Consider the following 144,161-nt stretch of genomic DNA (forward strand, 5'->3'; position numbering starts at 1 on the left):
TAGAAGCTGCTAAACTAAGGGCATTGCGCCTCGGATGCTCGGTCTTCCAGCCCAGCGGTCCTCGGGGCCCTCAGGGCTTAGCGGGGTTCGGGATCTCCAGGGAGGTTGCAGCGCCAGGGACCGGTGGGTCGGCTGTTGCAGCGACCGCGGGGTCTGCGGGCTTGGCTCCTCCCCGGACGCTGCGGGACGAGGAAGTCCCGCCCAGCGGCACGGGTCCTGGGCGGCCCGGAGAGCTGTGCCCGCCTCTTTCCTGCCACTGCGGCCCGGGGCGGGGAGGGAGGATCCAAGCCCAGGAGAGAAGGAGCGGGAGAAGCTGGCGGGTCATGCCCTGGTCGCTCCACGCCGTGCTCTTCAGGGACCTGGTCCTGGGCGTTTTGGGCACCCTCGCCTTCCTGATCGACCTGGGCGCCGACCTGTGGGCGGCGATCCAGTATGTGCTTAGCGGTCGCTACCTGTGGGCCGCGCTAGTGCTGGCGCTCTTGGGCCTCGCCTCGGTCGCGCTGCAGTTCTTCAGCTGGGTCTGGCTGCGCACCGACCCCACCGGCCTGCACGCGTCGCAGCCCCCAGGCCAGCGCCTGGCGCTGTTGCACCTCCTGCAGCTGGGCTACCTGTACAGGTGAGTGGCCCGCCCTCGGGGAAAGGGGAGGAGGAACGGAGGTCGGCGTCACCTCCCGAAGCTGGGCTGGTAGCAAGGTGAGAGCCTTGACCTAGGGAAGGGGGCGGAAAGGAGAGGACTGGGACCAAGGAGAGGCAACTAAGCCCCTCTTAGTTTAGGGGGCCGCTTCTACCTACAGGTGAGCTCCTGGTCCCTGATGAAAGAGAACTTTGACTGACAGCCCTCGGCGCTCATCGGCCGTACTCTTCCTGGCACAGGAGAAGAAACTGAGGCCCTGAGAGGAAAGGGAGGCACATAACTTGGGAGTCAGGCTTCTTTGGGGTCCGGTCCTGGCTTTACTCCCTGTGGCCTCATTCCTGCCTTTCTCTGAACCTCAGTTTTCTCCTCTGTTAAAAGGAGGTAGTGATCTAGAGAGAGTGTGCCTGGCAGGCCTGGTATGAAGGGAAGAAGGGAGAGTGCCCAGCACATGCCTGACTGGGGTGAACTCTGTTGGGATGGCAACAGACCCCCGAGTTCCTTTCAGCTGTGGGCAGGGCCTTGGGCAAGTCAAGTGATCCCTCCAGGTCTCCCTTCACTCACTGCTCTAGAGGATCCTAGTGTAGGGATTAAATGGAGGCCTGTACATTGTCCTGGTGCAGAGTGAGCAGGTGACAAGTGTCAGCTAGCTGGGTCACCTGGGGTTTCAGCAATTCTGACCCCCCGGAGCAGTGCTTGTTCCCTCAAGGCTGGTGCCTCTCACCCTGTCTTTCTCAGTTGTATTCTCCCTGAACACTTGCTCCCTGCCCCACCCCCACCCCCCAGAACAAGCAATAGGGCAGAGATGGGTCTGACTCCTCTATGTCCCTGGAGCCAGCCAGGGTTGGGCACAGGCCCTGCCTCTCTTCAGAGGGCCCTCTAGGGATGGGGCAGCCTAAAGGAAGGCATCAGTTCATGTGATGAAGTCAGGACATGATGTGCTCTGGGTTGGGGTGGGATGGCCAGAGTCAGGATCTGTTCTTTTTTCTTTATCTTTTTCTTTCTGTTTTTTTTTTTTTTTTTTTTTTTTTTTTTAGGGCCACACCCTCAGTATATGGAGGTTCCCAGGCTAGGGGTCGAATCGGAGCCACAGCTGCTGGCCTACACCACAGCCATAGCAGTGAGGGATCAGAGCCGCATCTGCGACCTATACCACAGCTCAGGGCAACACTGAGTCTTTAACCCACTGAGCAAGGCCAGGGATGGAACCCACATCCTCATGGACACTAGTCGGGTTTGTTAACTGCTGAGCCACGACAGGAATTCCCAGGATCTGTTCTTGAATCCATGTTTATAGATTCTGGGCAGCATCTCAAAGGAGTGGGTGAGAGGAGCTTTATTTTATTTAATTAATTTATTTATTTTGGCCACATGCATGGCATGTGGAAGTTCCTGGGCCAGGGATGGAACCTGAGCCACAGCGCCACAGCAGGAACTCTGAGAGGAGATTTAAGTGTTGCAGTTTTGCCTGAGGGGCCGTGCAGGCATCAATAACAGCCCAAGTGAACACGAAGGGGCACAGTTATTCCAATCTGGCAGCCTGCAATGAGCCCTGAATCTGTAACTCCATCATGTATCTTCTATTTATGCTGGGCATGAGGCAGTCAGATTGTACCGAGCTTTGGTGGAAAAAATGGGGTCTCTGTTCCTGCCTGTGACTAGGCTGAGGCCCCTGCCAAGGCACTGGGGGAACCTACAACCTGGGCCTGTCCATCTGCTTCCTTAGCATGTGGTCAAGTCCATTAGGGGAAGTGAGAGTAAATATCTGAGGAATGAATTCTCAGGGAGCGAGTGGGCTCACCTCCCAGGAGCCAACCGAGACCAGTTCAGGGCGGGAGAGATCTTGGTGCATCCCCACCCTCTCCTATGCCAGTGAGTCACCCTAGCCTGTCCGTCCACCCTCTGGACTTTCTGCCTGTCTCTGTCCCCATCATTCTGGGCAGGCTTCTTAAACAGATCCCTGGGTACTCTTTTTTTTTTTTTGTCTTTTCTAGGGCCACTTCCTGTGGCACATGGAGGTTCCTAGGCTAGGGGTCTAATCAGAGCTATAGCTGCCAGCCTACGCCTCAGCCACAGCAACACCAGATCCGAGCCACATCTGCAACCTACACCACAGCTCACAGCAATGCCAGATCCTTAACCCACTGAGCAAGGCCAGGGATCGAACCCGCAACCTCATGGTTCCTAGTCAGATTTGTTAACCACTGAGGCACGACGGGAACTCCATAGCACACCTTTCAAATTCAGCTTCGGGTCCAAATCCTGTTTCCCCAGCTCATCCACTCTAGTCCTGTTTCCCCATCTGTAAAATGGGGATGGTGTAAGGAGTGAATGGGACGAGGTCCGTGAGGAGCTTGGGGCAGTGACTATGGCAGGAGCAAGAGCTGTTGTATTTATCCTCCTTTTACAGATGAAGAGAGAAGTTCAGCGAGGTGAGGTCACTTGCCCACGGCCCCATAGCATGCATGCGACAAGCTAGGATTGGAGCCTGTCTGCCTGCACCCGGAGGGTAAGGACGGAGAACGTCACAGGACACTAACCGGGCCCCTCGGGGCATTGTGTGTGCTGCTTAGGTGCATGCAGGGGCTGCAGCAGGGGCTGCTGGTGTGGCGGCAGGAGGTGCCCTCCCAGTTCGACTTGGACTACGCCGACTTCCTCTCCCTGGACATCAGCATGCTGCGGCTCTTCGAGACCTTCCTGGAGACGACGCCGCAGCTCACGCTGGTGCTGGCCATCGTGCTGCAAAGTGGGAGCACCGAGTACTACCAGTGTGAGTGATGGGCCATGCCCAGCCCCTCTTGTACGGCTCGGGAAAGTTTCCCACGAATGGCAGAAAGGTTTCCGCTCTTTTGTGAAGGCTGCTCAGAAAATAGGAGGATGTCCCTTGAGTCAGGCAGGTCTGGCTTCAAATCCACAGCTGTGCTCTGGCCTTAAGAGTTTGGACAAATGACTCCATCTCTCTGAGTTATCAGCTGGTTCTTATCTATACAATGGATATAATAAATGACCCTACCTCATAAGGTTAATAAAAGGTTTCAGCGAGTGATGCATATAAAGCCAAGGGCCTAATAAATCTTAAGTGTAATTTTTACCATTTTGAAAATAACAGATAAAGTGTGTAGGGTGCCTGATGCATAATACGCAGTTTGTTAATCAATAGATAAATAATTGAGCGCTTTTTTTTTGTCTTTTGCTATTTCTTGGGCCGCGCCTGCGGCATATGGAGGTTTCCAGACCAGGGGTCGAATTGGAGCTGCAGCCACCAGCCTACGCCAGAGCCACAGCAACGCGGGATCCGAGCCACGTCTGCAACCTACACCACAGCTCATGGCAACGCCGGATCGTTAACCCACTGAGAAAGGGTAGGGACTGAACCCGCAACCTCATGGTTCCTAGTCGGATTCGTTAACCACTGCGCCACTACAGGAATTCCTATTGAGCGCTTTTATACACTCAAGTTTTGTTGTTGTTGTATTTGGCTGCACTCAGGGCATATGGAAGTTCCTGGAGGATGGATCCAACTTATGCCACAGTGATCTGAGCCGCTGCAATGACAATGCTGGATCCTTAACCTGCTGTGCCATGAGGGAACTCCTTAATATCTCCTATAGAGATGGACATAACTCCTGGCCTGCCTGGACCATAGACTGTAAAGTGGGTAGCTACAGTAAAGCATGTTGAGGAATCTGAAAAGGGAGAGGCAGGTGGCCTCATAAACCACCAGGTTTATGCAATGAGGAGCTTTGGGAGGGTTCTCTTCCATAAAAGGGAAGTGAGTTGCCCAAGGTCACAGACCAGCTGGTGGCTAAATTAGGACTCTAACTCGTGTCTGATTCAGGGTCTAGGCTTCCCTTCCCCTTTTCTGGCGTCAGTTTCCACAGCTACACAAGTTGGGGTGTTGGATTCAGTCTCCAAGGGCCCTTTCAGTTCGCTAATCTGAGTCTGCAATATTAATTGGAAAACCAAACCAAACCAGTAACAGCAGCTGTAGCAAGCACTGTGTCAAGTGTTTTATTGTCATCACTGCTGATAATCACAGCACCCTCTAGGTTGGTCCTATTTTTTTTTTTTTTTGGTCTTTTTAGTGCTGCACCTGTGCATATGGAAGTTCCCAGGCTAGGGGTCACATTGGAGCTACAGCTGCTGGCCTACACCACAGCCACAGCAATACCAGATTTGAGCCGCGTCTTAGACCTACAGCACAGCTCACAGAAACGCTGGATCCTTAACCCACTGAAGGAGGCCAGGGATTGAATCTGTGTCCTCATGGATACTAGTCAGGTTCATTACTGTTGAGCCATGGTGGGAACTATATTTATGGTGGGATGCTATATTTATCTCCATTTTACACAAGAGGAAAGAGGTGCAGAAAGGCGAAGTGATTTGGCCTGGGACCCACAGCGTGCAGTGGGCACACACCATTGCCCCTCTCTCTGTGGTCCCACCCCCTCGGATGCAGAGGGCCTACTGTATTACCCCATTTTTTTTTTTTTTTTTTTTTGCTTTTTAGGGCCGCACCTGCGACATATGGAGGTTCCCAGGCTAGGGGTCAAATTGGAGCTGGAGCTGCCGGCCTACACCACAGCCACAGCAACGCAGGATCCGAGCCATGTCTGCAACCTACAACACAGCTCACGGCAATGCTGGATCCTTAACCCACTGAGCAAGGCCAGGGATGAAACGTGCATCCTCGAGGATGCTAGTCAGATTTGTTAACCACCAAGCCATGATGAGAACTCTTGTACTACCCCATTTTATATAAGGGGCCTGGGCATCCTCAGATTTGGGGAAACAACCCCCCTGTGGATACAGAGGAATGACTGTATTTTTGTCTCTTTGAGGGCGGTGGGTGTCCAGGACCAGGGCTACATGGAGACAGTCACACTGCGTGTGTGGAGTGGGTGGGGGTGGGGATTGAGGGAAGAGACAGATTTTCTCAGCTTTTGTTTAGCAAACATTTATTCAGCTGCTGTTTTGTTTTTTGTTTGTTTGTTTGTTTTTGTCTTTTTGCTATTTCTTTGGGCCGCTCCCGCGGCATATGGAGGTTCCCAGGCTAGGGGTCAAATCGAAGCTGTAGCCACCAGCCTACGCCAGAGCCACAGCAATGCAGGATCCGAGCCCCATCTGCAACCTACACCACAGCTCACGGCAACGCCGGATCGTTAACCCACTGAGCAACGGCAGGGACCGAACCCGCAACCTCATGGTTCCTAGTCGGATACGTTAACCACTGCGCCACGACGGGAACTCCTCAGCTGCTGTTATGTGCCACATACTGAGCTGTTTGGGGATCCCAGGGGAACAGAATCTGTTTCCTATCCTAAAGGAGCTCAGAGATAAGGAAATAATTACTGTGTGATAAGCCTCTAGACAGGAGTGGGGTGTTCCAGGACATCTGCACAGCAGAGTTGGGTGGGGTGAGGTCAGGGTAGGTGACTCTAGGGGAGATTCAAGCCAGAACTTGCAGGGTAAGGAGAAGTAGGCCGAGGGGAAACAGGGTGTGAGCCTACCAAATATCAAGGGCAGAGCTTGCCAGGTCACAGAACACAGCAGGCCGGACTGACTGCTGCCGAGACCCTGAGTGTGGGGTAGTTAGGCCACAGGTCTGATTCCAGGCTGGAGTGGGTTCCTGCCTGTACCTGGTTCCCAGGGAGCATCTATTGACTGAATGTGGTGGGGAGAGGGCGGGGAGGAAGTATTCTACGCATAGTCCAGTGCTGCTTCCGTTTCCCTTGGAGGGCCTGGCGCTTCTAGTCTAGGATGGGCCACTGGGTGACATAGGCTCCCACTATAAACTTCGGGTCCTGGAAAATCAAGACCGAGGCCCAGGGAGTTCCCTGATGGCCTAGTGGTTAAAGATTTGGTGTTGTCATTGGGTGGCTCAGGTTCCACCCCTGGCCCAGGAACTTCCACATGCCGTGGGCGAGGGCCAAAAACAGACAAACAACCCCAAAAAAAGGAGTTCCCTTGTGGTGCAGCGGAAACGAATCCAACTAGTGACCATGAGGTTTCTGGTTTGATCCCTGGCCTTGCTCAGTGGGTTAAGGATCTGGTGTGGCTGTGAGCTGTGGTGTAGGTCACAGATGCGGCTTGGATCCTGCATTGCTGTGGCTGTGACATAGGCCAGCGGCTACAGCTCCGATTAGACCCCAGCCTGAGAACCTCCATATGCTGCGCGTGTGGCCCTAAAAAGCAAAAAAAAAAAAAAAAAAAGCCTAAAGCCTAGCGTGTTGGTGGAGGGGAGGGGAGCAGGGGCTGTTCCACCCCTGCAGTGGGGAGGCAGCTTCAGCTAGAGGCCTGCAGTCACCCTATGGGATTTCCTGATTCCCATTCTAAACTAAGAAGGGGGCACTGGACTGCTGATTTTCAGATCCAGGAAAGGCGTGGGGTCTTCCAGAAAAGGAAGGGTCACAGGGCCCTAGAAGATGCTCAGGGTATAGCCAAGGCCGGGGGGTGCTGTGCCAGTTGACAGGGGTACAGGTGAGGGTGCATAAGCCACACCCTCTCATCCTTGAAAAATGCCACCCTGGCGGCACCTGAGAAGGACAGCTCTGCGGTGCAGGGCGGACTCCATGTGGGTCCTAGCTCTGATTGGGGTTGTGTGGACTTGATGTTCTCCAGCTGTAGTTTTCCCTTCAACAAACTGGGGGCTGTAATACCCATGTCAGAGTGGTTACCAGGGCCTCCAGAGCACCTGTGGCCTCTGGGGAGCGCCCATAGGCTGCCCACAGGCCTCACCTGTCTCCTCTTACTCCTCTTAGGGGTCAGCATCTGCACATCCTTTGTGGGTATCTCGTGGGCACTGCTCGACTACCACCGGGCCTTGCGCACCTGCCTCCCCTCCAAGCCCCTCCTGGGGCTGGGCGCCTCTGCGATCTACTTCCTGTGGAACCTGCTGCTCCTGTGGCCCCGAGTCCTGGTCGTGGCCCTGTTCTCGGCCCTCTTCCCCCGCTATGTGGCCCTGCACTTCTTGGGCCTGTGGCTGGTGCTGCTGCTCTGGGTCTGGCTTCAGGGCACGGACTTCATGCCAGATCCCTGCTCTGAGTGGCTGTACCGGGCGACGGTGGCCACCATCCTTTATTTCTCCTGGTTCAACGTGGCTGAAGGCCATACCCGAGGCCGTGCTGCCATCCACCTGGGCTTCCTCCTGAGTGACAGCCTTCTCATAGTGGTCACCTGGGCGACTCACGGTACCTGGCTGCCCAGTGGGCTCCTGCTGCAGGTGCTGCTGCCTGTGGCCGGGGTCTGCTCCCTTTTGGGGCTGGCTCTCCGGCTTGTCTACTACCGCTGGCTGCACCCTAGCTGCCACTGGGAGCCTGACCGGGTGGATGGGACTCGGGGTCTCTACTCCCTGGAGGGGCGTCAGCTGCCTCAGAACAGGCGCATGGTCCAGTTGGCTAAGAACTTCTTCCCCAGGGATAGGGATAAGTCTGCTTTGCCATGGAAAGGAGAGGTGAATGGTGTCCTTTGAGGCCGGGTAAGACCCAGCCAGGGGACTCAAGGACAGGTGGAATCAGTTGGTAGATTTTAGGAGAAGATAAGCTACTTATGCTGCTATGGGCCCTGATTCACTCAACAAGTACTTGATGCCTGATCTGTGTCAGGCATCAGAGACAAGAATTGAGTAAGACAGAGGCCTGCCCTTAAGGATGAGAACAAGATGAGAAGGGTGGACCCTGGAGGGTCAAGGGCCCCAGTTACGTATGAAACACTTTGAGAGGAAAGAAGAAATCTCCTTTCCCTCCCCCACAACCTGTATAGCCGGTACCCAAAGTGTCCCAGGGTTGGTATTTTTACTTCCCTGGATACCTCTGAAATAACTGGTGGAGATGCTGTCCCACCTTGGTTCCTCCATCCTGGACTGGAAGGCCCCAGGACCTCCAGGCTGTGTTCGCTGGAATTCTTTCTCTCCTGCCCAACCCTGGTCACTCACTTCATTCAGCAAATGTTTACTGAGGGGCATTTTCTGTGCCAGGAGCATTATTCTCGCTTTGGCAGATCAGCTGCCACTCCAGCTTCCTCCCTCACCCTCTCCAGCTGCTCCGGAGCAGGTGCTCATGCTGGCAGCCAGGGATGCCCAACTGGCTGGCCCTGCTAGCCCCCCTCCAAGGCCTTAGTGCAGCTGGCCCGGCCTCTGTCCCTGCTCTCAAGGGACGACCTTTCAATGAGGTGCCTTGTGAACCTGTGCTCTGGGCCAAGACTCAGCCCATTGAGTATTTTCTTTATACTTTAGGCGGTGTATTTTTCTACCTCAGAGTCTATGGGGAAGGAAGAGGTGTGTATTACCTGTCTCCGTAATGAGAGACACGTGTATGTTGTTTTTGTTGAACAGTATTATTAGATTATTAAAACCTCATGAAATCCTCCTGGTTGTGTCATTAAACTAAAACTCTACTCTTAAGTTCAAGGCTACCTGGAAAGAAGGGGTCAGGGGCACAAAGTCCACCTCTCCAAGTTGGGACCAGAGAAGAGGGCTGGCTTAAGCAACACTTCTCAACCTTGTTTTTTGTGTCAGGAGCTGGTGAGCCAGTGTGGGGTTGATTGCTCAGATCTGGGCTGACTCTAGTGTGTGCTCTGAACCAGCTCTGCTGCTGGGCCTGGCTGGGGTAGCTACAAACACCTTTGGTACCAAGAAGTGAATACAAGAGCGAAGGTGATGAAAGGTCTTTTTGCTGGGAGCTGGCTGGGAGGGTGGCAGTGATGATGGGGGATGTAGCTATGGGCAGTGATGTGGGGGAGGCAGAACCTTTCGCTGCTCTGGGAGGTCTGTGGTTTGGAGCAGGAAAAGGGCGCTGGAGACAGAAGGAAAGGTCTGTCACCCCTGGGATGGGACCTGGGAGAGTCTGTTACTCATTCATTCATCTAGTGGAGACAGACTAAACAGGGTAAGTAAAAGACTGTATCAGATTGTGTTAAGTGCTAAAAGGAAAATAAGATAGGGAGGGGGACAGGGATAGTGTGTGCTGTGGGTGGGAGTTACAATTTCATATCAAATGGTTGGGAAGGCCTCCCTGAGAAGCTGGTAAGCCCTTAAAGGAGGTGAGGGTGGACAATGATGCAGATACACTTCATCCCAGATACCAAGTCCGCAGGGACAGGATGAAGGCGGGGCTTGTCGCAGCTATATTGGCCTGGAGACAAGGCTGACACAGAGATGTGGGTTGGGAGGAGGGAGAGGCCCCGGGAAGATGCTGCTGGTGCTTTTTATGTACGCAGAAGGGTAGAGGCAGAGAGCGTCTCCAAGACCATTCAGTCCAGTGATTTCCAGACTTCTGAAGTTCATGACCCAATAAAACAGCCAACATAACATGGTTGCCAACTAAATTATAATAAGGGCAGCAAAAACTACCACCATCTATCATTATCATCTTGTGAAAGAAAGGATATGTAACCTCAGAAAAAGGTATTTTTAATTGAATACACTTAAACAAGCACATTCACACACAAAAGTGCAATCATTTTTCTCAGATCATAGGGGATATCAAATAGGGTTGAGAGCTCAGAGGGCAGGCGTGGCTTTTATAAATCCCTGAGCTTAGTGTCCAGCCTAGCCTGGACCTTAGGTTCTCAGTTCACTAAAGCAAATACTCGCTACATTTACTTTTCTATACTTCTTCCTGTCACATACGGAGAAGACTGCGCCCGGAGGAGATGCCGTATATGCCTAAACAGAAGAGGCAGTGTTTTAGACTATTTCCCCTGAGAAAATCCAAAAAGATGTTTCATTTTTTGGCTAAGCTCTGATCTATACTCTTCTAGATGAAAGGGTCAAGTGAGGGTAATAGGTATATAATTTCTTAAAAAGCTGTGGAATTTAGGGGTTGCCTCATTTGTAAATCTTACAGAAATCAACTTAAAAAAGATGACAGTTGACGTTACTTTCAATTAAAATTTCCATTGAAGATTTCTGTCAAGATTTTTTTTTATGGCCGCACCTGTAGCATATGGAAGTTCCTGGGCTAGGGGTTGAATTAGAGCTGCAGGCCTACACCACAGCCACAGCAACTCAGAATCTGAGCCTTGTCTGGAACTACATGTGGCAACGTGGGATCCTTAACCCACTGAGCAAGGCCAGGGATCAACCAACATCCTCATGGATACTAGTCGTGTTCCTAACCTGCTGAGCCACAATGGGAACTCCTAACAAACTTGTTTTTGAAGAATACAAAACCTCTTGATTTGCTCATTTTAACCTGCCACTGGAAAGATTCTTGAGAAACCTGCAGATGTTATACTTATTGCAGGGGGCGATGGAGATGTTTTCTCTTGGGCTTGAAAAGGAATCAGTCTCTAATACTTGTACTTCTGACCAAGGAAGGATACAGCAGTTAACAAGTTTGCTTCAACCACAGTATGGCTCAAAATGTAAAATAGAAGGCAACCCCCTCTTTTCTGGGGGGAATTAATTTGGGAAAAAATACATTTTAAGAGTCTGATCCATATGGTACTTGGAAGCTAGAACCCAATTCTAATCTCCTTCATTGGAATAAAAAGTAAAATAATTCATTCTTGGCAAGACCAATGAACAGTAAGATTCAAATCTAAAGAAATGAAAATAGAAAAAGTAGTTGATGTGACATGAAAACAAGCCAAATCAAAGTTTGATACCAAGTGTCAGTTTTATTGCTTTTGCATTTTAAGCTCAGCACAGCAAGGTATTGATTTCTTTAGTTATTAAATTTCAGCACATTTGACAACAAATCTCTTGGCATTCCAGTCCTAAACTTTGAAAATCAATATATTTTAGAAACAATTAAGAAATAAACTTTTTCTTGCAAATTATTTAAAAATAATCTTTTCGTGTACATTTATTTATACCAAATGGGGTTTTTGTATGCGTGTGTGTGAAATTAATGACTCAGTTATTGGAAGGGTGCCAACTTTCTAATGCGCTCTTCAGATTTCTTATAAATGTCCTACTTAGGAGCCTACTCAGCTGGGCTGATCCTACTCAGAAAAGACACAGGAGCAAACCATATAGAAAATAAAAACTTTATTTTTTCAAGTTTATAAGATAGTTCCCATTACATATAACATGGTCAAGGACTCTACAGCCACAAATGCCCGCAGTCACATAAATATATCCAATCAATGCCTTTTCCTGCTAAGTGAGGCATCTGAAGTCCAGAGCGTTGTGTTTTGAGTGGAAGTCATCCATAACGGGATGGCTTCCATCAGTGCATTGGGAACTAGCCAAGGAGGGCTGTCTGACTCAGAGGAGAGGAAGGGACAGAGGGCCTGCTGATTGGAGGTGGGACAGAACTAGATCTTCTCTCATGGTTTAAGATGTTTTAAAACGTCAGAATTCAGATTTGGCTTCTACAGTATACCTGGGGAGTTCTAACTTTGGGATGAAAAAGGAAACCAGTTTAGTGGCAACAAACAGAAGCCTGCCCAGGAGGGGTCCTAACTGGCCCCTTCTGCAGGATTGAGGAGAGACAGTCCCGAGCTCACCACCCGCAGCTTGGACCGTCACTCTCCCAGCAAGAGGGAGAACAAGGCTCCGCCCCTCTACTCCTCTCCCCCATGGTTCAGTGACACTGACACCCATGCAAGGTACTGAACATCTAGGAGCTCCATATGCTACAGGTGGAGCCTGCCAGTGAGATTCTGCTTGGAGCTTTAATGTGAACAAGGTTGTGTGAACTGCGAACGAGCTGTGGCACAAGTCTCCTGGGACACTAGCTTAGCCCCCCGCAACTTGCAGAGCAGAAGACAGGAACCCCCCCAAACCAAATAAAAGCCCAAAGAGGCATTTAAGTCTGGAGCAGGCATCCATTCTCCTGGACACCACCAGCTGCCCCAGGGGCACCAGACAGGGTGATGCTAAGGCACAGTCAGTTTTACATTCGAAAGTAAAGCCTCCTCTAAAACCCAGGACTCACCTGACACTCCACACCCGCTAGTAGAGATGATCAGTCCTAACCATGAAATGTGTAGACCCATCTTACAGAACTCACAGTGGCCAGCGAGGAGAGGGACTCACCATGTGGCTTATTTCATGGGTCCTCTTTCTGGTAAAGAGGCCTTCCCCCTTGACAAAAAGACCCACAGTATCCTGTGGAGCTCAGCCTCCAAGAGCTCTTGGTCCTGCCCACTTCTCTTCCTCTCCAGATCTCTGGGCTGGGGAGGAAGAAAACACAGGGTCAAAGAACAGCACTGTTCCCTGGACAGTTCATTTTGGCAAAGAGGAGCCAGGGAGTTCTCATTTTCTGTCTGCCCTCTAAACAACCAGAAAAGAGCAAAGGTGGCACTGCTCAGAGCTTCCTCCCCTCCTAGCCAATTTCAAGTTCCTTTTGCAAAGATCTAAGCTGTGCAGTCAGAGAAGGAAGGAAAAGGCCCTTGAAAAAGGAGTCTAAGTCATATTCTAGGAATAAAGAGCTTCTCCCAAAGGGCAGGGAGAGGAAAAGTGTGTGTGTGTGTGTGTGTGTGTGTGTGTGTACCTGTGCGCATGATGCGGGTACCGCTTTGCATCCACACAAACCTGATGCACAGCACAAATAGGATGGCCTATGTCCAGGTAAGAAACCCACAGCTAAACTGCCAGTATGGGGAGGGCTTGGGGCCTGGAAGTAAAGACCCACCCCAGAGCTTTCTAAGATCAATTATGAAGCAAGGTGTCTGGGCAACTATGGTGAACCCAGACCAAGAAGGTTCACCTCAGACTATGTATCCCCCGTCCAAAGGAAACAGGCCAAGAGCCAGCTAAGTAATGAGCACTGACTTCAGCTCCTCTCCAAAAACCTCTTCCCTAAAACTGAGTCATGAAGCCCTTTCTCAGTCAGTTCTGAAGGAATGTAGATACAAGCCTTTCTCTGGGTGATCTGGCATTGGAAGGAGTCTGGCCCCTTTGTGCTACATCATCTCTGGAAGTGGCTATGCAGAATCTCTGAGCACAAGCAGTTAACAGTATGGGTTGGTCAAGAATGCCACCACCAAGGACCCAGACTGCTTCTCTCCGAGGTGCTTATATAACCATCTCTCTGTGCAACCTGGGAGAGGCTGAACTTCCTCAGCTCTAGGGAAGTTTATTTCGCCGAGCAGACGCCCAGCTTGGTCTTGGAGGGACGGGGCATCTGCACACACAACTGGGCTAGAAGGATGGGACTAGTGCCTGGGTACCCACCAATCTCCCTGGAGGTCAGGCTGAGAGATGTTCTTGCATTTGGCCCAAGATTAAAGTTTTCAGGCATGGAATAGAGAGTCCACAACCCCATTTAAATCAGGGAAGTCTTTTTGGCTTTCTGGTTTCCCATTTTAGAATGGGATTTGAGAAGCAGGAAGGGTGTTCCATGGGAAAACTTGGTTTGGATCATAGCAATCTGCTCTTCAGTTTCAGGCCAAAATCTGGGTAAATATACGCCCAGAACATCTTCATAGGACTTAAAGGATTCAAAGGAAGTCAAATCCCTTAGCAGTTTTGGCCATAATGTGGTTATGAATCTGTTCTCAGACTTGATTTGACTACTTGGGTCTGAAGCCCAGGAACTGGCCAGAGTGGCATGGAAGTGGATGTGAGGTACAGATGGCAGGAAAGGGGCAGCGGTCCAGCAATGACGACAAAGAATGGGGAAGGCTGGGGGGGAGGGGGCGCATCTGTTGGGGAGGGGTGCTTCTCTGCGGGGGAAAAAAAGGTGGAATCTTCCTGTTTCAAGAGCCAAAGAAGTGGGAATTCCTAAGAAGCTTTAGTTCCTTCTCTCCAGTTTGGAGGTAAGCCTCCTGGGGCATCATCTCTGACTAAGAGTCAAGCTGAAGGCTTATAATTTACTGTCTCAAAGAAGGAGTTTCTAGGATTGTGCCATTTGGTGAAAGGGGAAGAGGGACTGAGGCTTCTAGGATACAGCAAACAGCAAAGCCTAAAGTTAATCAGTGTCCCGTGCCCCCAGCAAACCAGGAGATGGAAGAGTGGCAAGGAAGCCACCTAGAGAGCAGACCAATGGAGCAGCTGAGGAGGTGCTACTGTCACAGAGAGGTATCTCAGATATTTCAGTTATGATTTTCCAAGGAAACATTACATACCCCTTTCCTGCTAGAAAAGAAAAGGGGCAGGAAATCTGCTTCAGAGACCAGACCCTTACCTATAAAAAAACATATACATTCACTGGGAATATGTTCTACAGCTAAGGAGGTTATAAAGACTGCAAGAGATGTTATTATAAAAGTCTGCTGCGTTTTATCCTATCACCACAAGTTAACAGCAGTTCTCAACCTGGTCATGGACACAGAGTGCAACTCTGCCCCAAGAATTTCCTTTTCTTTTTCTTCATTTTTGGAAACAAAATAAAACACAAAACAAAAAACCCAGAAGAATTAAAAGCACTGTAGCTGCGGTGAGTCTATTGTTCTCTCAATCCAACTGTCTCCCGCTCCTGCACGAGGATGAACAAGGCGCTGCAGCTCACTCTTAGCAAAAACAAGCTTCGTCTCTTGTAGCTGTTGGTTTTGATTGTGTGCTCGCCAGCATTCCACGGAGAGAGAGAAAGTTCCCAGTTGGTTCCAGTCTCTAGCTCCCTTCAGGAGGGAAAAGGAGCTCGGGGGAAGGCTCTTCGTTCCAGTTCTTAGAGAAAATCAAGCTCCAAAGCCTGGTGGAGGGACACGAGGTCTCCATGGTTTGTGATCCTCCAGAACGGCATGTTGTGCTGATGGGAGGGGAGGCAGGGAGCTGGTCAACCAACTTCTTTTGAGAGCTTACATTTACCCATCCCTCTTCCTCCCCAGACCTCTCCCCAGAGTACCTGGTAACCCTCTCTACTCCTGCCCACCTGTCATAAGGATCAAGTAAGTCATACGTCTAAGGACTTTGTATACTATAGGACACCTACAAATGTGAGAGATTTTTATTAGGTTTCAGTGGCAACTCTGTTTTTATAAGAGATATATTTGTCCTAGCTACTATAGGAGCCTCAGGATCAAATAAAATGGCCCAATTAAGAAACCAGTATTGATATTACATTTTCTTATGGACAATCAATTTTCTATAAGGTTTAGACCTACAAGGCCCAAATCTTGTCCATGACCAAAATGCAGAACATACAGATCTAAGCAGTAACAATCCCACTATATTATATGATCAGAAGCATGTCTAGAACACTGTGTGCCATTCTAGAAGCCCCATTTTAAAGAAGAGCTGTGACAAATACAAGTATTGGGGAGTTCCCGCCGTGGCTCAGTGGTTAATGAGCTTGACTAGTATCCATGAGGGTGCAGGTTTGAGCCCTGGCCTTGCTCAGTGGGTTAAGGATCCAGCATTTCTTTGAGCTGTGGTTCAGGTCGCAGATGCGGCTCAGATCCTGCGTTGCTATGGCTGTGGTGTAGGCTGGCAGCTACAGCTCCAATTCAGTCCCTAGCCTGGGAACTTCCATGTGCTGTGGGTGCGGCCCCCAAAAGACAAAAGACCAAAAAAAAAAAAAAAAAAAGCTGACTGAGATTGTAATTGTCTTGATCAAACTGGTTATAAGTTACCTGGAATACTGAAGCCCTAGAACACAGTTCTTTTGGCATTGTAGCTCAGTGCTTTTTTAGGTCTGCTGTTGACACATAATATTTAAAAGGCTTTTAATACACAGAAGAGGAAGCAGACTAGTTATGTTGTGCTCAAAAGTGGCTGACACAGACTAGGATGCGAAAGTTAGAGAAATTTTAGTTCAATGCAAGAAGGAATATCCTAACAGCTTGCCTAGCCCCTCAGTGGAACAGGATGCCTGGGACACAGACTCCTCATCCTTAGGTATATACTCAAGCAAGGACTTGAAAGTTTTCTGTTAAAGCAGCTGCAGAAAAGACCCCTCACAGGGAGGAGACTGATCTGGATGGAGCTTGAAGGCATTTTCCAATGGGTATATGCTATGGTAGATGATTATGAGCTTCAGCTTAGAGGCACAATCTCGCCTCATGTCAACTCCTATGACTTGAGTTGTTCTTTCATCTCCCTCACTCCCTTCCCCAGACTGGGAAGCACTGAGGCCTGCGTCTACTAGTATCTTCCCCAGAGAGCAACAAGCACTTCAGAATCAAAGCTTTAGAGGTAACAGGAAAAAAATAAGTCATTGAATTGCTACATAAAGTGGCAAATGAAAACATAATGAGGTAATAATGCCAAGTGATTACCAATCTCAGAGTTTATTAACAGCTGCTGAAGGTTTTGTGTGTTAACTGGATGGAGAAAATCAGAACAGATGGTCCTCAGTTGGCAACCTACTGCCTACAAGTCTAAGAAATAAGGTTGCTAGAAAAAAAGTGGGATAGAGAGGGAAAGAACTTCTGCAGAAGACTCAAAGAGGATAAGTAAATTGTCCAAAGTCACACAGCTAATAAATGGGTGAGATATGAACTATCTGATTTTAGATTCCACAGCTAAAACTTTATTGTTGTTGTTGCTGTGGCACAGAGCAGCTTGATGTGGGATCTCAGTTTCCAGGCCAGGGATTGAACCCAGGCTGCAGCAGTGCGGAGAAAGCACTGAGTCCAAACCACTAGACCATCAGGGAACTCCCCTCCATAACCAAGACTTTTAAAATCTACTGTTTCCGGGGTTAAGAAAGGATGACCTGGAGTTGGGATCTCCAGTGAGGAGGTTAATATCAGAACCATCTTTCTAGGGCGCAGGAGCAGGAAGGACCTTCTCTAAATAAACAAGTCCCAATTGACTGCACTAGTTTTTTAAGGCTCCAAAGCCTGGAAAGGTCCAAATGATTGGCCTCTAGCAGTTAAGTCTCATGCTCCCGAGAAGGAACTGCCCTCTAAGATGAAGGTGCAAAATGGGGCCCACATCAGGTTTAATGATGGGGGCCCTTGAAGGAGGGCTCAAAGATTTTATGATTTTTAGAGTGGTAGAAAGGAAGGGGAAGAGGAGGATGTAACACTTTAAAGGGAAAACTCGGAGTTCCTCTCATGGCGCAGCAGAAATGAATCCAACTAGCAACCATGAGGTTTCGGGTACGATCCCTGGGTTAAGGATCTGGTGTTGCTGTGAGCTGTGGTGTAGGTCACAGACGCGGCTCGGATCTGGCGTTGCTGTGGCTGTGGCATAGGCCAGGAGCTATAGCTCCGATTCGACCCCTAGCCAGGGAACCTCCATATGCTGCAGGTGTGGCCCTAAAAATACAAAAGACCAAAAAAAAAAGGGAAAACTCCACGTGGGGAAAAAGAACGTTTCTTTTTCTTTAAAGTGAGAGAGGAAGAGGAAGAAGGGCAAACACTGTGTGTGCACAACACATTGCTAAGGTTTCTGAGTTTCACCATTTTTCCAATTGCTCAGTGCATTCCCAACACAGATTATTTTCTTTACCATCGTTACCTGTTTGGCTGCAATTTCTTCATCTCGTCCATCTCCAATCACTACGTATGTGACTTTCTTTCCAAACCTTGACACAATTCTCTCGAAGCAGCTCTCCTTACCTGATGAGAAAGAAAAATTTCTTGTTAGGACATTCCTCCCTATCTTTTTTCCAATACCAAAGCAAAGGGCTGCTGTGAGGTTTACCTGCTTGTGCCTAGAGAAAATAGGGCAGCCCATGCGGTTTGCCTGGTGGGGATTAGGGGTGGCAGCTAGAGATCCAGCAGGCCCTCTGCCCAAATAAGGTGGAATTGTGCCATTCATAATGTGTAATTGTGCCATTCATACACCAACAAACTTTCTAGGCACTGTGCTCTCCAGGTTCTTATTTTAACTTTCACACTAAGGACGAAGTCCCTAAGACGTTAGAGTGGGGAGTTTAAATAAAAGCAGAATGAGAGCTGTGCACACTAGCTTCCTCTTCCACAGCTCCTGTACTTTACAGCATACAAGGCAGTTTTCAAGTTATTCTTTCACTTAATTCTCAAAATAATCTGGTGAGATGGGTCCCACCTGCTATTTTAACAGATGAAAATGGATCCAAAGGATTAGTCACTTGTTCCAGATCACAAATAAGCTAGTAGCTAGAATCTGAGCTCCTGACTCCAAGTCTAGGCTCTGGTCATTGTGCTGTGATGAAAGGATGTTTTTTTGGAGAAGAAACTATTAGTTAAAAAAAAAGAAGTGGAAGGCCCTGATTTCTAGTTAGTAATAAGGAACAAAGAGCCATTTCCTTCCAATTCTACATTTCCCAGAAAGTCCTAGGCCTGGGCTTTATGTCTTTCAGGAGGGGAGGAGCCCCAGAGTACCACTGAATATGACAGCAGCATTTGTCACATTTGGAATTTTCTATTACACTGTGTAATTGCAACTGAGATACTGTATCACTGAAACTGACCTTGGGAAATGGCTGATTTAAGTCCACTGAAGATGGTTCTCAGAAGCACGGCAATGTAACAAATTCAAATCCTACCTGGAACCAATACCTAAAACATGCACAGATGATACTGCTATGGCAAAGACACTGTATTTGCATAAATCCGTAAAAAGGAAATTATTTCTCTTCCTCTTCCTTCACCATCTCTTATGCTTTATTTCCCTGCTTCTGCCACTTTCTTCTGAGCAAGGCCCTAACTTTGCTTCTTTTTTTCATTCTGCTCCATTAACCTTCTCATCTTTTCTTCTTGCCAGATTCAGTGACTTAGCACAAGAGTTCCTGTGTGAATAAGAAAAAGTGCCTCTTCCTCAAGCATTTGACTACCATCTGCTGGAAAACTTCTGTAAGAAACATATAAATATACAAATACACAAATCTAAGATGACTACATCATAATGGACAAGAACCTATATATGCATACTCAGAAGGCCTGGCTGGTACATCTGAGCAACTGCAAGTTTATGACATCCCTAGCCCAGGTGGCACCTCAAACCTGGACCAGATGCTGGTTCACTTGGGGCTTCAGTCTCCCACTCTTAATACAAGGTTTGGCTTTGGTACACTTAGGTCCCTCTCAGTGGGGGACAACAGCGTTGTCATGCCTTACATTCACATCAGGCATTCAACTGATGTTTGCTAAGTAAATACACATTAATTTCATGGGGATGATTCAGGGGATGACTTTAGTCCACGTTTTGAGCCTCAATTTAAACATTAAATAATTCAACAAATAACGAATTCTTAGTATGTTCTTACTAAGTGTTAAAGGGTTTTCGCTAATTGCATTCTAACTGTTACATCCGTACAACCTAAGCCAACTTCTGCCAGACCTGCAGTCTAATTTATGATCTACAGGAAAAATGTGTAAGTCAGTAGGATTTAGGGGGCGGGTGGCACGCACCATGGCATGTGGAAGTTCCCAGGCCAGGGACTGAATCCAGGCAGCAGCTTCAACCTACGCCATAGTTGTGACAATGCCAGATCCTTAACCCACTGCACCTAGCCGGGACCAAACTTACGTTGCTACAGAGACAACACCGGATCCTTAACCCACTGCGCCACAACAGGAACTCCAGTCAGTAGGATTTTAGAATTTTCTCCTAAGACCTAATAAAGGGAATGTCTCATATTCAGAGGACAGAGACACAGAGATGTTTTCATTGTCCTGGGCTGCAATGGTCAAGGATGAAAAACAACTAGGAATGTCTCTTCTAAAAGGATTAAGAGACTGACAGAGTTATTAACAGCTTAGAGTAAAGAGGTAGCTACCTGAAAAAATAATGCCAACATAGTTGGTAAATACACTTTTTCCATTTTATAATTTATAATAATTCCAATATAATACTTCTTCCACTTTATACTTTCAAAACAGTCCTGGAGATGTTCAAAAGGATGAGCCAATGACTAGCCAGCTTACCAAATGTCAAACAATTAAAGCTGTAACTGGCAAGATCAATCACGCCTTTGGAGAATATTAGGTTCCTGGGTTTCTTCTGTCAGAAACATTTCTGACATTTTCAGAAATGATTTTGAGAATTTTCTTTCATGTCCAGACCAATTCTTTTTTTGGTATTTTTATGGCCTCACCTGCAGCATATGGAAGTTCCCAGACTAGGGGTCAAATCGGAGCTACACCACAGCCACATCGATGCAGGATCCGAGCCACGTCTGTGACTTACAGCACAGCTCACAGCAATGCCAGATCTCTGACCCACTAAGTGAGGCCAGGGATTGAACCCATATCCTCATGGATGCTAGTCAGATTCATTTCCTCTGTGCCACAACAGGAACTCCAGATCAGTTTTTGTTTTCAATACTATTTTAGGAGTCTCTTAAATGAGATCCCCATTACTTTAAGGTAATACAGACATTTTCCTATATTTTCTTCTAAAAATTAAAATTTTGCATTTCATGTTAAATTGTTTATCCACCTGGAATTTATTTTTGCAAATAGGATAAAGAAGGAATACAATTCTGCATTTTCTTCCATATGGATAGTCCAATTATCATAACACCACTTGACTGAAGGTAAAGTTCCATAAGGATAGAGGATTTTGTTACTGCTATATTCCTAGTGCCTTGGGAATGCCTGACAGTTTTTTTTTTTGTCTTTTCTAGGGCCGCACCCGCAGCATATGGAGATTCCCAGGCTAGGGGTCAAATCGGAGCTGCAGCTGCTGGCCTAGGCCACAGCCACAGCCACGCAGGATCTGAGCCGAGTCTGCGACCCACACCACAGCTCACGACAATGCCGGATCCTTAACCCACTAAGCGAGGCCAGGGATCGAACCCGCAACCTCATGGTTCCTAGTCGGATTCGTTTCTGCTGCGCCACAACGGGAACTCCTGATACTTTTAATTTAGTAGATTAACAAATGAATAACCACAGTTCATCTTCAAACTAGAACCCTCTCCTTAGTCATAACAGGGAAGCCGGAACTGCAGGCACAGACTCTAGGGTCTGGAGGGGCAAGGAGATGGTTGTCATATTTTTCTTCTCCTAGACCACGTAGAGCACTGTGGATTAGAGGGAGATGTTCTGCCGCCTTATTAGTGGAACAAGTTGTATAAACCTAGTGCCAATTAGTTAATCAATTCAGCAAATATTTATTAAGTACCTACTATTTCATACCCTTAGTACTGAATACATTTTTAGGGGATAAAAATTATCTTTACATACACAATCTCATTTGATTTTCAAAACCTCTCTGGTAGTTTCTCATTTTTACACGAGAAAACTGAGGCTTGGGAGATACTGTAATTTCCCTAAGAGCTAATATGCAGAGGAATTACAATCTATCTTAGTCCTTAGTTTTGTTTCTTTATTTTCAAAAATTGCGGTAAAAAACACATAACATAAAATTTACCATCCTAACCATATTAAAATGTATGTTTCAGTAATATTAGGTAAATTCACATTGTTGTGCAACAGTTCTCCAAAACTTTTCATCCTGCAAAACTGAAATTCCCTACCCATTAAGCAACAATGTGGTATTTCCCCTCCCAAGCTCCTGTTAACCATCATTCTACTTTCTGTTTCTATGAATTTGACTTCTCTAGGTACCTTATATATGTGCAAACATACAGTATTTTTTTTTCCCTCCTTGGCTGCACCTGCAGCATGCAAAAGTTCCCAGGTCAAGGACAGAACCTGTGCCATAGCAGTGACAATGCCAGATCCTTAATTTTGATAGGCCACCCGGGAACTTCTGTCTTTTTGTGATTGGCTTACGTTGCTTAGTATAACGTCTTTGAGGTTCATACACGTGGTAGCACATGACAGGACTTCCTTCCCTTTTAAGGTTGAATTATATCCTACTGTACATATAGATCACATTTTGTTTATCTATTCATCTGATAGACATCTGGGTTGTTTCCACCTCTTACCTATTGTGAATAATGCTGCTATGAACATAAGTATGTAAATATTTCTTTGAGATCTGCTCTCTCTTTTTTTTTTCCAACTCTTTTGATATACACCCAGAAATGAGACTGCTAGATCATATGATAGTTCTATTTTTTAACTTTTTGAGGAACTGTGTCACTGTTTCCCACAGTAGTTGTACACTTTACAATACCACCAGAAGTCCAAAAGGGCTCCAAATTCTCCATATCCTCACCAACACTTGATTTTTTCCTTTCTTTTTGGATAACAGCCATCCTAATAGGTGTGAGGGATTTAACCATTTTTAAGTATACAGCTTAGTCCTTGATTTTCAATCCAGTGCTTTTTGATTACACTAGACTGCAGTGCTCTCTCTGAAAGAAAAAACTGAAACAAGGCAAAAGTAGATTTCTAAATTAGATATCACGTTCTTTTAAATATTGTAAAAGAAAAGAGTATGACCAATTTTAAGTCCAACAGGCCTAGATTTAAATCCTATTTATTAACTTGCCAGCTGTGAAGTCCTGAACAAGCTACGAAACTGCTGAGCTGAACTAGCTCATGGGGAGTATCAGAGGAAGAGTGCTGTGAGGATTACAGATAACACAAAGTGTCTAACAGGGGGACTGGTAAATACTAAGCACATCCTAAGAAGGAAGTAACATTGCTTAGGCCAGTGACAAGAAATACAATAGAAACCATACCAATTTTGGTAGCACTGTAGATGTTTTCAATAGGAAATATTTCTCCTAGTCCGTACAGAAGAACCTTGGCCAGGGCTGGAACCAGCTGGGTTGTAGTGATTAGCACATTCACACAATTCTTTCTAGAAGGGAGAAAGAGGGAAAATAAAAGAAAAAAGGTGAAATCAAACCAACCTGGGAACAAGAATTCCAACAGGTCTTCTCTGTAGGATCTAACATGTGAAAAACTAGCCTCAAAGTCCCTGGTATGATATGTTCTGTGCCAATGTTCAGTTATTGCTCTGATTATATTAAAGGACAGATTTTACAATGGACACAGAGCAGCAACTTGATTCTCAGCTCACTTCCCTTCTGACCATTCTAGCTCACTGAATTGTTAGCAAATACCACCAATCCATATCATTAATAGCACACTCTAGAAAGCAAGCAGGGCTTTCGGTTACAGTGCCATTTCATCTGAGTGTAACTCAGCCATTAAATGAGATATGATTTAAGTCCTCTCCGATCTTCAGATCTTCACACAATAGCAACGTAAATTCTAGAATACACATCGTTTTCACAAATCCTTTACTTTCACAGATATCTACCCCATGGTGTCAATTTACTGTACTAGGTAGTGAATCTGAATTCCTGCTTCAAGGGAGGGATGAATAAGGGTATGTATTTCTCATTCTTTTTTTTTGTCTTTTTTTGCCTTTTCTTGAGCCACTCCTGTGGCATATGGAGGTTCCCAGGCTAGGGGTCGAATCGGAGCTGTAGCCACTGGCCTACGCCAGAGCCACAGCAACGCGGGATCCGAGCCACGTCTGCAACCTACACCACAGCTCATGGCAACGCTGGATCGTTAACCCACTGAGCAGGGGCAGGGACCGAACCCGCAACCTCATGGTTCCTAGTCAGATTCGTTAACCAACCACTGCGCCACGATGGGAACTCCTGTATTTCTCATTCTAAGCTTCAAGCTAAAAACTCCTTAATTCGCTTTTTTTTTTTTTTTTTTTTAATTTTTGTCTTTTTAGGGCTGTACCTGTAGCATATGGAGGTTCCCAGGCTAGAGGCTGAGTCGAAGCTGTAGCTACCGGCCTACCCCAGAGCCATAGCAATGCCAGATCCAGGCTGTGTCTGTGACCTACACCACAGCTCACAGCAATGCCAGATCCTTAACCCACCGAGCAGGGCCAGGGATTGAACCTGCATCCTCATGGATGCTAGTCAGATTCGTTTCCACTGAGCCTCGATGGGAACTCCTCTCCTTAATTTGCTTGATGTACTCCCTTTTCTTTTGAATCCTGCCTTCCTGAGTAGGTTTAGGTACATTTCGTTAGAGCTTCCTATACTCAGGATAATTGTGGTATGTCTCCTACATGTATTCTTTGATGTCACCAGGCCCACCCACTTCCTGGGCTGGAGATTCTAGGTCATTGAATATAATTTTGTGAGCAAAAAGAGAAAAGAAAAAGGCTTTCAAAACTGTAAGGTGTGCCAGTAAGAGTAAAATGACCCTGCCTCCCTAACCTAATACTTCCCAGCATCATCTGAACTCCTCTCACCCTGTCCCTATTTTATTAGGGAATGACCTACCCTGGACTGGCGTAAGAGAGAGCATATCCCTGAGAGGATAAGACCTAAAAGAATAATTTCCATACCTGGACTGGATGAGAAGTAAGGACTTTAACGCAGTTCCTAACCAGGAATCTGTTAAAACTTCAATTTCTGCTCTTAGTCTCTGCAGTGCTTCCTTTCTCTGTGGACTGAGGAGACCTTTAGGAATAAAAGTAGACACATTCATTATCTAACAACACATCTTTGCAAGGATGCAACTTCTAAATTCAATTTAGAAATAGTGGCGAGTAACTGACATACACTAATACACTCTCTCCTTGGTAAAACCCCAGAGCAGCCTACTCAAAATACCTTTCTTTCTTTCTTTTTTTTTTTTGCTATTTCTTGGGCCGCTTCCACGGCATATGGAGATTCCCAGGCTAGGGGTTGAATCAGAGCTGTAGCCACCAGTCTACTCCAGAGCCACAGCAACACCAGATCCGAGCCGCGTCTGCAACCTACACCACAGCTCACGGCAACGCTGGATCGTTAACCCACTGAGCAAGGCCAGGGACCGAACCCGCAACCTCATGGTTCCTAGTCGGATTCGTTAACCACTGTGCCACGACGGGAACTCCAAAACACCTTTCTGATTTTTTTCATCAGAACATTCTGCGAGGGGGGTAGAACCACACCAACGAAATCAGCAGACAGAAACCTTGTGATTAGGTTCTGACACAAAACAAGCTCTTTCTTTCATCTCCAATCAGTGATAAAATTTGCAGACTGATGGATTACACTTTCTTTTTTTTCTTTTTTTGTGGCCCCTGTGGCTTACAGAGTCCCTGGGCCAGGGTTGAGATCTGAGTTGTAGTTTTGGCAATACCAGGTCCTTAATCCGCTGTGCTGGCCTGGGGATCGAACCTGCGTCCCAGGGCTCCCAAGATGCTGCCGATCCCATTGCACCACAACTCCAGATGGACCATACTATCAATAGCACTACCTTAGATGTGACATTAAGAACCAAAGTGGGGAAAAATTATAGATGGAAAAGTCTGCAGCAATTCCAATGTCTCTCTAAAGAAACCAAAGTCCAGGGAGGAAACGGGGCTGCTTAAGAATCCACACCCAGCTAGTGTTCTCAGAAGTCTCTGCACTATCAGACACTGGGGACTGTGCTTTCACCCCCTTTAGAACTTGTGAACCTGAGGTTCCAGGTTGACTCTGAATGTCATTTATTTGTGCTGTACTTCTCAAACAACTCCAGCTGATAAGAGACTGAAACACTGCTGTAAGATCATATCATTAAGCACAAACATAAAGGAATTCATCTAATGGGAGCATGTTACCAGAGAGTTATAATATTTAAATAATAAATATGGCTCTGGGAATTCCCGTCGTGGCGCAGTGGTTAACGAATCCGACCATGTGGTTGCGGGTTCCATCCCTGGCCTTACTCAGTGGGTTAAGGATCTGGCGCTGCCATGAGCTGTGGTGTAGGTTGCAGACTTGGCTTGGATCCCGCATTGCTGTGGCTCTGGTGTAGGCCAGCGGCTACAGCTCCAATGAGACCCCTAGCCTGGGAACCTCCATATGCCAAGGGAGCGGCCCTAGAAAAGGCAAAAAGACAAAAATAAATAAATAAATAAATAAGGCTCCGAATTTTCTGTAATGGAGGCAAAAAGAGAAATCCTATATTCTACTACCAATACGCTATAAAAACAAGTCATTTCTATGAGTAGAACTGTATATGTTTGTTTTCAAATGGATGGTTTCACAAAGCATGCCCAGAATTAGATGACTCAACATTTCTGATAAAACAAAAACCAAACCAGTATCCATTTATCATGTCTGACATATACATAAGCACACATGTCAAATACTTAACTAATAATATGATGTGCTTCTTAGGTGGACATTACTTTTAATATGTTCCCCCAGGGTAGGCTTGGGGGATTCTCATGGAGGGTTAGATATCACTCTCTCTCTTTTTTTTTTTGCTTGTTTTTTTAGGGCTGTACCCATGACATATGGAGGTTCCCAGGCTAGGGGTCTAATCGGAGCTGTAGCCGCCGGCCTACGGCACAGCCACAGCCACGCAGGATCCGAGCTCAGTCTGCAACCTACACCACAGCTCAAAGCAATGCCGGATCTGTAACCCACTGAGTGAGGCCAGGGATTGAACCTGCAACCTTATGGTTCCTAGTCGGATTCGTTTCCGCTGCACCGCAAGGGGAACACTCCAATATCACTTTTGTCAAGAAACCTGGTCCAGACACTCACTGGGCAGAGAAAAGCCCAGACATTTAGACTGTATATAAAAACCAACAAAAGAAAGCCTAATGTCTATGAGAGGAAAAGCAAAAAAGACTTGGAGCTGTCAAAATAAAAAGTACTGGCTCTGAATTATGAGTAAAAAAAAAAAGCAATAAAAAGGGGAATCTGAAAAAAGTAAATTAGATTCCCAAGGCCCAGATGCCTATCATTTTCACTGGTATTGGAGGGCTGTAACAAGACTGTACCAAACTCATCTTTGAAGCCCTATTTTTACTTTCTGCACCATACCGTAGTGGTAATGGTAGGCAGGAAGGCTCTCATACACTCTAGACAGACTATGGAATCCCTGAAACTTGATGCAACATTTTGTGTGTAAGTTTTTGAGGGTAATGGTTCATAGCTGTCAATATTTTCTCACAAGAGTAGATAGCTAAAAAAGGAATTACATGAATGTAGCATGAACTGGACTAAGAGTTTGGGACCTTCAATTTTCTCAAATGCAAAATGAAGGGTTTAGATTAGTTCTCTAACGTCTTTTCCAATCTGCAAAGTCTATGGCTAATTAATTAATTCCAAATAACAAGAGTTTTAGGCATAGTAGCACCTGACATTTGAGATATTTCTGGGCAGAAAAAATCTCCAAGGCCGTCAAATCACAGTGCATGGATACTGCCAACCTATACTCCTGGACCTATTTTTCCACCCACTTTAAACCTAATCACTAGTTCTACCTGACTTGTCCTCATGGTATATAAATTTCTCAAAAAATATGGCAACCTAGAGTTCCTGTTATGGCTCAGGGGAAACATATCTGACTAGTATCCATGAGGACTCAGGTTCGATCCCTGGCCTCGCTCAGTGGGTTATGGATCCGGCGTTGCAGTGAGCTGTGGTGTAGGTCGCAGATGCAGCTTGCAGCCCTCATTGCTGTGGCTGTGGCGCAGGCTAGCAGCTACAGCTCTGATTGGACCCCTAGCCTGGGAATCTCCATTTGCCATGGATGCAGCCCTTTTTCAAAAGAAAAAGAAAAAAATTTGGCAACCTATTAAATATTATGAACAGTAACTGTGACTCCAGAACAAAACACATCATCAAACATAATCTATGGAACACATTTCCTTTAAAAAGGCATCTGTCCAAAAAGAATAAGAGGACTTTGTGAAGTTATGCTAAGAGAAACCCATGAGGTGAACCCCCAAAGGGCTTCAACCAAGCCTCTCCTTTTTAAAAAATACAGAGTTCCAATGTTACTGTGGTACAAATTCATAAGTCACAGAGTTCTAAGAAATCCCTGGAAAAGAAAATAGGGAATCAGAACAAAACAGAAAATGAGACTGGTTGTATGCCACACTTACCACCCACGTTGCTTTTATGCTTATCATAGATTTCTCTCACTTTTCGGTAACGGAAAGCCAATTTCCTCATCCAGTCCACACCTCCCTGGACACCCACGGAAGAACCATGGCTGCCACTGCCTCCTGAGCCACTGAAACCATCTGTTGAGAAACTGTAGTTGCTGCAGAGAGAGAGAATGATGACAATTAAAATCTACGCCACATGGAGTTTTTGGCTGAATGCCATTTGGGATTCTCTGTCCTGTTGCTGGTATCTGACATCAAAGTTTTGAGAATCTTCTGCCTTAACCAATGCATGTCTTCCATCTCACCCCTGGTTGTTCTCGTAAACAAAGAATGGGGAGGGAGGGAAAGAGAGGCAGGACCAGCTCAAGCACTAGCATCCCCTAGAGGTTGGTATCTTTTCATTAATGACAGAAAAATCTTACAGTGAAAAAAACCCTGAATATAAAATTTTTGTGTACACACACACACACACACACACAATTGCAGCTATGTAAAAAGGAGGAATGTGAAAAGATAACAGAAGGAACTAACCTCAAATTCTACTAAGAGTAAGAAAATGGGCATGTTTTCCTTCAGTGATCTGTTGGCTAGTTTATTAAGTCCATGGGTCACTGTAGTGGCTATTAAATACGCCCACAAATTCTTTAATATTCCTCTCTTCTAATTCTGCTCCCTTTGGGTAAAGACTGTATTTGAATGTAAACAGAATGTGGTGGAAGCGATGGTGTCAGACTCCAGAGACCGGGGTTCTCTTGCAGCACTAGCTCTAAAAGAAGTCAGCAGTCACACTACAACACTCGAGCTGCAAACACAGTGAGGACGGAGACCTCCTGTTATCAGCCACATGGAGAGGCTGGAAGCAGGTCCTCCAGCCCCGATAAAGCCTGAAGATGATTTTTAGCTCCAATTACCTTCAGCTTTCAATCTCAGAGGCTCTGATTAAGAACTACCTACCCAAGTCACTTTCAAGATTCTGATCTAACAAAAGTGAGATGATAAATGGTAATTGTTTGAATCTACTAAGTTTGGGGAGGGTACCTTGTTATATAGGTGATGACTAATAGAAAAAAATGTCTGGGAGGGATGAATACTTCCTAAACAGAGATTTTATTATTTTTTAATTTAATTTTTTTGTCTTTTGTCTTTTTTAGGGCCGCACCGTGGCATATGGAGGTTCCCAGGCTAGGGGTCTAATCGGAGCTGTTAAGCCGGCCACAGCAACGCCAGATCTGAGCCATGTCTGTGACCTACACCACAGCTCACAGCAGCACTGGATCCTTAACCCACTGAATGAGGCTAGGGATTGAACCCGCAACCTCATGGTTCCTAGTCGGATTCATTTCCACTGCGCCACGACAGGAACTCCTATTTATTTATTTCTAATTTATTTATTTTTGGCCATGCCTGTGGCATGTGGAAGTTCTGGGGCCAGGGATCAAACCCATGCCAAAGCAGTGACAACAACAGGTCCTTAATCTGTTCTGCCATTAAGGGAACTCCCAAAGTAGAGATTTTAAAATGACTGACAGAATTACAGACAACCTGGCTCAATCAAGAGTCAAAATGGGAGTTCCCGTCATGGCTCAGTGGTTAATGAATCTGACTAGGAACCATGAGGTTGCGGGTTCGATCCCTGGCCTTGCTCAGTGGGTTAAGGATCTGGCGTTGCTGTGAGCTGTGGTGTTGGTCACAGATATGGCTTGGATCCAGCATTGCTGTGGCTCTGGTATAGGCCAGTGGCTACAGCTCCAATTAGACCCCTAGCCTGGGAATCTCCATATGCTTCAGGTGCGGCCCTAGGAAAGACAAAAAGACTAAAAATAAAATAAAACAAAAGTCAAAATGGAGTTCAATAAGTGTGAAATTCTATATTTAAGAAAATAAAGCTGCCAAGACTTAAGATAGATAATTACTTGTTAGCCATATGTATCAAAGAAAACAAACAAACAAAAAAACCCCCAAAAAACCCTAGGGTTCAGAGTAGTTGGAAATCTGCTTCAGACCAGGCTTCTTCCTAAGAAGGCCCCTAAAATCTCTTAAGAACGTGACCTCCGGAGTTCCCGTTGTGGCACAGTGGTTAACAAATCCGACTAAGAACCATGATGTTGCAGGTTCCGTCCCTAGCCTTGCTCAGCGGGTTGATGATCTGGTGTTGCTGTGAGCTGTGGTGTGGGTTGCAGGTGTGGCTCGGATCCTGTGTTGCTGTGGCTCTGGCGTAGGCCGGTGGCTACGGCTCCGATTGGACCCTTGGCCTGGGAACCTCCATATGCCTCGGGAGCGACCCAAGAAATGGCAAAAGGACAAAAAAAAACCCCAAAATAAACAAAAAGAAACAAACAAAAAAGAATGTGACCTCTGCAGCTGTGCAAGACACAACATGCACCACCGGAGGCTGCTCCCAAGGTGCACCCTTTCCTCCTTCTCGGCACCACAGAGGTACATCCTTACTGACTGTCCAGTTCTGCTCCAGATTTGAGAATTCACAGAAGAAACAATTTTAGGGTAGACACATGGAAAAACATTTTTCCTATGAAAAGGGATAAACATCAAAACAAATTAATATGAAAGGATGTGATAATACTTTTCTAAAGGTCTTTAAATACAACGTAGATAAATTTTTAGATTATTCTTAGCTAAGACTCCCGGGCCAAAATACAGTGGCCAAGAAAGGAGGAGACTGGGCAAGCACTTTGCCACTGAAACCTCATTGGTTTAGTGTCCACTGTGATATAAATGTTCAAGGTCATTGTCTTCCATAGGGTCATTCCTGACACCATCGGATCCCCCCAATTAATTTCCTGGGTGAAATCCCTGATGCTTGTTTTTATCTAAAACTGACCAATTTGAGGTATTTCCTTGTGGCACAGTGGGTTAAGGATCTGGTGGTGTCACTGTAGCAGCTCAGGTTGCTGCTGTGGGGTGGTTTTGATCCCTGGCCTGGGAACTTTCAGGTGCTGTGGGCATGGTCAAAAAATAAACAACAAGAAAATAAAACTAAGCAATATGGAAGCACACTTTTCCTGACTGAAAATCTGGCCAGAGAAAAACCAGGATATCCTTTACTTTGGAATGCTCTTTTTCTCATTGCAACAGGCTACCCATTCTCTAAAGTTGTACTCAAATTTCACTGTGCTGAGAAAGCCACTCCAATGTTGGCTCCCCCTGCTTCCCATAGCCATCAGAATTGCTTCCTTCTCTGTGTTCTATCACATTTTCTACTGTTACCTTCTCACACTGCATGCCATCATTAACTATGTTTGTTTCTATCACCTCCGATAGACTGTGAACCCTTTTTGGCCTGTGTCTTATTCATCTTTGTTTTCCTCTGAAACCAGACAGTGTCTTGCACATAAGAGGTGTACTGACATTTAAGACATCATTGTATTTATCACCTCAAGTCTTGGCCATTGTCATCAGAAGCCACATCTTCCACATGCACCTGGTCACACTCCTGTTAAAAGACAAAACCACACATTATTTCAGCCTGGGAGTAGAAGTGCTATCACCACCATGATATTGTAAAAATACCACGAACAATGGCAGGATGATAAAATACCTTAAGGTCTCTCTTATGTGTGGAGGATCATTCTCACCCCCCCTTGCTGTCCAACTTCTTTTTAAGGCCTAATTTATGTTTCTCAGTCTTCATGAAATCTTCCTTAACCATCCCAACCCTCAGTTATGTTCTTATCTCAACAGTTCATTTTTTCCCAACAGTTCATGGGTATAAGCACAAGCTCCCTTATACTGTCAGGTGTGCCTATGTCCTACACTAGACTGCAAGTCCTATTACACTGCAGGTCTTTGACAGCACAACCAATACCTTACGTCTTATCCTTTGTACCCCTCTAGTCTACTTCTCTTATGTACCATGTACTCAGTACATTCTTACAGATGAAAAGATGTAAGAGTGTGTGGAGAGTGTGTGGTATCAAAACTGAGAAAGATTGAACTAGAAATTTTTAAATTCAATCTTAGGAAAAGAGAAGAAATCATCTAAATCAATCTCTTTATATTCTAAAAGTAAGGTAAAATGATTTGCCCAAGGTCATAAAACTAGCGAGTGACAGAAAGAAACCTGAAGAAGCCTGAGTCTTCTAATTTGAATCCAAGGTTCTTTCCTCTAAGCCCACACTACTACTGTCATAAAATGCCACCCACTGCCTAACTGATTCACTCCTCTGACACCACCTAGGGTGGTGCTGTGATGTCCACCTGCATCAGAATCCTCTGGGGAAGATTTTTAAAAATGCATATACTTGAATCAGAATTTTTGTGAGTGAAATCCTAGAATGTTCATTTTTAACAAGCTCCCCAGGTGATTCTTATGCCCCCTAAAGTTGAGAATCACTGACCTGGGGGGCAGGAACACATTCAGGTCAAATTCTTCACAGAACTTTCAGTCCTGAGTGAGGACTATGTCTAGAAAATCATTACAAATACAATTTGGCAACAATTATTGGCACACAGTAGGTTTTCAATAAATGTTTGCTGAATAAAAGCTATAATGTCCTAACTTATCAACATGTGAAGTTGAGGGAAGATTAAAGCACTGTGGAGCTTACATAAAAGTAGTGGAGTTTAGAGTCCTACTAATTTAACTTGTTTGAGAATTATCTGTTGAGTAGAACTAGACTATTTAAAAAGAAAGAGTATTACTTAGTGTTTATTTTATTTTGAGATTTTATTTATTTAATATTTCCACTATTTAAAAAAACTAGGTAATATATGTAGTACAAACTTCAAAATGATGTTAAATGACAAATCTGCTCCTTCTGACCTGTGTCCCAGCAGCGCATTCTCATCCTTAGCTAGAACAATTATTACTAATTTCTTGTGTATTACAACTGCTTAACTAAAGCGCACCTTCCTGCCTCGGGACTCCCAGTCCTGCGCTCTTTCCACTACACCATGTTCACCTCAAAGGTGAACTCAAATGTCAAAGCCAAAAAAATTTTACCAGAAAGCTCTCAGTGTTTTCTGGTTCCCCTCCACCTAACTATAAAATGATCTGCACCTCAGGGCTAACCAATTCATGGACAATGACTATGTATAAAATATAATGAGTTAGAGCAGTCATTCACAGATCTGAGAAATCAAGAGATTGTCTTGATTATCTTAAGACAATAAAATTGAAGAACAGTCAAAATATAATTAAGAGTACCAATAATCACAACCACCTTTTCTATATTATTTAACAGAGAGGAATAAGTTGGAATGTTGGCTTATATATATCAGTGTTTTGCCTGATGGGTTGACATTTCCCCCCTAGAACTACATCACTTCCTAACAGGCTAACAAAAATCAAGTTTTTGAGCCAATAAAACTGAAGCCCAGAACCGAGACTGTGGTAACTGAACCAAGGCATTATTCCTTCAAGACTTTTATGCCTAAGTGCCCAGCTGGCCGCTCCATACTCACCCCGTCTAACCATATTTTCTCTTAATACAAAAAGCACAGGCTCAATAAATAGTTATTGAAAATGTATTTCACTGAAACTCAGAAACAATTTAAAATGCTTACCTCTAAGTCATTGAAAAATAGATGTGTATCAGCCACTTCAAAAATCATTTCTTCCATTGTTAAACCTGAGCCAATCACTACTGTTGGGTCCTGAAAGATAATAAGAAAAATTCGCTTGACTTGGCACTCACAGCATTGGTTCTTGTCTTCAAATGTTTCAAAATTACTTTAGGTCAAGGCCAAAACAAAACTGGCTCACAATAGTGCTATTACTGATGCAATTTCATTCATAGTTCTAAGTATCTGGGATTGTACAAAGTTAAAAATTTCAGGACTTTTGTTTCTAGGAAACTTAACCTACTTAAAACACACACACACACACACACACACACACACACACTTTTTTTGGGGGAAATTCCGTTTCAGAAGAAATTCTATTTCTAAAATTCTGCTATTGTAACACCCATTACCTTTCATTATCTTATACACACACACACACACTATAACACCAGAGGTCAGTAATCTGACAATACCAACAACCAATAAAGAAATATTTGCAAGAAAGCCAATGCACTTAGCTTTAAAATGAACTATGAAGCTTTCACCTAGAGGTGGTATGCTCTTGTTTTATTTACTTTTATAACTAGTCTTGTTATATAGTGTATGACATAGGTACTAAAAAAAAGCCTATGGAAAATACCTCTGATAGAAACACTAGTGACAATAAGAAATAACGAGGAGCAGTGACAGTAGGAGAGCAAAGGAGGCAGATATTTTTATAAAACTTACTAACAGAAACTAAAAAACAGGAGCCTGGAGATAATTTAGTACAGAAATATACAGTCAATACCTCAAAAACAGCTCATCCCTCTATCAAAACTGATGTTAATACTGATGACTACAGTTAAATGCTGCTTGGTATATTTCACTTGAGAAGGTACATATCTATTTTGGAAGGATAGTTTATATTTTACTTTTTTTTCACCTTTTTACAGCTGCACTCGTGGTATATGGAAGTTTCCAGGTCGGGGGTTGAACTGGAGCCACAGCTGGGGCCTATGACACAGCAATGGTAACATCGGATCTGAGACACATCTTTGAGCTACACCACAGCTTGTGGCAATGCCGGATCCTTAACCCACTGAGGGAGGCCAGGGATTAAACCCGCATCCTCACAGAGACCAAAGGTCGGGTCCTTAACCCACTGAGCCACAATGGGAACTCTGATATTTTATATTTTAAATCCCCAGATCTGGCATATAGTCAGCTAAATGAAATGCTCAGTTTGAGCTGTCAGCGATTTATGGGAGAACGGACTACTTTTTTAGATAATCCTGAGATTCCACTCTGTTCTGAGCTTCATTCTCAAACTTAGTCTTTACCAAATACCACTCTCAAACTTTTAGTACAGGTCCTGGGTCTGCTAGTCTCTAGCTTTATCATCAACTCTGCCTGACCATCCAGCCTGCCTTGTATAAACCATGAGGCGAAGTTGTATGTGAAAAGTGAAAGGTCAACAGGTTAAGATGGAGATAACAGAGACAGTGATTTTGGTTACCTGCACACACAGTCAGGAGAGGGACAGTTACAACAAAGGAAGAAAGATACGTATTACCTTTCCATACTTCTGGGCATAGGATCCAGTAAGAAGCGAATGGAAGATGATGATGGTTTCATCTAAGTCCCACAGAAATACCCGCTGGGTGAGGGGAAAAAAAAAATAAAAATAAAAAATAAAATGAGTGAGCATCCTTTTCAATCATAATGGAATAAAACAAGAAATCAACAGTAGAATGAAAACTGGAAAATTCACACATATGTGAAATTAAACAGTACAATCTTAACCAATGGATAAAACGTGAAATCAGGAAATACCTTGAGATGAATGAAAACCAAAACACAACACACCAAAATTTATGGAATGCTTGTGAAAACAGTGCTAAGAAGGAAATTTATAGTTGTGAATGTATATCTTAAAAAACAAGAGTTCAATCAATAACCTAACTGCACAATTTAAGGAACTAGAAAAAGCTAGTAGAAAGAAGGAAATAATGAAGGTTAGAAGAGATAAAGTAGAAAGTAGGAAAAAACAGAGAAACTCAACAAAAGCAGAAGTTGGTTCTTTGAAGAGATCTATGACAACTTTTAGCTAGACTGGCTAAGAAAAGAGAGAAGACACAAATTAGTAATTCGTAATTAGAAATGAAAGTGGGGGGATTACCACAGAATTAAAAAGGATTATAAGAAAGTACTTTGAAGAGTTATATACCAACAAATAACCCAGATGAAATGAACAAATTCCGAGAAATACACAATGTGCCAAAACTGACTCAAAAAGAAATAGAATATCTGAATAGATCTTTAACTGGTAGAGAGGTTGAATCAATAATAAAAAAACTTCCCAAGAAAACAGCCCAGAATCAGACGGTTTCACTGGTTAATTCTACCAAATGCTTAAAGATGAACTGAAACCAATCCTTAAACTCTTCCAAAAAGGTGAAGAGGCAGGAAGACTTCTTAACTCTATGATGCCAGCATTCCCTTGAAAACCAGCCAGATAAAGACACAACAACAAAGCTGCTCATATGAACACTGATGCAAAATCTGCAACAAAACAGTGGCAAATAGGAGTTTTCTTGTGGCGAAGCAGGATAAGGATCCAGCATTGTCACTGCAGTGGCTGGGGTTGCTGCTGTGGTATGGGCCCGATCCCTGGCTCGGGGACTTCCACATGCTGTAGGCGTGGCGAAAGAAAAATATTGGCAAGCAAAATCCAGCAGCATATTAAAAGAAGTATATATCATGACCAAGTGGGATTTGTTCCCAGAATGCAAGAATGGATCGACATAGAAAAACCAATCAATGCAATATACCACGTTAACAGAATAGAGGAAAAAATCCACATGGTCATCTCAATTGATGCAGAGAAAAAGCATTTGACAAAATTCAACACACTTTCATGATAAAAAACACTCAAACTAGTAACAGAAGGGAATTTCTTCATCATGATAAAGGCCATATATGAAAAACCTACAGTTGATATCAGACTCAATAGTGAAAAACAAAGCTTTACCTCTGAGGTAAAGAATAAGAGAAGTACATCTGTTTTCATCACTTCTATTCAACAAGGTACTGAAAATTCTAGCCAGAATAAACTGGCAAGAAAAGGAAAAAAAGGTACCCAAACTGGAAAATAAGAAGCCAAATTACCTCTGTTCAAAGATGACATGATCTTTATTATAAAAAAACCCTTAAGAATCCAGAAAAAATTTGTTAGAGCTGATAAATGAATTCAGAAGTCAGCTGCATTTCTAAAGGAAATTTTAAAACTCTGAAAGGAGTCTTAAAAACAATAGCATCAAAAATAATAAAATAGGAATAAATTTAGTTAATATTTCAAGAATTGTACCCTAAAAACTAGAACATTACAGAAGAGAAGACAGATCTAAATAAATGTAAAGACATCCCAAGAACATGAATGGAGGACTTAATATTGTTAAGATGACAATACTATCCAAAGTGATCTACAAATACAATGCAATCCCTAAAAAAATCTTGTTTTTTAAAGAAACAGAAAAATTCATTCTAAAATTTATATGAGGAGTTCCTGTCGTGGCGCAGTGGTTAACGAATCCGACTAGGAACCATGAGGTTGCGGGTTCGGTCCCTGCCCTTGCTCAGTGGGTTAACCATCCGGCGTTGCCGTGAGCTGTGGTGTAGGTTGCAGACGCGGCTCGGATCCCGAGTTGCTGTGGCTCTGGCGTAGGCCGGTGGCTACAGCTCCGATTGGACCCCTAGCCTGGGACCCTCCATATGCCGCGGGAGCGGCCCAAAGAAATAGCAAAAAAAAAGACAAAAAAAAATTATATGAAATCTCAAGGGATGAAGAGCCAAAATAATCTTGAAATAGAACAAAAGTAAAAGACTCACACTTCCTGATTTCAAAACTTACTACACATGGAGTTCCTGTAGCTTAAGAACTGACTAGTATCCATGAGGATGCAGGTTCGATCCCTGGCCTTGCTCAGTGGGTTAATGATTCAGCGTTGCCATAAGCCGTGGTGTAGGTCACAGACGCAGCTCAGATCTGTGTTGCTGTGGCTATGGCACTGGCTCCAACTGTAGCTCCAATTTAGCCCCTAGCCAGGGAACTTCCACATGCCACAGGTTCGGCCCAGAAAAAAATAAAAAGAAAAAACTTTCTACAAAGCTACAGTAATTAAAATAATGTGGTGTAGCATAAGGATAGCTACATAGACCAATGGAATAGAAAGAGCCCAGAAACAAACCATATATATATATGGAAAATTGATTTTTTTTTTGGTCGTATCCATGGCATACGAAGTTTCTGGGCCAGGGATTGAATCTCAGCCACAACTGTGACCTATACCATAGCTGTGGCTACAATGGATTCTTAACCTACTGCATTAGGATAGGGATTGAACTCTTGCTTCAGCAGCAACCTGAGTCGCTGCAGAGACAATGCTGAATACTTTAATCCACTTCGACATAGCAGGAATTCCTTGATTTTTTTTTTTTTTTTTGATAAGGATATCGAGACCTTAGAATGGGGAAAGGAAATCTAAAACAAGGTCCTGGGAAAATTGAATATCCATGTGTAAAACAATGAGATTAGATCCTTACTTCATACCATGTACAAAAATTAACTCAACACGGATCAATGACCCAAATTTAAGAGCTGAAACAATGAAATGCTTAGAAGAAAACATAGGTGAATATCTTCATAAGTCTGTATCCTTAAGTATGACACCAAAAGTACAAGCAATAAAAGAAAAACAGAACTTTATCAAAATTTAAAACTTGTAAGCATCAAAGGATACTTATCAAGAGAGTGAAGACAATCCACAGAAAACACCTGCACCTCACATATCTGATAAGGGATTAATGTCTAAAATATATAAAGAATTCCTAAAACTCAACAACAAAGATTACAAACAACCCAATTTAAAAATGGGCAAAGGATTTGGACATTACTTCAAATAAAATAGACAAACAGCCAATACACACATGAAAGGATGTTCAACATTATTAGCCATTAAGGAAAACGCAAAATCGAAACCACAATGAGACACCACTTCACACTCATCAGGATGGATTATCCAAAAAATGAGAAATAATCGGAACCCTCGTACATTGCTGGTGGGAATGTAAACACTGGTATAGTCATTTGGAAAACATTTTGGTGGTTCCTCAAAAAAGTTGAACATGGAATTACCACTCCTAGGTTTATACTCAAAGTAACTGAAAAGAGAGAATCAAAGGGATACCTGTATAGCAGTGTTCACAGTCGCATTATTCGCAACAGCTCAAAGGTGGAAAAAACCCCATGTGTGCATCGCAGACGAATAGACAGACAAAATGTGGGTATGTACATACAAGAGAATTATTCAGTCATAAAAAGGAATGAAGTTCTGATACATGCTGAAACATGAATGAACCTCAAAAACATTACGCTAAGTGAAGTAAGCCTGACACAAAAGAATAGATAGTTACGACTTCACTTATATGAAACATCTAGAACAGGAAAATTCATAGTGACAGAGAGCAGAATAGAGGTTATCGGGGGCTAACAGGAAGGGAGAATAGGGAGTTTTTGCTTAATGGTTTAGAGTTTTTGTTTGCAATCATGAAAAACTTCTGGAAGCAGCAGTAACAAACAACACTGAGAATGTACTTAATATCACTGAACTGCACACTTAATGGTAAATTTTATATTATACATACTTTGCCATAATTTTAAAAATGAGTGAGGTCTCAGTTTTTTCCAAGAAGTCTATCAGATCTTTAGACTTTCTCTCTCACTACTCTTTCTCCCTCCCAAGTCACAAAAGGGAAGAGAGGTTCCAAACACGGCCTCTATTTACCTATGTCTTATGAACACCTAACAATGGACTAATTTTTAAATATGACTTTCCTTTTATTATAGAAAAATTGAAAAAAGATAAGGATTAATATCGAAACTCCATTCTTATTCTTTTGTATAACTTTCTAGTCTTTTTTCTTTTTTAGGGCTGTACCCACGGCATATGGAAGTTCCCAGGTCAAATCAGCTGTACTCGCTTGCCTACACCACAGCCACAGCAACGCCAAATCCGAGCCGTGACTGCGACCTACACCACAGCTCATGGCAACCCCGGACCCTTAACCCACTAAGCAAGGCCAAGGATCGAACTCGAGTCCTCATGGATGCTAGTCAGATTGGTTTCTGCTGAGCCACAACGGGAACTCTACTTTCTAGTCTTTTTTAAAAAGCTAAATGTGTGCACATCATAAATTTCTATAGTCTTTAACCACAGAATAAGTGAGTAACAATCTCATTAATAAGTTACTAGATCTGGTTGCACATTTCACAGAAACTTGGCCTAAAGCACTTTAGTTCTCTCATTTTACGTTGAGATTTTAAATGGAGAACAGTATGACATCACACTTGTGACAACCTCTGCTTTCTGAATATGATGCACTGTTCTTTCTGTTCTCCTCTGGAATATAGAGAATAGCTTTTTTTCCTTTCCCTTAAAAAGTTACCTGGTTACCTAAATTCAAATTTGATGCTTTTGGTGAAAAGGATTTGAAAGTGATATGGGCATATAGGAATGTGTCGGTACATTTCTCTTTTCACTTCGCCAAGTTATTTTTTCTTGCTCAGGAATTAAAGGGTACACAACATAGAACCACAAAACCTTCATAAGTTTTAGATACACGTTTGCTAAACTTAAGCAATGAGGAAAAAAAAAAAAGGAGTTAACTCAAATGTGTTTCTTCCCATACTTCTAATTCACTGTCCTGGGAAGAGCTGGCATCAGCTTTCCTCTTGCCCCGGTTCTTGCCAGTCATGTTTTTCCTACACTGGTCATCAGTATCTTTACTTGGTGTAGTCTGCGACAAAGATGGGCTTGTAGAAGGATCTCCTGGAAAGGAAAAGTGAGACATATGTGTTGCCAGTGTAGTCACAGGCTACGTAAAAACCATAGCATGAAGGTCAGCAGATTCTCTGCTCTTAGGAATCATGCTGCAGGGATAAGGCTGGAAAACCAAACTTCAACTAAGCAATTTGGAAATGCAGACGTAGGCACTGAGTATCGATAGCTCCTAACACCACAAAGATGGTTACCACACCCACAGCATGGAGAAGGTCCCAGGCCAGGGTTCAAACCTGCACCAGAGCAGTGACCTGAGCCACGTGACAATGCTGGATCCTTAACCTGCTGAGCTACCAGGGAACTCCAGGGCCTGATATTTTTGTTGTGAGGGGATGTCCTGTACTCTGCAGGATGTTTGATTAAGCAGCATCCTTGGCCTCCACCCATTAGATGCCAGTAGTACCTCCTTCCGTGTGACAACCAAAAATGCTTCCATATACTGCCAACTGTTCCTGGGTGTGGGGGCATGGGGGTGGAAGCAAGGGACACAAAAACACCTCTAGCTGAAAAACCACTGCTCTAGATCCATTTACCAATTCACAATAAAATAAACAGTAGGGCATGTTAAACTACCCTATAAGGTTACAATCAGCAGAATTTAGACTGAAAAATGGTATGGGACAAAAAAAATCTAGTTTCTTTAATGAATAAATTACACTGGGAAATAAAGAGACAGGGAAATTTATAGGTTAAAACAAAATACATATCCAACAACACAATGTATCCACCTTACTTGGATTCTAATTTAAACAACCTGTAAAAAGAAAAACAAAATTCTTTAACACTTAAGAAAAAAACCTGAGGAGTTCCTGTCGTGGTGCAATGGTTAACGAATCCGACTAGGAACCATGAGGTTGCGGGTTCGATCCCTGGCCTTGCTCAGTGGGTTAAGGATCCGGTATTGCCGTGAGCTGTGGTGTAGGTTGCAGACTTGGCTCGCATCACGAGTTGCTGTGGCTCTTTCATAGGCGGGCGGCTACAGCTCCGATTCAACCCCTAGCCTGGGAATTTCCATATGCCACAGAAGTGGCCCTAGAAATGGCAAAAAGAAGGAAAAAAAAATAAGAAGAAGAAAACTTGAAATATGAGTACTCTGTGGTATTTTATGATACAAAGGAGTTATTGTTGAATTATTTTAGATGGGATAATGGCATTGTGGTTAAGTTACTGAGTATCTGTCTTTTAGAGATATGATACCTGGAATTTGAGCAGGGAACTAGATGAAGTATAGTTAAAACAAGATTGCCTCTGAGCTGTTAACTGAGGAAGATGGAGGATGGATACACAAGGACTCATTAGACTATTCTGACAACGACGTCTGTCTATATTTGTAATTCTTCATTATTAAAAAGTCAATATTGTTATGAAGAACAAAGATATATAGGGAAATTAACTCAAAACAAAGGCATCAACACATATAATTACTTCAAAGTTATGCAGGTTTGGAGCAGCAACCATCTATTTGTATATCCATTTACTTAGAAAACCAGCAGAAGCAAGATGTGCAGAAAACTGCTTCAGCTGATGCTGACCAGTTTTTAAAAATGCATCAGGAGTTCCCATTGTGGCTCAGCGGTAAAGAACTTGACTAGTAACAACCATGAGGATTCAGGTTCGATCCCTGGCCTTGCTTTGTGGGTTGGGGATCCCAAGTTGCTGTGAACTGTGGTGTGGGTCGCAGACTCTACTCGGATCCTGGGTTGCTGAGGGCCGGAAGCTGCAGCTCCGATTCAACCCCTAGCCTGGAAACTTCCATGTGCTACACATATGGCCCTAAAAAGCAAAGAAAAAAAAAGTGCATTAGTGTTAGCTATTATCAGTCCTCCCTCAAGTTACACGATGTGACAGCAAACCACCAAATTTTCATGAAAAATAAAGATAAATAAAAAGTATGCGCATATGTTTACTGAATGTGTGCATAAGCTTTATATCAGGGTTTTTGAACATGAACATCATAATTCACTGATCCATTTCAAAGGTAGGGGCTTAAATTTGTAGGTTAAATTTTAAGTATTTCTTTGGGGAAAAAGGACCACAGTTTTCCTCCAAATCTTATTTTTACTTTATTTTTAAATTTTTCTTCTTTTTTTAGGGCCACACCGCAGCACATGGAGGCAAAGGGTAGAATCGGAGCTAAAGCTGCCAGCCTACGCAACAGCCACAGCAACGCAGGATGTGAGCCGCGTCTGTGACCTACACCACAGCTCATGACAATGCCGGATCCTTAACCCACTGAGCAAGGCCAGGGATCCAACCCGCGACCTCATGGTTCCTAGTTGGATTCATTTCCACTATGCCACGATGGGAATTCCTTTCCTCTAAATCTTAAAGGGAGTCATGACACAGAAAAAGTTAAGACTACCATTCTGAGACCTAAGCAGAAGTCCAAAATATGCACATACTAAAATTGGAGTCCTCCAACTTTTATAAAATGTTCTAAGATTCTTAAGTTCCCTGTGACAAGCATGTTAGAGCTACAGAGAGGATGGAGCGGGAGTCATAAATACAGTCTTTTCATTCTTGGTACTTCTCTGCTCACAGCATCAGGTATTATTCAGTCTGCCAACAACTCCTTACAGTCTGGCTCCAATGTTTAAATACTCTTCAGCTGAGAGGGAAAGCCAACAGCATGGTAACAGTGACTTAGACCAGAACAAAATAATCTTCACCATCACTTGTTGGATGAAATGCCCTTAAGCCAAAGTTGTTAGAGCTGCAGAGCTTACCAGAAGAAAGTCTCTGTGCTGCAGGCGCAGGTACCATGACACCAGGCTTCTCTGTCTGGTATGCGGCTGCTGCTAGGGTGGTACTCTCAGCATCACTGTTAGTCTGGCCCGTGACTCCAAAGCTGGAGCTGGGGTAGCAGGCCTGGTACTGACTCTGACCAAGGATGGTATAGGTGGGATAGTCCTACAGGCCAGAGGGAATAAGGGAGGAAAACAAGACTCTTAGAAAGAGCATAACATTAACTTCAACACAAGAGACTTTCACGTCCCTCTTACAGGGAATATAATCATTTCCCTAAAACAATAATTTGACTTCTCATTTACCTACCTATACAGTCTTCTACCTAAACCAATGATTTTTCAAAATGCATTCCGTGGAAACCTACAAGTCAAGAGGTGATACCTCAGGGGCTGTCTCTGAGATGTGGGTTAGGCTGAGAGGGAAGTGTCCCATAAATTGTACACACAACATCCCTCTTCTACTACAGTAGCCCCCCCCGCCCCACCATATGTATGGAATTTCTGCATAGAATTTTTGAAGGAAGGATTCCACTATTTAAGAAGTTTATAAACCACTGCAATAGATGGTAGTGGTTCTAAGGACAGATGAGTGTAAACAAAAAAGCACATATCCTACATTGAAGTTTCCCAGTTTAAAAACACAGTACATCTCTTTCTTTTAAAATAATCAAGTTTTCTTTAAAAATAAATTTTCTTTGGAGTTCCCAACATGGCTCAGTGATAACGAACCAGTATCCATGAGAATATGGGTTCGATCCCTGGCCTCACTCAGTGCGTTAAGAATCCAGCATTGCTGTGAACTGTGGTGTAGGTTACAGATGTGGCTCGGATCTGGCGTTGCTATGGCTGTGGCATAGGCCAGCAGCTACAGCTCCAATTCAACCCCTAGCCTGGGAACTTCAAAATGCCTCAGGTGCGGCCCTAAAGATGGAAAGAAAGAAAGAGAGAGAGAGAGAGAGAGAGAGAGAGAGATTCTTTTAACTATTTGAAGGGAGCTTTTGGTGGATTCATGGGCACATACATGACAAAACTCATGGAATTGTACAATTTAAATCTGTGTTTACTATGTGTCAATTACACCTTTAAAAAATCTGTAAAAAATACACACCTTAAAAAAATTCCACTGATACTGATACTCGTGATAAGTAGGAAGAAACTAATTGATCAGATCAATTACTATAAAGAGTACTGAGCATCTACCATAAGCCAAATATAATTCACTGTGTGTGTGTGTGTGTGTGTGTGTGTGTGTTGGTGAATGGGCAGGAGAAGGGAATGTTCTACTAGCTAAACTCAAGGGAGTTACACTGTCAAACTGATCACGGGAAGAAGAGAAGAGCTAGCTAGATGAACCATATCAAACAGGATGAACAAAAGTAACACTGTACCTGGTTTGAGATGGTAGAAACTGCTGCTGCTGGAATATTGGCAATAGCAGATGAAGTGGATATCAGGTTGGTATTTGTGCTTGAAGCTATAAAATTGAAAGTGTTAAAAGATACTAAAGATATTATATAAAAGGCTAAAAAAAAATTGAAAATACATTCTGTCCTAAGTAAACAGATCTACAAGGAGAGAAAAAACATTGGCAAAGGAAATAAATACTAGATGCTGGTTTTGCTCTTTTGCAGGCCATACCTTAATTTAGACTTGATTAGAAATAAAACAGTTCACACATTTTCTTGTTTCAGCTTAAGTCTTCAATTATTCCTACTAAAGCCCTAGAAGGATACAACACAATGCACTGGTTCATAGTAATGATTCCAATGAAGTCAGAAACTAAACCAATCACTCTAGTCCATCTTCTCTGGCAGCTGTAAAATTACTCACCTGCAGTATGACCTACTGATACCAGTAGAAACAACAAGAGCTCTGGTAAATCCACATGTAATTTCTACTATGATATTTACTGCCACCTGCCCCATATTATGCCTTTTCTGATGCAATACAGCTACTCTGAGAAGTCGAGGTGGTTCTCCAAATTCTAAAGTGCTTTGAGTTGCTTCAACAAACACTATGCTCTGGCCTTTAATGATTTCACCTATGAGCCTGGAAAAACCTGGAAAATATTAAGTGTTATTCTGGCCAGGTGTGACAAGTATTTGCCACAGTGACTTTTTTCAGGTGGACAATGTAGGTGAAATTTTGAGGTACTGCTCTTGAGCGCCTCTCCTTCACTCACCATAAGCACACATGGTTTCTACTTACAGTCACACACACCATCAGGCAGACCAGATTATCTGACTACCCATCTTATTAGTGACAAAGTCCTCTAGAGGGAAAGCTATTAGGAAAACCTCCGGGTAGGGAGTTCCCGTTGCAGCACAGCGGAAATGAGTATCCACAAGGATGCAGGTTCGATCCCAGGTCTCACTCAATGGGTTAAGGATCCAGCATTGCTGTGAGCTGTGGTGCAGGTCACAGACAAGTCTCAGATCCCACATTGCTGCGGCTGTGGCATAGGCAAGCAGCTGCAGCTCTGATTTGACCCATAGACTGGGAACTTCCATATGCCACATGTGTGGCCCTTAAAAAAAAAAAAAAGTGCAGATAGTCAAATGCAGCAGAGACTTAAGGGTATTGGCCAAAATCATAGGGAATTTTTATCCCTTTCTCCAAGGGTACTCTGCTTAGAAGAGCATTTAAAAGAGACTGAGATAAATTAGATATAAGGAACAACTACTGCTGCAGCCCTAGCTCTCAGAACTTGGGACAAATAAAGGAGTAATTTGCCCACAGCCGAGAAGTTAAAGGTAGGTAGTCAAAATGACAACTAGGATCTCCCAATTCTTCATTCAGTGCCCTTGCCTAAGAGTCAGTGGCTGAGCTAGGGATCAGACCTCCTCACTATCCAGGGAGATTTTCATTTCTATAGTACTTCTTCCCCCAGGTAAACTGAAGGATTCTTATTTACTTTCTTAAACCCAACAACTAAATGAAATAGATTTTTTTTAAAAAATTTTTTTAGCTTTTTATGGTTGCACCAGCAGCACATGGAGGTTCCCAGGCTAGGGGTCTAATTGGAGCTACAGCTGCCGGCCTATACACCATAGCCACAGCAGCGAGGGAACCGAGCCGCATCTGCAACCTACAGCACAGCTCACAGCAATGCTGGATCTTTAACCCACTGAGTGAGGCCAGGGATCGAACTTGCAAACTCATGGTTCCTAGTTGGACTCATTTCCGCTGTGACATGACGGGAACTCCTGAAATAGATTTTATAATGTTATAGATGATATTTTCTTCCTAGCAATATTTTCCCCCCTAAGGGGAAGTCACTGTATATAAACTAGATGACTCTAAGTACTTTTTAATCATTCTTTGGGAAAAGAATTTTGGGTAGATTCCAGATCCTATTACCAGTACATTATGCCAGGCAGGCCTGCTGGTTGAACACAGATGATTTAATGTCTGAAAGAAAATGAAGACTTTATTTAATCTCTTAAGTTTATTTCTCCCAGCAAAGTCCTTTTCTTTTTCTTTCTTTTTTTGCTCTTTAGGGCCACACCTGCTACATATGAAGGTTCCCAAGCTAGGGGTCAAATCAGAGCTGCAGGTGCCAGCCTATACCACAGCCACAGCAACGCCAGATCCTTAACCCACTAAGCAAGGCCAGGGGTTGAACCCGCAACCTCATGGTTAATAGTCGGGTTCGCCTCCGCTGTGCCACAACAGGAACTTCCTTCTTTTTTTTTTTTTTTTTTGCAGAGTCCTTTTCTAGCTCAATTTTTCTTTAGCCCTAGTCCTAGTGTACACTCCTCTTTTTCTATACCTTTAATTCTGTTCTACCTTAATAATTTATAAATGGTTACAGGTACAACTTATTCATATCTGAACTCCACACACAGGGAAAAAAAAGTTACTCTAACCAAAAAGGTAGTTTTATAAATTTACTAATTTTCAGATCACTTACTGAAGTAATCTGAAGGTAAAAATGTAGACCTTACAAACAACTGGCCACATACTCTTATTATCCCTGACAGTAAGTTTAATGACTTGATCAGCTAGTTGCTGATACCAAGTTTCTTATCAAGTACTATACTAAAAATCATAAATTCCTCTCAGCAATAATGGCTTCTATTACAGGAAATGTTAATCTGCTAACCTACAAAGTTGATAGGGCTTGGACTTCCCTGGTGGTCTAGCAGTTAATGATTTGGCAATCTCACTGCTGTGGCATGGGTTGGATCCTTGGCCCAGGAAATTCCGCATGCCATGGGTGGGGCTGGAAGGAAGGAAAGAAGGAAGGAAGGAAGGAAGGAGGAAGGAAGGAAGGAAGGAAGGAAGGAAGGAAGGAAGGAAGGAAGGAAGAAAGAAAGAAAGAAAGAAAGAAAGAAAGTAAGTTTATTAGGCTCAATAACACTTTCTTCTTTCTCCAGCTTAATCAAATTATCTCTAACATGTGCCACCCATTCATTGACTTACTCATTCATTCATTCATTCATTCTGTAAACCAGGGTCTACTACATGCCCAGAAACTGTTCCAGCCACTAAGGAATAGAGCAATGAACAAAACAAAGTCCCTCCCCTCATGGTGTTTAAATTCTAGAGATAAAAGTTAGATGACAATTAAATAAATATTTTTTTTATGCTCTTGTAACCAGCACTGAACCCAAGGTAAACTCATCTAAAAATGTACAAAATCACAAAAATGCCCTACCCTCCATACGACTAGACTAAAAAGCCAGGCCCCTCAAAAAAAAAAAAAAAAAAAAAAGTACTGCCCATCCTACCCAAATATAAATGTGTGCCTTAGCAACAATAAATTCAGTTGCAGATTTAAAAGAACAAAAGCAGGAGCAATAAAATATGCAACAAAAATAAATTTAGAGGATCTAATAAAACTCAAGTGGTAACTCCTACAGATATATATCTGAAGACTGTTAGGTCTCCAAAGCTAATGGCATGGCCATTTGTTTTGGGATAGTTCCCACTCCTATTCTGACATTTGAGGTGTGAAATTATAGAAAGACGAAGCTTCTGAGAACCATGCCCTACTAGCGCTCCACCTGAAACAGTCAATATACACACAGCTTTAATCAGAAGACTATGGTTACAGAACTGTGAGAGGCACAGTTGAGTTTAGTGCCAAAGCTTAATGGCACACAGAAGTTGGTACAAAATTTTGTTTCTACCCAGCCTTCTAATTTTATATGTTTGTCTCCACCACCCTTGCTTACCCCTTTGCTTTCGAGTTACTCAAAATAAGAGAGGATCCTTCTCTCACTCAGACCTTTGTAATGTTGCTCTTTCTGCCTGTTCTCCCTGGCCCATCCCTCTTGCCCTCCCAGCAGGATGGCTCCTGCTCAACATGTCTATTCCCACAGAGAGACGCTCTGACTCCTCTATTAAACCTAACCTCCTTCTTGTTTCCCCAATCACAACAACCAACTCTTTTCTCCTTTCAGAGCACTTTTCAAAATCTATTTATTTACTTATTTGCTTGTTTTCTGCCTCCCCCACTATTCTATAAACTCCACGAAGACAGAATCTTACTATCTTACTTATTACCTCCAACATCTAGCAAAGCACCTGGTCTAAGGTAGGTAATGCTCAATCAGTACTCATGGGATTCATGAAAAGCATGTCAAGCTTATCAAAAAACAAGCAAAGTCTAAAAAACTACAGTCAAGAGAAGCCTAAGGAAACATGATGATCAAATGAAAGGTGGTATCCTGGATGGGATCCTAGAATAGAAAAAGGACATCAAGTAAAAACTAAGGAAATCTGAATAAACTATGGATTTAGTTAATAATAATGTACCAATATTGATTCGTTAATCATAACAAATGTTCCATTCTAATGTGAGATGTTAATAACTGTCTGCAGGGATATTTAATTCTCTGTACTATCTGCTCGATTTTTCTATTAATCTAAAGCTACAATAAAAAATAAAGTCTATTAAAATACAGAACAAAACAAATCTCACAGTCAGTGAAAGACTATTGTGTGTTATCAACACAGAGCCCAAAGACATTCACTGAAGGTCAATATGGGTTAAAATTAATTTTGAAATTTCTGAGATTAATTTTGCTACTTGAATTTTAATCACTTAAACCATTTGAACTGAAGAAAATAACCAGAGATTGGGCAGTTACAGACAGTCTAGGGAAAAATATAAAGCTAAATCTATTTAGTCAAAGGGTTTTCAAGAGCATTGAAGTATAAAGAAAAGATTTTGATCAGAGATGATCAAGCCAGAAGTGGAATTTGCTTTCTGAGGTAATTTCCCTATTAACTTCCGCAGAGAAGATGGGTTATTGTCAACTGCTGAATGCTTCTGGAGGGGATGAGGGGACACTGCTGTTTTGATCACTTAAAAAAAAAAAACAAAACAATGCTCTGTGTTTTTATCTGTGGAATGCTGGGTAATTTACACAGGGGAAGATGAAGCTCTGGAGAGCTAAGACTCATTATCCATGCTAAAGGAAATGCAAAGTGGGAGTGAGGGGAGTGATAACGATCATGGCGAATTCAGGTAATTCAGATGTGCCAATAATACTTCTATTTCATTTTAGCCCATTATTTCACCTTGTTTTCTACCAATTTTATCTCAGAACAAATGGCAAAAATCGATAACTTGATGGTTAACTTCTGCCTTAATTTTTACCCTCTGCTAAAGTTCCAATGAACCATATAATGGGCCAATAGGTTAACCAGGAAAAGGAAGGAAAATGAATTTAAATATTTGCTAGAATAGGTTCTCAATTATGGCAGTTGATATTGATACCATAACTTAAATATTGAAAATCATAAATACTATACACATGTGCTGGGATCAGACTGCCCAGCTTACATCCTTGACTTATTTATGAACATGTGTGAACCAAATCCATAAAATGAGATTAAACAGTACTTCCCTCACAGGTGTATTAGGAAGTTACATGAGTAACACCTATCTATTGCTAAAACAATGCTAAGCAGATAATAAGCACTTAATAAATACCAACAATGATGATTTATTAGCACAATGGAGGAAACTGAGTTCATCAATCTAAAGGGAAAAATGTACTAAAAGGTAACAAATTAGGATAGAGGTTAATGAAGTTTAAACTCTTTTAAAGCAATGGGTCTTGACCCCATAAGGCGGTTCCTCTTGGTTTATAAGGATGGAGAAATAAGCATAGCTATCATGTTTCTCAAATTCAAGATACAACCACAGAGGAGCAGTAATTCTACACCTTGGGAGAAGGTTATTAATATTAAAAAAGGTAACTCTTTGCTTTTCTTTTTGTTGTTGTTGTTGTTGTTGTTGTTGTTGTTGCTATTTCTTGGGCCACTCCTGAGGCATATGGAATTTCCCAGGCTAGGGGTCCAATCGGAGCTGTAGCTGCCAGCCTACGCCAGAGCCAAAGCAACGTGGGATCCGAGCCGCGTCTGCAACCTACACCACAGCTCACGGCAACACCGGATGGTTAACCCACTGAGCAAGGGCAGGGACCGAACCTGCAACCTCATGGTTCCTAGTCGGATTCGTTAACCACTGCGCCACGACAGGAACTCCTGCTTTTCTTTCATGACCTAAGTGTAGTCATCCAGGATAAATCTGTTTAGGAGGGACCTGACTAATAGATTTGCCTGTAGTTGGATTCCAAAGGCCTACCAATCTAGAGAAACACTTTATAAAAATGAAAGGAGGTAGAGGTGAAGACAAAGTCATACTCTTGAGTTTTTTCCTCCTGGTTTGTTCCTATTTTAGAAAGAGAGAAGGGGGAGGGGACAAACAAAGAATGAAAAATAATTAAGAAAAGAGGAAACTCAGTAAACAATAAGAGATAAAGGTAGCTCAGAGCAAGGTCTTAGGAATGTAATGACCAGTTCTGTTCCCAATGGACGAAGAAAAAGTAGTTCTCAATCATTTTACTGAAAACAGTTAAGAATGAAAATCAAAATATTTTGTTTAATATATCTTCATCAAAACATTTTTTCATCATCAAAGTTCATCTCTTAAGAATACCTCAGACCAGTTTTTGCTGTCCTACCCTCACCCCTCTAGCACCATTTTATAAGGAATAATATTTAAAAGCTGGAAGCAATCAGGAGAAAGGAGGCAGATGAGAAGCCAAGTACATGGACATTAATTCCCAATCTGGAGCAATGACAAATTCTTGGCATTGGACATGGAAGGGTGGGAATTAACTCAATAGCGCCTTTTGAGTTTCTCTTCATTCCTAATAGTCCTATAGTAATAATTCTAACATTTCAGAGGAAAAACTCAGGAAGGCAGAGATGTTTAGAGTTCAAGCTTTAATGCTATACTTTTAATCATGAAATAGAAACAAGACAACTTTTTGAGCAAGAAAAGTGCTCTCACCACAAAGTAGTAAGTGAAGGTGGAGGTATGACAAAACCACAGCAGAAAAGCAGCATTCATCTCACATTCCATTCTATTTGGACTTCACATAAAAGAAGTCAGCAAAGTTCTAACCTATGGAGACTTTTTCTCATTTATAGGACAAAATGCTACTGAGAACAGACTAAAACAAAATCAGACAGGTTTACTGGATACCAACATGCAAAAGGAGAGTCTTCCATTTTATTAAGCAATTAATTCACAATCAAAGGCTTAAACTGCTTATGAACCACAATCCTTGGTTCCAGTTGGCCTAACACAAAAAGCATGCACAAATGCAAATATCCTGTATTACCTATGTCTGGAGATATAGGTAAATTAAAAAAAAAAAACACAACAATAATTTAAAAAAAAAACAAAACAAAACACACACAACCATGCCTGTTTACCTTGAATGGGATAAGAATAATGTGCTGGGCTTGGCTGGCTTGTGGTTAACCCTGTAGTGCAGGTAAGAACACTGTGTTGACTTGGAGATGGAGTCTGAATTAAACCACTTTCAGGTTTCATACCTGGCCACAATGCACCTGAATCAGATAAATTGGACCAATTACAAACAATACACTGGGACTGAGAAGCATGGTCATGCTTTTAAATATCAGCCAGTAGATTTAAAATCTAAATCTTAAAACAGAAATTTGCTTGTAAGAGAAAATTATTGACTCTCCCACTCGTAATATAACACAAGCAAATACGATTTCAAAGAACTGGGGAGGAGAGCCATAGAAACAAAAATCTTGTCAAAAACTCCAATAGTGATATGTATAGCAGTTCACTTCATTGGTTGGGGGAAATTGATCAGGATTCAGAAAAAGCTACTGACACCCAAACATTGTAAAGAGTGCCTGATATTCACGTAGAATGATAAATCATTAATCTGCATGATCAAGGTGGGAAACATTCCACATAAGTTTAAAATTCACTTACCCATTAAACATGCACCACATTTTTCTAAAATGTATTATATATTTCTCTGCCTTCTGAAGCTGGTTATTTTGTTACCTTTGTTTCTTCTGATTAGCAAAGACATACCTGCTTACTTTTATAAATTAAAAGCATTACAGAAATATGTAACTTAGAAAAAAAAGTCATATACAATCTCATCATCCAAAATTAACCACTATTAAGAGTTTGCATAAGAATCACTCAGATTTCTTCTATGTTTACTAATCTTTTTTTCTTTTCAACAAAAATGGGGTGTTTGAGTTCCCATCGTGGTGCAGAGGAAATGAATCTGACTAGGAACCTTGAGGTTGTAGGTTTGATCCCTGGCTTTGCTTAGTGGGTGAAGGATCCTGCATTACTGTGGCTGTGGCGAAGGCCGGCAGCTGTAGCTCTGACTGGACCCCTAGCCTGGGATCCTCCATATGCGGCAGGTGCAGCCCTAAAAAGTCAAAAAAAAAGGGCGGGGGGTGTTACACTATTCATAATTTGCTTTTCCACATACCTCTGAGAGACATCTCTCCCCGTCAGAACATATAAATCCATCTCACACTGACAGACATCATAGCTGTTCACTTTTATTTTTATCACCATGCTCCTGAGTGGCAATCTTTCTAAAATATACTTAAATCCTTTTCTGACTTATCAGGGAGGAAATAGTGAACATACCTTTTCTCAGAATTACTACTACGAAGATCAATACTATACTGTGCTATGTATGTTACAGAAACATCCCCCAGAGGTTAGTGCCATATGTGAAGATAGTTGTTTAGTACTAAATAGAACTGAATTAGCGTTCTATGCTTTTTAGGTTCTGATAGCACTTTGTCTTTTGTCTGTGATCTGTCACTTCTTCACCATCTCCTGTTTCTGGCTGTATCTCCCCCCCCCCCCCATTTACAGTAAACTAGGAAACCATAAACAAAGCTTGCTTTGATATGAAAGCCTAAGGATATTCTTTATGAGTGAATAGTTTTTTTCATAATTCCGGCTATGCAAAAGTCTGTTTATAAATAAGCTCACTGTGCTCTGAATAGCTATGGCTGTTGAATCAGTGTAGTTCAAGCTAATAATTAGGTCCAAAAAGATTCATCAATCAAACACATTCCAGGTAAGAAATCAATACCACGGTCAGCCACAGCTTCAAATTCAATATTACCTCATTTCATTTACTCCTAATTTGATAAAGAATTTATAGAAATATAGTGCTTTGATAATAAGGACCTCTGCTTCAAGAGACACTCAGATTATCTTGGTAAATTCAGACCTGTAGAATTTGATAAGTAAATATAAGAACAGTAAAAGGAGATGTGAATATCTTAAAAGGTTGACAGAAGGACATGGTAACTACCTAGTCTCTCTTTTTTTATTTTTATTTAAAAATCTGTTTTTGCCTTTTTGCCATTTCTTGGGCTGCTCCCTCGGCATATGGAGGTTCCCAGGCTAGGGGTCGAATCAGAGCTGTAGCCACCGGCCTACACCAGAGCCACAGCAATGCGGGATCCGAGCCGAGTCTGCAACCTACACCACAGCTCACAGCAACGCTGGATCCTTAACCCACTGAGCAAGGCCAGGGGTCAAACCTTCAACCTCATCGTTCCTAGTCGGATTCATTAACCACTGTGCCATGACAGGAACTCCTCTAACTCTTTTTTTAAATTGTAGTTAATTTGCAATGTTGAGTTAGTGTCAAGTGTACATCAAAGTGATTTATATATATATATATAAATATATATATATCTATTCTTTTCAGATTCTTTTCCATTATAGGTTATTACAAAATATTGAGTATATAGTACCCTGTGCTACACAGTAGGTCCTTCTTGTTTACCCATTTTATATATAGTGGTGTGTACATGCTAATCTCACTCTCAATTTATCAAACTCTTAAAGCATAAAAAAAGTCATATTATTTTCTCACTTACTAACACAAGAAATAACTTATTTGAGGGGATTAAGGAATATCAACATCTCTAGCATGAATGAGGAAGGTTGGCCCCCCTGCTTCTACCCTTAGTTCATAATGTTTTAAAAGTCTTGTCCAGGTAAACCACAGACAAACTCCTTGCTACGGCTGACATTTTACAATAAAAATATTTTAGAATGCAGTTTTTAAAACATTTAGGATGAGAAATTTGAATGTCACTACTAAGAGTCCTGGTGGCTATCACATTTTTTAGGAACAACCTGCCATTTCAATGACACGGTAACTTTCAGATTTATTGTGATTGATGTGATTTTTCCCCCCAAACAGGTTCTAAACTCAAGACACCTGAGGTGTTGGACTTGTGAACATGTTTATTATTACACTGGCTTAAAACACTATCTTGCTAATAAGAATAGAACTGAGGGGGTTTTGTGAGTCTCATATTTAGTATATATTTTTTAAAATTCCAAAATGTAAAATTTCTATAAACTGGTCCTTCATATAAGGTCAAAAATTAGTGTAAAATGTTCAAGAAAAGTAGGGGAAGTAACTAGTTTTGAGTGTTTTGGGCCAGAAACGTGAAGTAGATATTTATTACTATTTCATGAAGAATAGAATAAAAGACAATAATGGCTACTGCCTCCAGTGTCATTGTTAGTCCTGCTTTTTTTTTTTTTTTGTCTTTTTGCCTTCTCTAGGGCCGCTCCTGTGGCATATGGAGGTTTCCAGGCTAGGGGTAGAATCGGAGCTGTAGCCGCTGGCCTTTGCCAGAGCCATAGCAACGTGGGATCCAAGCCGTGTCTGCAACCTACACCACAGCTCATAGCAATGCCAGATCCTTAACCCACTGAGCAAGGCCAGGGATCGGACCCGCAACCTCATGGTTCCTAGTCGGATTCGTTAACCACTGAGCCATGACGGAACTCCAGTCCTGCTCTTTTAAGTATATAAACATCTTCTTTTAAAAGCACTCTTCCCAGAATTCCAAGTAACATAGCATGACAAAATGATTTGATATAGAGCACTATAGCTGACAGGAAAGAAGAAATAAAATCCTGGCTTCCTGACTCCCAGTCCACTGGTATTTGCCCACAACTACAAACTTTCTCAAGTCATTTTAAGCACCAAGAGCCTGATGCAGAGCAACAGGTGGTCTAAAAATGGCCAAGAAAGTCTCTCTGACTGCTATTCTCCTGCTGCCCCACAGAGGGGTCTTATCACAAACTCTACCCAAGTTTCTCAGCACAAATACTTCATTACTGGTTAGTTACTAACCAAACTAATCCGAGCATTTCACTTTGTAGTAATACATATCAGAGTAGTGGAACTTTAGAGAAGCTTAGTTTGGTTAAGAGTTGAAGTACAGGAGTTCCCGTCGTGGCGCAGTGGTTAACGAATCCGACTAGGAACCATGAGGTTGAGGGTTCGGTCCCTGCCCTTGCTCAGTGGGTTAACCATCCGGCGTTGCCGTGAGCTGTGGTGTAGGTCACAGACGCGGCTCGGATCCCGCGTTGCTTTGGCTCTGGCGTAGGCCGGTGGCTACAGCTCCGATTCAACCCCTAGCCTGGGAAACTCCATACGCCGCGGGAGTGGCCCAAGAAATAGCAACAACAACAACAACAACAAAAAAAGAGTTGAAGTACATGTAAATGCTAGGAAAAAACACACGAAAAAGTATCTTGATTCAATAGCTCACTGGGATTAGCTTTTATAAATACTAAGTAATTTGAGTAATTTTCCTAATTATAAAATAACTAGACGTATACTATAGAAAATTGGGAAAATATCAAAAGTGAAGAGAAAAAAATTGCATAGTCTCATCACACAGGAAAAAAAATACAGGCAGTTTTTACTTTTGCATGGGACAGTGTTAAATGAAACCTGTACATACTGGAATTGTGTCCTCACTTTGCATGGTTCCATGGTAACTGGTATCAAATCTGTACTGCCTGTACTGTTAACTTTCATTTTTTCCTACAAATTATTCATTATATACATATTTTTAAAAATACTAGGCTAGTACATTATATTGTGTTTTCAGTTTTATATACCGCTTTTTTTCAATTACCTTTTTTCAAGACATGAAAAATTCATTTACAGATATGATTTATAATGGCCACACAATTTTCCATTCTATGAATACAACTGCAATTTAACACATACCTTTCAATTCAATGGGTACGTTGTTGCATATCTTTTGCTATTATAAATAATTCTGTGATGAAAATCTTGGCAGTAAATTTTTGTGGTTATCTCTAATTAATTCTCTAGGATAAATCCTTAGAAGTGGAATTACTGAGGGAAATGGCATGAACATCCTTAAAGCTCTTAATACCTATTGTTAAATCTCCATCTCATATTGAAGTTCTTTTAAAAGAAGATAGAACAATGGCAGTTAATCTTTTATGAGCCCCTAAAAACATAAGCACTCTTTTCCTCACCCATATTGATTCAGATTACTGGAAGTCAAACCTCTAATCTTCATTCTGCTGTCTCGCTAGATTTCTAATATTGCTCTGAAAAAATATGACCACTATCCCTTTACTTTTAAAGATTAGTCATAATATGGGCTTACTAGATTTTGTTTTGTTTTTTTTTCCTTCTTCAAGAGGATGAAGGAAATTTTAAATTTCAAACTTTTAAATTTCAAACAACTCAGATTAATTTTTTCATAGGGACCTAAATTTAACACTTCTGGAATTAAACACTTCTGGAATTAAACACTTCTGGAATTGCTTTTTTTTCGAACTCACATCCTCATGGATACTAGTCGGGTTCATAACTCACTGAGCCACAACAGGAACTCCAACTAGGGTGCAGTTCTAATCCCAGGCATTTACTAGTTGTATGGCTTCAGGTTAGTTACTTAACCCTTCTAAGCCTGTCTTCTCATCTATAAAAAGGGATAATGCTACCACTTACTTCTTAATGACTGTTCTGAGGATAAGAAAATAATGTAAAGTGTGAAGAACTTATTTTCAGCATACTGCTTGGCACAGTAAGCACTCAATATTATTACAATATATTATTATTACTTTACATATGTAATATACAATAATATTATTACAATAAATTTACATCTGAAATAAAATAAGAGACTAGCTAATTTAGTTTTAGTGCTAATAGGCAACATTAAGATAATAAAATTACCAAAATCTTCACAAGAAAAAAAAGAAATGGAGTGTTTTTCTTAATTGAAGTGTAGCTGATTTACAACACTGTGTTAGTTTCAGGTGTATTGCACAGTGATTCAGTATTTTTGTTTTTTGTAACTTATATTCCATTATACATTATTACAAGATATTGGGTATAATTCTCTGTGCTCTACAATAAATGGAATATGTTATTAAGAAGACATATGTTAAAGCATAAGAAAGCGTCTTTTAAAAATAGTCACTTTATTTATTTATTTATTTTTGTCTTTTTGCCATTTTTTGGGCCGCTCCTGAGGCATATGGAGGTTCCCAGGCTAGGGGTCGAATCGGAGCTGTAGCTGCCAGCCTACGCCAGAGCCACAGCAACGCGGGATCCGAGCCGAGTCTGCAACCTACACCACAGCTTACGGCAACGCCGGATGGTTAACCCACTGAGCAAGGGCAGGGACCGAACCCACAACCTCATGGTTCCTAGTCGGATTCATTAACCACTGCGCCACAACGGGAACTCCTAAAAATAGTCACTTTAAAAACTATTACATACACATACAAAAAAAGTATTATAAACATCTCTTTAAATTTTCCTTTATAAAATTTGAGAATATGCCATATCTATCATTTAAAGGCAAATTAAACTAATGAATAGTTCTCTCTGAATCAGTGATAAGAAAAATTAATAAAACAAGTTTCCCTCACCCCCAATCAGTAAACAGAAATGGATTAATAAAAGAGCCTGTTATTACCAGTATTTCTTTATAAAATAAACAGTTTCGTTCAAGTTTTCAACAGGGGCATATTTTACATAATTTTCTTCCTTTCTTTAATACAGGGAAATGTAGTAATGATAAAAGATACCATAATATCTAGGACCCAGCACACGGCACTGCGCTGAGTACTCCATAATCTGAGTTGAGAGGTCTAACGGGAATTTTATTTAACACTTAACAGCAGGAATAATTAACTATTCAGCCATGTCGTAAAAGGCTTTGGCTTTCTAATACAGAATTTAAATCAACAGAGTTAAAAAAAAAACAATGTGAAATACTTACTTTATATTTATTTGCTAGTCTATTATTTAGCCAGCTGTTAAAAAAATCAGCTTTAATATATGCAAAAAGAAACAAACATATTTTCAGAGAGTACTGCTTCCAAAAGGGCTGCTCTGTCTTGGATGGTTAAATATATCACAAGATTTTAGTAAACTGGCTGATACTGATAGGCACTGAAGCATGGGTGTACAAACAGGGATATAAGAGCATTTCTGTTTCTCTTCACTCATGAAGTTATCAACAACAACTATCTTTAAATATAATCCCCAATTTTTGGTTCTAGCAGTTATTAGGAGCCAAGGAATGAGAACAAGCCCAAAAGTAAGAAAGCTGTCACTATAATAAAAGAGTAGCCAAATAGGTCAGGACAAGTAGGAATGCTGAAATCAAAAGCAGGCAACATTCAGAATCTGTGCCTATCTCTTTGAAAGATTTTTCTAATTATTGGCTAGTTTCTTTCTTTCTTTTTTTTCTTTTTTGTCTTTTTGTCTTTTTAGGGCTGCACCTGCGGCATATGGAGGTTCCCAGGCTAGAAGTCCAACTGGAGCTGTAGCCGCCAGCCTATGCCACAGCCACAGCCACGCCAGATCCAAGCTGCAATTGCGATCTACGCCACAGCTCTCAGGAATGCTGGATCCTTAACCCACTGAGCAAGGCCAGGGATCAAACCTGCAACCTCATGGCTCCTAGTCAGATTCATTTCCGCTGCATCACGATGGGAACTCCTAATTATCAGCTAGTTTCAATGAAGGCTACAGAGTTATAATTTTATTAACATATTGCATATTTTAAAAAATCTAGTATTCTCTCAATTTTCTGATATTAGTTCTAGAAAAGCAGGGAAGGAGCAATAAAGCACACTGAGCATATCTATCAGTTTACACACACAGAGAAAAACCAAAGATATTAAGTGCCCAAAGAACCTGAAACTGATTTCCAATTAATCATTCTAATTCATAGTTCATGACCAAAGAACAAAACTCTCTATGCACACGGAAAGCTGTACAAAATTGGGGGTTTCCCCTTCTAAGATGACTTTGTGGTTTAGCAGATGGCACAGGGGGAGAAGGAGAGGGAGAAACTGACAAAAAAGAAAAAAAAAAAAAAGAAGAGAACGAGAAAACTATAAGCTATATTCTAGCTGGCTGGATTACTTGGTTTTCGCAAAAAAAATAACCATCTCTGTTTTGTATGAAATAAGTCAAATCAAGAGTAATTCCTCAAAGAGTTTTCAAAACTTGAAGATTCCAAGCTTTAGAGTCAAGACATAGTATCTTGGGAATAGCTAAATTTTGGTAGATAAACAAGTGAGTATTAAAAAGTTATGAGTTTATATTACATGGATCAAATACCTTACTGGAAAGTTGCATATTCAACTTCCGTCACACCTGTAACTGACCAGGTGCCTGCCAAGAACAACCCACCTCTTAGCTTCCTGCTCAAATATGTCTGCTTCTTGGGAAAAGATGGAAGTTTCAACATTCTTAGAAAGTGTTTACAACAGTATGCCTTACCGAAAGGAGGTAGTCCATACGTTTGGGTTGCCTGAGGGTAGACAGCATAGGGTTGAGACTGCTGCAGTGTTGGGTACTGAGTCTGCCCAGGATAAGCAGTTTCCGAAACAGGAACTGAGAGGATATGTGCATAAGGTCTAGGAAAGTCCAAAGAAACAAACATTTTCATGAGAGAAAAGCAGGGGAAATAGATAATACCACTAGGAGCAAAAAAATCAGCAATGAGGAAACTAACTTGCCACATAAAACGTCTCCTACTATGGTCAAATAGAACTAGTTTTTCCTTTCCAGCTTCCTCTGTCACTTACCTAACAAACAATTTTACAGAAAATTTAAGTTTCAAATATCCTCCCAATGTCCAATCACTATGCTACAAACATTTGTGGTGTGCTACATGTAAAGACTCTACGTGAGATACAAGTATGGATTAAGCTCTTTTACGCTTTATGTTTAAATGCAGAATAAAACCCTGAAACGACAGCAAACTGGAGAGAACAGGATTGGCAGCTGGCTCCATTTTTCACCTAGCCCTCTGGGCCAAACTAAAGTTCTGAGAGGGAAAGTGGGACTTGGAAGAGAGGTTGAGGTTGGCAGAGAAAAAGGCAAGCAACCTTTTTTTATTAGAAAATAGGGAGTAGGGGTGTGGCCCAATATCCCCAGATGAAGCCTATAAAATAGGAGCCATGAAACTAACATAATCTGAGAAGTCCTAGATAGGATACAGAATTGCTCCGCTGGTAGTTAAGCCAGAGTATACTGGCCACTGCTTGGTGCCGCCAACCAGGTTTAGCTAGAGATTTGAATTCAACAGTGAACCTTCTGAGCTTTTAAACTAGCTAGATGACCTGGTTGTTTCATCCATGGAATAAGGTGGTGTCACATTTTATGCACTGAATTTTTATTATTTATTTATTTATTTATTTATTTTTGTATGCACTGCATTTTAAGATACCAGTTACTTTATTTGGTTGAGTTATGCTGTACTTATAAAGCAAGAAAGCGTCATATGTACCATATAGATCATAAAAATAAAATACTGATGCAGGGGTGTCTCAGAAAAGATTTTTTTTTTCAGCTGTGGGGGAGAAGAAAACGAAGGAAGGCTATAAAGAAGTGGTCCGTGAACTGAGCAGATTGAATGTGCAGAAACAGGAGAGAAAGGGAATTCTGGGAAAAGACAAAAACTCTGACAAAGGTACAGAGGAGGAAAGAAAGGGCTTCATCCTTCAAGGAGCACAGATTACATTAAGGGAAATTATATGAAGACAGAGAGCAAAGACCTTGGATATCAGGCTGTAAGTGTTCAGACAAATCTGAAATAACTGGCAGTCACTGAAACTGTTGAACAATGAATGGCAAGATCAGAACTGTTTTTAATAAAGTTAGTTTGATATTGCTTTGTAAAAGGAATTAGAAGGGGGGTACTTGAAAGAGGCAGTTAAAAATACAAAGGTTTAGATAAGTGGTAAGAAGGTCTCTGCATTTAGAAGGCATAGCTAATAAGGTGTCCTAAATGCAGCAGGTATATAAATATTTTGCGAATGAATGAATGAATGAATTTCAAATACATGATATTCACATCTTAGTAAACTTTAAAAGACTGAATTTGAAAATTTCTATTCTTCTTAGCCAGAAGACCAGGAAATAGCTCGCACTATAGTTGTTAACCACATCATGTGGGAATGATTAAAAATCTTAGTGACTTCAAAAAGATTAATCTTCAGATATGATAAAGATCATAATATCCTTTTTCATACAGTTTCTTTATAGCTAAATTATTCTCTTATCTTCTTCATAATGATCTCAGAGAACCGGATAAGTTATTTCATAGAAGACAACGACCACATGAAAATGTCTGGCCCAAGGATGTGATTAGTTTTAATACCAGATTAGAATTTGGGAAACTCATTGTGTTCACTTTTCAGTTAGCTTATTTTTTAACTGATGCAAAAGTCAAGTGGTACAAATGGGCACAAAAAGGAAAAAGCGTTCTTTTTTAACAGCCACATAGGTATCACTCTTCTCTGTTACCAATTTCTTTATGTATCCTGCCTATGTAAGCACATAAGAATTTGCCATAGTTTAATAAAGCACACTTGTATCTATCTATGTATACAGGCTCACTCTTTTTTTTTAATTTAATGATTTTTATTTTTTTCCATTATTAGACTCATTCGTCATCAATGCACACTTGGTAGCTTGGTATACACACTGTTTTGCACTTATTCATCTTAGAGATGATTAACTTAATGGATCTTAAATGCTGATCTTACCTCAGGAGGCCCAAAATATTGCCTCCTAGTGACTTCAACCCACTAAATCTATCTAACTTCAGGCCTATTTCTACTCCGAGGACACTCCTAAATCAAGAAACTGAAGAGAGATTTCAGGCTGAGCCTGGCTTTAGCTTTTCAATTGATCTATTAAAGTTGAACAGAGAGAGAATGATCAGAAGTCAATCAGTGATACGCTTTAATCACTAATGGTATTTTGCACTTTCAGTGCCTATTCATTTCCATTGAGCTCCTGTGTAACAGTGATCTATTCCTGACAACCATGTACTTTTTAAAAGGACATCACATAGACTCTATAATTAGAGGGAATAAAAAATTGAAGTAAGGACAGAACAAGAAAGGTGAAAATTAAAGGTTAATAACTTTAATATTGTTAAATTTTGCAATGAATCTAGATAAAAAGCATATAGATTCTTGAAATAATTGTTCAACTTACTTCGCAGAATACATTTGTGAGGTATAATCATTGGATGAGCGAGGGATGTAATCGGTGCATGTCATAACTGAAAGAAAGATATCACCAGGTAGAAAGTTAGAACATTTCAAAAACGAAATGGGAAATTTCCACATCTCACTGTATATTCTTTCAAACTAAGTAACAGGATACAGCTGAGATGTTAGATTCTTAGAAAGACAATGCAGTAGGAAATAACTCACTCTTCTAATAACGGGTGTGCAGACTTCTATAAAAATAAAAACAGCTGGAATGCAAGGGGTGTGGAAAAGAGCTGAAGGTTGGCACCAATTGATCTCTGCCTTCAGCCATCACTGCTCTAAAACCATAGATGAAGCAACTCTCAGCTGTGCTCATAGGTGAACTTGAATTGCAAGAGTCATGTCTGGGAAACCACATTACACTTCTTCTTCAGCTTATTCATTCTCTGGGTTTCTACTCTGTTCTGAGTAAAAGGTCATAAGAATGATGTGCATGAAGACAGACCTGGAGGAAGCGCCCAATTTTATTAGAAAACTGTTGCTAGTGCTGTATATAATCAACAGCAGAAAGACGCAAGTATGCTTCTGTACTATTTTTTTTTTGCTTTGTAGTAAAAGCTTTAAGTTTGGCAAAGCAGAAACAGACCTGAGGAACTGATATGATGCTCTGATAAACTACCAAGTACAGAGATTTTCATAGCTACTAGAAAGGAAATTAATTTGAATTCTCTAATGGTTCCTTCTCTGGTGACAAATACTTTGAAAAACCCAAAGCCTTTTCCTCCTCTGATTTAATTTAAACTAGAGATTGACAAAATATTCTAGGAGACCTAGGCCAATTTTTACTTCTCTGGAGAATGAATGCATCTTGATTTTTACAGTACTTGGGAACCATAAAAGGATTATACAGAATTAGGCATAATCTTCTTAATTATACTATAACTTCTCTGCTTTCTCCGCAAGCTGTGGGACAGATGCCTTCCTATTAAAGCATAAAGCAATATTAAGCATGTGTCCTAAAACCCCAAGTTTTCTGCATATGAGGCAGGTTAATCAAGTTTCAATGACCTATGTAAGTTACACAACAAGCCAAACCCCAGAATAAAATTCCACAAAATGAATAAAACTAAAATTTCTTTAGCATTGTGTAAATAAATTTGGATGTGTTTAACTTTGTATTGGTTAAAAAAAAAGTAGCTCCAGTGGAGATGGGGCAAAACCTTGAAATACATTCTGAAGGTAAAACAGGACATCCTGATGAATTTGTACGTTAAGGAATGAGGAAGACAGGGGAATACAGAAAATCTCCAGTTTTTAGTTTGAGCAACTGGAGGGATAGTGAAAGCACTTCCTAAGATGGGTAAGTTTAGGAAGAGAACAGATTTGGTGAGGGCTAAGGGAATAAAAAGCTGTCACACATTTAACTATGACTTTCCATTTATTTATTTGATCATGCCTGAGGTATGAAGAAATTTTTAGGCCAAGGTTTCGAACCTGTGCCACAGCAGCACCCTGAGCCACAGCAGTGATAACCCTGGATCCTTAATCCACTGAGCCACCAGGGAACCGCATGACTTCCCTCTTAGAGATTAGAAATGTCAAGTAAGCAGTTGGATACACAATGAAATTAGGGGATAAGTCAGATGAGAAATACAAATTTGGAATTCATTAACAATGTATAAAGTATTTAAAGTAGTGTAAATGGTGAGAGGATACAGAAAGAGCAAAGATCCAGGCTAGAACCAAATCCTGAGGGCCACCAACATTCAGATAGTGGGAGAAAGGCCAGCAAAGGAGAAAGGTGGGAGAAAAAGTTGTGAGAGGGTGTATACAAGGAGAAAGAAATGTTCACTAGAACTAGTACTTTCCATTACTGAAAGTAACTAATGACCCTGACAAAGCAATTTCATTCGAAGAATGGTGACAGAGCTAAATTTGAGAAGGTTGAAGAGTGAATGGGAGATGAGAAAGCAAGTGAAGACAATTCTTTCCAGAGGTTCCACAAGGTCATGGAACAAAGATAAGGTCTATACCTAGTGGGGGATGTGGAGGAAAAGAAGAGTTTTGTTTGTGTTTTAAGATGACAGATACTAGATCATGTCTCTTTACCGACAGGATGGATTAAGAAGAGAAGAACATCACTATGCAGGAATGGTATTAGGATAACCGCAGTACCAAGTCCTTGGGGAAGATAAGAACAGGTAGGATAGAAAGCACAAATAAAAGGTCTTAACTTTGACAGGCGCAATAATACTATCTCCATTCTGACAAGAATGAAGCAAGAGAACATGAGTACAAACACAGGCAGGTCTGACGATCTGGTGGGGCGGTGGTGCGTAATAAGGGAGCTTCCTATCAGACAGCTTCTATTTGAGAAGAAAGCATCAGTTAAATATGAAGGTGAGAGAGTACAGGTGCTTTGAGAGGAAAGAAGTGGTGTGACATATTTACTCATGAGTAAAATGTAGTAGGATTTTCAAGTACATTTAGTGTCCATTTAAGGCCCTGTGAGTAGAGTCAGCTAGGTGTATAATTTATCCAATAATGTTTAGCTATTTGAATGCACTTAGAGAAAAGGTGGAGAGTTGGATTAAATTAGGATTGGGATTTAGCAAGAATACAAGAAGCAAAATTATTGAATGTATTTGTATTGGAGTAATTATAATAAAGAACCATAGAATAGATGTTGAATAAAAAAGGACAGGAGGAGTTCCCACTGTGGCTCAATTGGATCAGTGGGATCTTTGCAGTGGCAGGATGCAGGTTCCATCCCTGGCCCGGCACAGTGAATTAAAGGACCCAGCCTTGCCACAACTGTGGCTTGGATCTGATCCTTGGCCTGGGAACTCCATATGCCAAGGGGATGGCCAAAAAATAGGGGGGAAAAAAAGGAAACAGGAGAAGAAGGAAATTATGGGTACTGGATAGGTCACCTACACGACTGTTGAAATCCCAACAATAATAAGGGTCTCGGTGGAAAAGAAAACAAAGAAGATCTGGTCTTTAAAGAGCAAAATAACTAGGAGATAAAATAGAAAGTTAGAGGTATAGACTTCAAAGGAACTAGAGTTTCTGAAGGAGAAAAAGCAGAAACAATTTGCAAGGAGCAAAAAGACTCAATTGACTTCTGGGCCCTGATGTATATAAGGAAGAGACCTTTTTCTTGAGGACGAGTGAGATAGGAAAAAAAAGTAGAGGAGGGGTTCCCTTCATGGTGCAGTGGAAACAAATCCACAAATCCAACTAAAATCCATGAGGATGCAGTTTTGATCCCTGGCCTCATGCAGTGGGGTCAGGGTTCCAGCGCCATCATGAGCTGTGGTGTGGGTCACAGACACGGCTCGGATCCCAGATTCCGCGTTGCTGTCACTGTGGTGCAGGCCGGCAACTGTAGCTCCAATTGGCCCCAATTTGCCCCCTAGCCTGGGAACATCCATATGCCTCAGGGACAAGGCCCTAAAAAGCAAAAAAGAAAAAAAAAATTAGAGGAGACAATTTCTATTGATTAGAGCATTTTTCCATATGTATCAGAATATCCTAGCTATCCTCTTGAAAACGCAGATCAGGTCTACTGAATGATAATTACTGAAGAAGAGGCTGGAATTCTACGTTACTAACAAGCACGCCAGATGGCACTCAGGTACACTAAAAGTTTTGAGAACCACTGTAACAGCACCTTGGAGGAAATAATATATACAACTCAAGACATACATTAAAAAAAAAAAAGGAACACAATTTTTTAATACATGGGAATTATGTAAGGTTAAGCATAATCACCTTAAGATATCCCCCAGATAAATGTCTTTAACAAATTTACTCTTTTAAAGTGTGTGGTAAAATATGGAAGGGCATGGCTATTTAATTTAAGTGGATTCTATGTGATTTTGTTCCTCAGTTGGTATGTCAATAAGGCTTATAGGAGAGCACAAGGATGAACGTACACATATATGTGGCAATGAAAGGCTTCTGGATATTCTGAGACAAATAATGCATTCAGCGAAAACCAATTTTTTTTTTAATAAAAGAAAAGCATCACCTGGTCATAGGAATACCTCTTCCATGGTTCACAGAATATAGTACTTACTTTCCTCTGACATGGTAAGGTTTGAAGCAAGGCTTGAAGTTTCAGGTTTCTGATCATTGACTTCAGGGTTGCTTACTTGACTGGGAAAACCAAAATGAATATATTAGCCCCTGACTGATCTGTGGCATTGCTAAAAGTGATTAAATCACACCATTTCTTCCTAGGTAAGTAAGAGGAAAGGTAAGTTTACTTCGTGATATCTTATTCTTGGTTTTTAGCAGCTACCTAAAGAACTAGGACCATGGCTAGTACCCTCAACCTTCTACTGTTCTTTGTCATAGCCCTGGACCATTTCAGCTTTTATATCACTCAGAGATTCCAGCTAAGCTACAGGCAAATCAGATTCTCTTAAAGACCACAGTAAAAGAAAAATTCCACAACACTTAAAAATGCTCTCACTTTATTTCCAAAGTACCAAAGAAAAGCAAGGAGATGCCTGATTTCAGACAGTGGTCCTCATAATCACTTAAGAAACTTTTTCAAATTATACATGCCTGCGTCCAAGAAGGGGTTCCAAACTTTAAAATGGTGCACTCCATTGTATTTTTCTTTTACCCCCATTAAAAAAAAAACCCAAATTTTTGTTAGCATACCCCAAACTTAGCACTATCTTAAAAAAAAAAAAAAAAAAACCAACAAGACAAGACAAACTACAAAAGACAAATCATGTAAACTGGGAAGACAAGTCATTATGTTAGACACTTTAATATTGGGAAGATACTACAATTCTGAAATGAATGAACGAAATCCTCCCTCTTCCTTCTACCTTCTTTTCCACTCTCTCTCCCTCAACTATCAGTACAGCATAGTGCTTAAGAGTGCAGATTCTAGAACCAGACTGCTTGAGTTCATATTTCACTTTGCCAAAACTTTATGACTTTAGGCAAGTCACTGAACTTTGTGCTCCAGTTTCTTCAACTGTCAATGAGGGATAATTATAGAACCTACCTTTTACGGTTATTACAGGGATGAGTGAGTTAATATATGAAAAATACTGAGAGCAGAGACTAGAACAGACTAAGTACAAAATAACTGTAACTATTGTTATTAAATACAAATTCTCCCCAGCGCAGGTATCCTTCCCACATTTGTGTTCCCTACCAAGAAATCTGCTTTGCTGCTCTACACTCTAGGAGAAGTGGAGGACACTGTCCCTGACACTCCACATATCTGGAAACATAAGACTGACTAATAAAAGGTAAAAGTACTTTTTACATAGAAAAATTTTTTAAAGAAATGTTATTTATAAAAAAAATACACAGCATCAAAATTCTTAAAGCTGTCATATCTTTTCTCAACGGACCTCTAATATTCAAGTTACAATGTTGATAAAGGTTTTTTCCCCTGGTATATTCTGAATGTTCAAACAATTTTTCCCCAGATGTAATTAATTTTGAAAGGTAAATTCCCAGATGAAGTTTATTTTAATCTACTTACTCAAATGTCTGTATTCTTGGAATAGCACTTAATATACTAACCAAGACATAACTATGGAAATTGAAGAGTAACGGTAAGAACCACACTGAATAGTAATATCACTGTTTCCCCAAATGGTTATTTCTTGTAATTACCTGAATGGCTGGTAAACATACAGACTCTGGGCCTCACCTATGTCTCCTTAAGTGGGATTCCAAGGAGCAAGGTATAAACCCAGACAAGAACTTGACATTTCTGACTATAATGACTGCTCTTCTATGTCAATAAGTCTGGATTTCACTGTTATATCTACTGTGGAAAGATTGTTTCTAGATCTTGTACCTTAGAAGGTATATTTGTAAGGTCTGGTACACAATGGACCTATTCCTAAAACCCTATGGTCCTGGAATCTTACAGCAAAATTCTCTATTCATTTGAGTACCTAGAGATTAAACAGAAACAACAGCACCAAGACAGTGAATTAACTCTAGCACTTTGGTAAATATTTTAAATTATATACTGTCTCAAAATATAAACATAAATTTTACTTAACAATATGCACATGATGGAAAAAAATGTTCTAAAATAAAATGTCCCTCCAAAAAAAAAAGCAAAAAACACTCAAACTCTAAAAGTAAGCATCCAAATACCTCATTCTCATTTTCTCATTCAATTAAACGCTTGTCAATAATTAGCACAATCAACCAATGAACAGATAAATAAAATATGGCATAGACATATAATGAAGTCACAGTCAGCCTTAAAAAGGAAGGAAATTCTGACACATGCTACAGATGGATAAAGACATTATGCTAAATGAAAAAAGCAAATCAAAGAAAGACAGACAATTTATGATTTCACTAAAAGGATGTACTAGAGTAGTCAAAATCATAGAGATAGAAAGCAGAATGTGGTTGTCAGGAGTTGGGAGAAGGGGGAAATGGAGAGTTACTCTTTGATGAATGAACACAGTACTTCAGTTTGGGAAGATGAAAAAAGTTCTGGAGGTGGATGGTGGTAATGGTTGCATAACAATGTGAATGTATTTAGTGCCACTGGACTTTATATTTAAAAATGACTGAAATGCTGAATTTTATGTCATATAATATTTTATTTTATTTTACGTCTTTTTTTTAAGGGCCACACTTGTGGCTTACAGAGGTTCCCTGGCTAGGGTCGAACTGGAGCTGTAGCTGCTGGCCTATGCCATAGCCACAAGCAACACCAGATCCGAGCCACGTCTGTGACATAGACCACAAATCACAGCAACACCGGATCCTTAATCCACAAAGCGAGGCCAGGGACCAAACCTGCGATCTCTTAGATGCTAGTCAGATTTGTTTCCGCTGAGCCACGACGGGAAAGTCTGTCACGTAATATTTTATAATAAAGAAGCTGCTGAAAGAGAGAGAAGGAATAACTGCAGGAAAAGATGAAGCTGACAGGTTCCACTGTACAACTGGAGAGGTGAGCCTTAAATAAGAGCACAGGAATGAACTGCAGAGACAAAGGTAACAGAGAATATTATAGAGAAGCAGTTAAAGGGGTAGATATGGTGATAGACAAATAAGGTAGTTCCTTTCCAATTTCTCTTTGAATTAGGGAGCCAGATCCCCAGCTGAGTAAATGAAGTGGGTGGAGAGGGCAAGGGAAGAGGAAAGGGAGGAGGCAGGAAGGAAGGGTGGGAAGTAGGAAGAAAGGGAGGGAGGAAGGAATGGATGAAAGAGAAATGATTTTACAGACTGAGAAATGAACCAGGAAGAGTGGCTGGACCACCAAGAGTGTTTAAGATGTAATCATGAATGGAAACTGAGACCAGTCAGCATAGTTTTGCATTTTTCTCTCACAATGTTCAGGTGATTGGGAGTAAGTAAGGAATAGGTGGACAGCAGGTTTTAACTAGAGCTGTTAGACCCTCGGTTAGGCTAGGGAAGGATGACAGAAAAACGGGAGAGGAAGTAAGGAACTGAATAGATCTTATAATTTGAGCAGCATAAGGAAGATACTGAAGTCTTTTCTGAGGGAAGGATCAATGCTTGATAGTGAAAATATGATAGATCATTTTATTGGGAATACACAGTCTAAGACGGGGTAGTGTGAAAAAAGAATGAGTGAGGTGGAACGATAGTGTGTGGTGCTATAAAAGTAAGATTCTTGAAATTAAGATGCTAGAAGTGACACAATTACTGGTTCATATGGTTGGTAGACAAACAATAGGAAGTAAGAACTGCGGAAAATTAAAAATCATGGTGTTGTAGAAGCCAGAGCATGACATGCAAAGAAGCTGCCTTTTTCTATAAGCAGAGTGGAGCTAATGAGTGGCTGGCATCCATTTGGTAATTAATGATTAACCCCTGGATATGCTTTATTTCTGTTTTTCCTATTATGTATACTGTACATCTAACTGAAAAATATTCACCATTGTGTCCCCTCCACATATCACAGGATCTGAGAGATAACATGAGGGTGGTACCTAGTGTTGAATAAATAATGAATAAATAAGAAAAAATCAGCACTTACATGTTTTACGGACAAACATTTATAGGGAAATTTTCACCTTAAACCAAATAATTTCCAAACTTAAAAGACTGACACTAAAAACCAAAAAGGGGGTAGTCAACCCACACGCCCATATACTAATAAGCATGTAAAAAAAAAATTATAAGCAGGTCATTAAAAAGAAATTCAAAAAAATAAAAAAATAAAATAAAAATAAATAAAAATAAATTCAACTTTACCTTAAAGTTTGCTCTCCTGATTCCTGCATCTTGGCTTTTTTCACCTGTAAAAATAAATATATAAAGACATCAATGTTGTGATCTATTTTTTAAATCATCTTGCTATTCGAATGGCAGTGTAATATTAACTAATAAATTATAAGGTAACTGTTTCATTTTGTTTTGCTTAGATTTATTTAATTAACCCATTATATTTTAGAGCTAGAAATGGACTTGTTTTTCATATGAGGGGCTCTCTCCTCCCTTTTTTTAAATGGAAAAAAAAAGTGTTTTTCAGATTCAAGGTAAAATGTTTATTAGGATGTTTCATTCAAGATACCATGTTTACCAGGATGAGGTATCCAAACTTGGATATAAACTGGTTAGTTTTAAATTTTAACAGACACATAATTATATTTTCAAGTAAGTAAGTATGGCAACCTCACTAACATCTACTCATTTATTTAACAGAAATCTTTATATTTTAATTACCTACATGCCAAAAATAAAAATAAATTATTATCAGGTTACCAGTGACTTAAAAAATATTCTTCACATTATTGTTTTCTCCCATATTTTCATCTTCTCTAATTCCTTCTAAGGTAAAAGCATTTCCACTGAAACAGTTTAATAATTTACAAATGGAAGATAATAGTTTTCTCTGTGTTTTTATACTACAAAGAATCTGATTTTAGAGTTTTCTGATTAGAATAGCAAGTTACAGTAGAAATATGCTTAGTCATACAAGTTATGAATACTTAAGAGCATTTTAAGCTGACAAAGTACAGAGTGCTGCCAACCCACTACAAAGAGCAAGTACTCACAAAAGCAGAAACTCTTCTAAACAATTTTAAACAAACATATCAGGTGGGAATAGAGCTATTTGATATGATTAAATTTAACATTTCAGACAAAGTAAATAATAAATAAAAGATAAATATAAGGCCCATACTCCTGGACATCTATTCCTCATGAGAAAACATGACAAAATAAACAAAACCAAACATTCCTGGTTCCTTGCTTATCAATACACATTATATAATGCTGCTTTAATTTTTGTACCAGTAAAGATAAAATAGAAAAAGCATTTTAAAAAAACCCTCTAAAAAAAAAAAAATTACAGAGGCACAGGAAGAAAAAAGAAAACAAAAACAAAATCCTTGAGACAGATAAACCCTTAATAAGCATAATATTAAATTCAAAAGCCATTAAGGGAGAAAATAGACTGATTATATAAACATTCAAAACTTTTTTATGATAAAAGATACCACAGACCAACTGGGAGGTCAAGGCAGTCCAGGGTAGTATACATATTGTGACAAAAGAATTTAACTGTATTACAAATATATGACATAGCCTCACTGAAAGGCATGGGGAAAAAATGTGCTGACAGAGTAATGTTGGAAAACAGTGTTTTGACTACAAGGCTAAAGACAAGAAAAATTCAACTCTCTAGTCCATCTGCTGCCATAATTTCACCAAAATACAGGCTCTCGTTATAAAGTATGCTGTCCTTCCCACCTGAAGATGACAGTATTTACATAAGGTCAGATGCTAACATTAATTTTCCAACAGTAGAGATAAAGTTATGCTTAGCTCACCCAAAGACCCTCTTTGCGATCAAAGAAATGAATTTGTGAGCTAATTGATGGAGTAACCAAAACAGTCTATGGTCTCCAAACAGTAATCCATACAAAGAAAACTAGAGCACTGAGGAATCTAAACATCACAGTCTTAATTTTATTAGAGCAATAGAGTAACAAATTTAGCTAAGGAACTCAAAAAAAAAAAAAGGAAAAAAAAAAGCCCTCGAGCAAAACTTTTAAATATACCACAAAGACGACCTTTCAAGTAAGAACTGTGCTTTTTCATTTTTTATTTATTACAGTGCCAACTCAGTATAGAGACTGTACACATAAAAAGAAATGGAGAAAATGTACATAAAGTCCTATCTACCAAACAAAAAGTCTGGGGGAGGGAAAAGAGTTATCAGCTAATTTCCTTTCTTTTTTTATTTTTTTTCTGGTCTCTTTGGGGCTGCACCTGCAGCATGTGGAAGTTTCCACCCAGGAGTCAAATCAGAGCTGTAGCTGCTGACCTACACCACAGTCACAGCAATGCCAGATCCAAGACATGCCTGTGACCTACACCACAGCTCATGAAAATATCAGATCCTTAACCCACTGAGCGAGGCCAGGGATCAAAATCAAGTCCTCAAGGATTCTAGTTGGGTTCAGTACTGCTGAGCCACAACAGGAACTCCGTTATCAGCTAATTTTCATGCATAACTGTTTATCTTGATTTGGGCAATTATGTCCTCCCATAAGTCAGGGATAGGAAACGTGCCACGCTGGCAGTAGAGGCCGGTAAACTAACTCAAAGGATAACAGATTTCACTGGATTACAAAAAGATGAGTTCAAACAATACAATCCAGAAACTAAATGCAGCTACTCTGGAAAACAGTCTAGCAATTCCTCAAAAGGTTTAACAGAATTACCATATAAATCCACTGGTTCCATTCTTGACTATACAACCGAGAGAAATGAAAATACACATTCCCACAAAAACCTGGACATCAATGTTCATAACAGCATTATGCAAAATAGCCAAAAACCAGAAACAACCCTAGTGTTCACAAATAGATGGATAAAAAACAATGATAAATAAAATGATGAATGGCAGTTCCCATTGTGTCTCAGTGGTTAACTAACCCGACTAAGAACCATGAGGTTGCGGGTTCGATCCCTGGCCTTGCTCAGTGGGTTAAGGATCCCACGTTGCCATGAGCTGTGGTTTAGGTTGCAGACTCGGCTCGGATCCTGCATTGCTGTGGCTCTGGCGTAGGCTGGCGGCTACAGCTCCGATTCAACCCCTAGCCTGGGAACCTCCATATGCCGCAGAAGCAGCCCAAGAAATGGCAAAAAGACAAAAATAAAATAAAATAAAATAAAAATAAAATGATGAATGATAAAATCCATACAATGAGACCTTCAGCAATTAAAGGGAATGAAGTACTCATACATGCTAACACAGATAAACCTTGAAAAGATTATGCTAAGTGAAAGAAGCCAGTCACAAAAGGATTAATTATTGTATGAGTCCATTTATATGAAATAACCACAAATAGGTCAATAGGAAAGTAGATCAGTAGTTGCCTAGGATTGATAGGGGAAGTGTGAGAACTGAGATGATTGCTAATAAACACAGTCTTTTTTTTTTGAGCGATGTAAATGTTCTAAAATTGACTGTGGTGAGAGTTGCAAAACTGTGAACATACTAAAAACCATCTAATTGTAAACTTTAAAATGGATATGAATTATATCTCAATAAAGTTGTTATTTTTAAAATGAGATAATCTTATGGGCATGTTATGACTAAAAAGAAAGAATCACTGGCAAATTCATGAATCAGAGTTCTATTTGTGCCTCTCCTAATAAATAAATAAATAAATAAATAAATAAATAAATAAAGCAAGCTTTAAATATAACATAGTGAAGGAATACAAATAACCAATACATGAATTCAGAATATCCAAGTTCAAGGCTCAGTTCCGAGGGATAATTCACTATGTGACTATTTCTCTGCATCTATTTTCTCAACTGTAAAAGAAAAATATAGCTATCCACTTCACAGGCCTGCTGTGAAGATGAAATGGGGGTCAGGGAGAGACTGGGGGGGAAAGAATGAGAGAGAGCTGTTTAGGAAAGACAAAGCACTGTTAAATTTTACTATTATCACCATAAGCAGCAAAGACAAATTTGAATTCCCAAAATTTCAAGGCAAGACTTAAAAATACCACTTGCTAGATAAATAAATTATAATATGCATCTCAAATGTCATTCCAGAATTATTCTGAGATGGCTTACAAGTATAGAATTATAGTGCCTCCTAAGTTTGAACAAGAGGCTAAAGCATACTAGGGCTTGATAAACTGTAATCTTATGAATAATAAATTCAACAGAAGTCAGAATGAAGCCTATAAAAAGGAGGATGTCTGTCAAAATTTATCCACCACTGTCCAATAAACCATATCATTCTCTTTTTCTAGAGAGTCATTTTTTATATTCTATAAAAGGGCTTGCTCATAACCTAGATGAAATTACACACAAAACCCCATATAATACCACTTTCTTTGATCATGCTTACCAAAAGTGATCGAATTATTAATTTGACTTCCAGAACTTGTCATAAGGAAATTAGTATGTACAAAGTAAGAGTAAGCATTCCAAATTACTAGAAAGGTAAGTATCTGTGGCAGAGACAAGTGCCTGTTCCACCACTGTATATAAGGTGTGACTTGTAATAAGAGGCAAAAAACATGTCTTTTAAGTTTACAGGCTACAAGTCCAAGTCACATCTGGACCTAGTAGAAACTAGCGGGCATCAGATCCTACATTTGATCTACACACAGCAACTGATGGAATTTTGGGCTGTTTCTCTTAAGAGGAATGTGTAGGGAAAGGAGTTACATCCTGTTTTTTTGTTTGTTTTTTGCTGCTTTACATATTACTCTCTCTCTCTCTCTTTTTTTTTTTTTTTTTTGCTTTTTAGTACCGTACCCATGGCATATGAAAGTTCCCAGGCTAGAGGTAGAACCAGGACTGCCAACCTATGCCATAGCCACAACTTGTGATCTGAGCTATGTCTGTGACCTACTCCACAGCTCAAGGCAATGCCAAATCCTTAAACCGATGAGGGAGGCCAGGGATTGAACCCGCAACCTCTTGGTTCCTAGTTGGGTTCGAACTCCTGAGCCACGAAGGGAACTCCAACATATTGCTCTTAATGTACAAAAAATGAAACAGGTGAACCAAAGAGAAGACTACGATAGATTCACTTTTAAATACTCAGTAGTCTTTTCCCTCTTCCTGGGCACACAGGATGCTACAAACTGAATGTCACTGTGCCTCTCCACTCTTAAATCCATATTTTGAAACATATCCCCAATATGACAAATTTTGAAGTGATTAGGTCATGAGGATGGAGCTCTCATAAATGGAATTAGTACCCCTACAAAAGAGACCTCCTTTGCCCTTTCCAGCCATGTAAGGACACAGCAAAAAGATGGCAGCCTATGCAGGTCCTTACCAGCCCCCCAGAACTGTGAGAAATAAATAAATAAATTAATTAATTAATTGCTGTTATTTATAAGCTACCCATTCCAGAGCATTTTGTTATAGCAGCTGGAATGGACTAAGACACAGAATGATTGCATTTTCCAGTCCCCCTTGATGACGGTTGGAACCATTCATGTAAGCCACTTTTTTTCTTTTTTGTCTATGCCTGTGGCATAAGGAACTTCTGGGGCCAGGGATCAAAACTGCACTACAGCAGTAACCCAAACCATAGCAATGACAACACTGGATCCTTAACCTGTTGAGTCACCAGGGAACCCTGCATGAAAGCCACTTCTATAACTAACCCTTAAAAAAACATCTCATGTGATCCTTCAATACTCTCTTCCACTTCTTAGGCAACCATGGAGGCCACAAGCTGAAGATAATGGCAAGAAAGCAGGTCCTCATGAAAGCAGCCTTCATGGAAGACTGGCTCAGGAAAGATGTCAATCCAAGGTGATAGAAAAATACACTGCAGATTCTCCAATGTTACTTACCTATAATGAGAATTCTAGTTCATATTCATACTATCATTCATTCAACTGACTATTCTCTATCAAACCTTCCTGCTAGAGAACATAATGACAAATAAAATACAGTCCTTGGCCTCGAGGAAGTTACAGTCTGGTTGAAAAGAAACAGACAACTTCTAAAACAGTGAAATAATGATTTTGATAGAAATTCAAGGCTCTAGGGAACACACAAAAGGAGCACCAAATCCAGTCTTTTTATTAGGGGAAGATGGCCAGGGATTATAGGGACAAAGTAGGCTAGTAAGTCACCAAAAAACTTTCTGGCAGAAGCATTGTATAAGGCAGTGGTTCTCGGGGTTTCTTTCTTGCTGTACGTTGATAATCACTCTCACCAGCTAACACCTGTAATAACATTCTATGATTTCAATACATTAGTCTAAATTGAAACTTTAGGGATGAACTGGATTTAGCCAGGCAACGAGGGGGAATTTGAATTTGGAGGTGGGGAGAAGTAGAGTGATTCACACCCTGGGAACAGCATGAATAAAAAGGTTCACAGATGGGAGAGAGCCTCTCTACTGAGAATTCACTGACTGGGAATTATGTTGGAGGAGGGGTGATAAAAGCAGTCTGTGCAAGTAAAAAGAAGCGTAATCACGAAGGTCCTTATAAGCAAGATTAAGAAGTTCAATTTTATCTTGAGGATAATAAGGGGGCTGGCTGTATTAGTATATTTAGCACCCATTAATCACAGGGCCAAACTAAGAGCCAAAGTTGCTGACATCTCCCCTGCAATCCAGAGCCTATATGCTGAACCAGTTATTTTCCCTGCTCTAAATCAACCCAGGACCAGATACCTAGTGAGAACTCCTCTACCCCCAAACCCCCTGGAATTATTCAAACTAGCCAATCCTAAATTGTATACCCTGCCTAAATTGTATACTTGCCTCGCCTAGCCTGTGGAAACCTCAGTTAAGGCTATGGCCTATGCATTCCCCTAGGATACACTAGGACTCCGCTGTGCATCTCTGCCTCTTGACTGACATCGCTGCTTCTCCCTGTGACTCTGTGTGGCATGCCATGTCTCTCATTTCTAAGAGAACGGTAACATTAAACTTTTCTTTCAATGGCACTGACCTCTCTGTGTTGTCACTCAGTCATCTTTATAAGTTAAGACCCAAGCACAAATCAATTAAAAAAAATTATGCCCCTGACAATCACCATTTATAGTCGGCAGAAAATCTGTTTTTAAAGCACTTTAATTTCTCTTTCTCTCCGAAGCAACAATCAGGTTTTGCACAGTGTGGCAAGGAAATGAAGCAGAGCAGAAAAAAAATGACTCACCAGCAGGTCAGCCTCACAACTCTCATTACCTTAAATAGGTAAGGAGTAACTAACAATAACACTCATTTCAATAGTATGTCTTACCTAAGTCTTTTGAAATGATTAGACTTTTGTCTTACTACATCAAAGTTCAATGACATAATCTTCCTTGGAACATTTAATGTCTCTAATTCAGCTATTTGTTCTTACAGTACATATAGCAAATACATCACTGAAGATGATTTTTAACCTTACATTTCCCTGATTATTAATGTGCCACTAGGGATAGGGGATGACATTTTAAATGTTTCAAAAGGTCGTTTTACCAATTGTTTATGTCTTCCGAGTTTCATATTTACCTAAGTGAGAGGGCTAAAAGGATAACAGCAAAGTAATCACCAGTATGCACGTCTCAACATACAGAAAAGTATTAAAAATATATTAAAGGCCTTCATTACCTAAATGGAAGCTGGCATCCATCCTTCACTGATGTAAAGAATCATATTTAGAACATAAAACCATACTCTGTTATCTGCTTTCAAAATTCAAAGTTTTTTAGCTTTTACAGAAAGGTAAACATGTACCACTCTATATTCTCTCTTAATATAAAATGCGAGAGGCTCATTCAGGACAGCAAACCAAATCAGTTCTTTATCTAATTTTAGAAAACTCAAGTCAAAAGGAAAAGATTCTTTAATATAAAAATATCTTAGAATGATTACTACTGCCTTCCTTTTTTAAATGCTAAGAGTTAAAAAACACTTGGAAAGACAAAAAAAATTTAAAAAATAAAGAAGCCATGGTAAGGGAGCAAATCTTTAATATTTGGGGACATTTAAAATGATTTTATTTATTTATGTTAATTATTGAAAAGAAATTAAAAATTCAACCTATTCTCGAGGGTCTTATCTAAGAAATAGCAAGTGGCCAAATTATACTTTCTTCAACTACAACTACTTTAAAAAAATTTAGTCAGGGAAATTTAGGTAAAATAAAACTAAATTTTCTGGCAGAAATTGTATATACTGTTCAGGAAATAGAGGTCCTCTTTTGTTTTCTAAAAACTGTAAGAATAGCCACTGATTTTTTAAAATGGTATTTCTACAGTACTTACTTTGTAATGCTGAATTTTCTAAGCAGACTCCTTGGCATTAAATTAGCAAAATATGGATTTAAGAACATATGACATTATCTTCTTAGAAGGAAAGTATTAAGGAGTCCTTTATTTTACTTCTAATTTAGAATCTGTAGAATAACTGAATAATATCTACAATCCCTTAAGATTAGCTTTTCTACAATCAACTTTAAATTGTTAAAGGAAATACTTACTGGTTGCTCTGGCAAATCTTGTTCTTCTTCCATGAGGACCAATATTTCTTTATTATGCTTATGTGACTGGATTGCAGTGTCTCTCAGCAGTCTTAAAGTCTGTTTAAAAAAGAGAGGGGGATTCAGAGCTTTATGTACTCTTAAAGCATTATCATTGAGGCCATCAGAGAATAATTTTTTTAATATTTTGCTACCTCAAGCTTTCTACGTGAGCTCCAATCTCAAAATCTCAAATCTGCACGTGGCTTTTCAAAATTGACATGCTGCACCCAAGTCAGGATAGGTTTACACAACGACTTTTATAATACCTTGCAAAGGCCAACACGTGGAACCACTTCTGCTTGTACTTCAAACACAGTTACTATAGTGCCTAATGCATTCAACATTTTATAAGTCATGTGCAGATAACTAAACACAATTTTCTAAAGAATTAGTTATATTAAAAGTAATGATAAAAACCAGACTAGCCAGTCAATAACTTATGATAACATCTAACCTGCTTTAGCATGGAACATTTACATAACTCTTAACACACAGAATCACTTTAAATAGGGCACACTGGAGTATCAAGTAAAAATACTCTCACAACGAACTATCTGTATATGTGTATTCAATTTAAAAGAAAACTCAACTATTCTGGATTTTAATAAGGCAAATAAGTAAAGTGAAACCTTGAATTTTTTTTTTTAAATTTTTTTTGTCTTTTGTGGGCCACACCTGCGGCATATGGAGGTTTCCAGGCTGGGGGTCTAATCAGAGCTGTAGCCGCCGGCCTGCACCAGAGCCACAGCTAAGCCAGATCCGAGCCGCATCTTCGACCTATACCACAGCTCACCGCAATGCTGCATCCTCAATCCACGGATCAAGGCCAGGGATCAAACCCTCAACCTCATGGCTCCTAGTCAGATTTGTTTCCACTATGCCATGACGGGAACTCCTTGAATTTTTTTTTTTTTTTTTACTTTTATTAGTATTATTTTTCTGGGCCATGCCCAAGGCATGCAGAAGTTCTCAGGCCAGGGATCGAATCCACACCACAGCAGTGACAATGCCAGATCCTTAACCCGCTGAGCTACCAGGGAACTCTGAAACCTTGAATTTTATTTTATTTTTTTAACTGAACGAATTTTATCACATTTATAGTTGTACAACAATCATCGCAACCCAGTTTTATAGCACTGAATTTTAGAATTAAGGAAAATAATCATGTGAAGCTAGGACCCAGCATTCTTCTGAAATAATGAGTTCCAATAAATATACTGCCTATTCAATTATTTAAGCAAAATCTTTACCTTCTTAGATCTCGCTCTTCCTGTTCTGATTTTCAAACAAAGAAAAATAGGCCTCTAAGCCCCATATTTACTGGTAAGGGCCACATTTATTGTGCCCTGATGCCAAAAGAGACAGATAGAGGTTAGAAAACTAAATAATTATAAAAACTAAAAACTCCATTTCTTTTAACAAAAATGAAAATAGCACTCCTCCAAAACATGATTATTTATGCTTTTAATTAAGGTCACACCTGTTTTTACTTCTTTTACCAACCACTGTAACCAACTTAATATACAGAGCTAAAGCAAGTATAGAATCTTACTGCAGAAGTAATGAATAAAAAGGGAAATGAAAAATCTCAATTATGCCAATTTATCACCACTCTACTCTGCTCTATCCCTGTGCAATACCACACACTTTATTTTAGAGCTACACTATAGAATGTTTAAAGGAGAGAAAACATGTATCAGGGATACAATTAGATTCAAAACTGTCCAACTCTGATAGAGCTTTATTCCCTGTCCTGATCTAGAATGTCCAAAAGAAGAAAAAAAATTAAAGGTCAGAAGCATTTGATGCTCACCACACTCATGTGTAGCTCATACACAGAGCCTCAAAAGCTAAGTTCTCATGCTACATGACGTAGATAACTAGTGCTACAGAATTACAGCACGCAATAACTAATGCTCACAGGAGCTATCTTCCCTGCACCTGCACGCAAAAGAGCATAATAAATGTGACGTGAAAATGATTCACAACTGGGAAAGATGAAACATTTTTATATTTTACCAGCTTATACCTGTTTTAATTTTAAATTGAAATGTCTTTACCTATGGGATTTTAACAATGTCTACACATACATAATGTACATATGATTTCATTCCATAAAGAGCAAAATAGGACCAAATTATTAGAGCAATGTAATGCCCTTAATATCACATTTGCTAAATTTTGCGTAACCAGCTCTCACCTAAACAAAAAGGGATAATATTCCATGTTTTACTTAATTGAAGGCCATAACTGTAATGATTGCAATCTCTAATTAGCAGATACTCAGCAAAGGAGAGGGAAAGGATATTCTTTCTCACGGAGAAAGGGTTATAAAATTTATCTCTGAGCAAGAGCAAGGTAAAAAAAGAGGTACTCAGTAAACACGTGCTTTAATTTTGTTTTAAACACAAAAACTTATTTTAAAACTATGAACAATGTTAAAGGAGAACATGGCTTTTTTTTTTTTTTTTAATTGATCAAAAGGAACCCTGGGTTTTAAAAGGTAAGAAATACTGCTCTTGAAAGTGGGGAAACAAATTTTCAAGCTATATAAAACTAAATATTAAAATCTTGAATTTTTTTAAGGAATATGGTAATATTACAGTGACTTTATATCAAAAAGTGAACAATTTCCTATTTTTCTTGAGATAAATTCCATGATAAATTCCAAGAAAACCTTCTTTAAGGGAAAAATTGGAAGATATTTCTTTCTACTTCTATTTCTTCTTTGAAAATAAGCACCCTGTGTTGTTCTTATCTTAATAATTACCTTTATCTTCTATATTTTTCAATTTAGGGAAATAAAAGGTCATAGATAATTTCTATATTTGGAAAAAAAACTTTAAAAATCAAGTAATTAGTCAATGACCACCGATAATTTCGATAATTTTAAAATAAAAAAGGAACCTACAAGGGATGCTTTATTACAGAATTTCTGGGATTCTGCTGGCAACATATGATATATGTGAAGTTTGCAAACAAACATTCTGGTACATGTGCATATAAAATATATGAATAATGACTGTAAATTACATAATTCCACCACAACAGGCATCTAAGATACTATTTTCCATCAATACGGTATTCTTCCTTCCATGAATTTGTAATGTCAAATACCTAAAATATACCAAATAAAAAAATGCAAGTATTCATCATGTTCCTAGCATTTATCAATGTGTGAATAAATTTACAGCATTTTCTATGAGTGGCACATGGCTTCCAACCAAAAGTCACATTTACTAACCACTGGATGAAAGTGTTATATAACACAGACATAGTGCTCCAGCACCTGATAATAAAAAAAAGTTCAGAATTACTATAGAAATCTTAGTTTTATAACTTCCATGTAATGGTTCTAGAGTTTAACTGTTTGTTTTATCAATAATATAATCTGACATTATTCTACATTTAATGAGATTCATCTTCTGAATATCCAATAATACAATGGTTTCATTTAGAAGTGGAAGTGGATTCTTTTTTTTTTTTTTTTTTTTTAAAGCTACATCCACGGCATATGGAGGTTCCCAGGCTAGGAGTCTAATCAGAGTTACAGCTGCCGGCCAAAGCCAGAGCCACAGCAACGCAGGATCTGAGCCGCATCTGCGATCTACACCACAGCTCGTGGCAACGCCGGATCCTTGACCCACTGAGCGAGGCCAGGGGTCGAACCCACAACCTCACGGTTCCTAGTCAGATTCGTTTCTGCTGCACCATGACTGGAACTCCAGGAAGTGGAAGTGGATTCTTAATGCACATAAATATAGTGCAGTGTACATGGATATAATTACAATGTAGTCAAACAACCAATTAAATAAAACACATTCTGAGTTAATCTTTTAGGTACCTTCAAGGCATTTGGATAGTAATGTCTTTTCACAATGTTCTAGTTTCAATTCTTTACAACGGCTTCTATAGAGCTGTTTTACCATCTTTTGGGGAGAGGGTTTGTCAGTATCTACAAGCCTTCATGGGCAGAAATCTGGGAAAATCCATAATTGAGAACAGAAATAGTATTTCCTAAGACTTCACATTTCCCTACCTACAAATGCTAACAACAAAAAATAGGAATTTTGGTTTGATTCAAAAGGGTCACATAATTTTAAATATTGTGATTTCATATGCTCAAATATGAGCAGAATTCTTTTGTAATATGACACCCATAATTTTTATTTTTAATCCTTAAAAATTAGAAGCAAAATAACTAGTAACAAATATTTTATTTCAAAATTCTAATTAGATTCCTATTTCATAATTTCTTTTTTATACCAAATTCAACATACTATTTACCCTGTAATTGTAAATGGCCCCAAGCAAGAAATTAGGTTACTTCAATATGTTATTACAGCTCTTAAGTATAGGAAGGGGAAATAAATAAATATTTTAAAACAGAATAAAGGTCTAATAGTTTTCAATGAAAACAAAATACATGGAGTTCCCATCGTGGCACAGTGGTTAACAAATCCGACTAGGAATCATGAGGTTGCGGGTTCGATCCCTGGCCTTGCTCAGTGGGTTAAGGATCCAGAGTTGCCGTGAGCTGTGGTGTAGGTCACAGACGCGGCTCAGATCCCGTGTTGCTGTGGCTCTGGTGTAGGCCAGTGGCTACAGCTCCGATTTGACCCCTAGCCTGGGAACCTCCATACGCCGCGGGAGCGGCCCAAGAAATGGCAAAAAGACAAAAAAAAAACAAAAAACAAAATACACACCACTCTTAATTACAACATCAAGAGAAATGTCAAAATAGAACGGTACAGTCTGATTACACATCCCAGAAGGGGAACCTGCATGCAGCAAAGAGTGCAAAGAGATATTCAGTGGTTAACTGAATATCTTTCTTCAGCTGTTAAGGAGAAAACAGGTAGCTCATAAATTTGACAACTGACTACAGTGTATTTTAGAAGTCTGTATACTACCCCTTTCAAATCATTATATATATTTTTAGAGCACACCAAAGAAAAGGCTACAGAAGTTTCCCTGAGGAAAAGGAACAGCATGTTTCTCAAAAATAAATATACTTCAGCAACAATAGTAGCCAAATAAAGATCAAAAAGTGGTATACCATTGCTTAAGATTTTTATTAATATATGGATTACTCTGGGATTTAAAAGAAGTTGGTGATTAGCAAATGTTTACCTTGGTATCCTCAAATATAAATTATATGTATGCCTTGAAGAATGAAAACAAATAGCAAAATGCTCTCTTTTAGGTGGCTTTAAGAAAACTGTGCCAAGTATTGTTATTCGACAATTACCGATCTCTTTTAAAGGCGATCTATCAATGAATTCAGAAGCAAGTGTCCTAAAACACAAAGTACCAAACATAAAGCCTAAATATTTCTCTTCAAAATAAATTCTAATTTATACACTAGGAGACCTCAAAAGGCAAAATCAGAAAAGATGTCAGGAAAACGATTCCAAAACATAAAAAAAAAATTCTGTGGTCTCTTGTAGAACAGTACGCTGCACTAAGTGTCAGTGAGGATGATGCTTAATACTAATCTGGGCGTCATAAACTATAGAGTACATACAGTAGGTTTCAAGTGAGGAATACAGGTTTATTCTAATACCTACAAGTTTCTTACTGAAAATCAGGCAAAAATAATGATGAATATCTTGAGGGAAAATAACCAAGATCTTAAGGAAGAGCTGTCCTATACCAGTCTTTAAGAGGGAAGGATCATTTACAGAGCATATAAAATCCACCAAGCATTTTTACATTTGTTGTCTTACCTAATTTTATCTCCACAACTATCTTAAATACAGTTGGTATCATCCTCATACTATGGACAGAGCAACTGGGATTCAGAGATTTAAACAATCTGCCTGAGAATAAAGCAACAATGCTTCAGGTTAAAGTAGAAATACATCAAGTAAAGAGACTAGAGGATGGTGGTGATGGCAGTGGAACATTGTGAATGTACTTAATGCCACAGAATGGTAAACTTAAAAATGGTTAAAATGGTTAATTTTGTTATGTATATATGCCACATGCACACACACAAAAAACTACAAGTGCTTGTAAGTGGAGAAACATCATTATTTAAAAAATATAGTCAGAAAAACTGAATGTCAATATGGAGAAAAACATATCCACCATACATTATGAGTAATTCTAAATATATGAAGAACTAATAAGCATTCAAATAATTCTGGAGAAGAAAGAATAGCATTTTTGTTTCATCTGTGCAAAAGAGATAAAATTTTGAGCAATGAAAGGAAGTATAAGCAACAAACTGAAAGATCTGCTTAAATAAACATACTTTCATGCAATGAAAAATAAATCTCACATTAAAAGGATATAACAGGAGTTCCCGTCGTGGCGCAGTGGTTAACGAATCCGACTAGGAACCATGCGGTTGCGGGTTCGGTACCTGCCCTTGCTCAGTGGGTTAACCATCCGGCGTTGCCGTGAGCTGTGGTGTAGGTTGCAAACACGGCTCGGATCCCGCGTTGCTGTGGCTCTGGCGTAGGCCGGTGGCTACAGCTCCGATTCAACCCCTAGCCTGGGAACCTCCATATGCCGCGGGAGCGGCCCAAGAAATAGCAACAACAACAACAACAACAACAATAACAACAACAACAACAACAACAAAAAGACAAAAAAAAAGGATATAACAAATGAAAGCAATACCTGCAGTATGACAGATAAAGCTCAACATGTGAAATATAAACCAAACCAATTCAACATGTACCAATCATCTGTTACGTGGCAGACAATGACTAACATACACATTCGTCAAAGGATACAGAAAGATGGTTTTGGGAACCACCAAGATCAAATCAGTACTTGGGAAAAAAAGATTCTCACTATTAACAAAATAAATTTTAAATAATAACCACTTCACACCAATTAAGCTTACCAAAAATAAATCTAAATAACAAAACCTAAAGTTATCTGCACCATAAAAACATAAATATTCAGGCACAAAACTGTAAAATTATATGTATCCTCAGACTATTCTCTGGTTAGAATATAAAAGAGGTCATAAAATTGCCCATAGCCTGAATAATTTTTCTTGGATTTTCCTCCCAAATTAGGTAAAAGGTAACTCTATATTTAAAACTAAGTTTGTTGTTCACAGAAATGAAAAATTAGAAACAACCGACATGTGGAGAATGGTTTACCTGTGTTGTAATTCTACTATTGGGTATTCTATATTACAATGAAACTGTAAGCTATTTCAATATAAGCTCACTTAAAAGGTAAAAAAAAAAATTAAGATTTTATATTAATTATATCATAATAATACCTTAAATATAGTTTGATAAGAATCAAAAACAGATACAAAGGGATACAAAGTCGTATGTTTTAAGGTTCATATAATAAATGTTTAAGAGTACACTATCTTTACAATGCTTCTACAAAAATGTTTTTCAAGACATTAAGCCAAATTTGGATGTAAATTCTACATTCCTGTTCCACTCTTTTTCCTCAGGAAAAACTGCAACTTTGAGGGAAAAGCAATTTAAGCTGCAGTAATCCTCCCTTAACCCCAAATTTTAAAGAAGTTCATAACAACACTATAGCCAGAAAAATTCATTCCATTTTCTTGCTCTGTTAACTCTTTCATAAGAAGCCAAGTTAGTCCTTGCACACAAGCCCAGGGCTGGTTCATGTTATGGTTCTTATCAAAAGTGATGAACTCCCCAGAGTTAAAGAATTTGATATCAGAAGACATTTCACATTGGTTTTACCCTTAGGATAGAAATTATTCACACTGTAAGTGCTTGAAAACATGTAACATGGATGCTATAAGAAATACAGAGCTAGAGCGTCTGACTGTCAGACGTAACCCTTATTTTACAGTTGAGTAAACTAAAACCAAAGAGGTGAAGGCACTGCTTCGTGAAGTCCACAAGTAGCAGAACCAGTAGTGGAACCAGAGCTGAAACTCCCTTTTCTGAAGCCTTTTTTTCCCCTTCATGAAGGACTGAGCATATGACCCTCACTTGTAAAATTACATTCCTAATATTAATTTAAGCTATTTTTTCCATTTCCTTTGTTAAATCTCTAACCACTCTGTTACATTACTTTGACCTCACTGTCATACTCTACAAGCTTTAAAATGTTTTACATTTATAAACTCAAAACTCCTTTTTCAATGTGCTAACAGGCACTTTAAAGATCTAAAAATCCTAAAATAAGATTCTTTTTTAACGCTACTTTTTAACTTCTTGTACAATTTAGCAAAAATAACAATTTGATTTGTCTTTATTAACTTAAGTCCTTGATTTACAACTTTCATCTACTGTTAATGGAAACGGGTAATTTTTTTTTTTTTTTTTGGTCTTTTGTTATTTTAGGGCTGCACCCACAGCATATGGAGGTGCCCAGGCTAGGGGTCAAATCGGAGCTGTAGCCACTGGCCTACACCACAGCTACAGCAACTCAGGATCCGAGCCCAGTGTGTGACCTCCATCATAGCTCAGGCAACAATGGATCCTTAACCCACTGAGCAAGGCCAGTGATCATATCTGCGTCCTCATGGATACTAGTCGGGTTCGCTAACCACTGAGCCATGACAGGAACTCCTGAAACAGGTAATTTTAATGATAAGGTATATAAAAATAATTTTACCATTTCTAGTCAGAGATGAGCATCATGATTTTAGAATAACAAACCTACTTACCTAACCTACCAAAACCTCAAAGTTATTAGTGAAAAAGCTTCCTGCATCATTATTTAATAATTAAGAATTCTTTAAAACTAATTCTCTGACCTCTATTGTCAGTTAACAACTCCGCTAAATCTGGCAGTCAACAGTTCTGTTAAAACTAATTTTCGTTTTGTCCTAAGATTCCTGTGGAATCCTGATCCTCAATTCCACAACAGGAGAGACCATCTTCTTTTTAGTATCCAATAGCACATAGCAGTCAATCAATAAATATTTATTCAACCAAACACAATTTCTAGGCTCTTGATTCCTCTAAATATTCACTTAAAACCAGTTCATTAAGAACCTTCAATATATTTAGAGGCACAAAAATTTCAAATTGTCACTTTTCCCATTTGTCACCAGGAATGCCTAAATCACAACATTAATTCTTTACAAGGTTTTGTTAACTGATTTGAGAACATTATTTTGAAGTCTGTGTTACAAGAAAAGTTCCCTTCAAATAAAAGCAAGGAATGGCATACTTCAAATCTAATTTTAACATCACATACATAACAAGGGATCACAGCACAGGTACTATTTGCTGAGACTTGAGTTAGGAGACCTTATATTGTTGTCCCTTAATAGGCTTAAGAAGGAAGGAAGGGGGTGGGGGATCGCGAAATTCCCTTTCCCAGACATAAATATACACAGCTATCATGAAACATTTCTGGCCAAAGACGGCGTCCACATCCTAATTCCCAGAACCCATAAAGCTTACCTTATTTGGAAAAAAAGTCTTTGCAGAACAAAGAAATATATCTTATCACAATTCTAGAGGCTAGAGGTCTGAAATCTAGGTGTTGGCAGGGCTGCACTCCCTCCATAAGCTCTAGGGGTGGAACCTGTTTCTTGCCTTTTCTTTGCAGATATAATTAAGGATTTTGAGATGAGGAGATTATCTGAGTTCATCTGGGTAGGCTATAAAAGCCACCTCAAATGTCCTTATAAGAGAAAGAAAGAAACCTAACACACACATAAACTGAGGAGAGGGTAATATAAAAACATGGAGACAGAGACTGGAGTGATATGGCCAAAGAATACCATTAACTACTAGTAGCTAGAAGAGGCAAGAGTTATAGTTTCCTGCTTTCATTCTGGTGCAAATCCTAAATTAATAGTGGAAAAAATTTCCAGGTAACACAGTAAAACTGGCAGTTCCCAAGTGTTTCATGGATCTTGAGAAGCCTTACCAATCCATCTAATGCCTTGAGAACAAAGAAGTATTATCTAAGACAGCATTTAAAAATCAGCACATAGGAGTTCCCATTGTGGTGCAGTGGTTAAGGAATCCAACTAGGAATCATGCAGTTGCGGGTTCGATCCCTGGCCTTGCTCAGTGGGTTAAGGATCCGGCGTTGCCATGAGCTGTGGTGTAGGTTGCAGACATGGCTCAGATCCCTCATTGCTGTGGCTCTGGCGCGTAGGCAGGCGGCTATGGCTCAGATTCGACCCCTAGCCTGGGAACCTCCATATGCCGTGGGAGTGGCCCTAGAAAAGGCAAAAAGACCGAAAAAAAAAAAAATTCAGCACATAATCACTGTACTGTACTGTCTGATGTGTTCTGCTCCAGAAAAAAAATTATTGCTAAAGTTAAACTTGAAAGATACACAAGTCCTTCTTTCCAGTTGATCTTAATTAATAATCTTAGACAAACTATGCCTAAGGGGGTTTTTCAAGGCTACTATGGAACTGGAAAGAGAAAGATGGGAACAATGCAAGTTAAAATGTTACACAGTTCACTGTTTTTGCTGAGATTCAGCCATTTTTCTTGAATAAATGTTCAGATTGCTGCAAGTCTGTGGTTAATTTTCAGAGTCCTGAAAGAGTTGATTCTATTTTTACCAGTATTCTCATTGCTTTTATGGAGAAGAATTTTCAGAGGTTCTCTGCCATAACTGTTGACATCCTTTACATCTGATTTCAGCTCAATCTGTATACTTCTTTCTTTAGGGCCGCACCAGCAGCATATGAAGGTTCCCAGGCTAGGGGTTGAATGGGAGCTACAGCTGCTGGCCTACACCACAGCCACAGCAACGCCAGATCCAAGCTGTGTCTGCAACCTATACCACAGCTTATGGCAACACCGGATCCTTAACCCACTGAGCAAGGCCAGGGATGGAACCTGCAACCTCATGGTTCCTAGTCGGATTCGTTTCCACTGCACCATGATGGGAACTCCTCAATCCTTGTACTTATTAATTTGCTATTCATATTTTCTGATTTTTAAAATTTCAATGTTCATACTTATTTCCTTTTTCATTTTCTCTGAAATTACTAATAATACCTATCTTTAAAATCTCCTTCAGTTTATACTATTTACTATTTCCTTTTATACTGGTTGCACCTGGTGCCTCTTTTCATAGTATTAATTTTCCTTAAATGACTGGTAAATCTAGATTATTAGGGCTTTTTTTCCCCCGCTTTTTAGGGCCGCACCTACGTCATATGGAAGTTCTCAGGCTAGGGTCGAATTGGAGCTACAGCTGCCAGCCTATGCCACAGCCACAGCAATGTGGGATCCAAGCGGTGTCTTCAACCTACACCACAGCTCGTGGCAATGCCAAATCCTTAACCCACTAGGCAAGGCCAGGGATCGAACCCGCATCCTTATGTATCCTAGTCGGGTTCGTTAACTGCTGAGCCACGAAGGGAACTCCAGCTCATATTCGTACTTAAGAATTTCAACTATACAGTTGTTCCTCAGAGTGGATGAGAATCTTTGTTCCTCTGTTGTTATATGCAGGTTCTAGTTACATACAACATCTACTTCTGGTGACTATGGAAGAGGGGTGATATACAGTTAGGCAGTGTCCGCAGGCCACCTGCTTTCTGGATGTGAATTCCTGTCTCCTCTGAACATCACATTAATTACTATGGATATATCTGGTCTCCCATTCTGGGACTCTAACTTTAGAAAGTAGCTTCCGTAGCTTTATTCTGGGAAGAAAAGCTGACTTAGCAGCTCACTTTGCTTTTTGGTTCCTCTGCTTTTGTGTAGAAGTCTATAGTTTCTGTGCTTGCTTCTTTCTCTAACCTCAAAATTCATTCATTCTTTTATAAGACATTTAATGAGTGTCTACTATGTGCCAGGCACTAGTTTAGATACTGGAAATTCATCGCTTCTCGGCCTTTTGGCTAAGATCAAGTGTAGATACTGAAAATTCAGTGATGAACACAAAATCTCCAGCCTCACGGAATTTATATTCTAACAGAAGATAAACAAATACATAGGGTAACATAATTTGACAAAGTAATAGTACTTTGGGAAAAAAAATAGAGACATGACTACAGGGGAACTTCTGCAGATTGGGTGATAATTTCTTTAAGGTGATAACATTTCAGTAAATATATGAATAATGAAAAGTAGAAAGCTATAAGAAGATGTGAAGGAGGGCTTTCAGAAGTAAAGTGTAAAAAAGGACAACACTTTGGCATGTTTGAGAAACAGCATAAAGGCTGATGTCAGCAAATGAGTAAGTGCTAGAAAATGAGGCATGAGAAGTGGGCAAGGGCCACATTACACACAGCCTTACAATGGGTGCTTTAAGCAAGAGAACAGCAAGATTTGATTTATATACACTAAATACTGTGGGGAGAAGAGACTAGAAAGAAAACCCTCCCCAGGCAGATTGTTCCATAAGTTTGGAAACCACTTCTCTGGGCTTTATCCAGGGGACAAATACCAGAAGCTCAAAATCAAGAGCAAGAGCAGGGAAACTGATGAATGCTCCAGGCATTTTCATTCCCTTGGAGTCCGGTATATTTCTGAAACGTCCACATATACTTCCAGCTGAGATTTCTTGTGGGTATTTTTATCAATCTAATCTCACTGTTTCCTATCTTTCAGAATGTCACTAAAGTCTCATCAGCTGACGGTAACCTTTCTCAAATACTGCCTTTTAAAAAACTTAATGTAACTTGGAGTTCCCATCGTGGTGCAGCAGAAACAAATCCGACTAGGAACCATGAGGTTGCAGGTGCCTTCCCTGGCCTCACTCAGTGGAGCTAATGATCCAGTGCTACCATGAGCTGTGGTGTGGGTCACAAACACGCTCAGATCTGGAGTTGCTGTGGCTGTGGCATAGGCCAGCAGCTGTAGCTCCGATTGGACCCCCAGCCTGGGAACTTCCATATGCTGTAGGTGCAGCCCTAAAAAGCAAAAAATAAAATAAAATAAAATAAAATAATAAAATAAATAAAACAATAAAATAAAATAAAATAAAATAATAAAATAAATAAAACAATAAAATAAAATAAATAAAATAAAATTAAAAACTAGGTAACATTACTAACATATCCGCTCAGAGTCCCTTGTACTCAAGAGCCCTGTTGAAGTAGACACAAATATCCAGCAGACCTACACTAAGCTGACCTCCCTTAAGGTTCCCTTTAAAATAACCCTAAGAGAACCTTTCATCTCTCACAATTCAGGCATCAGCCCAAATCACATTTCTGTGGCCAAAAAAATTGCAAAAAACCTATACCTTCCCTGCTAGACTTTCTATGGACAGACAAACCATCATCATCATGCTGGTTAACTCCTTCCGTAAATAAACAGCCTAGCCAACTGACTGTGGTAAAGTTGGTAAATTCTTCTGGCTACTTAATTTAGGAGGCATGACTGACATATCAGGGTATTGTCAGCTGTAGGAATATTTATAGTAACTTTACACTAAATAGAATACTACCAGAGCTTAACTGAGAAATAATTTTTTTTAAAATGTATTTAGGGTGTACCGAATTCTTAATAGGAAAAATATTTTATCAGGAATAGATTTTCTAAGAAGAATTGTTTTTATAATTTCTAACATTACTTCTTGAAAAATCATCCTCTGAAATTGTCTGTAATCTTTTAATAAAAATTAACACAAACACTCCCCCCACAAGCGTCCAATAAAATTGGTAGATTCCAGAGGAAAAATTCCAAAACCACAGTAAAAAGCAGTGAGAAAGAGTAAGTTAATCTGAATTAGATGTGTCAACATGAGCTTAATAATAATAATCCAACTGTTCTACTACATTCCTTCCAACCTTCTGTGGAACTCTATTCAGTTTTTAGTAACTTGTCAATCAAAAAGCATTAAGGGAGTTCCCGTCGTGGCGCAGTGGTTAACGAATCCGACTAGGAACCATGAGGTTGCGGGTTCGGTACCTGCCCTTGCTCAGTGGGTTAACCATCCGGCGTTGCCGTGAGCTGGGGTGTAGGTTGCAGACGCGGCTCGGATCCCGAGTTGCTGTGGCTCTGGCGTAGGCCGGTGGCTACAGCTCCGATTCAACCCCTAGCCTGGGAACCTCCATATGCCGCGGGAGCGGCCCAAGAAATAGCAACAACAACAACAACAACAACAACAACAACAAAAAAGCATTAAGAACTTCTTTAATGGGTGTAGATTGAAACTCCATAAAATTCTCAGCCTCCAAAACTTTATATCAACCCTCCTTTATTTTTCTTTATTTTTTTGCATTTTAGGGCTGCACCTGCAGCATACGGATGTTCCCAGGCTAGGGGAGCTACAGCTGCCAACCTACGCCACAGCCACAGCAACTCGGGATCCAAGCTGTGTCTGCAACCTACACCATAGCTCACCAAAACACTGGATCCTTAACCCACTGAATGAGGCCAGGGATCAAACCCGCATGCTAATGGATCCAAGTCGGGTTCATTAACCACTGAGCCACAAAGGGAACTCCCTTTTTAAACTTTTTAATCTATTTTTTATTATAGTTGATTTCACCCTCCTTTAATCTAAAGTTAACATTTCTAAGAGAATCACTTTGTTTTTTTAAGGGCTGCACCCACAGCACATTGAGGTTCCCAGGCTAGGGGTCAAATCAGAGCCACAACTGCCAGCCTATACCAGCCACAGCAACGCAGGATCTGAGCTGCATCTTCGACCTATACCACAGCTTATGGCAACACCGGATCCTTAACCCACTGAGCAAAGCCAGGGATGGAACCTTTGTCCTCATGGACATGGATACTAATCAAATTTGTTTCCACTGAGCCACGATGGGAACACACCTAGAATCACCATTTTTACTGTAGGCACTCTAGCCTGACACATGGTATACTTCAACATGAAATTCTATAAATGCGTTACTTCCAGTTATACAGAAAAATTTATACCCTATTCTATCCATTTTCTAAAGCCAAAATTCTATATAGTATTCTATGTATCTACATATCACAAGTATCTATCAATCTGCTCTCTAGTATTTAAGCAAAATTTACTATACACTATATTAACAGAACTGAGTTTTCTGAAATGTATGTCTTTAACTGTCAGGAGAACTATAAAATCTAGTTTCAGATCTTTTATTAATGTTTTACTTCAAATTTATTTACTCCTTCAACAATCCATCAGCCAAAACACCATCACTCAGTGCTGTCATTTAGTACAGAGAGTAAAGAATAGTGAAGTAAATTTTAACACATGTTATTTTACCCTTTTCAACATAATTCATATCTCTAAGAGGCAGGTTTGGCAAGCTTGGAGCATCAGCTCTGGAATCTGACCACTTAGATTCAAATCCCAGTTCTGGTACTCATGAGTGGTGTGGGAGCTTAGACAAGTTATTTAACTTTTCTGAGCCTCATTTACTTCATCTGTGAAATGGGAAAAACAGGGAGTTCCCTCTGTGGCTCAGCAGTAATGAACCTGACTAGTATCCATGAGGACGCAGGTTCAATACCTGGCCTCATTCAGTGGGTTAAGGATCCCATGTTGCTGATATCTGTGGTGTAGTTTGCAGACACAGCTTGGATCCCATGCTGCTATGGCTGTGGTGCAGGCCAGCAGCTACAGCACTGATTCGACCGCTATCCTGGGAACTTCCATATGCTGCAGGTGTGACCCTACCAAAAAAAAAAAAAAAGGGAAAAGTAATTAGTGTCTTTTCATAAGCTTGTCATAGGTTTAAATGAATTAATACCTGTAAAGCTCTTAAGATAGTGTCTGGCACATAGTAAGCGTGATATAACTGCTAAAGAAAAAGAAAAGTAAATATCTTAGACATGAGATAAACAGACTTAGGACAGAAATCTAGTCTTGAGTGAAATTCAATTCATTAACTAGTTCCTCTTAGTTTTGTTTTGTTTTGTTTTTTTGTCTTTTTTGGGCCACACCCATAGCACATGATGGTTCCCAGGCTATGGGTCCAATCAGAGCTGCAGCTGCTGGCCTGCGGATCTGAGCCACGTCTGAGACCTACACCACAGCTCACGACAATGCTGGATCCTTAACCCACTGAGCAAGGCCAGGGATGGAACTCTAGTAGGGTGGACACTAGTAGGGTTCATTAACCACTAAGCCATGACAGGAACGCCTAGTTCCTCCTAGTTTTTCAAAGGGCAAATATTAAAATTATTAAGGCCTAAATAACAAGAGATTCCCAAAAGAAATTAAATAAGCTGGACCTATAGCTGATACCCTCTGTCACTGGATTTGATTCCAATACTCTATACAAGAACTTTTCCTCCAAGTCCTCAGGGAAAGCTGTTTTCAAGCCCTTGGGCAATGAAACAATGATGTCAATCTTGTCCTGTTACTTAGCAAATATGAGGAACTAGTCATGGTCACAAATACTTTTAGGAGATCCAACTGTGAGTGGTGGGTTATTAATAGCTAACATTTATGGAATGTCTTTTATGGGTCAGGCACTATGTATAAGTACTTTATATATTTAATCCTCTCAATAAGTCTATAAGATATGTACTATTTATTATTATCACCATTTTACAGATGAGAAAACTAAAGTACAGAGAGTAACTTGAATTATATCCTTAGTAACTCATGAATTTGGAATTCAAACCCAGGCAATCTAGCTTCAAAGCCTGAGGTTTCAAACCACAGCTCTGTGTCTCAGTATAGAACATCACAGACAGGACTGATGATTTTAAAAAGCTGATCAAGCGAAAAATGTATGCTATGCCATGCTACCGTCACTAACAGCCAGGTAATGGAAAGATAAGGAAGGCAAATTTTCTTCCTTATCCTTTCTCATTCTCGTTCTTCTTCTAGGCCTTCCAAGCAAATATGAGTTAATACTGATTTAAATAGTACCTGGTGCTCATTACGAGCTAAGAAGAGATAGTAGTAAAAATAGTAGAGTATGCCTGCTGACCCTGCCTCATTCTAATAGCTGCAGCATGCGATGAACTGTTGATGTCTCTACCATCTTTCCCTTTTGTGGTTACAGGAACAAATCAGGATAGTAAATGATACAGCCCACCGTGACAAACCCTGATGACCTTCAATTGTGTTACTTTCACCTGATCATACATATAGGAGCAAACAGCTTCACTCCCCTCCGTTCTCTTTTCTTGGTTTACAAAGACTGGACTGGGGCCAGAAAAAAGTGGAATAAAAGCAGCTTTGTAACCTTTTGATTAGTTGCCAAGAGCAGAAGCAAAGTTAGTGAAGCAACTTAAACTAATCTCTGACTGTTAGATGGAAACTAGTAAAGGACTCTAAATGATAGAAGCTCTACATATGACCAAGCATTTTCAACCTCATGATTTTGTACTACTGACGGTGTTTTTTCACTTGATGTGCCTAGACACAGCAAAGGACAGAGGAGGCAGTACCAATAATCGGGGCAACAGCGGCTCCCTCTCTCAACTGTTCTGCACAATTATTTAGGTTAAAAGCTTAAGAGACTCAAGACACATTTCAGTGGAAAAGGGAAGAAAAAAACAAAAAACCAAAAAAACTAACAAACCCAAACATTTCCATTCCAAAAAGACAATACTGGAAAAAAATCTAACAGTCACTAGAATTTTTCAAACTGCAGGACCAATGCATTACTGTGTTTTCATACTCATTTAGTGGAGACCAATAGCTTATCTTGAACAAGATACAATGAAACAAAATAGAAAATATTACAGTGCATCACCAGTAGTAAAGATAAATATTGTTTCAACTTGTTTCAATTTTCAACATTAATATGTACATATGTGTATAAGTACTGGAAAACAATGAAAAGTGGATCTTCTAGTTGACTGTGATCAAAAAAGTCTGAATGCCATTTTACCAGAAGGTAAAAAGAGAGAAAAAAAAAAAAAAAAGAAAGAAAACTGACCTGTTAAAAAGGAGGAAAATACTCATTTTAAGCTACCTATGACACAACAGTCAGAGTTTTAGTGGTTCTCTAAATTACAGTGTTTAAAGGCAAGCCTCTGAAAATGAACAAAAAAGGAAAAAGGTACCATCTGGGTAAGAAGCAATAGTTTACCCAGAGTTATTCCAGAGAAACGACAACTTTACAGAATGAGAGGTGCCGACACTAAATAAATACATACTATCAGGAGATACACAGAAATGAGATAAAGCAAAGGTTTTCAGTTCATCTAGCTACTAAATACCACACCAATATGACAGATGGGGTAAAAGCAAAAGCTAAAGCTCTAGAACTCACTCTCAAGAACACGTATTCATCAGTGCTATCTAATCACTGCTCCCTAACCTATAGCAAAGTTAACAATTGGTGACAAGGAAAAACAGATTTGAAAAATTCAGTGAAGTAATAACACACTGATTACTAGGGTATGTTTTTCAGTAAGATATGTATGAACTATTTGGTATCCTAAAATGTTCTCTAAATTCTAAAATATTCTAAGAAAAAAATCATACACACACATCTTGGATTATGCTGTTGGTACAGAGAGAGATTAGCATTAATATTATCAATCTAGTAGGAAAAAATTAACATCATTTAAATGATGTGCTAAATTAAAATGCCCTCTTATTTTGAAAAAGAACAGATGAATCTGACCTAAATCTTTTTCAACTACTATGGAAACTAAAGAATAAGTTCAATTCCTCCTAAGAGCTAATCATTCTAATTTATTCCCATAGTAACAGTGCTGATAGCAACAAACTACCAATTTTCCTAAATTCAGTAATTGCTACATTATTAAATTTCATTTGAAAGGAAACTATTGAAATTTTAGAAAATAAACTGGTTATCAAACCCACATATAAAAGTTTTGCTTTTAAAACAAAAATCAAATGTTTAAATCAAAGTCAAAAACATTTTAAATATCAATAGGGAAATCACCACAGCAAAGCTTATACTCTTCAGTTCAATAACAATACTTTTCTGACAAAAATGAAAAAAAATTAAGACCAAAGCTACTATCACAAATAGTGTTCTTAATTAATGTGTCTGAATTAATCAGAAGAGTTAATACTAAGAAATAAAATAAGTAGTATCCTTAATCAAGTGTACTTTTTACCAGAAACAATTATAGTTTCTAATTCTGTTAACTAGATTCCATGATGCTCAACTGTATTAAAAATACTTAGAAAAATACCTTCTCATCACATGTAAGTCTCAGACTCTTGCATTAAGCTGCATGGCAACTAAGATAAAATCATCTTCTTCCCTTAGAGATGCAACAAAATTTTTTATTTGGAAATAATAAAAGCAAAAAATTACATTAATATGATTGATATTCTAAATGACTATTTGCATTTTTAATTTAAAAAGGAATTGTTTTATGAACATACACATCCTCTGTTCTAAAGTAAAAGTAAAAACAGTGATATAAATATATTATTCTACACATGGTAGTCCTAAAGAGATAGGATGCACTTAATTTTGCACAAATTTCCAAATTTGGAAATGAGACTTGAGGTAAGACAGAAATTTCAGTTTCAGAATTCTCTTTTATATTTTAAAGTTGTTAAATTCACATTATCAGTAAGATTTCAGAGTTTAAGACTATCAGTAATATAGAATGCCTTTTATTAAATATACTGCCTTTTCTCCAAATAGCTTAAAAGTAATGAACTTCCATATGACAATTTTTTAAAAGAGAGGGAAGGGCATGGATATATTCTGCTTTCTTAATATGTGGGTTGTGCCATCTAAGAAATTTAGATACTAAAGGGTTAGCAATTTGCCTTAAGCCAGCTTTTTTTCTTTTTTCTTTTTTTGTCTTTTGAGGGCCGGGCTTGTGGCATATGGAGGTTCCCAGACTAGGGATCTAGTCAGAGCTGTTGTTGCGGGCCTATGCCACAGCAACACCAGATCCAAGCTGTGTCTGCAACCTACATCATAGCTCACGGCAATGCAAGATTCTTAACCCACTGAGCGAGGCCAGTGATCAAACCCACAACCTCATGGTTCCTAGTCGGATTCACTTCCACTAAGCCACGACAGGAACTCCTAAGCCAGCATTTATGAACTGACTAGGTAACCACCCCCAAGGTTCCCAATCAAAAGCAATATTCTTTTGTGTTTCAGAGAAATTGAGTTTTTTAACATTTTTAACCTATAAAAGAAAAGAAATCATTAAACCAGTGGAACTTGGTACAAAAAGATTATGAACTCTGGAACCAGAAAGACTAAGTTCAAATCCAGCTCTCCTGCCAACTAGCTGCATTACTTTGGGCAAATTATGTAACTTCTGTGTCTTGGTTTTCTCATTTGTAAATGGAGATAAAATAGTACTTACTTCATAATGTTCTAAGGATTAAAGAGTTACTATACTACATGTAAACCACTCAGTAATTCCTGGCACACAGTAAATGCTACATAAAATGTGTTTTATTTTTTAAATTATTGTTTTACCACTACATTTTTACAATTCAGCTGTGAAAAATTCCCAAATGAAAATTATTTAACTGTAAGAAAGAACATGACCTTATATTAATTAAGCTGTGATACAAACTAATGCAAGTAAGAACCTTAAACTCAAATAACGAAATCACTGAGTGTTTCAAAAACAATAAAAAAATCATAAAATCTAGTTAGAAAAACCATATGCTATTGTTCTGATAAGAAGTGACATTCTTCTAGGATTAAAGATTATTTTAATTCTAATATGTTGTCTTTTATCTTCCCCTACACCCTTGTGATGCAGGTTAAGTCTTATAGTTTAATTCAGATATATACAAATAAAGTCAAATTCAGAATTTAAATATAAATGTCAGCCTTTTATAATGTCACCTAGTTTACATGAACAGTCTATATAAGTATATCATGTATTACAACTGTACATAGTAGGTATCAAAAAATTTGCTGAAAGAAATGTATTACAAAGATCATTACTATTTTCTAGAGTGAATAAAAACAAATCTAACTAGTACAAACATTAACAAAGCTAATAAGTTAAAGTGCATCCAACACAACCTGTAGCAAGATCTTTAAGATATTAAGTACTATTGCCTTGGGCTGATCTGTTAACTTACAATAAGTCAGCAATGTCTATATAATACTTTTTCTAGTTTAAAATACTACAACATATTTAAAAGGGGAAATAGCAAAGACAAATTTTATGAAGCTCATATTTCAAATATCTTTTTAATATACTACGAATAATAGAAAAATACCCTAATTACCGCTACATTTAATAATTAGATACCCTAGGACCTAGGTTAATGGGATCAAATAAAAATTCAAAAACGGTTATGTTGTTCTCTGTCAATATTTTTTTTTTGGTCTTTTTTTGTTGTTGCTATTTCTTGGGCCGCTCCCGCGGCATATGGAGGTTCCCAGGCTTGGGGTTGAATCGGAGCTGTAGCCACCGGCCTACGCCAGAGCCACAGCAACTCGGGATCCAAGCCGCGTCTGCAACCTACACCACAGCTCACGGCAACGCCGGATGGTTAACCCACTGAGCAAGGGCAGGTACCGAACCCTCAACCTCATGGTTCCTAGTCGGATTCGTTAACCACTGCGCCACGACGGGAACTCCTGTTCTCTGTCAATATTACACACCAATAAGGCAGTTTATAGCTTAAGCCATGTATTCTGTACAAGAACATGCACTGTATTTTAAGTTAATCAGCAGACAGAAAGTCCACCTATTTTCCACTTTACTACAAATATAACAATTTGGTCCCTTGGTATAAACCAATTAAATGAATGTATGGGAAAAATGAACTATTCCTAATATCCTTAAATACATTTTAAACTATTTCTATGTTAACTGTTCTATGTTAAAATTGTTTGAACTATTCTTCCTACATTTAAATCACGTATAAATTAAAATATCCAACTGTTATACACAGAACACAAAAATCTTTTAGACAATTACAAAAAAAGATGTTCTGTAAGCCTTTAGTCCATAAGCAAAACAAAGAGAAAGAACTCGTGAACTAGTGAGACAGAAACTGTCAGAGTGCAAGGTACAAATGGCCAGGACATGGCGGAGGTGTAAAAATTTTAAATTTCTGAAAATGCATTTTCCTTACAACATATCCCAGGGTTCAAGGATAGAAATTAAAACATGTAATACGAAGTACGGTAGCAAGCAAAATAATAAAAAATAACAATAAAAATAATCAAATTAAATTAAAAAAACTGGTAAGCATGAAACTAACATGCTAGAAATGTATTTTAAAATGAGACATCAGGGTTACAAACTAAGACTCTGACAAACTAAAGCAGAAATTTCTATAAAAAAGTGATAGTGATTCCTCTCATGAGCTTTAAAAACACATACACTAACTTGTTTCTAGTGATGATTTTTTTGTTTGGTAGCTAGGTAAAAGGTGGAAGCTTTTCAGTCATTAGAAAGTCTATCAGTGTTCTGTAGGAAAAACAGGACCATGAACACCACTGCTCCAGTGAGACGGAGGATGTCTGTTTCATGTAAAGGCTTTTATGCAGAACTTCTATCATAACAGGCCAAGGTGATTTTAGACAAAAAAGGGAGAAAGAGACTCCCTAAGACTTTTAACTTCTATTTCTGTACAACACAGTTTCTTTCTGGAGTCCCTCACTGAGACAAAACAAGTTCAGTTTTGGATTTTAAAATGTGCATCATAGATTTCTTACCCTAAAACTTTCATTCTTATGACACACAATTACTGAAATGAACCACTAGATACAATATTGTGCTCCCCCAGCCTACAGCTTAGACAGTACCAAAACTCATTTCTCTAAGTGCATGAACAGGACTTCTTTATCTGTGAAAAATGACCTTGGAAAAACCACCACCAATCTAAACCCCAATGTCCTTATTTTGTGAAATGAAGGGGTAAGTTTAAATGCCATGGTCCCCCCCACCTGTAAACTATAGAAATCAATCTAGGTTTAAACTTACACATGCAGAAGAAATAAGAAGTTCAGAAACGAAAAAGGTTGAAAAAGGGCCTTGCATCAATGCAAATATGGGTTTATCTACAGAATATCAGCCCATACTCATCAGGGTTAGCTTTCAAGGACTGGGAAATGATGAGGCCGGGTTGAACAGAAGCTAGAGTTTCCAATGTAGGTGCTGGGGAGAAGGTATGGGCAAGGAGCTTTCAAAAGGGCTTCCCTCAGCAGTTAGATAAGTCCTGAAAGCCAACCAGAAGGGTCTTTCTCTGTGGCTGCTAGGACTAATATAGCTAAGCTCCAAAGTCCTTTGCTAAATATAGCTGAAGGGATCAGCCCAATTTTGGAATAAGCCAAGGTCTATGCTATACTTGCATATGCATATGTATCATATAATGAGGGAGGCTCTTCTGTAACTTTTTAGTCAAAAGAAAAGCAGACGCTAAAAGCTGTAATTATTCTGCTCACTGAAGTACTAACTTTCAGAGCACAATTTACGTGAGTACAGAAATCGATCACACAAAAACATCTGTAATCACAGGGAACTCTACTCAATATTCTGCGATAACCTATATGGGAAAAGAATCTGAAAAAGAATGGATATATGTATACGTATAACTGGATCACTTTATTGTAGAGCAGAAATTAACACAACATTGTAAATCAAACATACTTCAATAAAATTTCTAAAAATTAAAAAATTGTAACCAAATGCTAGACATACACTATAAATATTGGAAAGGCAAAATAAAAATTGTACACCACTGTGTCTCAAAATATACCATAGGTAACAAAATTTGGGAAACAAGTGACTAACCATTATTAAAAGCCTACAGAGAAATTTAAGAAATCTTTGACAAACCTAAGTCTCAAAATGAGAAAAAGATGATTTTAAGACTACGCTGGATAAAGAAAAAATAATAGTCAGAAGAATATGCTAGGTAATAAAGTAATGTAATGTCTGGTTTATAAAGAAACAGGAAGAAAAACAGGAAACTTGTCAATACAGTAAAAATAAAGAAACAATGTATAAAGAGGCTGGATAAAGACACACATACACAATAAATTCAACTAAAGAAAATGAAGTTTGAAATTACTATACTGAACTCGTTGGCAGAAAAATTTTCAGTAACAGCACAGTGAAATTTCTGAAAATGAACTTACAAATCTGGGGCTAACAATCTCCCAAAAAACTGTCCTGTCACAGCAACTATCCTATTAAGTAAAGCCCATGCAGAAAACAGAGCTGATCGCCCCAGAACATACGCATTTTGGCCTCAGCTGTGCACATCCATTCTCATGGGATAGAGAACACGAAAATGACAGGACGTCCTCAGGACCTGTCAATTTAACAGGAGTACACAAATCCAATTGCCAGCAGTTCTGTGTGCCTGCCACCTGTTAGCCTGCGGTAGCGAAAGCCCCCGAAAGTGTGCTCCAGGGAAGAACTGGGAACGCCTTTGTTGCTCCCCAACTACGGAAGCTACAGTAGTCTGCCTCAGCACTTAAAAGAAAACTTACACCAGGTCGGGTAAAATTGCCTAGATCGGGGCTTGGGCAAAGGAAGAAAAGGCGGGAGAACCCCAAGTGAAGCACAAATGTCACCTAACCGTCCCGGGAGGGGGCTACACGTCAAAGGTGAGGAAAGTTGGGGGACCAGGAGCTAGGACCCTAGAGAGAGACTTGCTGTTTCGCACTGGAGCAGGGTGTGCACAACGAGGAGATGGGCCGTCCTGCTGGGTTGAAAGAACAGCGAGATCCCGGGATTAGAGGTTGGGGAAGAGAGGTGCTAAAGTGAGAGCAGGGGCAAAACCTAGAGGCAGTAGCTCAGGGACCAGCTGAGGCGAAAGGCAAGAAACAAGGGCTTTTAAAGGGTGGATGAGGCGCAGGGAAAACAACCAGACGAGAGGTAAGGCGGCAACGAAACAATCTCAGCTGAGGTGAAAGAGGCGAGGCCAGCGTGGGGGAAAGAAACGAAATGAGCTCAGGAAGCACTGCAGGGACAAGGGACAGGCAAAGAGAACCCCCACCCACAGAGACCGGGACACTACACTTGACCCGTCCCTCTACAGGCTGTTCTCGACCGGCCGCACTCAGACCCTGTCGGCAGCGAAGACTCACCCAAAGGCTGCAGAGGCCCCACAGCAGGACATGGGGACTGGTCCAGACTCACAGGAGAACCAAGCGGCTGGAGGAAACGGCGGCGTTAGTGTGACCCGGATGCGCATCCCTAGGAACCGGAAGTCGGCGGCTAGGGTCGTCTCACAATCCACACCTCGTTCCACCCAAATCCTTTGGGCGCATGTGTCAGGCCTCACGGGGCGGGGCGGAGAAGAGCCTTGACCCCGCCCAGTTGACCGTCTCGGTAGCCCCGTTTCTGGTTCCGCCCGCGCCTCGGAGGCGCTTGGTGCGGGTAGGCTGGTATTTAGGACTCCCAGGCCTTGGTGCCGCTGGGCTACAAGCCGCCCCGATTGAAAAATACACAGCACTCATTTTTCAAGTTCTTTTAAAATGCGTGTAATCCCTGTCTCTCTAAAGCGAAAGTGAAATGGATGTATTTGGGAGGAAGAATGGCTGGGAAGTTCTGAAAGGCACTGGGAGGGGAGGTTTGCCCAATGTGATTTTTTATTCCCAGTAGTAGTTTATTCTTAATATTGTGTTGAGCTTACAATTAATTTCTCTTTCTGACACAGTATTTTAGTTAATAATTTTATCAGAAACAAGATTTTTAAATGCTTCATTAAGTTACTACCCCAGTATGGACAAGGAGCAGAGTTGAATTCAGGTTTTCTAGGGACTTGAAGTTTATTCAGTTTGAGGGCTCTCTTTAAGGAAATCCACAATTACAAGTACAATATTAGGTATAAAAATGAATCTTTACTGTGAGAAAAGAAATCACAAATTACAAGTTTTTTAAATTTCACAAATAATACAAAATCCAGAAAAACTAAACACTTAGTTGTTACACCTCCTAGGTACTTTTTTTCTTATGTTTTTTGACTTATGTTTTTTATCTTCTTAGATCACTTCTCCTTATGACAATTTACTAAGTAATTTCATTTACTGAGATCCTTGACTCCTCTCTCTCCCTCACACCCTACATCTAATTCGTCAGAAATTCTGCAGGATCTGCCTTCAAAATCTGTCCAGGTTGCAACCATTTACTGCCTCTGTTGGTACAAGCCACAGTCAGTGTGTGATCATTTACTCTTTTTATACCCTTGCCCTTCCAGGACAGCACCAGTCGGCTCCTGTTAAAACCTTAATCGGGGAGTTCCCGTTGTGGCTCAGTGGTTAACCAATACAACTAGGAACCATGAGGTTGCGGGTTCGATCCCTGGCCTTGCTCAGTGGGTTAAGGATCTGGCATTGCTGTGAGCTGTAGTGTAGGTCGTAGATGTGGCTTGGATCTCGAGTTGCTGTGGCTGTGGTGTAGGCTGGTGGCTACATCTCTGATTAGACCCCTAGCCTGGGACCCTCTATATGCCGCGGGTGCGGCCCTAGAAAAAGGCAAAAAGACAAAAAAACAAAACAAAACAAAACCCCTTAATCAGATCAGCTCCCTCCTGCAATGGATTCCTATTTCATTGGGAACACCAAAATCCTTACATTAGCCTAGAGGACCATCAAGATTTCTCTCTCTCCTCTCTCCTCTCTCCTCTCTCTCTCTCTCTCTCACGCTCTCACTGTATACAACACACCCAGTACAAATAACCTCATCTCCTACTCTCTCCATTATTCCTCTTCTCAAGGCACATTGGCCTATTTGCTGTTCTTCTAAGGTGCACATAGTTTATGGTCTTTGTGCTTGCTTATCCCTCTGCCCAGAATGCTCTTCCTCAAGATAACTGCATCAGGCATCCTGTCATTTTACATCTTTGTTCAAATGTCACTCTCTCAATGAGATCTTTCCTGACACTGAATTTAAAATCGGGAGTTCCCTAGTGGCTTGGCAGGTTAAGGATCCAGTGTTGTCACTGCTGTGGCCAGTGCTGTCACTGCTGTGGCGCAAGTTCAATCCCTGTCCTAGGAACTAACACATGCCACAGGTTGGGCGGGGGAGAATAAATAAAATTGAAGAATTACCATCATCCCTGCACTTCCTATCCCAGTCCCCTCACTTAATTTTTCTATGAAAACATTTATCCTAGCCAATAATTTGCTAGTGAATTTGGTTAAGATCTTTCCCCCACTCCCCTTGATTCCTCAGAATGTTAGCTCCATGAGGGCATGAATCTTTGCTATGTTCAATAATGTATTTCAACAAAAGAACAGAGCCTAGCACATTGAGAGCACCTAATAAATGTTTTTTTAGCTAAAAGTATCAATCTCATTTACTTTGGGATCAATGGCTCATTTGCTTTTTTTTTTTTTTGCTCCTTCAAAAACCATGCAAGCTGAGCCACGACCAACTCCACCAGGGGGAGCCCGTGAGTAACCAATGTGATATACCCAGAAAAGTTACTCCATATGTAACTAAGGGTAAAGCATATGCATACACATAGTCCTAAAACACAGCTGTACCTACTAGCAGTAACAACCCTCCAATGCCTTCACAGTCCCTTAAGAATAATGTCCAAGCTCTTTGCTGTAGTCTACAGGGCCCTTCTTGCCTGTCCTTCCTAACTCTCAAGTGTCATTTTCAGTCTCCCTTATCCTCAGGTACAGTCTCACTGTACTCTTTCTGCTTCTTGTACAAACCAAGATTTCTTGCCTCAGGGTCTAATAAAATACTGTTCCTGCTCTCTCAAACACTTCTCCAAACCTTCCAATGAATGGTTCCTTCAGCTACTCTCAGTTACATTTCACCTCTTAAGGCTTCATATGGGCCTCTCATGACCCCCATCTCCGGTCTAAAGTAGCTCCTACTCCCCCTTCCCATACCTTATCTTTTCTCCAAGACCCCTATCACCATCTGAAATAATCTGGTTTATTGTCTGTCACTAGAAAATAAGCTCCAGGGGGTCTTTATCTCTCTTGTTCACTGTTGAATTTTCAGCACCAGAAAAGTACCTGCCGTCTAGTTGGTGCTCAATAAACAAAACAAGTACTTGCTAATATTTATGGAGGTTTTACTGTAAGTTACTGTATGTAGTAAATATATAAATGCTCATATTTCTCCTTTAATCTTCCCACAAGCTTGGGAAGCATTATGATTATCTCTATTTTATAGATGAAGAAACTGAAGCAGGGATAGAATGAGTGATTTGCTCAAGGCCACGCAACTGCCAAGAAGTAAACCTAGGACTTGAATCCAGGGCTGCAAGATTTCAGAGCCCATGCTTCCTCAAACTACAGGAAGAACAATTATGGATTCATCAACTTACTAGTTTCTTTTCTCTGATTTCAGACATTTTTGCTTGCTCAGTGGTCAGTAGGAGTAGAAATGTTTGTTGGGTTTTTTCTCCCTGCCCTACTGCTCTACTCCTAGGACAGCTCTAGAGAAATATGCCAAAAATATGGCTTTGTTCAAGCTGAGTTGTAACTACTTGGGCATTTGCTATATTATTTCTGTAGATTTGAAATCTTTTACTCAAATTTTAAAACAAAAGACTGCTTAAATAGTCCAAAATATTATAACCATGTCTTTCTAAACAAAAGTCAAAATGTAAATCAAAACACAAGCCTAATTATACTAAAACTGCCAAAAAATAAGGTCTCTAAATTGTATATTTCCATTAAAAAAAGACATAAAGTTAAAAACAACTTGAGTCATATTACACTCTTACTATAAATAGCATGAAGAAAGCATATATCTCTGTTAAAAATTATAATTTATATTAAGACATTTTAGATATCACTGTAGTAAATTTTCCAACTATAATAGCCAGTGTAATTTAACTAAAAAGAAAAAAAATGTCATGGGGATATATTGCACAGCATGGTAATTACAGTTAATAACACTATACTGCATATTTGAAAATTGCTAAGAGAGTAGATCTTAAAAGTTCTCATCACAAGAAAAAACTATAACTAGGCATGATGACAGATGTTAACTAGACATCATAGTTATCCTCTTGCAATATATACAAATATCAAATCATTATGTATGCACCTGAAACTAATATAGTACTTCAGTAATAAGATTTTTGTTTTGTTTTGTTTTTTAGGGCTGCACCCATGGCATATGGAGGTTCCCAGGCTAAGGGTCGAATCTGAGCTGTAGCTGCTGGCCTACACTACAGCCACAGCAATGCCAGATCCGAGCCATGTCTGTGACCTACACTACAGCTCATTGGCAACGCCAGATCCTTAACCCACTGAACGAGGCCAGGAATTCAACCTGTGTCCTCATAGATGCTAGTCAGATTTGTTTCTGCTGAGCCATGACGGGAACTCCATAAAATATTTTAAATTAAAGAAAAGACATAATGGAATTCCCATCGTGGCTCAGTGGTTAACGAATCTCACTGGGAACCATGAGGTTTCGGGTTCGATCCCTGGCCTTGCTCACCGGGTTAAGGATCCGGCGTTGCCATGAGCTGTGGTGTAGGTCGCAGACGCGGCTCAGATCCCTCGCTGCTATGGCTCTGGCATAGGCCGGTGGCTACAGCTCTGATCAGACCCCTAGCCTGGGAACCTCCATATGCTGTGGGAGTGGCCCTAGAAAAGGCAAAAAGCCAAAAAAAAAAAAGGCATAATGAATGTATGATCAGTATTTTGTAATAATTATCAACTTAAACTCTCTTGATTGAGCTGAGAAGATAATGGTCTGGGTTTTGTTCCTGTCAATTTCTCTATTATACATAATGTGGCAATATCTTTATGATATACATGACAGTTGAGCCTCTAAAAGCAATCTGTTGTTGATGATATTGTCAAAATGGTGTGACCTCTATGAAAAACAGTATGGTAATTCCTCAAAATTTAAAAATTGATGGGGTTCCCTGGTGGTCTAGTGGCGAGGGCTTGGTGCTTTCACCCCTGTGGCCTGGATTCAAGCCCTGGTCTGGAACTGAGATATCACTTCAAGCCACTGCAAGCTGTAGCTACCCCCCCCCAAAAAAAAGAAAAAAAAAAGAAATTGAACTGCTAAATGACCCACCAATCCCACTTCTGAGTATACAGCCAAAAAGAATTGAAAGCAGAGTCTCAAAGTGATATTTGCACACCCATGTTTATAGCAGCACCATTCACAATAGCCAAGAGGTAGAAGCAACCCTAATAGCCATGAATGGATAAACAAATATGGTATATCCATACTTTAGAATACTATTCAGCCCTAAAAAGGAGGGAAATCCCATCACATGCTACAATATGGATGAAACTTAAGGACATTATGCTAAGTCAAATAGATTAGTCACAAAAGGACAAATACTATATGATTCCACTTCTCTAAGGTATCTCAAGTACTCAAATTCATAACTATACCAGTGGCTAAAAGAAGGGAACAAAGGGGAAATTGTTTAATGGATATAGAGTTTCCAGTCTGCAAAATGAAAAGATTGAGGAGTTCTCTTTCACAAAAGTGTCCATATACTTAACACTACTGTTGTATACACTGAACTCTGTACACTTACAATGGTTAAGACAGTAAATTTTGTGCTATATTTTTACCGCAATAATTAATTCTTAAGAAGAAATTTATAGCGATCTAGTCATTGCTGTAATAAGATGTGGGTCACTTTATACCCTCTTGGCCCTGCTTAGACATTATTATAGTCTTTTTCACAGTTTTGTCCAAATTTATGCCAGTAAGAAGCCTTTGGAGTGGAATAAATTCGCATTTTCAAGATATGCAGTAACCATTGCTGTCTCAAGAGCAAAGCATTTTCAGTCGCCTGTGTATATTATCTTCCATTTAACCAGAGACATCTTTTCCACACAGTTACTGTTATTGTTCATATCCTGCCCCCCAACCAATCAGTATCATTTGGCAACATCCAAGATCTGTTGCTCTATAGAGAATGATTCTGGAACAAAACTCGGTTGTTTTAGGACACCTCACCATTACAGGATTAAAATTATCCCCAGATGGAGTTTCCTGGTGGCACAGCAGGTTGAGGATCTGGCATTGTCAGTGTAGTGGCTTGGGTTGCTTCTGTCATGTGGGTTTGACCCCTGGCCCAGGAACTTCCCCACGCCGTGCGCACAGCCGAAAAAAGAAATCATAGCCCTGGAAATCTACATAGGATATAGATGGAATGTTTTCTGCATCCTTCCTGCAGGCAGCTCTGTATTCAGTAAGATTATACTTGAAGTGTATTTGGGTTATCTACTGCTATGTAACTAACTATCCCAAAACTCAGTGATTTAAAACAACCGCTGTATTATATCTCACAAGTTTTTATTTTTATTTTTTTGTCTTTTTGTCTTTTTAGGGCCATACCCGTGGCATATGGAGGTTTCTAGGCTAGGGGTCTAATCAGAGCTGTAGCCACCGGCCTACACCAGAGCCACAGCAACGCAGGATCTGAGCCACGTCTTCAACTTACACCACAGCTCACGGCAACACCAGATCCTTAACCCACTGAGCGAGGCCAGGGATCCAAACCCACAACCTCGTGGTTCCTAGTCGGATTCGTTAACCACTGAGCCACGATGGGACCTCCTATATCTCACAAGTTTTGCGTCAGGAATTTGGGCAGGCCTCCATTGGGTGATTCCTTTCTTCCATACGATATCAACCAGAGGTAGATGGTAATGTTCTAATTGGCAGCTAGGCTGGAGGATCATCCAACACAGCCTTGCTCACATGCTTGGCATTTGATGGGAATGGCTGAAAGGCTGGGTTTAGCTGGCCCCCTGTGTAATCTCAGAGCCTCTCCACTTTGTTTCTGCATCACAGTAGCTGAACTTTTTACATGATTACAGACAGATCTTAGAAGCTGCCATTCTTTCAAGGCCAGCCTGGAAACTGACACAGCATGACTTCTATCCTAATCTGTTAATCAAAGCAATCACAGAGCTCATCTAGTTTCAAGGTAGGCAACATAGACCCAGACATTTGCAGAGTAATTTGGCCCTCTTGCCACTATCGTTATCCTTCTGACAGTCACCCAAAGAGCTCCTGAGGAAACATTCATTGTGATGTGTATCCACCTGTTATTTTAGCAACTACCATATAATATTCTAGGCTCTGAGGACACAGAAGAAAACAAATCAGACAGAAGTCTCTGTCTTCACAGAACTCACATTCCAATCAACCCATAGTTAGAAATCTGGTGTCTTGAGTAAGTTCAGTTTGGAGTTCAGCATCCATCCCCACTTCCATCAGGTGAGAATTCCTTATTGCAGAAGTGGGAAGGTTCAAGATGACATTTCTCAGGCTTCCTTATAGCTCAGATTTTGGATGTAAACTAGGTCTTGCCAATTAGATGCACTTGGGCAGGATTTACAAGGTGGAAATTAAGAAGAAGCCATTTTCCTGCACTTTGTCCACTTCTACTGGGTCATCGCTGGAGACATGGGGTTTTCCTGCAGCACTTTTTCCCATTTCCAGGCTCCAGCCCCATGAGTTAGAAAGGCAGTTGCAGCAACAGTGGCCACCAAGGCAGAGTTACCCCATCCTAGCTTTCCAACTCCTGAATCTTAGCCGTCAAGGTATGTTCTTGAAATTGGTAATTTCAGAGCTGGCCTCTGATTCTTTTCCAGATTTTCAATGATTCACAATGATTTTGTAAGCATTCAATTTCCTGAAATGAATTGCTTTCTGCTTAAAACACCTAGAATTTGTCTGTTTCTTATGCTGAAAGCTGGCTGAGATAGTATGATTAAAATTAAATACTCATTTCCCACTATCCCTGCCTTCTAGGTAGACCCTCCATATTTACCTGATGATTACATTAGAATCCCTCACATGGAAATCTGAGCATCTGATGATCTTGCCTTTAACTCCTCCCAGACAGCTCTACAGCTTTCCAGGGGCAGGAAAAACAGGACCAAGCCCCTGGCAGAGAGAAAACCAAGAGCAGAATGCCAAGTGTTATTGCAGAGAGGAAGTCCCAGGAATCATGTGAGCTTGGCAAGTACAATCACAGCAGCAAAGTGTCCCCAGGTATTTTCTCAGCCTTTCCTCCTGAGCAAGACAGGCTGGCTAGCCCCTCCCCAGCTCCACAGCGGTGTGCTCTAAAGCCATAAAAGGGGAGTAAGAATACTTTTTCTGGAGTTCCCATTGTGGCTCAGCAGGTTAAGAACCTGACTAGTATCCATGAGGACACGGGTTCAATCCCTGGCCTTCCTTAGTGGGTTAAAGGATCTGGCATTGCTGTGAGCTGCAGTGAGGCTCACAGACACAGCTCGGATGGCACTGCTATAGCTGTGGCATAGGTCAGCAGCTGCAGCTCTGATTCGACCCCTAGCCTGGGAAGTTCCATATGCTGCAGGTGTGGCCCTAAAAAAAAAGAAAGAAAAAAAAAACACTTTTTTCTAATTCAAGCAACATTGTAAGCTCTATGGTACTACACAAATATAAGGCCCTACAGGAGTTCCTGCTGTGGCACAGCATGTTAAGGATCTGGCTTTGCTGTAGCTGTGGTGTAGGTCATAGCTACAGCCTGGATTTTATTCCTCACCCGGGAACTTCCATATGCCATGGATGTGGCCAAAAAAAAAAAAAAAAGAAGAAGAAGTATGGAGGTCTCCACAATATTATCAGGGACCAAGTGAAATCAAAACTACTTTAAGGAGTTCCCATTGTGGCACAGTGGTTAACGAATCCGACTAGGAACCATGAGGTTGCGGGTTCGGTCCCTGCCCTTGCTCAGTGGATTAACGATCCGGCGTTGCCGTGAGCTGTGGTGTAGGTTGCAGATGTGGCTCAGATCCCGCGTTGCTGTGGCTCTGGCGTAGGCCAGTGGCTACAGCTCCGATTCGACCCCTAGCCTGGGAACCTCCATATGCCGCAGGAGCGGCCCAAAGAAATAGCAAAAAGACAAAAAAAAAAAAAAACTACTTTAAAAATAATGCTATTATTAAAATCAATATTTTACTTTTTCACCGTTATTCTCTCAAAAGCGTGTTGTTTTCCAGAGACTCTGTGATGCCATCACTGCTCTGATGGTTAATGGAATATGTGTTGGCATAGTTTTTATTTTTTAAATTTCTTTCTTTTTTGGGGGGGCACACCCACAGCATATGGAAGTTCCCAGGCTAGGGGTCTAATCAAAGCTGCAGCTGCCAGTCTACACCAGAGCCACAGCAATGCCAGATCCGAGCTGCATCTGCCACCTGCACCACAGCTCACGGCAACACTGGATCCTTAACCCACTGAGTGAGGTCAGGGATTGAACCCTCAACCTCCTGGTTCCTAGTCAGATTCGTTTCTGCTGCACCATGACGGGAACTCCTATTTTTTAAATTTCTGTTTTAATTTCTTTTTTTTCTTTCTTCCTTTATTTTTTCCCACACCATGGCATGTGGAAGTTTCCAGGCCAGGGATTGAATGGGTCATAAGCCACAGCAATGGCAATTCCAGATCCTTAAACACTAAGTCCAGGGAACTCTCTCTGTTTTAATTTCTAAAAAAGAAAATATTAATAGCTATAAAAAAAGAAAATATTAATAGCTATAACCCACATACACAAAAGCTTTTGGGGGGGGGTCTTCAATAATTTTTAGGAGTGTTAAAAGGATCCTGGGAGTTCCTGTCATAGCACAGAAGAAACTAATCTGACAAGGAACCTTGAGGTTGCGGGTTCGATCCCTGGCCTTGCTCAGTGGGTTAAGGATCCGGCGTTGCTGTGAGCTGTGGTGTAGGTCTCAGACATGGCTCGGATCCCACTTTGCTGTGGCTGTGGTATAGGCCAGTAACTACAGCTCTGATTAGACCCCTAGCCTGGGAACCTCCATATGCAGCAGGTATGGCCCTCAAAAAGACAAAAAAAAAAAAAAAGTCCTGATATGAAAACATCTGAGAACCACTGACTTAGGCCATTGTGTGTACCTATTATACTATCTATAACAGCCCTCACTCTAACCATTTCTGGATGCCTGATTCCCACTCATGGTCATACCCCTGCCATGTCCAATGCTCTTCTAGTAGGATGCCTTTCTATTTTGATTAACATACTTGAGACAGTATCTCCTTGCACAGATGCCCAGTAGCAGCTGTCTTGGCACAGCCTTGGGATGCCACATAACTGTGAACTGTCTTCATGGGTAACACAAGGCCCACAGCCCAGCCCCTTGCTTTACTGGTGCTAGATCATCCTTTCTGGGTTACTTGGTTTCTGCCCCTGCTTTCACCCTTTTTGACATTAACCTCATCCATTTTGGCCCCCTCTTCCCACTTGTGGTTCCCCTCCTGTTCAGGTGGCCACCCGCTGTGGGGATCATTGGCAGCTGCCCACAACTAAACTGAGTCATTCCCACCCCTTATCCCTATCTAATTCAAGAGGTGGAGCTGGGTCACACTGAAGCCTCTTGGAAGTCTCCTTCCAGCCAGATAATAGATTCATATTTGATTTTAATTATGGCTGTACCTTCCCCCAAGCATGTAACCTGTATATTTGTACTCTATAGTTAGATTTAAAATTAGAACATAAACCGTTAGCAATGAATGCTTTTTGTGGGTAGGATTAAGGCAACTATTCGTTTCTATGTTTTATATATATAAAGTTTGCTTTGTTTTTCTTTTTTTCCCTTAGAGTGAGAATGTGTAGAAGTTAAGAACAGGGCTCTGAAAAAACACTGTCTATTCTAGAATTCCCTGGCTCTCCCACTGTTGGGTGACATTGGGTAGGTCAAGCAATTTCTCAGTGCCTCATTTTTCTCACCTATAAAATGGAGATTTTCTTTTTTGGCTGAGCCTGTAGTATGTGGAAGTTCCCTGGCCAGAGATCAAACCCACACACCAGCAGTAACCCAAGCCACAGCAGTGACAACACGGGATCCCTAACTGGTACCTAAAATGGAGATTTTAGAAAACACTCATCAAGGGAGCTCCCATTGTGGCTCAGTGGGTAAAGAACCCAACTACTTTCCATGAGGACGCTGTTCGATCACTGGCCTCATTCAATGGGTTAACGATCGGATGATGCTGTGAGCTGTGGTGTATAGGTCACAGATGTGGCTCAGATCTGGCATGGCTGTGGCTGTGGTATAGGCCGCTGGCTTTGGCTCGAATTTGACGGCTAGCCTGGGAACTTCCATAAGCCTAGGGTGCAACCCTAAAATGACAAAAAAAAAAAAAAAAGTTTTAAAAAGCAAAAACACTTATTGAAGAAGAAAGAGGAGGGGGGAGTAAGAAAGTCCCTAAAAGGTTGTATGAGGATTAAATGTATGTAAAGTGCTTAGAATTATGCCAGATACATATCTACGTAAGGGTTTAAAAGCCAGAACAGAATGGAGATACAGAAGGTACACTATGAAGCTGTCATGAGTTTAGAGATACAGAAAAAAATTATAATAAACCCTAAAGTCCTGATCTTTATCAGGAAATTTGAGATGAGACGCTATTAATCCAAGTGCTTTAGAGAATGCCAAGCACTGGATTATCTACTCTCATTTGTTTGGAGTGATAAGGAAGAATGCTAGTGAAATTTTACATAGGAGTTGCCATAAAATTTAAGACAGATTAAAATGGATTCTGAATCATGTCATTATAAAAACAGCCTTTTATTAATTAAAAGACAAAGAGCTTTCTATAATATTGGAATGTTTGTTTTAATAATTCGAGGAAGTATTTAATTGTAACCCTGAGGCCAATAATTCTTTTTATAGAAAACTACATTTGTCAAAGAAAATTACATATTTAAAGGAATGTTTGGGAGTTCCTGCTATGCACAGTGGGTTAAGAATCTGACTGCAGGAGTTCCCGTCATGGCTCCGTGGTTAACAAATTTGACTAGGAACCCTGAGGTTTCGGGTTCGATCCCTGGCCTTGCTCACTGGGTTAAGGATCTGGCATTGCCATGAGCTGTGGTGTAAGTCTCAGACACGACTCGGATCCCGAGTTGCTGTGGCTGCGACATAGGCCAGTGGCTACGGCTCCTATTCGACCCCTAGCCTGGAAACCTCCATGTGCCTCGAGAGCGGCCCTAGAAAAGGCAAAAAGACAAAAAGAAAAAAAAAAGATAAATTTTATTCCAGTTTGATGATAAATTAACTCCCTGTTTCCCCCTCTTTATGACCTCACTCATCTAGATCTAATTAACTTGACCAGTATAAAAGTCTTAGGGCTGCACCTGGACATTCCCAGACTAGGGGTCGAATAGGATGTATAGCTGCCAGCCACAGCCACAGCACGCCAGATTTGAGCTGTGTCTGCAACCTACACTGAAGCTCATAGGAATGCTGGATCCTAAACCCGGGGAGTGTGGCCAGGGATCAAACCTGAATCCTCATGGATACTAGCCCAGTTTGTTACCACAATGGGAATTCCTCTATCACTGTCTTGAAATACTGTCATCAGCATTGCAAAGGAGAGATCCCATCCCTAAGGAAATAGCAAGGTTCCCCCCCCCCTTTTTTTTTTTGGAGGCCCTGTGGCACATGGAGTTCCTGGGCCAGGGATCAGATCTGAGCCAAAGCCTCGAACTAAGCTGCAGCAACACCAGATCCACCGTGCTGGGCCAGGGATCGAACTCACGTCCCAGTGCTTCCAAGCTGCTGCTGACTGCACTGTGCCTCAGTGGGAGCTCCAGGTTCCCCCTCTTCTACTGTAATTTCTACCTTTTCCCTAGTCACTCCTTTTATTTCTCTGAACCGTAGTCATGTGCAGCTGGGGGTGGGACAACACAGGGAAGAGAGGCTGTCCCTGGGGCTCAGTCATTTCCAAGGTGGCCCTGCTCAGATGCCATTTGGTCAGGCAGTGAGATGCCAGACTCACTGCTTGGAAAAACACATCCTATCTGGGCACCACGACCTAAGGGAAAACTCTGAGAGGCTTCAAAAACAGCAGTAAAGATGATTAAAGAGTTACAGAAAAAGGCCTGTGAGGAAGGACTACAGAACCTAGACTGTTTAAGTTAAGAAAATGAAGGTAAGAGGGCAAGGCCAGGCTGCTGAGAAACAGTTTCTAAAGAGAGGAAGCCAAACAAAATACATAAAATATAATGGTAAGTCAATGCCGTAGATTGGGAGGCGAGAGTGGCAGGGCAGCGGAAGGGCCTTGGCAGGTCCATTGAGGCAGAAGCCTGAAGTCAGTGGGCTTCTTGAAAAAGAACGCAAAAATCACCACAAAACTGCAGGGCCCTTCCTGCACTTTGGAGCATATATGCAGGATATGGGGCCCTAAGCTTAAGCTCTGTTGCTTTTACCGCTAATCAAGTAAATTTACCTCTGATCAACCATATGACAAGTGAGCTGGTAATAGGTTTGGCAAATGGTGACAGAGTTGGATTGTTCTGCAAACTCTATCTGGAAACACCTTCTCTTTCTTCTTCCCCTAACCAAACCCTTTTTAGCCCGCAGAAGGCAACTCCAGATACCTTACCAGATGCTTCCCTTCCCCACCACAGTGGTTTGATGCTTCACCTTCACACGTGTCACCTGTCACCTGTCACACACTGTGCTCATTTGGACCACTCCACTTGTGCATTAGCTATCTATTGCTAAATGACACATTTCTCCAAAATGTAGTGGCTTACAACCTCATACATTAGCTCACTGTTTCTGTGGATCAGGCATCCAGGTATGGTTTCATCTTAAGGCTCAGTTGAAAGAGATCTGCTTCCCAGCTCAAAGATCGTTGGCAAGATTCAGTGCCTCCCAGGCTGTTGGACTGAGGCCTCAGTTCCTCAAGAGCTGCTGAGTGGAGTCCACCCTCGAGTCCTTGCCATGTGGGCCTCTCCATTGAGCAAGCATGGCAGCTGCCTTTGTCAAAACAAGCAAATGAGAGGGCAAAATGAGAGCCAGAGAGAGAGGTAGAAAGTGGAAGTCACAGTCCCTTATAACCTAATGACAGAAGTGACATCCCATCACTTTGGTCATCTTCCATTCCTCAGAAGCAACTCACTTGGTCCAGCCAAAATTCACAGGTAGGGAATTACACACAGTCATAAAAACCAGGAGGTGGGGATCATTTGGAACTCTGTCAGAAGCTGCCACTACAATTGTCATTCCTACCCCATCCTGTCACTGCCTGTCTCTGCCAGTCCGTTATGAGTGCCTTGAAGACACAGACCACAATTTACCCATCTCTTAGTGCTCCTTAGTGCCTAGCATGGGCCTCCTGGGCTTGTTAAGTGATTGGGTAATGAATAAATGAATGACTGGTTATTCCATGTAGCAGAAATGGAACCAAAGGCAAGTGTATCATTTTACTTAAGAGAGTGTGTTATTAAACTGTATTTTATTTGTTGTTGTTGTTGTTGTTAAATTTTAACCCAGTCACTTCATTTCTAGAAAAGTAAGGAAATAATTGGGAATGTAATTGCAAGAATATATTCAGGGAGTTCCTGTCATGGTTTAGCAGAAACGAATCCGACTAGTATCCATGAGGATGCGGGTTTGATCCCCAGCTTCATTCAGTGGGTTAAGGATCCAGCATTGCCCATGAGCTCTGGTGCAGATTGCAGATGCAGCTCAGATCCCACATTGCTGTGGCTGTGGTGTAGGCCAGCAGCTACAGCCCTGATTCAACTCCTAGCCAGGGAACTTCCATATGCCTCGGGTGTGGCCCTAAAAAGACCAAAAAAAAAAAAAAAAGAATGTATTCATAAGTTTACAGGCTAGTTGCAAGGATGTTCCATAGAATCATTACAACAAGGCTTCCCCTCAAAAAGCAAAAACAGTTATCCTGTAAACTATCTGAATGTCCAATGATAAAGCATTGATTAAATGAATTAAGTTACAGTCATATAGTGGATATTCTGCAGTCATTAAAGTGAAAAAATGTTAAACAATAGCAAATGACAGGGAAAGGTACTTATAAATTTTAACATTATACAACATCACACATTATTTATTGTATATCTGAAAAGCAGGTTACAAAGCAGTGGATTTATTTCGCTTTTTAGGGCTGCACCCAAGGCATATGGAGGTTTCTAGGCTAGGGGTCGAGTCAGAGCTACAGCTGCTGACCTACTCCACAGCCAGAGCCACAGCAACGCAGGATCTGAGCCTTGTCTTCAACCTACACCACAGTTCACGGCAACACCAGATCCCCAATCCACTGGGCAAAGTCAGGGATTGAATCTGCATCCTCATGGATATTAGTCAGATTTGTTTCTGCTGAGTCATGATGGGAACTCCCTGTGTTTCGCTTTTTTATAAAGTAAATATATGCAGAGAAAACATCTGAAGTGATTTAACCAGTTTTAAATGGACACGTGGTTCAGATAAACCAATTTGAAACTGCTTAAACAAACAGGTATGTTTGTGGATTGTTGGGTTTTTTTGTTTGTTTGTTTTTTCGTATAACAAGACTAGGAAGTAGGCAGCCTCTGGCCTTGATTCTTTCTGGCTCAGTACTACCACAGTTCTTTTGGCCTTCCCCTCATGCTTGCCACCCCATGGTCATAAAATGGCTGCCCCAGCTCCAGGCATCTCACACACACATTCAAAGAAGGAAGAATAGCTAAGAGAACGTGCCAGTTATACCTAACTCTTTACTAGGAAAGCAAAATCTTTCCCAGAAGTGCCCCACTATACTTCCCTACCTCTCTCATTGGCTGAATTACATGAACATTCCCAGGTATATGGGGTGAGGGTGCTGGAAACACTAGAAACAGAAATTTAATGATTGGTTTAGGAAATCATGATGGATGCCCTAGTTACACAACCACCAATAAAAGTGAAGGTCTGCTAGCAAAGAAGGGAGCAGGGACATTGGGTTGGCAACTAGCTGATGCCCCTTTAGATAGGACATGGTGCTGCCCACTTTGTCACACAGTCACCTCACTCCTTCTAGTCTTAGACCCAGATTGCTTTACTCAGTTACTCATCTAGTCCCTGAGGCAGCTGGGCTTTCAACACATTGAAATAAGATACAAGGTTAGAAAATGTGAAAAAATTGCTAGTTGTTCGCCATTATCATTTCCTTCTTTTTTCTACTAGCAAAGCAAACATCAGCCCAAGAACCAGCAGGGCATATGGCTGCCCAGCTTGGGATTATATTTCCTAGCCTCCCTTGCAACTAGTTGGGAGTGATGGTGCTCACCTTTGGAAAGTGACTAGAGTTGACAAGAGCATCAGTTCTTCCGCAGCATGTCCTAAAAGGAATTGTTAACCATCTACTTCCCCTCTCCCTCCTTTCCCACAGGCTGAGCGTGCAGATGTAGTGGTGGAGAGCTTGCTTCAACAATGTCCTAGAAGGAGTTCCCGTCCTGGCTCACCAGAAACGAATCTGACTAGTATCCATGAGGATGCAGGTTCGATCCCTGGCCTTGCTCAGTGGGTTAAGGATCCAGCATTGCCGTGAGCTGTGGTGTAGGTAGCAGACGCGGCTTGGATCCCGTGTTGCTGTGGCTGTGGCATAGGCTGGAGGCTACAGCTCCGATTTGACCCCTAGCCTGGGAACCTCCATATGCCACAGGTACAGCCCTAGAAAGAAAAAAAACAAAAACAAAAACAAAAAAATGAGAATAGGCCAGAGCAACAGGATAGAGGGAACCTGTGTCCTCAAATGACCACATGGAGCAGAGCCACTTACATCTGGACTCACTCTCGATCACTCTCTCTCACTCATATGCTTAAAGAGATGAAACAACAACTATTCAACAAGATATATTTTTAAAGTCTCCTGTATTTTTAATCTCTTTATGAAAACAGCTACTCTGTTCCTCAACTAATACAGAAAACAAATTGCAATATACTTAGGGTTGTCATTAATAGTTAAAAAGGGGATTGGGAGCTAAGTTGAGAAAAGAGAGGAGTCAAATAAGAAATAGATGTTTTCTTTTTTTTAATTTTTTTAAATTACTCAGTGAATTTATGGCATTTATAGTTGCACAATGATCATCACAATCCAACTTTATAGGATTTCCATCCCACAACCCCAGCGCACCCCCCACCCCCTGAACTGGGAGAAGGTGTTTCTCAAGGAGGTCTTGGAAGATACAAAGTCCTACATTACTGGGGGAGGCACGTGAACTATTAACAGGCAGGACCCTAATGAAGTTGTCAGAAGCCCTGCTAGGCTCTGATTTGCCTAGAATAGTGTCAATATGCTTGGGGCTGAAGCTAAATACAAAGACCAGGGTGAAGCTGAACGGCGCAGCTTCAGAAAACATCTATTTCTGCCCTTATTTGACTCCTCTCTTTTCTCAACTTAGCTCCCAATCCCCTTTTTAACTATTAATGACAACCCTAAGTATGGCATGAAGCCCCGTGGTTCAGGAAGGGTCTGTGCACCTATGAATTAAGTGATAGGGCCATCAGTGAGGGCCTTTAGGTTGCAAGTAACAGAAGGCAACTCAGACTCTCTTAAATAAAAGTCAGAAATGATTTTATTAGAAGGACACTGAGGAGATCAAAGAATCTACGGAAGATCTTGACAGCCAAGACAGCCAGGAAAGGACAGGATCCAGGTAAGCTCTGGGAATCCCACTACCAGAAACTTCTAATTGTCCTACATCAGAATCACCTGGGGGTACAATAGATGCAATTCAAACACAGCACTAAAGATAGTCATCCAACCACAGGAGAAGAGAACAAAAGGAAAGAAAAAAGGCCAAGAGATAAAGGGTCAGAGAAAATCAGCAGAAACAAATCCAAAACAATTAACAAAAGGGCAATAAGAACATACATATCAATAATTACCTTAAATGTAAATGGACTAAATGCTCCAACCAAAAGACATGGACTGGCTGAATGGATACAGAAACAAGACTCATATGTATGCTGTATAAAGAAGATGTGTGAAAAAAAAAAGATGATGTGGGGGTGTGTGTATATATATATATATATATACACACACACAATGGAATATTAGCCATAAAAAGAAATAAAATAATGCCATTTGCAGCAACATGGATGGGACTTAGATATACTAAGTGAATTTAAACAGTGAAAAATAAACATCATATGATATCACTTATATGTGGAATCTAGAAAAAGGTTAAAAATGAACTTATTGCAGAACAGAAACAGACTCACAGACTTTGTAAACAAACTTATGGTTACCAAGGAGACAGGTGGGGTGGGAGGAGGGGTGAACCGGGGATTCGAGATTGGTACATGCACACTGTATAGTGAATGCCTGGCCAATGGGGACCAGCTGTACAGCACAGGGAACTCTACCCAATCAATATCCTGTGATCGTCTATATGGGTAAAGAATCTGAAAGAGAATGGATGTGTATATACGTGTAACTGAATCAGTTGTATAGCAGAAATTATCACAACTGGTAAATCAGCTAAATAAAAATTTTTTAAATGGGGGGGGTTTGCTAAAACACAGACTGCCTGGACCTGCCCCCAGAATTTCTGATTCAGTGGATGTAGGATAGCGCCCAGGATTTGTATTTCTAACAAGTTCCTAGAGGCTGATGATGTGTTCTAGGCACCACATAGGAGAACCACTTCTCTAGGTAAACATGTCAAATGACCCAGCACCAACTACCTTCCATCGCCAGTGTCTCCACTCAAGGTCCCAGAGTCCTGAGAAAGTCTAATTGACTCAGAGTTGAGTCATTCCTCTGGTCAGAGAGGTAGTGTCCTGTGATTGACAGCCCTGTGAGTATCACATGGGATGGGGGGTGGGAGGGAAGTTCCCCAAAGTAAGGAATGCTAGACAGACGAAAATAGATGTCCTCAAAGTGGTAACTGGCACGCTAAATGCACAATTCTCTCCATCTGGAGCAAGATCTGCTGTAGCAGCTTCTCCTCTCAAAACAGAAAGTTCCAGAGGAGAGATTTTTAAAAAAAAAGAAGAGAAGGAGTTCCCTGATAGCTCATAGTGTTAAGGATCCCACATTGTCACTGCTGTGGCATGTGTTCAGTCCCTGGCCCCCGAACTTCTGCATGCCATGGGCACAGCCAAAAGATAAATAAATAATTTTTTTTCCATTTTCTTGGGCCGCTCCTGCAGCATATGGAGGTTCCCAGGCTTGGGGTCGAATCGGAGCTGTAGCCACCAGCCTATGCCACAGCAACAACCACGTGGGATCCCAGCCGGGTCTGCAACCTACACTACAGCTCACGGCAACTCCGGATCCTTAACCCGCTGAGCAAGGCCAGGGATCGAACCCACAACCTTGTGGTTCCTAGTTGGATTCGTTAACCACTGAGCCACAACGGGAACTCCAAACAATTTTTTAAAAAAAGAAAAGAGGAGTTCCCGTCGAGGCTCAGCAGTAACAAATCCGACTAGTATCCATGAGGATGTGGGTTCGATCCCTGGCCTCGCTCAGGGGGTTAAGGATCTGGCATTGCTGTGAGCTGTGGTGTAGATCGCAGATGCAGCTTGGATTGTGTGTTGCTGAGGCTGTGGTGTAGGCTGGCAGTTGTAGCTCCGATTCAACCCCTAGCCTGGAAACCTTCATATGCCCTGGGTGCGGGCCTGAAAAAACAAAAAAACAAAAAACAAAAAAACAAAAAAAAGGAAAGAAAAGAAAAGGAAAAAAAAGGGGGAGGAGAAGGTGGCCTTGTGGACCATTATCTTTATTCAGACCTCATTCTATTTTCCTGCCTAATAGCGGAGACTCCTGCCCCCTAGAGGCGGGCAGTCAATTCCAAAGCAGCCTTGGTGACTTACAGAGCCCTGAGGAGACAGGAGACAGGCGACTACCCATGGCAAAATGTCATCATGCCTGCTGTAGCTTTTCTCAGCAGCAGAGAGACCAGAACTAACAAATACTTCCCAAAAAGCCTACACATATTTTTGCATTATGTTTTACATGCTCACAAGGAATTTTTTCCTTCATAAAAACTTTGGTTTTTTGTTTGTTTGCTTTTTAGGGCTGCACCCATGGCATATGGAAGTTCCCAGGCTAGGGGCTGAATCAGAGCCGTAGCCACCCGCCTACGCCACAGCCACAGCAACGCAGGATCTGAGCTGTGTCTGCCACCTACACCACAGCTCACGGCAACGCCGGATCCCTGACCCACTGAATGAGGGCAGGGATCAAACCCTCATCCTCATGCCTACTAATCAGATTAATTTCCACTGTGCCGCAATGGGAATTCCCCAAAAAACTTTGTTGAGGAAAAAAAAATAATAACCTAAGTAACCAAACCTACAGTTAAGTCTAAATTGTTATCTATCAAATTGTCTTATGAGGTCCACCTGAGCTTATATGATAATTTAACATAGCACTATGGAGTGCGTTAAAAACATCGTGTTAATATTTACATCAATGACCAATGTAAGATGCCATATTAATGAGATAAAGGACAAAAAAGCACACAATTATCTCCATAGATGCATAAAAAAACATTTGACAGGAGTTCCCTTTGTGGCACAGCAGAAACAAATGTAACTAGTAACCATGAGGTTGTGAGTTTCATCCCCTGGCCTGGAGCAGTGGGTTAGGGATCCCGTGTTGCTGTGAGCTGTGGTGTAGGTCGAAAATGAGGCTCGGATCCCGCGTTGCTGTGGCTGTGGGGTAGGTGGGCAGCTGTCGCTCCCATTGGACCCCTAGCCTGGGATATGCCACAGGTGTGGCCCTGAAAAGCAAAAAAAAAAAAAAAAAATGCCCTTTGAAACAAAGGACCAAAAGTACATGATAAAAGATACTCAACAAGCCAGGAATAGAAGGGAACTTTCTCAACCTGATGGAAGTCATCTACAATGACTAGCATACTTAGTAGTGAAAAACTAAAAAACGGAATGTTTGCCCTTAAGCTCAGTTGTTAAGATTACTGGTTGCCAGGGCCTGGGTGGGAGGAGGGGAGGGGAATAGGAAGTGACTGCTAATGGTACAAGGTTTCTTTTGGAGGTGATAAAAATATTCTGAAATTAGATAGTCACCGTGGTTGTACAATCTTGTGAATGAATGTACTGAAAACCACTGAATTTTTCACTTTAAAATGGTGAGTTTTGTGATTTGTTATATCTGGTATAACATTGTGATTAAAATTATATATATTTACACGGCAGCAACTAGTGATTGTGATTCTGTATAGCCGGAAGGAGAGGGCATCTCCTAATCCCTGGAAGATTGCTTGGGACAGAAGAATTATTTGTTACAATATTCTCTTTAATTTTCCAAAAACTGGTGGAAAGGGAACCCAGTCTAAAAAAAAAAAAAACAAAAACACTGTACTTTTGGTCCTTTGTTTCAAAGGGCATTTTAATGAATGTTCAGTGGGTAAGCATCAGCCTGAGGTTTAGCCTGGGGTCTAGAAAAGAGAAGATAATATTTCGTGTTCTAAGTAAGAGTTTTAGAACAGACTGCTGGAGACTCCAGTGGAGCCAGAAAGACTGGAGGAGAGGGTAACAAGCTGATTCCCAAGAAAGGATAGAGCCAGAAAGAAATTCCTACTGGCAGTAGTGGCCATGAACCTTTAGAACAGTGATGTCTTATAGATATAGTTGGTGCCTATACCGTGCTGAACGTCTCCCTCTGTTTCACTAGAGCCTCAGCAGAACCTGCTAAGTATTAGGAATACTTGGAGAAATGAAGGAACCAGTAATATGTCCATGTTGACTGAAGAAAAAACGCACAACCTAAAAGTCAAGTGTTATTTATTCAGCGGACAAGACTGAGGACTTAAGCCAGGGACACAGCATCTCGGATGACTGAGAGACTGCTCCAAGGAGGCAAGGGAGAGCCAGAATATATGAGGGTTTTTGCAACAAAGACCAGGTAGTCGAAACATCAAAAGATTACTACTAATTGAAGAAAACCAGATATCTCAAGGAATTAAGCACTTTTCTATGTATCAGAAGAGATGCTGGGTTCTCATTTTCTTTATTTTTTTATTTTATTTTTTTGCTTTTTAGGGCCACGCTCACAGTATATGGAAGTTCCCAGGCTAGGGGTCAAACCAGAGCTGCAGCTGCCGGCCTATACCACAGCCACAGCAACACGGGATCTGAGCTGTGTCTGTGACCTACACCACAGCTCATGGCCGGATCCTTAACCCACTAAGCAAGGCCAAGGATTGAACCTGCATCCTCATGGATCCTAGTCGGGTTCGTTAACAGCTGAGCCACAAAGGGACCTCCTCATTTTATTTAAATATGCACCTCAGCTGTCTGGGTTCAGTGTCCTCTGCTTTCTCCTTCTTAGTCTCCTCAGGGGACACCATCCAAGGGTGGCTGCAGCTGCTGACTGCTAGATGGAGGGCATCCTGTTTTTATACTGAGTTCCCTCGGAGCTCACCATCTGGATGGCTGTAACATGATGGCTTGACGGCTGCAACATCCTTTGTTTACTGATGTGCAGGCAATATTTCTCACTCACATCAGAAGGGGCGGAGAGAAGCTGTGAGAAAAAAATAGCACCACAGGGACAAGAGTAAAGTTGAAAAACAAACCTATGTGGGGGCCAGCCTGGGGGATGTGGCCCCAAGTCCACTTCGTCACTAAAATCACAAGAATTAGGGGGAGAGGGCCGGAGACCAAGTGGAGGGTGGTTTTGGTTACACGCATGATAAAAACTCAATTCAAAATTACTTAACCAGTAGGGAAATCATATTGTCTCCCATAACAAAAAATCCTAGATTAGACTGGCTTCAGGACTGGTGAATCCAGCAGTTTAGCGATGACATTGAGGGCCCAGAGTTCTTTGCCTCTTGCTGCCCTGCTATTTGCAGCTTGTTGGCATACCTTCAGGCCACCATAGATCCAGCTCCCCGGTTGGCATATTAAAGTGAACCCATGTATTGATCAGAATGCTTTTGACTGCATGTGTCAGAAATCCAACCTAGATGAGCTTCAGGAAAATAGGAGTCCCAGGGGTCTTCAGGCATGTCTGAATCCAGGAGGGCCTCAGAACTTTCTTTCCATCTTTTGGTCTATTTGACTCTGCTTGGCTTCACTCTCAAACTGGCAGCAAGATGGCTACGGGCATGCCAAGCCTTCAGGGCATGTATCTCATGCTCAGAGAGAGACAGAGGCAGGGACAGAGAGCTCTTCTTTCTTTCTTTTTTTTTTTTTTTTTTTTTTTTTGCTTTTTAGGGCCATACTCGAGGTATGTGGAGGTTCCCAGGCTAGGAGTTGAATCAAAGCTACACCTGCCAGACTATGCCACACCCACAGCCATAGCAACACAGGATCTGAGCTGTGTCTGCAGCCTACACCATAGCTCATGGCAATACCAGATCTTCAACCCACTGAGCAAGGCCAGGGATCAAACCCTGCAACCTCATGGTTCCTATTCGGATTCATTTCTGCTGCACCACAACGGGAACTCCCAAGCTCTTCTTTCTTCTGATGTCTGTGTGACAGATTCATGAAGGGATTCTGATTATGTCACGGGCCCATCCCTTTCCCTTGACCAATCACTGGAGACAAAGGACATAGATCTTACATTGGCCAGCCCAGGGTCTTCTGTCACCCCTGCAACTTGGGGTCAGGACCACTCAAACCACAAAGATGGAGCTGAATTTGGGGGGAGGAACTCTTGCCAAAATATCAGCTGCCTCTGTACACCAATGACAAATAGACAGAGTTGGTGGAAACAGAAAAAAGTAGCTTTAATTGCCAGGCAAAGAGGGGAACACATCAGGCTAGTGACTCGAGGACAGTGTCCCTCTTAGAGGGGTAGTGAGGAGTCTTATCGTGTTTGAGGAGCTGGGCGTGATCAGCTCATGAACATTTTCCTGATTGGTTGTTGGTAAGGTCACTGGGAGTCAGAGTCATCAACCTTCTGGTTCCAACTGGTCTTGGGTCTACGTGCTTGTGGGCAGCATCCAGTGGGCCTCTTCCACCTGGTGGGAGCTTCAGCACCTGCTAAGCTGCTTCAAGGACATGGCTGAGAATATTATTTATAGTCTTTGAAGAGCTGAACATCCTTGACTTTGTTGAATGCTAAATTATTGTTACTATTTTCTTTTTTCTCAATTTTTTTTCACTTACCTGATTAAATTGGTTCTTTGACTAAAGTTGTTCTATAAATAAAAAAGGCAGGTGGAGGATATGAGTGGGGTCCACTCTGGGAAGGCCTCCCAGGGTCCTGCTCGGTTACAGAACAATTTCCCATTGGAAGACAGAGCAACAAAAATGTTTCTGCTTTGTGTCAGAAGGCTGTCGGACCTGAGGACGCTGGGGTTCCAATGCAAACCGAGGCTTCATCAGCATCGTCCAAGAAGCCGGAGGAAAGGGTGAAAGGACCTAGAATTTTGGGAGGCCATACTGGGTGCTTTCCCAAAGTCACAGAGCTAGGACGTGGCAGAACCTGGACTTAAATCCGTGCCTTTTCAGTCCCAAAGTCCGTGCGCTTAGTTCTTGGGGGATGGAGAAATCCTGAGGAGCCAAGACAGAGAGGAGCTGTACTGTTGTGACAGAGAAAGCCACCCAGAGCACTTAGCCCAGCCTGGAGTATCAATCAGGGAAGGCTTTCTGGAGGAAGAGATAATCGAACTAAAGTGTTTTTTTTTTTTTTTGGCTTTTTTTGCCATTTCTTAGGCCGCTCCCACGGCATATGGAGGTTCCCAGGCTAGGGGTCGAATCGGAGTTGTAGCTGCTGGCCTATGCCACAGCCACGGCAATGCGGGATCCGAGCCACATCTGCGACCTACACCACAGCTCACGGCAACGCCAGATCCTTAACCCACTGATCGAACCTCGTGGTTCCTAGTCAGATTCATTAACCACTGAGCCACAAGGGGATCTCCTCGAACTGAAGCTTACAGGACCATAGGTGTTTATCAAGGGAATAAAGGACAGAAGCAAGAAAAGAGGTTGTTTGGCTAGGTGGGTGAGGTCACAAAGGCCAGAGTTTCAGCTTTGGAAAAACATGCCATCTCCATGGGGTAGGGGCTTTCTTGTCCTGTCTCCTCCCAGCTCTGCCCATGTCATCACACCACAAGCCATCATTTTTCTGACACAGTTATTCACATGGGGGTTTCCAGAAGCATTCGCAAAGTGGTGGAGGCAGTGGCCTGGGTTCTGCCATCTACCCTCTGTAAAACTGTTGGCTAGTCACTTCCCCTCTTTGGGACAGACTTACCTTATGCATAAAGTTGTAGCAGGCAAGCTGACTGTGGTGATGGCTGTACATATCTGTGACTATACTAGAAACCATTGAATTGTTCACGTTAAATGGGTGAATTATATGGTAGGTGACATATCTCAATAAAGCTAGTGGGTTTTTTTTAAAATTGCAGTGGCCTAGATGGGGGAAGTTTGGCCCTTAGGCTGCAGAGCTGATGCAATCAAGGCTTTGTTACTTTGTAGCCAGGTAGATTTGAGTAGCATTTTTTGTTTGTGTGTTTTTTGTTTTTTTTTAACTTTAGCTCTCTGAACCTCATTTCACTCATTGTAAGAAAGGAATTATTTCTGTTTCTTGTTTAGGTGGTGAGGGAACAGGTACAGCTGGGGTTGGAATGCTTAGAATTCCAGCTGCATCACTGACAATCTCTCTGTGCCTCTACCTCCTCATCTGTTTAATGGGGATAATGGTACCATCTTCGTAGCTTGGGAAGCTGTGTTGGGAAGACAGTTGGAAAGATCATTGGGAAGACTGCACACTTTGATACCTAGAGTTGATACCTACACAATTCCTAGAATTATGCCTGGTGTGTGGTTCAACTGTTCAATAAAAATTAGAGCTGGTTTATTATATCTATTTCATATCCTGGATTCTATTTGGGATCTTCTTGACGAGGTGTAACTGCCCACCCGAACCTAGAACTGGACTCCCTGAGGACTGGAGATTCCCTGTACCTGAGTCTTGCCCTAAAGGTAGCATCCAATTTTAAGGGTAGTCTGCCAGCCCATGTCCCTTTTTTTCTAAAAGTACTTTCCAAGAGTTTCCGCTGTGGCACAATGGGATTGGGGGTTTATTGGAGCTCTGGGATGAAAGTCTGACCCCCAGCACAGCACAGTGGGTTAAAGGATCTGGCAGTGAAACACCTGTGGCATAGGTTGCAACTGTGGCTTGCATCTGCTCCTTGGGAACTTCATATGCTTCGGGGCAGCCAATAAATAAAATAAAATGAATTAATTAATTCAGTAAGTAAGTAAGTAAAAATACCTTTCCCATCGGAATGGGCTTAATTGAATGGACAAGCGTAGATCCCCTCATTCAGTTTGGACCAATCAATTTCTCTTCCAGAAATGTGGACTCTGGGATGTGTTAGTAGGTGATTCTGAAGCTGAGAGGTGACACAGCTTCAGGTGAGACTGCCATTCGGTGCCATATGAATGCGGGTGCCAAGAACTTCAAGAGAGAACCATGGAAAACACACCGAGTGGCAAGAAACCCTGTGGCCCCAGAGGATGAAGGAGAGAGGGGTTCTGCTTTGAATCTTGGTGCATCTCGGTCAATCAACAAATGTATTGAGCACCTACTATGTGTCACGCCCAGGGTGCAGCAGGGAACAAGAAGACACATTCCTGCCCTCAGGTATAATGAGACACCACTGGAAAGTTTTGTGCAAAGAAACAGCACAATCTTTTGTTTGTTTGTCTTTAGAACCAAACCCTCAGCATAAGGCAATTCCCAGGCTAGGGGTCAAATCAGAGCTGCAGCTGCCAGCCTACACCACAGACATAGCAACGTGGGATCCAAGTCCCATCTGTGACCTACACCACAGCTCACGGCATCGCAGGATACTTAACCCACTGAGCGAGACTAGGGATCGAACCCACCTCCTCATGCATACTAGTCGGGTTCTTTAATGTTGAGTCACGACGGGAACTCCTTAATACATTTTTTTTCTTATTTTTTTTATTACTCAAATGAATTTATCACATCTGTAGTTACATAATGATAATCATAATCCAATTTCACAGGATTTCCATCCCACACCCCAAGCACATCCCCCCACCACCCAAACAGTCTCCTCCGGAGACCATAAGTTTTTCAATGTCTGTGAGTCAGCATCTGTTTTGCAAAGAAGTTCAGTCTGTCCTTTTTTCAGATTCCACATGTCAGTGAAAGCATTTGATGTTGGTGTCTCATTGTGTGGCTGACTTCACTTAGCATGATAATTTCTAGGTCCATCCATGTTGCTAAAAATGCTGGTATTTTGTTCATTTTAATGGCTGAGTAATAGTCCATTGCATATATGTACCACATCTTGATCCACTCCTCTGTCGATGGACATTTAGGTTGTTTCCATGTCTTGGCTCTTACAAATAGTGCTGCAATGAACATCGGAGTACACGTGTCTTTGCAAGTCATGGTTTTCTCTGGATAGATGCCCAGGAGTGGGATTGTGGAATCCATAATACATTTTTAAAAGGTCACTCTGGCTGCTGTGTGAAGAATGGGTTGTAGGGGGACAAGGGGAGAAACAGAATGTCGCAATGCTTCAAGCGAGAGCTGATGACGGCCCGGACTAGGACTACAGGGAGTGGTGAGCAAGAGTGGGAGTCTGGATCTTTTTAGAAGTTTCCAGTTCCTGGTTCTAGTTCCTCATGAGACCTGTCTACTTCCTGCCCCTGAGTTTTCATCCAGTTTCTCCCCCTCCCCCATTTTCCTCCTCCATCACGTTTGTCTCGCGTTGGCTAGTGTGTGAGAAGGATTCTGTTCTTTGCAACCAAACCACCCCTAACTAAGATACCTTGGCTCTTCAGGCTGGTCTAATTTACTAGAACATGACCAGTTTCATATTCCCTGTGTTGAGGAAAGTGTGTTCTCCTGTGTAAAGGATACACACAGGAATTAATTAACAGCCTCCTGAAGGAAACTTTTCTCCTGGGCAACTTGCAAAGGAGGCAACAATTTACTTTATGATGTGAGAAAAATGCTTAGGTATATCAAGTGCCATCTCTGGTTACACTCCCAACATCAGATAAGGGGGGTGTATAATGGTAACCGTTGCTAAAATGTAAAGCTTCTTTTAGTCCCAGCCTTGTCCTAAAAGCTTTGTACATATTAAGTCCCTTAAGCCTCATGGCAACCCTGTGAGGTAGGCTATTGTTGCTCTTAGTTTACAAATCGTGTCATTGCTCCTATTTTACAGATGAAAATACTGAGACACAGAAGGTTCGGTAAATGTCCAAGATCACAACACTAGGAAGTGGTCGATGTGTCATTCGGTCCAGGCATTTGCGCTCCATGCTCTCCACCAGTGGTTGTCAACCAGGAACCCTGATGGCATTTCAGGTGGGATGATTCATTGTCGTGCAGGACTGTCCATTCCACTCTTGTGGTTAGTTTAGTGTCCCTGGCTTTGTCTATATAAACTCAGATTAATCCTCTGGACAACCCTACGAATTAAGGGTTGTTATTATCATCCCCATTCTACAGAAGAGAAAACTGAGACCCGGGGAGGTTCAATAGCTTGCCCCAAGTCACCCAGCTCATAACGGAGGGGAGTCAGCATTTGAACTCAAAAAAGTCTGACTCCAGGTCAAGTGCTCTTAACCTTCTGCTATCCCGCCTCACTAAGAGTTAAGAGACTAGATGAAGGCGTGGGGCACCCTGGGAGAGAGCACCTTAGAGTCCAGCAGGCCTACCAGAGTGGGTTCGGCAGCTTGAAAGAGTCATTCTAGGCTGGAAAGGCAAAGAATGGCAAGAACCAGTGACCCTTTCCTCATGCAGGACCGGCCAGCAGGTAAGAGGAAAAGCAGTGTGGTTAGAAAATGTCTAACCTGGAAAGGACACAGCCCAGCAGCTGGGGATGGTCAAGAAGAAGGAATCAGGAATCCACAGCAGGGAGAAGCCAAGGGAATGTCAGGGGGGTGGGGGGCCCGCCTTATCTTCCCCCACTTGTCCTCCAGCTCCTCCACCTGCAGCTGGTCCTTCTTTTAAAGGTATAAAGTTGCTGGGGACATCCTGGGCACTCCTTGGCCTGTAACTCTGCCCCTTCCTTCTCCCAGAGGTGCTCACACATGGCTAATGGCAGGGCTGATTGGCACCATTTTGGACAAAGCCTTTGGTAGCAGATACCAAGAGTCAAATATTCTGGCTCCATAATCCCACTCCAAAAACATCTCAACAAAAATCAAAGCCAGAGCTCTGGAGATGTTGGTGGCTATTGTCTCTGTTCTTGTACCTTTAAGTCAATAACACATCACAGGCTACAGAGTTCAAAAAGCAAAATTGCGAAAAGCGGAAGTTGCCCAGGACCCCACCTCATTTCAAATTCAACCTTCTCTTCAATTGCAGTTCAGCTCTGGGGCCCTGACCCTGACTCTTGACTCTGACTTCCATTTTCCGCCCTTTTCATGCCTTTGAACTTGAGGGGGATTTTGACTCAGACTCTCTGCTTTGGTTCCTCTTATTCTTGCCCACTTCAGGAGGAACGCCCCAATCACGCCCAGATCATTGGAACCGTGCTTTGGTCAGCAATCACTTGTTTGCAAGTAGAAGAAACCTACTCAAGCTAAAAGGGAAGAATTTATTTTGAGAACCCAGTGGTCTCACAGAACCCAAGGTCATAATTGCCTTTCTATAATAGGATGTTGAAATGGGGCCTTTCCCTGCCTCTGTTTCTATGGAGATGCCATATGTGGATATCATATCCCACAATGAATGTGAGGCGACCTCCTATCCGTTGTGCTTCAGCAGTAATGAACCCAACTAGCATCCATGAGGATGCAGGTCCTATCCCTAGTTTCCCTAAGTGGGTTAAGGATCTGGCATTACTGTGAGCCGTGGTGTAGGTCCCAGACTCGGCTTGGGTCCCACATTGCTGTGGCTATAGTGTAGGCTGGCAGTTGTAGCTCTGATTTGACCCCTAGCCTGGGAACCTCCATATGCCGCAGGTGCAGCCCTAAAAAAAAAAAGTTACAGAGGGAAAGTGTAGAACCAGCCATACCACTTTTAGATCTCTCAGCCAGATCAAAGATAGTAAAAGATGGTCAGAAGGTGGAAAGGGCAGACAATTTGATGAAGAGATATCTTTGAGGAGAACAGTTGTCTGTACTGTTGTTCCCACCATCTTACCAGCCCAGAATGGGAAGGGAGAGAGGTCGAGAGGAACAGCATACATTATTTCAAGCCCAGGGAAGCAGTTCTTCAATGGCGTGGTGACTCTCCACACTGTGGCCCAGAGCCTGACATCTAAAGAAATCCTTAAGATGAGAGATGGTTCACTAACTACTTTAGCAACACTTATCAAGAATTTTCCAGGAGTTCCCGTCGTGGCGCAGTGGTTAACGAATCCGACTAGGAACCATGAGGTTGCAGGTTCGGTCCCTGGCCTTGCTCAGTGGGTTAAAGGATCTGGCGTTGCCGTGAGCTGTGGTGTAGGTTGCAGACACGGCTCGGATCCTACGTTGCTGTGGCTCTGGCGTAGGCCGGTGGCTACAGCTCCGATTCGACCCCTAGCCTGGGAACCTCCACATGCTGTGGGAGCGGCCCTAGATAAAGCAAAGCAAAACAAAACAAAAAAAAGAATTTTCCAGAGTTCCCACTGGGTGGGTTAAGACCCTGACTGCATTGGCCCAGGTAGATTCAGAGGCTTGAGTTCGATTCCTGGCCAGGGGCGGTGGGTTAAAGGATCTGATGTTACCGCAATGATGCTGGCCACAGGTGTGGCCATAAAAATATATATGTATGTGGATATATCTTTCCATATGCTAGACACTGTTTTCCAAGCTTTACACATATTAATTTATTTAATCCTCCCAATAATGCTATATTTTGAAACATGATGCTTTCACTCACCAACATATTGTGAATATTTTCCAATGTCAATAAATATTTTTCTGCCACATGGATTTAATGGCTATACTTTCCTCTGCACAGACCGAAGCCTATGGCCAAGCACGTGGATTCTAGAGTCAACCCTCTTGTTTTCAAATCCCATCTCTGCCAGTTCCACATGGTAGAGGACCATTTTTAGAAAGGAAATTGATGTACGTAGCCCAAGGGTTGGCAGCCCGGATGTCCCCCACATCTCCAGCCCACCAGGCTCACCTTTCACTTCATTAATATTTCTTGAACATCTACCAGAAGCTAGAGCTACAACAGTGAATGAGATAGATGTAGTCCCTGCCTTCATAGAGTATGTATTTTAGTAAGGGAGAGAAGTAAAATAGTAACAAGTAAAAATGCCAAAAAAGAAGAATGCAAAATAAGGCACATGATCAATTCAATGAAGCAACAAAGCAAGAGGCTGCTGAAATGGAGAAAACAGTAATTCTTGGGAAGTTTAGTAAAACTGGCTTGAACTCTCAGATCCTGGAGAGTGGGCGAAGTAGAGCTCCTCTCAGTATCTCTAAGGATGTGACTGGGTGTGGAGGACCGTGAATCTATGGCTTCTGGTCTACTCTGTCTCCACTTCCCTTCTCTTGGTTTTTTTAACTCCTTGTCCTCCGATGAACACGCAGAACATTGAGAATCATGATGCTGTTTGTTCTTGGATTAAATCCTCATTGTCTCAAGTCATGTTCTGCCAACCAAGTCCTTACAGGTCTTTTCAGACCCACGAAGTTGCTCTTTGGAGATAACCTGATCCCAATCCTCTTCTCCCATTTTACAGATGGAGAAACTGAGTCTCATCATTTTCAATACATTTTTTTCCTCAGCAGTGCCTGTGGCCCTGGGGCAGTTCTAGGGCCAGGGAACAAACCCGTGCCACAGCAGCGACCCAAGCCATAGCAGTGACGGTGCCAGGTCCTTAATGCACCAAGCCACTGGGGAACTCCTCATCATCTTCAATAATTTCCTAGAGAAATTTAAGCTTCTCTCCTGAATTGGAAAGTTGTCATGAGAAAATGATATTCAAAGAGACCTGAAGTTTTATCAAAAGTTTATCTCAAGCTGTTAAATTGTCATCATCATTTACAAGGTCATTCCAGATCTACAAGTGTCAAAGCCAAAGGAACTGAACAAGATGCAAAGAAAGGATATCTCAGAAAAGAGAAGAGCTCGTGCTGTGGTGCAACGGGATTGGCAGCATCTTGGGAGCTGCTAGGAAGTGGGTTCAATCCCTGGCCCTGCACAGTGGATTAAGGATCTAAGCGTTGCCACAGCTTCAGCTTAGGTCTCGACTGTGGCTCCGATCTGATCCCTGGCCCAGGAGCTCCATATGTTGCAAGGGTGGCCAAAAATGACCAAACAAAACAAAACAAAACAAAAATTTAAGAAAAAAAAAAGAGAGAGAAAAGAGAAGTAGCTGCAGTTGACAGGAAGAACAACATCCTCAATTTTCAAGATATTTACAAAGTGCATATATGGTTTTTTTCTAAGTTCCCTCTTCAAAGAAATTCAGTTCTGGTAAAATTTTACTTATAGACTTTCCCTCTTCACCTGTGCTGTGAAAGGAACAAAAGCAAAGTCACCTATGAGGCACCACAGTAGTATTAGTAAAATTAATAATTAATAAAAATTTTAAACAATTATAATCGTCAGTGCTGGCAAAGATACAATAAATCCAGTATTTACACAATTTGTTCTTGACATTGTAACTGACATAACCCTTTAGAAGAGCAATTTTTTTAAGATGGAGAACACAATTTTACTCTAAAAATAGATCACAGTAACAATGAAATACTAAGAGCTAGTCATTATAATGAAAAAGGTAACAGGAGTTTGCTCTATTTTTTTTTTTTTTTGGTCTTTTGTCTTTTTAGGGCTGCACCTGCAGCATATGGAGGTTCCCAGTCTAAGGGTCTAATCGGAGCTGTTGCTGGTGGCCTATGCCACAGCCACAGTAATGCCAGATCCGAGCCGGGTCTGCCACCTACATCACAGCTCACAGCAACACTGGATCCTTAACCCACTGAGCGAGGCCAGGGATTGAACCCAAAACATCATGGTTCCTAGTTGGTTTGTTTCCGCTGCACTGTGGAAAGTAACATAATGTTTCTTCTATCAAAGGAAATCTTGGTTATTCCATTTTGCTTTGGTTTTGGCTGCAAGTTCTCTTGCGACCCCCTCCTGTTTCTCTCTCCTCCCTGTAACATTTTGTTTCAAATTAGCCAACCAAGAAGAATGTGCGCCCTGACCTGACCAATGGGAAGGGGATAGGTACATCCCCTGCTTTAGGGATGAATAGGGAGGGTCTTTTCTTTGCGCATGCTCTTTGAGTACCTGAGCCCTTTTGCAGAAGAGCCTTGTCGAGATCTCCCCCGTTCATGTGTCTCATTTTCCGACAGTGACATCCAAGCCATGTCCCCAACAGTGCCAAGACGGAAACTCCCTGCTTTAAGTTTTTCTGAACGATAAAGAATTATCACTATAATATACTGCCAACTCTCATTTATCTGTATTTGAATTATTCTTTTTATGGATTATCCAAGGAAATTTTAAAATCATAAATTGGGTTCTGCCTAATATTTAGACATACACCTAGATTGCTTTTATTTTTAGGTAAACACATTCTCAAAGAAGGCAAGCGAAATTGAACATTTGCTGAAATAAACACAATTGGGAAGATAAAAGTGATGTTTAGGAAATGCACTCAAAAGTGAAATTCTGGTTTGCATCACTGTTTCCCTCAGTTTTTGCAGATAACCAAAAAAATTGGCTGTGTTGAAATATTGGTATTTGAAAGTAATAACTTATACAACTTACATCCAGAGAACAGAGATAACTCAGTTATTTCAAACCAAAAGCACAGGAAACTTCAAAGGCAAATAATGACATTTAGTATTTAAAAAGTGGTTTTAGGAGTTCCCGTGGTGGCACAGCAGAAACAAATCCAACTAGGAACCATGAGATTGTGGGTTCGATCCCTAGCCTTGCTCAGTGGGTTAAGATCCGGCGTTGCCGTCAGCTGTGGTGTAGGTCGCAGGTGCAGCTTGGATCTGGTGTTGCTACGCCTGTGGCGTAGGCTGGCAGCTATAGCTCTGATTAGACCCCTAGCCTGGGAACCTCCATATGCCACAGGTGTGGCCCTAAAAAGACAAAAGACAAAAAAAAGTGGTTTTAGCAGTTCTCTTGTGGCACAGTGGGTTAAGGATCTGGCACTATCACTGCAGTAGATTGGGTTACTGCTTTGGCGGGGCATCAACCCCTGGCCTGGGAATTTCCACATGCCTTGGGTATGGCAAAAAAAAAACAAAAAACAAAAATACCACACACACCCTAGAAGTGGCTTTATAGCTTCATACTGCTAAAGAAACAAGTATTCAAGAAAATTTCAGACCTGTCCACAAGTTCCAACTGACTTGAAGTACTGAAATATCAAGAATGCAGGAGACAGGAGTTCCGATGGTGGCTCAGCAGAAATGAATTTGACTAGCATCCATGAGGACACAGGTTCGATCCATGGCCTTGCTCAATGGGTTAAGGATCTGGTGTTGCCATGAGCCATGGTATGGGTCGTGGATGTGGCTCGGATCTGGCCTTGCTGTTGCTTTGGTGTAGGCCAGTGGCTACAGCTCCGATTCAACCCCTAGCCTGGAACCTCCATATGCCTTGGGTGGGGCCCTAAAAAGACAACAACAACAAAAGAATGCAGGAGGTAAAACAAATTAAATTCAAAAGGCCCCCATTACTATGAAATATATTCAAAATTCTTGATATGTGGCATTCTCTGAAAACCAAAAGCTGATCACAGGAGTCACATTTAATTCCTATTAAACATAAGTCCATGCTCATTAGGATTCTTAGCTCATTTTGGAACTATCCGAAATTGGTGCAATTTGCTTTAACCATCTAAGAGAGGAGAAATATCACCTGACTAAATACCTCTTTTGTCAAAATTTGAGCCTGAGTTTTGTGTTTTTTTCTTTTTGTTTTTCCACGTGTGGGTCTTCTTCTTTTTTTTTTTTTAATCAATGAATTTTACTACGATTATGGTTGTACAATGATCATCCTGACCTGATTTTATAGCATTTCCATCCCAAACCCCCAGCTCATCCCCCACTCCCCAATCTGTCTCCTTGGGAAACCATGAGTTTTTCAAAGTCTGTGACAGTATATGTTCTGCAAAGAAATTCATCATGTCTTTTTTTAAGATTCCACATGTAAATGATAGCATATGATGTTGGTGCCTCACTGACTAGCTTCACTCAACATGATAATTTCTAGGTCCATCTATGTTGCTGCAAATGCCGTTATTTATTTCCTTTTAATGTCTGTTAATAGTCCATTGTGTAAATGTACCACATCTTCTTGATCCACTCCTCTGTCGATGGACATTTAGGTTGTTTCCATGTCTTGGCTGTTGCAAATAGTGCTGCAATGAACATTGGAGTACATGTGTCTTTTTGAGTCATGGTTTTCTCTGGATAGATGCCCAGGAGTGGGAATGCTGGATCGAATGGTAATTATATTTTTAGTTTTCTGAGGAATCTCCATACTGTTTCCCACAGTGGTTGCACCAAATTACAGTCCCATCAACAGTGTGATACGGTTCCCTTTTCTCCACACCCTCTCCCGCATTTATTGTTTGCAGACTTTTGCATGATGGTCATTCTGGCAGATGTAAGGTGCTACCACGTAGTGGTTTTGATATGCATTTCTCTACTAATTAGTGATGTTGAGCATCTTTTCATGTGTTTTTTGGCCATCTGTATGTCTCCTTTGAAGATCGTCTCTTTAGATCTGCCTATTTTTTGATGGGGTTGTTTGTTTTTTTGGTATTGAGCTGCAGGAGGTGTTTACAAATTTTGGAGATTAATCCCTTGTCAGTATCTTTGTTTGCAAATATTTTCTCCCATTCTATGGGTTGTCTTTTTGTTTTGTTTAGGGTTTCCTTTGTGGTGCAGAAACTTTTGTGTTTAATTAAATCCCATTTGTTTATTTTTGTTTTTATTGTCATTACTCTAGGAGGTGGATCTGAGAAGATCTTGCTGTGGTTTATGTCAAAGAATGTTTGGTCTATGTTTTCCTCTAATAGTTTTAGAGTGTCTGGTATCATATTTAGGTCTTTATCCATTTTGAGTTTATATTGTGTATGTGCTAGGAAGTGTTCTAATTTCATTCTTTTACATGTGTCTGTCTAGTTTTCCCAGCACCACTTATTGAAGGGACTGTCTTTTCTCCATTGTATATTCTTGCCTCCTTTGTCATAGACTGTAGGAGCATGGGTTTAATTCTGGGCTTTCTACCTTGTTCCACTGATCTACATTCCTGTCTTTGTGCCAGTACCATATGGTTTTGATGACTGTAGCTTTGTAGTATAGTCTGAAGTCAGGGACCTGATTCCTCCAGCTCCATTTTTCTTTCTGGAAGATTTTTTTTTTTTTTTGCGTTTTAGGGCCGCACCCACAGCATATAGAGGTTCCCAGGCTAGAGGTTCAATTAGAACTGCAGCTGCCAATAGGTGGCATATGCTATTTTACCCCTCATATACCAAATGGGGAAACTGAGGCTACAGGAAATGCTGTGGTTTGCCCAGAGCTCCACAGAGTTAAAACTCGGGTTGGAGGAGTTCCTATTGTGGCGCAGCAGGAACGAATCCAACTAGAAACCATGAGGTTGTGGGTTTGATCCCTGGCCTTGCTCAGTGGGTTAAGGATCCAGCATTGCCATGAGCTGTGGTGTGGTTCACAGACTTGGCTCAGGTCCTGAGATCTGGTGTTGCTGTGGCATAGGCCAGCAACCGTAGCTCTGATTAGACTCTTAGCCTGGGAACCTCCATATGCCATGGGTGCTGCCCTCCCCCCCAAAAAAAAGCTGAAATTGGAACCCAAGCAGTCTGCCCCCTGGGGTCACATGCTTCACTGCTGAAATTTGCTGCTTCTGCCAAGTCTCTGTCTTAGCGACCTCTTGCTCCACTGCAATTTCCTGTTTCTACATGCGGCTCTCAGCATGATACTGATATCTTGATCTGACAAGAGGCTTATGAAAATCTTCAGCAAGGGCTGACTTAGCTGAGGAGTAGTAAGGATACAGCTCTCCTTTCCCTTCTATGGAAAAGGGACAGAGGGCAGCCATTTCTCACGTCTCGACAAGAAGTTAGAGACTACACATAGGTCATCTTATTGGGTCTTTTCAGCTCCAAGGTGGAGGATCACTAGCCTCTTTGACAGGTGTGGAAACTGAGACTCAGAAATGGAAGGTGACTAGCTCAAGGTCACACAGCAAGTAAGTGATAATGGACCCAGAATCCAAGCCCAGTTTTTGTGATTCTGGAACCCAACCTCCTTCCAGGCTGTCTCTGTGACAGAGATCCAAAATATAATTACCATAGTGGACTCAGACATGGGGAATGTTGGGCTGGTGGAGGTGGGGAGGATATTTGGCAGATATGTCTAGGGGACACTTACCCAGTTCCAGTGGCAGATCCAGGACAGGAAGTAAGGCAGTCCCAGGTTTGGGATTCAAGGAGAGGTGGGGAACTTCGTGTGGCCTTGGCAGATGCTTGACTCCGTGCAACTAAGAGGAAGGTAATATGCAAAGTCTCAAGCTATGTTTGTGTGCAAGTGGAGAACTATGTGGAGAAATAGAGGCAAAATCTCAATCAAGGACTGGGGACAACATGGTAGAAGGAGAAGGCTGCAGCCCAATGGATTTATGGGTCCCCAGAAGCATCCACCAGCTTTAAGCCCTCTTCCATGTTCACAACCCTTTTCCCCTGCAGGAAAGAAGGGGTAAGAGTCAGGGGCAATGACAACAGCTGACTCATCTCAGGGAACTCACCCCCTCGCCTGTCCCCCAACCCAGAAGCAAATAGATGCTGAAGACAAACTTGTGCACTCTTGGTGGGAATGTAAATTAGTGCAGACACAATGGAAAACAGTGTGGAAGTTCCTCAAAAAATAAAAATGGAACTTCTGGGGGAGTTCCTGTCACGGCTCAGCAGAAACAAATCTGACCAGCACTCATGAGGACACAGGTTTGATCCCTGGCCTCACTCAGTGGGTTAAGGATCTGGCATTGCTGTGAGCTGCAGTGTAGGTCGCAGACTTGGCTAGGATCCTGTGTTGCTGTGGCTGTGGCGTAGGCCAGCAGCTGCAGCTCTTATTCAACCCCTAGTCTGAGAACTTCCATATGCCACACGTGTAGCCCTAAAAAGAAAAAAAAAAAAAAGAAAGGAAATTTCTAAACCCTCCCACCGCACTTACCCATACCTCCTGCCCTTGCTGGGCTTGGCCCAGGTGCCGAGCTGGGTGGGCTTAAAGGAGGGACCTCAAAGGCAGGAGCTGGGAAGGAAGCCAGCCTAGAGGAAGAAAGCCTTCCAGTTGTGGGCTTGTCCTCCTCCACCCTGGAACATTATGGCATGAATCAAGAAATTCTATCCATATTGCCAAGCCACTTGCCCCTCTTCTCTTAAGCCAGTGGCATAGCTTTCTCCCTTCCTATGTAGCTCTCAAGAACCAAGAATTGTGCCAGCATGGGGCAAATAAGGAAAATTGAGTTCAGCTTTCTTACCCCTGCTCTCCACCCCAACTCTACCCCCACCTACAGCTGCTGTGCCCTATGTTGCTTCCCAGGGGAGAAACTCTGGAGTGCATGGGAGATGAAGTCCTCCGGGGAAGGCACTTCAGGATCAGTGATTCAGTCCTCCGAGTGCAGAATGAGGTATCGAGATGTGTGGTTCTAAACACCTTATAAGAATGGAGCAGACTCACCTTGGAAAGGAGCCAAACCAAGCTGTGGCCGAGACCACCCACACCAGAAGCACTGGCTCCCCAGCGTGGCCCCAGTTGGCGTCTGAGGAAGGCAAGGAATGAAGAATGAAAAACACGCAAATATTGAGTACCTACAGTGTGCCAAGAGTGTTACTCATCTCATTTAATTTTCACAACCCTCCCAAGAACTCAAGATTCTTAACTTTCCCCTATTTCACAGGTGGAAAATGGGATTAGTTCAGCTTCTTTACATGGGTATCAACAATCCACTGTAGCGCACTTTTCTTGAAAAGGGGTGGGTGTGGGAAAGGGGTATTAAGTTTAAGGATCAAAGGTTGTGACCTGGAATCCATGGACATGGATTTGTACTCACCGTGGATTAGACTGTTCTATGCACCTTATTTAGCCATTATGGCAACCCCACGAAGTAGGTATTAATATCGCTCCCACTTTACAGATGAGAATCAGGGCACAGAGACGATAAATGACTCAGCTAGTAAGTGACAAAGCCAGAATCTGAACCAAGGTAGTCTAGAGCCAGAGGTTATGCTCTTAACCACTACGCTATCATTACCTAGCTGCTTACCTAGCTGTCTGATAGCTGGCTGAACCTAAGAAATAATCTGGAATGAGGGTTTTATTCTTCTCTCCTGCTAAAGACCATTTCTCTCTGGTGGGAAATGGTCAGAGCTAGCTCCTGAGTGTCTTTCTCCTCCATTTAAGAGGCCAACCAGAACAAGACTGGAATTCCAAATTCCTATAGAAGAGAATCTGATTGGCCCTTTTTGGTTCAGTTCCATACCCCTGGTCCAATCAGTTGAGACAGTGTTGGAAGAGGGAGACAAGGTCACATAATATAGACACCCCATCACATGAAAAATGTGAAGATGAGAGGGACAATTGAACCAGATATTCTATTGATACCATTGAATTTGGACAGAGACCCATTCTGGAAAATGGGGAGGCTACACGGAGAAGTCACCCAAAAGTTTTTCAGGAAATGAGGCTTTGGGAAGACTGGATAATGTGCCCAAGGTTGCTGGTAATAAAGATGAAGCCCAGATTCAAACCCAGGTTGATTGGTCTCCAAAGTCCTTTCCTCCAGAGCACACAGCTTCCCCATAAAAGGGAAGAACTTTGGTTAGACACATAAGGTGAGTTCACAAGGCAATTTTCATTCAACCACTATTTGGTTTTGTTTGTTTATTTGTTTGTTTTGGCTGCCCTGCAGCTCATAGAGTTCCCAGGCCAGGGATCAGATCCAAGCTGCAGTTGCAAGCTACCCCATGGCAGCACCAGATCCCATTGTGCCCAGATTGAACATGGGTCCCAACGCTCCAGAGATGTTGCCAATCCCATTGTGCCACAGTGGAACTCCAACCACCATTTGTTAAGCACCTGTTACGTATCAGGCACTGTTCTAGACAGTGGGGCTACACGGTGAACAAAACAGACAGAAGTCCCTGTTCTCATGAACCTGATATTCTAGTGATACCATTGAATTTGGACAGAGGCCCATTCTGGGGAAAAAAAAATCTCCTTTGGCCAGTGTCCCAGGTGGTGTTGAATATAGACAGAAAGAACTTGGACTTGGATGTCTGTCATA

General features: G+C 41.1%; 2 protein-coding genes across 3 annotated transcripts; one reads left to right on the forward strand and one right to left on the reverse strand.

Moving 5' to 3' along the window:
* The first annotated feature begins 209 nt into the window (after positions 1–209).
* On the forward strand, positions 210–8,997 carry XKR8 (XK related 8). Its single transcript, XM_047792854.1, has 3 exons — positions 210–616; positions 3,205–3,401; positions 7,393–8,997. The coding sequence occupies exons 1-3, from the start codon at positions 324–326 to the stop codon at positions 8,100–8,102; spliced, it is 1,200 nt and encodes a 399-aa protein (XP_047648810.1). The 5' UTR covers positions 210–323; the 3' UTR covers positions 8,103–8,997.
* Positions 8,998–11,609: 2,612 nt separating this feature from the next.
* On the reverse strand, positions 11,610–104,426 carry EYA3 (EYA transcriptional coactivator and phosphatase 3). 2 transcript variants are annotated; one of them, XM_047792851.1, is made up of 18 exons: positions 104,321–104,426; positions 79,453–79,551; positions 71,231–71,274; positions 67,077–67,156; positions 62,994–63,060; positions 60,264–60,400; positions 52,066–52,203; positions 44,712–44,797; positions 43,303–43,486; positions 40,425–40,564; positions 35,251–35,334; positions 33,696–33,785; positions 31,565–31,623; positions 28,167–28,327; positions 24,639–24,753; positions 22,993–23,114; positions 17,928–18,028; positions 11,610–15,270 (listed from the first exon to the last, which is right to left on the reverse strand). In XM_047792851.1, exons 2-18 carry the CDS (start codon positions 79,483–79,485, stop codon positions 15,190–15,192), a joined length of 1,722 nt encoding a protein of 573 aa, XP_047648807.1. In that variant the 5' UTR covers positions 79,486–79,551; positions 104,321–104,426; the 3' UTR covers positions 11,610–15,189. The 2 variants fall into 2 exon arrangements, with proteins under 2 accessions (XP_047648807.1, XP_047648808.1); XM_047792852.1 differs by lacking the exon at positions 52,066–52,203.
* Positions 104,427–144,161: the final 39,735 nt, after the last annotated feature.

Source organism: Phacochoerus africanus, chromosome 8 (genome assembly GCF_016906955.1).
Source record: "Phacochoerus africanus isolate WHEZ1 chromosome 8, ROS_Pafr_v1, whole genome shotgun sequence".
Taxonomy (NCBI): domain Eukaryota; kingdom Metazoa; phylum Chordata; class Mammalia; order Artiodactyla; family Suidae; genus Phacochoerus; species Phacochoerus africanus.

Coding starts and splice junctions, on each gene's coding strand:
- XKR8 (XM_047792854.1), top strand. CDS start 324: ATGCCCTGGTCGCTCCACGCCGTGCTCTTCAGGGACCTGGTCCTGGGC. Junction 617..3,204: donor CAGCTGGGCTACCTGTACAG/GTGAGTGGCCCG, acceptor TGTGCTGCTTAG/GTGCATGCAGGGGCTGCAGC. Junction 3,402..7,392: donor GAGCACCGAGTACTACCAGT/GTGAGTGATGGG, acceptor TACTCCTCTTAG/GGGTCAGCATCTGCACATCC.
- EYA3 (XM_047792851.1), bottom strand. CDS start 79,485: ATGGAAGAAGAACAAGATTTGCCAGAGCAACCA. Junction 24,754..28,166: donor GCATAAAAGCAACGTGGGTG/GTAAGTGTGGCA, acceptor TTATTCCTAAAG/GTCTCCTCAGTCCACAGAGA. Junction 23,115..24,638: donor TTACTTCTCATCCAGTCCAG/GTATGGAAATTA, acceptor TCTCCCTTCTAG/AAAGAATTGTGTGAATGTGC.